The following is a 144,179-nucleotide window of genomic DNA, read 5'->3' on the forward strand; positions in this document are numbered from 1 at the left end:
GCAGACAGTAAAAGGCTACAGCGTGTAGCTAAGCGGAGTGTGTGCGCGCGCACGCGTGTGAGAGTGACTGCAGGTGTATCGGTGTAATATGTTTAAGTAAACATTCATATATTCAAGTGTTGCCAGGCACCTCGTAGCTCTTTTTCATCACTTGTGTTTTCCTGCCTTAGAACTGATAAATAAACCTAATTAAAATAAAAAGGCACAATGTCGTCAAAAATACCATTTGAGGAGGGATTTCTATTAAAGTACAGATTAATTTATAGAATATTATTCATTAAATCGGGTGACAAGACAAAGTCTATTTTTTTTAACATTGTAAGAGTAGAATAAAAAGTCAAGAATCCCTAGAACAGCATTTGATTGAGTTCTTGCCACAGCAGTTACTTTGACAGCCTTTTTCACTGAATGAGACATTATTTTACTGACGGATAAAAATAGGCAGAGCTAAACAGAAAAATTACAACCCAATAAGATTTTTTTTGCTCAATTATTTGACATATATTTGAAATTACCTACATTTTTTAATAAATGCAGAGGGCTAATTATAAGTGGCTTGACGAGTAATTTCCAAGGAATAAATATATTATTCTTCTAATAATCATCCCATGATTTTATGCCGTTTTAACTTGTGTAAAAAAAATAAGTTAATCCAGAGAAAGTCCATTAGTAGGATGGATTATTATTACACAGAACAGGAGGCAACAGCTTTTCTGTGACTGTGTGAGCAGGTCCTTGAGGCACCAACGTGTACGGTAACAAACAATATATTTATTTAAATTTACTTAAAAGAAAGACAGCACAAGCACATGTATCAACAAAACATTTGACAAATAGAATTGTTTCCTTTTAAATGATAAATCAACATACTGCTTAATAATCATAGATAATGTGATGACCTACATTAGTGGTTGCTCTGCTAGGACATCAGTGAACTTGAGGAGAAATGACTTAATACATCCACTAAAAATCAAACACTACTACACTTGATTAAAAGTACCTGGAAAAAGTAAAAAAAAAAAAAAAGGCTTACAAAACCTTGATACTTTAGAATACAATGAAATTCAGACATTTTACATCAATATTTTGAGTTAATCTTATAGTTCAAAACAGTCTAAATATATTGTTAAGGCCACTTAAAGGCTAGAAAGATTTTTTTGCAACAAGCAAGCAGCAAGTAAAGCAGCAACTGTAAATGAAGGGGGAAGTGTGTGTCCAGTTCCTACATGACTGATACACACGCACGTCTCTCCAGAACAGGTTTGAGAGGGGAATATGGGTGTGGAGAATCACAGCCCAGCAGCTGACGTGTAGATGATTCCCAATCCCGGCCGATCTCCAGCCTGCTGCACACACACGGATACTGTCTGTCTGTCCGACAGGCCCAGTCCACGGCCCTCTTCACTGCCTCCCAGTGCATCGGTCTGAATGGAGAAGAGCACAAAGTTATGGATCAAATACACAAGAGTGAATCACTATGAGTGAGGACGTGTGCTCGTACCTGGGCTCCTGAGACTCTTTCAGCCGGAGGAGAGACTCCAGCAACTGTCCCACTGCCAGCTTCTTCACCCGGATCAGCTGCAGCACCAGCAGAGTCGCCACCAGTCTCAGAATTTCAGCATGAGCCTTCACACCTGACAGACAAAACATGTGACTGATTAACTGATTCTGACAGGCAAACTGTGTCTAAAAAATGAAGAAGATTTGATTTCAAAAGTCTTATACCAAAGGAACGGATGCCTTTCTCCTGAAGGAAGACATTGGCAAAAAAGTCTACGTCCAGGTTGAGGAAGCTGCTCAGTCTCTCAGTGCACTCCCAGTATCCATCCTATATCCAAACACAATACATAAGTTCATATTCCCTTGACTTACACATTTACATACTGTATATAATCTAGTGCATTAAATCATGTGTAAAAACCTCATGTTGAAGCTCAAACAGCTCCTTCCAGGCAACGGTGTCAGGCTTGCTTGTTTTATCTGCCGTGACCGACAGATTCAAGATGTCATGAGGTTTTGTGAAATGTTGAGTCCTTAGTTGAAAACGAGGAGCAGCCCTTTTTGTTGCTTCCAACTTACATTGTGCAGATGTCAGAGTGTCTTGTGGCCGTAGTAGTTTTTGCCGTTCTAGTTGTTGCGCTTTTGGTTGCATTAGTTGTGTCTGTTTTTGATGAGATGCTTCATAAAGTCCAGAGGATGAGGAACCAAGAAAGCCCAAAGGCTCATTCGTACTTTGAAGGAAACAACCAAAGCCACTAGATGCAGGGAGAGAGGGCGGCGTAGACACTGTGGGATAACCAAAGACAGCGGGGCCAGCCGCCTTGCCACAAAAAGATGCATCCACCCTGCGAAAAAAAGCAGGAGCAAAACTAGGAGTGGGAGACAAGTCCTGCTTAGATGCAAGACGAGGAGGAAAAGGAGGACCGTCAAAGAGAGGAGGAGTTGAGGCGTCACGCTGGATCTCTGAGAGACAGCGAAGGGCAGGGAATTCCATCGTTGAAAAAGATGCGCTCGGCCTGCCAAAAAGAGGAGCAGGAGGAGTGGGGCTGGAAGACAAGAACAGATTAGAAGCAAGACTAGGATTTGGAGGAGGACCTGCAAAGAGAGGAGGAGTTGAGGCGTCACGCTGGATCTCTGAGAGACAGCGAAGGGCAGGGAATTCCATCGTTGAAAAAGATGCGCTCGGCCTGCCAAAAAGAGGAGCAGGAGGAGTGGGGATGGAAGACAAGAACAGATTAGAAGCAAGACTAGGATTTGGAGGAGGACCTGCAAAGAGAGGAGGAGTTGAGCCTTCAAGCCCAAGCGCTAGGCGAAGGCCATGGGCATAAGTTTCAAAGAGGAGAGAGTCCGCTGATGCAGAAATATGAAGGGGAGGAGGCACTGAGGAGGCACCCTTGGAGGCGGGGGGAGGGGGAGTTGGAGGGGGAAGCCTGTCACTCCGGGCACCACCAGAAGGACGAGGAGAAATCCAGTGAGCGTTGGAGCGAGGTTCCATTGACCTTTTAAGAAGGACATGACGAATGTGATGAGGAAGGGGAGCATCCATTGAGGCATCTATAGGACTCACGTCTGTCTGTGATGCAAGGTTATAATTTGAGGAGAGAGATTCTACTGAATCATAGTAACAGGGAACTTGAAGGTTAAGAGGCATTGAGGCTGCAGTGGGAGGAGGAAGTCTGTCACTCATGGAGACACCACCAGTAGGTTCCACTGACTCAAGAAGAACATGGCCAACAGGACTGGGAGCATCCATTAAGGCACTAATCTTAGCGGCAGGGGGAGGGGGGGGTTGAGGCTTTGAATAACTTACATCAGAACTAGAAGAACGGCTACATAATCTTTCTGAATCTAATCTGAAACCGTGAATGCTACCTTCAAAACGTGAAGGACGCCAGCTGCTACTGGAGCAAAGACGAGGGAGAGCTGCAGATGCTTCCATTATAAAATCCTCAATAGGATCCTCATAGTCATCCTCTGAATCATTTTCATCATCATCAAATGCAAATTTACGAGCTGAACTGTGCAGAATAAGAGATGTGGAGCCGCTACTGCGCCATTCCTCTGAATCCATCTAAAAATAAATAAATAAATAAATAAAAATGATTGGTGTGAATACTGAAGATCTGAATACTGAATGATGCCAGCTTAGATACTACATTAAGTGACAACAGCTGTAATTGACCATTTTGTTGTTACCCTAACATCATCAGCACAAATAATGTGCTCAACCATGAGCTTCTCTTCAGTCCAGCCCATATATGGCAAAATATCCACATCCTCTTCTGATATGAGTTTAGGAATATCTGTCAATCCAGCGTCAGGCTCATTCTGGTCCTACAAAGAGCAAATGAGGTCACAAAAGTCATTTTAGTTTAACTTTCATATATCACACTTTAGCAAAAATTGTTATTTACTTATATCAGAGAATTTTTGGTATATTTTCATTATCAATATTTGGTATATTTTCATTATATAGCATCTGCAATAAATTTTGCCGCTGGGCCATTTAGTGTCCCAAGTCTGAAAATGCGATTCACAATGTGCACAGATGGTCACCTTTTATTTTTATTACAACATTTTTAACTAATGATTATAATAGGCAAGTATAAGGAAAAGCTGCCTAAAAACACATGCAAGAAACTAATAATTTGAATAGCTACACGATTAGACATTAAAGGCATAAATGCTTGAGAAAATTGTATTATTTAAAATTGTCTATGAATTAAGAAAAGGTAGAAGATGTTACTTAGGTACTATATGTTATTTTACATTTGTTTGGTCACCCTTTTACTCTGTAATGGTTTGCTCTGTTTTACTATTGAACAGTCTTTACGAATAGGTGTTTTACGAAATTCAAATTTACGAATAGGTGGTAATACACTATTCGTAAAGGCGTTTCAATAGTAAAACAGAGCAAACCATTACAGAGTAAAAAGGGTGACCAAACAAATTTAAGATAGAAAGAAAGAGCAACATAGTTTTTGACTTTTTTGTTTGTTTCTCTTGATCTTGAAACTGAAACTTGAACAAAAGACACAATTCTTTGCACTAAAGAACAACGAAAGATTATTGCTGTTGTTACAGATAAATTAGATTTAAGTTTTTTAATGAATTTTTAATATTATATAATTTAAAAAAGCCATATATTGTTACTATATGTTTAGAATGAATGATCTGAACACATAACCCCTACATTATCAGTAATCATACCCTCTCTTCGATGGCGACAAAACTTGTGAACTGGGACAAGATGGAGAACTCTTTACTGAGCTCAATGATGTAGGACTTCAGCTCTGCTTTCTTCCCCTGATAGAGAGATACAAGACAACAAGTCAAGTTCTTCTGTTAGCAAATTTGCCAGTTCTATTAAAAACAGCAACAATCAGCAAAATATTGCACCTCATGTTCTGCTTCACTGTTGCCTAGAATGCCATCTTCATAGTCTCTGATGATCGCTCTTGCTGTTAACTTGTGAAGGAACTACACACACACACACTCAAATGTCTGATAAAAAATTGATGATGTTTCAGATTATATTTAGTATTTAAGATGTTCACTCACAGTTCCTTTCGTCTTTTGTAGTTCTGTGGTGGAAACCATTGTTTTGATCTCATTCCCACTCAAATCTCCAAACAGTGTGGCCTAAAAGAGTAAATATTACACCATTCAAATGAAATTTACAGCAGCAATTAACATAACTATATGAAGAACAATATTTAATTACTTTCATTTATAGTATGCAACAATATTACTATACTCTGAATAAGTGTCAATATTTACCTACATACTGTATATTTTAAAATATTTTAATATAAAAAATGCCATACAAAATCTTCATGAACATGATAATGCAAACAAACAGTTGATTCAGAGCTTTGAATGTATTTTATGAAACAGTTGGAAATAATTCATGGAAATAAATCAAACTCTAACTCTAATAGTAAAAAATACTAAAATTATAGCTAGATCCATAATGTTTCTTAATTGTACAGTTTTAGCTAAATCTTTGCGGATATATTGTGAATATTACAATATATTACTCAGTCCTAACTACAATAAGTAACAACCATCTGCAACACAATCGGATCAGCTGGTAAATAGCGCAGGTCTACCTGAGTGCAGTGCGGCACAAAGCCGTATATGAGAGTGTGACAGTCACTGAAGAGGCCGTGAAGCTGTGAGGGGGCTTGAACAGGAGGAGGCGCTGTGGGATTAAACTGCTGCCACTTCACTGCCACTGATCTGCAGCCTGGAGACTCCATACGCTGAACCTGAGCGCGCACCTGAAATTACCAGCATATCTAGTAAACTCAAGCCTCAGAGCGGCCCATGTTGAACAGATAATGTTCCCTTTTTCTTAATAAAAACAACAATACAATTAACAGCGTGATTCACCTTCTCTGCCCAAGTGTGTTTCATCTTTGTGTCAAAAAATTCACATGTTCCTCCACCTGCTTGAGCCAAAGCTCTGAGCATATGACGATTAGCTGTCAAGCTAGACAAACACAAACACAAACTGTAGGTTCAGGAATGAATTGAAGTGTTAAAGAGATTTGTGTTGAACTCTTCAAAGGCAGACCTGAGTCCACAGGTGAAGAGGCGCGTGTGGCAGGAGTTTTCTCGGACCAGCTGTAGGGTCAGAGGCTGGTTCTGAACATGTCCATCAGAGAGTAGCAGGATGTTCCTCACGCCCCGGCAGGGAGACAGCAGGCTCAGGCTCTGGAGAGGCCGCCACAGCTCAGTGCCGCCACCAGCGCCACTACAGGACTGAAGAGACCACACATGCAATGACAACTTTAGTGATTAACCAAGGCAGGGTACCCCCAGGATCCTCCAACTTAAATTCAAGGCTTTTTAAGACCTTTTTAATACCATTTCAAATGAAATTCAATGCCAACTTCGTACCCATTCCGACAGAAGTATGAGGGGAAAATGTCAAATCTGTATACATTTTAAACCCTAGAAACTAATTATGTACAAGGCTACTTGAATTAAATAAAACATTTTACTTAAATTATCAGTCATATTTAATACATACGCAACAGCATTGTAGCGCACGTGTATGTAGGCCAGTGTTAATTTTGGCAGCCATTTTTGATTTACGAAAATGCTTATTGGTCTTAATCACATTTGAGTCATCCTGTTTTTTATAGTTGTAGTTGACGAAAAGTCTTTGCATTTTTTGTCAACTTTTAGTCAAACTGCAGTTACTTTACAGGTAGTTATTTTATATGTAGTCTTTAGACAGAAAATGTCATAATAATTATTCTCTCTAGGCCAATTCAATTAAGCTTATGATAAATTATTGACATTGCACTCTTTAGCAGTAGCACTTGTGCAGTTCTACATAATTTGGTTCTCCAATGTTTTAGAGTGCCGTACCCCCTGGTGCAGTCACACCTTTTCTATTAAGGGACAAGATTTGCCCCCTTTAATACATTTTTCCATTTCATTTTTTTCCTTTGTAATACCTTAAAAAATAATAATAATAATAATGCTTTAAATAAAACAATGTTCATTAAATTTGCAATGGTAAAAAACATTAAAATCGCCAGTAGGTGGCAGTACCTCACTATCTTTATGAGTGAGTCTTTGAGTCATTCATTCATTGAATCTCACGATTCGTTCAAAGCCACATATTTCGTTGCAAAACAGAGCAAGCCTGACAATGCTGTTTTAAATGTAGTACATCACTTAATGTTACCCTTTTTTCTTTTCTTTTTTACTGTTGTATAAAATCAATGTCACATTTGAAATCGTGTGGATATTCGGGAAACATTGCATTCTTGCTCGTATGAACACTGGTGGATATCAGCCTGCATTTTGATCGCAGATTTAGTCGCACAAACAGCGCAAGCGGCTCGTGACAGAACACAGACCGACTGAATGACACTTGAATTTAAGTAGAAAATCTTAAATAAAGATCGTTGAACTCCAGCTTGTCTGTGTTTTCAGATCATCCGCGCTTCTTCAGCAGTGTAGAGAGAACGCGCGCGCATGGTTGCCAGATACTATTGAAAAGACCGGGTAGAAAATATGCTCTTTTAACAGAAAAGCTCTTATTTGGGGTTTAAATTCTGTCATTTGTGGCCACAGCGGATTCAACTAGGCTATCTTGTTCTGTACCTCACTTGCCTAGTAACCATAGTAACGGTGCGCACGCTATCGCTTTTTCTGCTATGACGTGGAGCGCGAGGTGCACTCAACGCTACATACATTTTGAATTAGCCTACATTAGTAACAGTTAATTTTGTTACGGTATGAACTTAATCCTAGCAAAGGAAAAAAATATATATAAGACCTTTGTAACGAAATCCAAGACTTTGTATACTAAATTCAAGGCTTTTAAGGCCTTAATTTGAGATGATCAAATTCAAGACTTTTTCAAGGCTTTTAAGACCCGCGGGTACCCTGCAAGGGCTCAAGGTCTAACTGGTTAGTGTGGTACAGTTACACCCTGCTGGGTGATTCTGTAACTACAACATTATGGTGGCAAAACATCTCGCTCTAATTGAACTGAGTGTCCATGAGCAACAACTGAAAAGCTGAAATGAAGGGAAGATGATGCATAATGTCTCCTGATGGAAGAAGTCAAAAACACAGAAGAATATCTCAATATGCCCTCTTTCAAAGCACAGAAGAAACACTCATCTTTAACCATTTTTTAACATTACTCACCATAATAAATTTTCTGGCTGGTTCAGAGGCTTCATCTAAAGGCACTGGAGCAGGAAAAGCTTCCTTGTAATCTTAAAAACACACACATTTTAAGATTAACACTATGTGAATGAAGGACCAGCATATAATATTCTTCACCCATAATACTTCACTGTGAATTACAAGAATAATAGGGAAATAAAAGTTTCTATATTACAAGATGATCACTAGAACAACAGCAGAATGTTTCAGTGAGCACTAACCAGTGCTGAAAGAGATGATGTTGATCTTCAGTGAGCGGTCCAGAGATTTGAGGACTTGAAGGGCAATCCTGCGGGCGTTCAGCATGGCGTCTCCCCGCATGGACTTGGAGGAGTCCAGTAGAATCACCACATCGCTCACACTGGACGGATCTCCAGAGCTGGAAACCCCGCTTGACTTAAAGTCTGGATAAAACACCAGCATGCAGGCCTGCAGGGATCAGACTCAGAGAGTGTCAGAGAACGACCTTTCTGTGTGTATTTTAGATCAGGCCATGTGAAAGGCCTTTTTGTCTGCAATTTGAATCAGATGTGACTGATTATTTCATTACCTGACTATATTTATCCGGATGGTTCTCGACCCACATCCTGGGCATGTGGATATTAGAAAGACTGAAGGACACCTGTAACCCTTCAGATCCAAGAGTCTGTCCCGGTAACGTGCTGACCACTGCCTTACAGTCGGTCATCTGAACGGGAAAAACACTGATACTGATAATAATACTGTTCATAACCAAATATGTTTTATTTCCTTGGAGAACACAACAAGTATTTAGTAAGACGATCCACAAAAATAAGTAAAATAACCTTGGTTTTGATGCGGTGTGAAGAACTCAAGTTGATGATCTCGTAAGGCATTTCGATGGACATAGACAGAGAAAACTCCCTGAGGAAAGAGGGAACGAATGAAAGAGAGTGTGATATTATAAAGACAACTTGGTTTGCTAAATTAAATAATTGTCTTTAATATTGTAACTAATCAGCAGATGCATTTAGATTTTTAGTGAATCTTTAGTGAATATCCCTGTGAATTCCCCAGTGTTTGAGACTCTCACCCCTCTGACTGAAGCTCCGTCACACCAATCTTTTCAACAGTTGTCTGAAATACAACAAAACTCTCAGTCAAAACACTGTAACTAACAGCAGCAACCCATTCAGTATTTTCAATACAGTGACTAAAGACCAATCATGTTGTACCTGAGTTGTCATATTAAGGGCGGCGCTCTGTTGCCATGGTGCCACGCTGCCAGCCAGTGAGAAGACTATAGAGCCTGATCTCACCACCAGCTCAGTGATGAACGTCACCTTGATCAAAACTGTGGCTCCGGGAGGAAGGTTCCCCACGCTGATAGTGAATACATCCTGCCTCACATAAACACATGACCTTAAAGAAGTCTTCTGCTATTATCACTCATGCATCAGAGAAAGAAACAGTAGTAAGTAACTCACAGGTGCATCCTGGTCCATCAGGTAGGCTCCATGGCCCTTCTCTATGGCTTGCTTATACTCCTTACGAGCCTGCTCTTTTTCCTTTACCTACAGGACAAAGAAAGACATTGAAAACTGATGAGAAAGCAGTTATGAAGAGCAAAAGCTGCATTTGACAGATTCTGAATGACTTTGCACCTTTCCAACGACGTGTTTTCCATTGATAAAGGCTTCAAATCCACACACTGCTGCCGTCTCCTCCAGTGGAAAGACGTACTTTGCTTCAATGGGAACAGCACTCTTGTTTGTGTAGGTCTGAAAAATGATGACCTGATGACAGAGCAGAAAAAGTTTTGGTTTTGCTTACAGTTTGAAATTGTCATTATAATTTTGCTATGGTTCTTTCTTTCTTTTATTTTGTTCTTTTATTTTGTTTTAAGTTCTTGATCACCATGTCATGTCTTGTTCCTATTGCACACCCTAACTGTGTCCATTGCTGTTTTGTTTTCAACTGCCACAAAATTTAACAACACATTTTTGACCACCCCACATTTGCTGTCAGCCTCTTCATCACTAATTAAAATGTTCACATTTTTAATCATTATATTTTCTGATATTTCACTTATTCTATTTATCCTTTATTCTGACTTTTTATATTTCATAACTTTGTTGAACACACGATTGACCTTGGCAGTTAGAGAAAACAGTGATGCTTTGATTGAAAAACACACACACACACACATTTTAACTATTTATTTGAGTCCACTTAAAATAAATGATTTACAGGGACACAACTACTATAGATGCAGTCAAATGCATGCACATAATCATGGACAAGCGGCATACAGCAGATCTTCACTATATTTAGCGTCACTCAGTTGTTATGGGTACAAGTAGCACCATCTCCGCCAAATATGACGGCTGCCTATAATAGCAGACAGAGCGCAGTACTTTGCTAGCCGTTTAGCCCTCTCTTTGGGCATCCCTAGTTGTTGAAGCCCCCTTACAACCAGCCTGTGTGTGTGTCCTAAGCTGCCAAATATGAGCACAAGAAGTCGGCTCTGATAACCTAGTTCTGAGATGATGTTTAGAAGTGGTTGATATTTAATCATCTTAGTCATAAAGGCTTCTTCCATACTAGAGTCAAAGGTACATGCAACCTCCACAACGAACACCTCGCTGATCTCCTCATTAATCACAACAATATCTGGTGTATTTGCAAGCACATGAGAAAAGGTTTCAGAGCTATTACAATTCTGAAACATAGATGATTTTACACAAGAATGTTTGTGCATTTTTACAGCAGATGAGAAATGGCTTGATATGTCCTTCACTATAAGATCCACTATTCTGTCGTGGCGTGCGATGTACATTCCTTTATAGGCATGGCAGCCATTCAAGATGTGTGGCAGTGTTTCAGTGATCTGTTCTGAAGTGTGATGCAAACAATGAGGTACCTGAGTTGTAGGAGACACACACACACACACACACACACACACTCGCAGTCCAGCAGTAGCGCCAACTGTAGTATCACACCTGACACAGCAGGTCCATCAGCTTGCACCTCACATTGACGGCCTGAAGAGGAATTTTCTGACCATTGCTGTCCAGCAAACCTGCAGTCATCTCCTCCAGAGGGTTTTTAGTGGACTCCAAACCCTCACTGTCATCACTGGACACTAAAGAAACACATCAAACAAAACCAATGATCAATTTCACAAATCCAAATCAGAGCATTCAGCTTTACAGAGCATCAGATGTCCCTGAGGAATGATTTTTCCCTTCACCATGTCACCATGTACACCATTATTATGAGGGGTTGTTTAGTGGGAGTTAAACTCAAACAGATTCCTCCACATATAAAAGCTCTTTCTACATGTCCTGTTCACTGGACGTTACTCACAGACGTCAGACGTGTCAGTGAGCTGTGTGAGCTCCACAACTGTGTTGATATGAGGCTGGAACTCTTTTAACTCGTCTCCCTCCAGAGTGTACTGAACCACATACTTCAGTCTGATCTGCTCTGTGTTATAGACAACAAACTCATCATCCTGTCAAATAGAAACCAGCACACACAAACACAAGAATCACATTAGATCCCAAAAACATGAGCAGAAGAATTGAGTACAGAGAAAATGACTAGCACCTCAAATTCAGAGAGTCTGTTGGGTGTGCGGTGGACTCCATGTACACTGTGGTAGCCGTCAGGGGCGCAGGTCAAAGTGGTGTCTTTCTTCAGCAGGTCTTTGCACCGACCCAACGCCACTTCACACACCAACAACAACCGAGAGCCGTCAGTTACACTGGGCTTGGAGTATTTCACACTAGTGCTTTAACACAGAGCAGAAACTTACTGACTGGCTCAAGTCTTCAGTTGTCAAGTGGAGTATTCATAAATCTGTTATATTAAAAGATGCCTGAGAAATGCAAAAGACCACTGACTTTAGAGAGTCACTGAAGTAGATTCCTCCTCCAAGATTCCCGATATCCGTCCTCTCAATTCCATGCTGTTCGACTCCAACTCTGGGCAGCAGCAGACCTCTACATAGAATATTCCATTAAAAATGTAAATTACATGATAAAACGAATAAGCAATCAAATGAATGACAATGAATTGCATTAACACTTGCTGAGAAAATCCCAAAAATGAACAAAAGACATTACTTGATTATTGCAGAAGAGCAAATCATTGAATAGACATTACAAAAAGTGATTTCTGTCAATTATTAGTCAGATATTAGAGATAAAAAAAAAAAGAAAGTTTTTCAGGGTTGGTCTACATTGTGTTTTTAGTATTGCTCATTTCCTCTATTTTTACATTTAGATTAATTTTCCATAATTTATTAATCATTTAATAACATGGTTAAATGTAATCTTTTTACATTAAATGCAAATCTCAACAACAACATCCATTTTTATACATTATAATGTTGGGATTTCTAAATTCACTTACTATCAGCCATAACTAGAAACATGGTTCAACCACACCTACTGTGTCTGTCTTCACTTACTCCACCACAGTATATGGTCTGTCATAAACATAGGTTTGTGTGGTTTTGTTACTATGTGTAAATATTATTATTTTTTAAAGAATATGTTCTTACCGTGACAGTATTCCAACAAAACTACTGGGACTAGTGGAGTGAAGGAGAGGCTTAATGTTGCCTATATCCTCCCAAAACATTTGAAGCTCCACCCCTCTGCTTACACGCAGTATCTGCTGAATCTGAACAGGCCTATAGTGGATACAAGATTAACACCATCATAATATATTCATGTTTGAACTTCAGACCACAATCATCACAATCAAGTTTACCTTTCATGAAGCAGTTGAGAGACAACATGAAACTCAGGGTTTTGTGGTGGAACAACCTCAATGCTGCACCTCAGAGCTCGATACTTTCCCAGAGACGAGGGCGAGGGGCTTCCCAGAGTGGCTTCACTCACATTCAAAATGTCTCTTATCAGCTGAGGACGACAGAAGAGTTTAAAGTACCAGTCTGCACTGTGGAGTTAAAATCCAAATCGAAGAATCTACCAAAATCCCCAAATGTGAAGGAATCTATAACTGTATACTATAATTGCATACGTTACCTGACAAAGATCTAGTTTCTGAGACACAAGCTTGTGTTTGGAAGGAGGGTCGATCATTCTGAGGGGTAGAAGAGTGTTGACCTCCTCTAGCAGGGCCTTGACTTCATCCTCTTTCTGAGTCTTTTGTGCCTGCAGTAACAATCCCTCCACCCTGCTCACCTGCAACAGCACAGAGACATTAAACACACAACATTCCTGTGAGCTTCATGATTGGATGTGGGTGTGTGATTATCTAAGGCTCATTCTCACATCATTAAGGCTGATTCTGGAGACAGGGACTGTCAGGATGTCACTAAGGGAACCGAGAGCTTCGGTCCAAACCAGCTCCACAAAGACGCCAACTTCCTGTGATAATGAGCTGGAGTTCAGCTTCTCCTCCAACAGAAGCTGCAAATCAAAAGATGAACTGATTTTAATCTCATTGGACACGTTATATATGCACATACTGTACAGTATCAACTGAATAAAATAGATCTTCATAGAGATGTTTCTGTCTAACCTGCTGCAGGCTGTAGGACGCCAAGTGTTCAACCTCAGGAGGAAGGGTGTGAGTCCTTGTGAATCCCTGTGTCTCCATCTCCTTCATCAGCAGCAGATACGCTTCCACAGCATCCTCAGACGTCACGCAGTACACAAGCTTGTCCTGCACCACTGCGCTCTACAGTGAGAGAGTGTCAAGACTGTCAAGTGTTCATTACCTCTCTCACAATATATGAGTCCTATGATAACAACATCTAAACAGTTTAAACGGTGTTCGAGATGACCAAACCTCAGCTTCATGCAAGATTGAAGACAACACACGATACTGCTGGCCTTTTCGTCCTCTGGCACTCTGCAGCTCCAAAACAGACAAAGTCTTGGGTTTGACCTGCAACAGGCATGAAAACACCTTCAAACTCAGGCAGTGATGGAGGCTACACTAATCACTTCAGGAATGTGTTAAACTGGTCATCATACATTTATCATTATTTTATACTATTTATCTGTCTGATTTCAGTAAGTTGTAGAAGTTCAGAATGAGTTGTTTTTGCAGGTTAGAGTGAATATAGATTGTGTTTTACATAGTACATGACCTCTTTTAATTCAAAGATCAATGTAAATAACATTTTTCTCACTCACCTGCTCAAAAACTGAATACTTGGCCACTTGAAAATGTGAAGGAAATTCAGGCAGCTCATGGTCGCCGCCTCTGTAAAATCTGCATTGAGTAAATGCAAAGATGCAGTCAGGTAAACTAGCACATCTAAATAAATGATGTGAAAAATGTAGAACAATAAATAAACTTCAATAATTCTCAAGAACTGAAAGTGACAAAAAACAAGAGCATACCTGAACCTGCTAAGACTGGGTCCGCCCTTCTCAAGAGTCCCAATCTCAATCTTTGAGAGTTCAGGCTGATCTTTGAACTCCTCTTTTTGTTGTATCTGGGTCGACACTTTTCCCTCTTTATGGTGAAAAACAACATTATGTCAACAGAGCCGCAAAAATGTATGTTTTAATCTCACTTAATAATCTTATAACCTAAAAAATATGTAAAATAAATTTCAGGAATCTCTTACCTGGACAAGAGATGAATTCAGAGGTGGGATAAGCCAGCTGTGGGGCCAAATCATGCTCCGGCAAAGGCAGGAGATGCCCTTCATCCAGACAGCACCACACATACTGCGTCCCAACCACTGGGATCCGGAGCTTCTGGATGCTGCGCTGCCGGTTACTGCTCAGGTCATTCACACTGCTAGTGACTACAAAAGAGCACTGGAGAAGAGAAAAGCAGGTCAGAAGACACACTGCAGCGCTTTAGTGATTTTAAGTAGAAACATTGCACACTTCTGTGTCACTTATTTTAAGTTGCCATGTTATTGTTGTAGGAACTAACATAAAATTAGCCTATAGAGAGTAGTTCATTTTAACCCGCTGGTACTGGTCGGTCATTTTAGACCGAAAAATTGGCAAGAGTGCAAAATAAACACATTGACTTGAGCGTTTACTAGTTGAGCCAGAAGACTTTACTAAGAGGTTGAAAAATCAGTGCCAGATGGATCAAACATACTGAGATTTTTACACTTTAATCAAATTTTTATTTTTGAATTAATTATAGGTAAAATACTTTGTTAAAATAATGTTCAGGTTTGACTGACGCACAAACTGACACTTCAATTTAAAAAAAAAAAAAAAAAAGCTAAACTTTGACAAGTGCAAAACCTAGCCTAATTAATGTAAGTAATTATGTCTGAAAACCCTGTTCAAAGAAAGGGAATTGCACAGGCCTGTGTATTTATTTATATATGGGACATGCTACAGAATTGGTGCAAACTGCTGTCCGACAACCAAAAAACACATTTAAAAAGCATTTAAGTATTCAAATTTTAGATGTTAACTAAGATCCTTCTATTATCTATTGAATCCCACAATAATATTTAAAATATAAGTAAGCTTAATATATATAAAATCATCATTTATTGTGTACTTTCAATTGGGAGGTGGCTGTCCCGAACCCCAACATTTCAACTTGTGAAAATGATATTGAAATATTATTTTTATTTCCATTGTTGTTTTTAAAATATCTTTTTGATTTCTTTTAAAAAGTAAAAAAATTTTTTTTAAACATATTTTATATTTTAAATCATGAAACTTTATGTAAAAAAATGTGTCCCGCATTTTCATGTCACTACCGAAACAGTGTGTGTTTTATTTAGTCCATTGGCTGAGACAGATTTTAACCACACCCCTACATTTTTGATTAGGAAATATTCTTGTGTGCCTCTCTCTCATAGCCTCTCTTTCATTATAGTTAGGTATCATCATTTTGAGGGAAATGTGTTCAAAAGTCTGAAAATCTGTGTGTAACTTTAAGGGACGTCACTACCAAACACCTTTTTCTGCAATTAAGCAAACTTTTTTGGGTGTAATTCCATAAAAATTCGTTTTTATGTGTATACAACTGTTCAGAACTGTGCTAGGTAACCATGTGCAGGCTATCATCTTTGAACTAGGCTCAAAAGTATCTTAAATTGTCACTACCGAAACATGTGGTGAAGTTTCGGTTGTGACATCATGGTTTTTAGTCTTATTCGATAAAATTTAGTTTTTGTGTGTGTACAACTGTTCAGAACTGTGCTAGGTAACCATGTGCTCGTTATCATCTTTGAACTAGGCTCAAACGTATCTTAAATGGTCACTACCGAAACAGTCATGACCGAAACATGCCATCATTGTTTTGGTAGTGACAAAAGGGAACACATAATCATTTGATTATGTTGATAGTTCCAAAGGCATAAATAACTCACTATGGAAGCATTTAAACAATTTGACTAACAAATCAAATAAACATAAAAAGATCACAGAAATTAATATCAATGGCAATAGTATAAGCGATCGTGCCACTATGGCTAATGAATTCAATTCCTGTTTTGTACAGTCAGTTGAACAATTATCAAAAGATTTCCAGCCCGTTAATCCTTTTAATCTTTCATTGAGAGACACCTCAATCGATTCATTTTATATTAAAGAGGTGTCGGAAGCAAAAGTTGCAGATATAATTAATAAACTTTCAAATTCCAAGTCAAATGACATTTTTATGATGAATAGTTGTTTTCTTAAAAATTATAAAGATGTTCTTGTCAAACCATTGACCCATCTCATTAATCTCTCCATAAGAACCAGTACATTTCCCAGTGCATGGAAGAAAGGAATAATTATCCCTGTGTTTAAAGGTGGTAGCCAAAACTCTATGAGCAACTATCGCCCTATATCGATTTTACCAGTTTTATCAAAAATAATTGAAAAAGTAGTAGTAGTGCAACTGGTGGACCATTTAGAAGCCAGACAGCTCCTCCATTGTCACCAGTTTGGGTTTAGACCAGGTTACTCGACAGAAATAGCAAACTGCTGTTTAATTGAAAATGTAAAAAAGTCCCTAGACAAAGGTAATGTGGTAGGAGCCATATTTATCGACCTTACAAAAGCATTCGATATGGTCAATCATAGTTTGCTTTTATCCAAAATGTTAAATTTAAATTTTTCAAATGAGGCAGTGTTGTGGTTTACATCTTATCTCCACTCTAGAGTGCAGTGTGTTAAAGTTGATCAAAAGGTATCTGCACTTTCAAACATAAAAATGGGCATTCCACAGGGCTCTATACTTGGCCCTTTGCTGTTTATAAATGACTTACCTCTGCACTGCTCAGGTGCCAGTTGTCAGCTTTATGCGGATGATGCAGTTCTTTATGTACCCGCCAAGTCACCTGAGCAGGCTGCAGCTGTACTGTCCACTAGTATGTCTGACATTCAACAGTGGCTCATTCAAAATCAGTTAGTTTTAAATTTCTCAAAAACAGTTTCCATGTTTTTTTCCATTAAAAAAATAGATATAAAAGGAAGATTTAATATTAAAGCTGCAGTCCGTAGCTTTTCCTCTTTGTCGCCATCTCTCTGTTCGAAATCTGTAACTGCAGTGATTCGCGGAATTATCATCTTTACGTGGGTTGTAAATCGGCATGAAACAGCGCGGATGAACACAGTGCTTTGAGGCGAGTGCTGCTGTCAGTCACCGCGCTGTGTGGATACTGTCATACAGAATCACAGATTCACTTTTTGAAAATTTGACCAACATAAGAATTTTCATAAGAAAATGTCTTCTGAACAAGTAAGTAACATCCATTTTTGTTCTGACCAACTAAGGGGGGAAAGCATTCGACATGATAAGCTTCATTAGATTTAATCAACGCGATTTACAGCAACCGTGCAAATTATAGCCTACTTTGTTCTCAAATTGTTCATGTTAACAACATCAGCATCGCGTGACTAATGTTAAATTTAATGTGTTTTATGGTTACCTGCTGTGTAGTTCAGAATTCATATTCTCCATAATAGCAAAACGATTAAGGCACAACAAAGGAAACTCCATAACTGTGTGAATTAAGAAAACGTACTGTTACACGATTGAACTATTGAAATGTCTTACTTGTTCAGCAGAAAAAAGCCGTCTCTTCTTCCGTTTTGAACCCCTTCAAAACACGGAGTTCACGCACTTTTCAAAAGCCCCGCCGATGTTTAAATCCTTGTGTTCGCATGAGACGGTTTCTTTCTCTTTCTCTAGCCACCTTAAATCCGAAGTACGAAGTCTTTTGGGTTTTATAACTGCTGAATCTCCAGTTGACACTGATGATTGTTGTTTGGATCTTTCTGGATGCCATAAGTTTAATTATGTAAAGTGCTGCGAGAAAAGTCTATACATCTAAACATCTCGTCACGCGCAGTATAGCCGGCTAGCCGAAACTCCTTCTTTATGTGTACGGGTGTAACGTAATGACGCAAAGACATGCTCGAATTTCCCGCGGAAACCCACCAGTACCACTGGAATTAAAATCATTATTACAAGCTAACCGTTTTGAATCTAGCTATGGCAAGCAGATAGTTTTGACCACTGGCAAAATATGTTTTTTTTTATATAATTATTTTGGATTATTTTCAACTTAAAAAAGTTACGGACAGCAGCTTTAAGTTACAAAATAAAGAAATTCATCCAGTTACAGAATTTAAATATTTAGGATTAGTTTTAGATCCTCAACTTAAATTTGAAAAACATATAAAGAAAATCCTAAAAACATTACAAAGTAATCTCAATTGTTTTAAACTAATTAGAAGCTACATACCAAGTCAGGCAGCCCTGCTGTACATGCATGCTATGAAATTTTCTCATATATCATATTGCATGACAACATGGGCACAAGCCGCTCCCACTGCAATCAAACGCATAGGTTCTTTATATAATCGAGCAATACAACTTTTGGATAAAAAAAACATTACGTTATCATCATTGCAGCATCTTTAAGAAATATAATTTAATGAATTTTGATAGCTTTAGTAGCTTTTCCTTTCTTAAACTAATTTATAAGTGCATTAATCATTTAGCACCTGAGCCACTAAGTACATTTATTGAGAGACAGGACAACATCCGAGTCACTAGGAGCTCCACAAATCATGACTGTAAAATTACATACTGCAGGACCAGCTTTGGACAGACGGCCTTCTCTGTGAAGAGTTCTAAACTCTGGAACTCATTACCTTTTGAAATCAAGACTGTGCCTGACTTTAAGATGTTCACTTCCAGGCTTAAAAACTGGTTAAAAATAAACCAAAAGTGTACTCATTTTTAATTATTATAAAAGTTGTATATGATATGTATGTATGTTTATATTATTATTATTATTTTTATTTTTTTATTGAAGTAGTTAATCATGTAAATTGTATTATGTATAAAAGCCCTTCCAGGGACAGGAGTTGAAAATTAGCAATAGCTATAAACTTTATATGCAACACTTCAGTGACATGCTTGGTTTTGACACTATGTTTGTTTGCATTGTCCTTGTCAAATAAAAAAATAAAAAATTATTTGGGGGAAATAAACAAAATTTGTACAGTTATGCAAATCATTAGTATCTTAGTATGTTTTAGTAGTGTTTTAGTATGCAAGTTAAATTTCTGTAATGTGATGTGGTCGCTACCAAAACATTACTGCCACTACCGAAAATGTGCCGTCACTCACGACCGAAACATGGATGTTTTGTCTAAAATAAAGTATACTGAATTATCAACTAAGATGTTATTATAGTGTTTGGTTCAATGTATATTCAAACTAATGATTCCTTAACTTTGAAATCAGTATGATTAACTTAATGCCTTTTACAAAGAAAGATTGGGTTCAAAATACAACAAATCTTATAAATTACACTTGAAATATTGTTAAAATAGTAATTGTTATTGATTTACCTGTGAAAACTTTTTTTTTTTAAATAGCAAAAAATATATTTACAAGGTACAAAATATTAATAGGCCAATATACAACTTCTTATTAAATGATTTATTATTGTGTTTCGGTAGTAACAAATTTAGGGAGAGGAAAAATATTCCAAAACTTTCTGAAAATACAATATGAAATGTGTACCCTTGGATATTATACAATTTGCATACATACAAAATTTGTGGAAAAAGACACCTTTTTTTCAAGCCGTTTCCAAATCTGACTTGAACCAATTCTGTAGAATGGCCCATATAGGGCTATACAGGAATCAAGTGGTTAAACCATATTTCTCTATTTATTTCCACCACACGGCACCAATCTAGATTTTCAATGTCGTTTTTAACTTCAACGTTAACAGTACAAGAGGGATGAACAAATCAAACTGTAAATTGTGTAAAAAAACAAACTCTAAATCTACATTTGTGTAAACAAATTCGCAGTAGCCTAACAGTTTTGACGACAGAAAAAATATGGTTTAGTTAGAAAGAGTATAAAAATGAGCAGAACCTCTTTGTTGATGACATAAGATATGTTTCCTCCATTTTCCAGAAGAGCTGATTTCAGATTCTTCTTCTCTTTATAAGGGACATTCTTCACATCTAACACTACAGTACAGTTTTCAAACACTGTCATGATGCCACTGAACATGCCAAGAAAAACGACAGAAGATAAACAAAGAAAATATATCAATCAATCAGATATAAAACAAGTGAATAGATGGTTCTCTTGAAGTAATTAAACATTCAGGCAAAAATCCAAATCGTATCGTGTCGCAGTATGAGAAACAATGTCACGTCATTAGAAGACGGAAGAGCATATCTTACCGTGGAGAAGTTTATACCCTATTTTAAGAAAATACAATTGAAGAAGACGTAAACAATCTGCATGTGAAGTTCGTTATATTATTTCCTGACTCGTACAGTATGTCACCCCCCTACAAATAAATTAGACGGGCTCCATGGCTCCATCCAGTGGTCGAAACTCAGCGCCGTGTAGGCTACAGCAGACAGTAAAAGGCTACAGCGTGTAGCTAAGCGGAGTGTGTGCGCGCGCACGCGTGTGAGAGTGACTGCAGGTGTATCGGTGTAATATGTTTAAGTAAACATTCATATATTCAAGTGTTGCCAGGCACCTCGTAGCTCTTTTTCATCACTTGTGTTTTCCTGCCTTAGAACTGATAAATAAACCTAATTAAAATAAAAAGGCACAATGTCGTCAAAAATACCATTTGAGGAGGGATTTCTATTAAAGTACAGATTAATTTATAGAATATTATTCATTAAATCGGGTGACAAGACAAAGTCTATTTTTTTTAACATTGTAAGAGTAGAATAAAAAGTCAAGAATCCCTAGAACAGCATTTGATTGAGTTCTTGCCACAGCAGTTACTTTGACAGCCTTTTTCACTGAATGAGACATTATTTTACTGACGGATAAAAATAGGCAGAGCTAAACAGAAAAATTACAACCCAATAAGATTTTTTTTGCTCAATTATTTGACATATATTTGAAATTACCTACATTTTTTAATAAATGCAGAGGGCTAATTATAAGTGGCTTGACGAGTAATTCCCAAGGAATAAATATATTATTCTTCTAATAATCATCCCATGATTTTATGCCGTTTTAACTTGTGTAAAAAAAATAAGTTAATCCAGAGAAAGTCCATTAGTAGGATGGATTATTATTACACAGAACAGGAGGCAACAGCTTTTCTGTGACTGTGTGAGCAGGTCCTTGAGGCACCAACGTGTACGGTAACAAACAATATATTTATTTAAATTTACTTAAAAGAAAGACAGCACAAGCACATGTATCAACAAAACATTTGACAAATAGAATTGTTTCATTTTAAATGATAAATCAACATACTGCTTAATAATCATAGATAATGTGATGACCTACATTAGTGGTTGCTCTGCTAGGACATCAGTGAACTTGAGGAGAAATGACTTAATACATCCACTAAAAATCAAACACTACTACACTTGATTAAAAGTACCTGAAAAAAAAAAAAAAAAAGGCTTACAAAACCTTGATACTTTAGAATACAATGAAATTCAGACATTTTACATCAATATTTTGAGTTAATCTTATAGTTCAAAACAGTCTAAATATATTGTTAAGGCCACTTAAAGGCTAGAAAGATTTTTTTGCAACAAGCAAGCAGCAAGTAAAGCAGCAACTGTAAATGAAGGGGGAAGTGTGTGTCCAGTTCCTACATGACTGATACACACGCACGTCTCTCCAGAACAGGTTTGAGAGGGGAATATGGGTGTGGAGAATCACAGCCCAGCAGCTGACGTGTAGATGATTCCCAATCCCGGCCGATCTCCAGCCTGCTGCACACACACGGATACTGTCTGTCTGTCCGACAGGCCCAGTCCACGGCCCTCTTCACTGCCTCCCAGTGCATCGGTCTGAATGGAGAAGAGCACAAAGTTATGGATCAAATACACAAGAGTGAATCACTATGAGTGAGGACGTGTGCTCGTACCTGGGCTCCTGAGACTCTTTCAGCCGGAGGAGAGACTCCAGCAACTGTCCCACTGCCAGCTTCTTCACCCGGATCAGCTGCAGCACCAGCAGAGTCGCCACCAGTCTCAGAATTTCAGCATGAGCCTTCACACCTGACAGACAAAACATGTGACTGATTAACTGATTCTGACAGGCAAACTGTGTCTAAAAAATGAAGAAGATTTGATTTCAAAAGTCTTATACCAAAGGAACGGATGCCTTTCTCCTGAAGGAAGACATTGGCAAAAAAGTCTACGTCCAGGTTGAGGAAGCTGCTCAGTCTCTCAGTGCACTCCCAGTATCCATCCTATATCCAAACACAATACATAAGTTCATATTCCCTTGACTTACACATTTACATACTGTATATAATCTAGTGCATTAAATCATGTGTAAAAACCTCATGTTGAAGCTCAAACAGCTCCTTCCAGGCAACGGTGTCAGGCTTGCTTGTTTTATCTGCCGTGACCGACAGATTCAAGATGTCATGAGGTTTTGTGAAATGTTGAGTCCTTAGTTGAAAACGAGGAGCAGCCCTTTTTGTTGCTTCCAACTTACATTGTGCAGATGTCAGAGTGTCTTGTGGCCGTAGTAGTTTTTGCCGTTCTAGTTGTTGCGCTTTTGGTTGCATTAGTTGTGTTTGTTTTTGATGAGATGCTTCATAAAGTCCAGAGGATGAGGAACCAAGAAAGCCCAAAGGCTCATTCGTACTTTGAAGGAAACAACCAAAGCCACTAGATGCAGGGAGAGAGGGCGGCGTAGACACTGTGGGATAACCAAAGACAGCGGGGCCAGCCGCCTTGCCACAAAAAGATGCATCCACCCTGCGAAAAAAAGCAGGAGCAAAACTAGGAGTGGGAGACAAGTCCTGCTTAGATGCAAGACGAGGAGGAAAAGGAGGACCGTCAAAGAGAGGAGGAGTTGAGGCGTCACGCTGGATCTCTGAGAGACAGCGAAGGGCAGGGAATTCCATCGTTGAAAAAGATGCGCTCGGCCTGCCAAAAAGAGGAGCAGGAGGAGTGGGGCTGGAAGACAAGAACAGATTAGAAGCAAGACTAGGATTTGGAGGAGGACCTGCAAAGAGAGGAGGAGTTGAGGCGTCACGCTGGATCTCTGAGAGACAGCGAAGGGCAGGGAATTCCATCGTTGAAAAAGATGCGCTCGGCCTGCCAAAAAGAGGAGCAGGAGGAGTGGGGATGGAAGACAAGAACAGATTAGAAGCAAGACTAGGATTTGGAGGAGGACCTGCAAAGAGAGGAGGAGTTGAGCCTTCAAGCCCAAGCGCTAGGCGAAGGCCATGGGCATAAGTTTCAAAGAGGAGAGAGTCCGCTGATGCAGAAATATGAAGGGGAGGAGGCACTGAGGAGGCACCCTTGGAGGCGGGGGGAGGGGGAGTTGGAGGGGGAAGCCTGTCACTCCGGGCACCACCAGAAGGACGAGGAGAAATCCAGTGAGCGTTGGAGCGAGGTTCCATTGACCTTTTAAGAAGGACATGACGAATGTGATGAGGAAGGGGAGCATCCATTGAGGCATCTATAGGACTCACGTCTGTCTGTGATGCAAGGTTATAATTTGAGGAGAGAGATTCTACTGAATCATAGTAACAGGGAACTTGAAGGTTAAGAGGCATTGAGGCTGCAGTGGGAGGAGGAAGTCTGTCACTCATGGAGACACCACCAGTAGGTTCCACTGACTCAAGAAGAACATGGCCAACAGGACTGGGAGCATCCATTAAGGCACTAATCTTAGCGGCAGGGGGAGGGGGGGGTTGAGGCTTTGAATAACTTACATCAGAACTAGAAGAACGGCTACATAATCTTTCTGAATCTAATCTGAAACCGTGAATGCTACCTTCAAAACGTGAAGGACGCCAGCTGCTACTGGAGCAAAGACGAGGGAGAGCTGCAGATGCTTCCATTATAAAATCCTCAATAGGATCCTCATAGTCATCCTCTGAATCATTTTCATCATCATCAAATGCAAATTTACGAGCTGAACTGTGCAGAATAAGAGATGTGGAGCCGCTACTGCGCCATTCCTCTGAATCCATCTAAAAATAAATAAATAAATAAATAAAAATGATTGGTGTGAATACTGAAGATCTGAATACTGAATGATGCCAGCTTAGATACTACATTAAGTGACAACAGCTGTAATTGACCATTTTGTTGTTACCCTAACATCATCAGCACAAATAATGTGCTCAACCATGAGCTTCTCTTCAGTCCAGCCCATATATGGCAAAATATCCACATCCTCTTCTGATATGAGTTTAGGAATATCTGTCAATCCAGCGTCAGGCTCATTCTGGTCCTACAAAGAGCAAATGAGGTCACAAAAGTCATTTTAGTTTAACTTTCATATATCACACTTTAGCAAAAATTGTTATTTACTTATATCAGAGAATTTTTGGTATATTTTCATTATCAATATTTGGTATATTTTCATTATATAGCATCTGCAATAAATTTTGCCGCTGGGCCATTTAGTGTCCCAAGTCTGAAAATGCGATTCACAATGTGCACAGATGGTCACCTTTTATTTTTATTACAACATTTTTAACTAATGATTATAATAGGCAAGTATAAGGAAAAGCTGCCTAAAAACACATGCAAGAAACTAATAATTTGAATAGCTACACGATTAGACATTAAAGGCATAAATGCTTGAGAAAATTGTATTATTTAAAATTGTCTATGAATTAAGAAAAGGTAGAAGATGTTACTTAGGTACTATATGTTATTTTACATTTGTTTGGTCACCCTTTTACTCTGTAATGGTTTGCTCTGTTTTACTATTGAACAGTCTTTACGAATAGGTGTTTTACGAAATTCAAATTTACGAATAGGTGGTAATACACTATTCGTAAAGGCGGTTCAATAGTAAAACAGAGCAAACCATTACAGAGTAAAAAGGGTGACCAAACAAATTTAAGCTAGAAAGAAAGAGCAACATAGTTTTTGACTTTTTTGTTTGTTTCTCTTGATCTTGAAACTGAAACTTGAACAAAAGACACAATTCTTTGCACTAAAGAACAACGAAAGATTATTGCTGTTGTTACAGATAAATTAGATTTAAGTTTTTTAATGAATTTTTAATATTATATAATTTAAAAAAGCCATATATTGTTACTATATGTTTAGAATGAATGATCTGAACACATAATCCCTACATTATCAGTAATCATACCCTCTCTTCGATGGCGACAAAGCTTGTGAACTGGGACAAGATGGAGAACTCTTTACTGAGCTCAATGATGTAGGACTTCAGCTCTGCTTTCTTCCCCTGATAGAGAGATACAAGACAACAAGTCAAGTTCTTCTGTTAGCAAATTTGCCAGTTCTATTAAAAACAGCAACAATCAGCAAAATATTGCACCTCATGTTCTGCTTCACTGTTGCCTAGAATGCCATCTTCATAGTCTCTGATGATCGCTCTTGCTGTTAACTTGTGAAGGAACTACACACACACACACTCAAATGCCTGATAAAAAATTGATGATGTTTCAGATTATATTTAGTATTTAAGATGTTCACTCACAGTTCCTTTCGTCTTTTGTAGTTCTGTGGTGGAAACCATTGTTTTGATCTCATTCCCACTCAAATCTCCAAACAGTGTGGCCTAAAAGAGTAAATATTACACCATTCAAATGAAATTTACAGCAGCAATTAACATAACTATATGAAGAACAATATTTAATTACTTTCATTTATAGTATGCAACAATATTACTATACTCTGAATAAGTGTCAATATTTACCTACATACTGTATATTTTAAAATATTTTAATATAAAAAATGCCATACAAAATCTTCATGAACATGATAATGCAAACAAACAGTTGATTCAGAGCTTTGAATGTATTTTATGAAACAGTTGGAAATAATTCATGGAAATAAATCAAACTCTAACTCTAATAGTAAAAAATACTAAAATTATAGCTAGATCCATAATGTTTCTTAATTTTACAGTTTTAGCAAAATCTTTGCGGATATATTGTGAATATTACAATATATTACTCAGTCCTAACTACAATAAGTAACAACCATCTGCAACACAATCGGATCAGCTGGTAAATAGCGCAGGTCTACCTGAGTGCAGTGCGGCACAAAGCCGTATATGAGAGTGTGACAGTCACTGAAGAGGCCGTGAAGCTGTGAGGGGGCTTGAACAGGAGGAGGCGCTGTGGGATTAAACTGCTGCCACTTCACTGCCACTGATCTGCAGCCTGGAGACTCCATACGCTGAACCTGAGCGCGCACCTGAAATTACCAGCATATCTAGTAAACTCAAGCCTCAGAGCGGCCCATGTTGAACAGATAATGTTCCCTTTTTCTTAATAAAAACAACAATACAATTAACAGCGTGATTCACCTTCTCTGCCCAAGTGTGTTTCATCTTTGTGTCAAAAAATTCACATGTTCCTCCACCTGCTTGAGCCAAAGCTCTGAGCATATGACGATTAGCTGTCAAGCTAGACAAACACAAACAGAAACTGTAGGTTCAGGAATGAATTGAAGTGTTAAAGAGATTTGTGTTGAACTCTTCAAAGGCAGACCTGAGTCCACAGGTGAAGAGGCGCGTGTGGCAGGAGTTTTCTCGGACCAGCTGTAGGGTCAGAGGCTGGTTCTGAACATGTCCATCAGAGAGTAGCAGGATGTTCCTCACGCCCCGGCAGGGAGACAGCAGGCTCAGGCTCTGGAGAGGCCGCCACAGCTCAGTGCCGCCACCAGCGCCACTACAGGACTGAAGAGACCACACATGCAATGACAACTTTAGTGATTAACCAAGGGCTCAAGGTCTAACTGGTTAGTGTGGTACAGTTACACCCTGCTGGATGATTCTGTAACTACAACATTATGGTGGCAAAACATCTCGCTCTAATTGGAACTGAGTGTCCATGAGCAACAACTGAAAAGCTGAAATGAAGGGAAGATGATGCATAATGTCTCCTGATGGAAGAAGTCAAAAACACAGAAGAATATCTCAATATGCCCTCTTTCAAAGCACAGAAGAAACACTCATCTTTAACCATTTTTTAACATTACTCACCATAATAAATTTTCTGGCTGGTTCAGAGGCTTCATCTAAAGGCACTGGAGCAGGAAAAGCTTCCTTGTAATCTTAAAAACACACACATTTTAAGATTAACACTATGTGAATGAAGGACCAGCATATAATATTCTTCACCCATAATACTTCACTGTGAATTACAAGAATAATAGGGAAATAAAAGTTTCTATATTACAAGATGATCACTAGAACAACAGCAGAATGTTTCAGTGAGCACTAACCAGTGCTGAAAGAGATGATGTTGATCTTCAGTGAGCGGTCCAGAGATTTGAGGACTTGAAGGGCAATCCTGCGGGCGTTCAGCATGGCGTCTCCCCGCATGGACTTGGAGGAGTCCAGTAGAATCACCACATCGCTCACACTGGACGGATCTCCAGAGCTGGAAACCCCGCTTGACTTAAAGTCTGGATAAAACACCAGCATGCAGGCCTGCAGGGATCAGACTCAGAGAGTGTCAGAGAACGACCTTTCTGTGTGTATTTTAGATCAGGCCATGTGAAAGGCCTTTTTGTCTGCAATTTGAATCAGATGTGACTGATTATTTCATTACCTGACTATATTTATCCGGATGGTTCTCGACCCACATCCTGGGCATGTGGATATTAGAAAGACTGAAGGACACCTGTAACCCTTCAGATCCAAGAGTCTGTCCCGGTAACGTGCTGACCACTGCCTTACAGTCGGTCATCTGAACGGGAAAAACACTGATACTGATAATAATACTGTTCATAACCAAATATGTTTTATTTCCTTGGAGAACACAACAAGTATTTAGTAAGACGATCCACAAAAATAAGTAAAATAACCTTGGTTTTGATGCGGTGTGAAGAACTCAAGTTGATGATCTCGTAAGGCATTTCGATGGACATAGACAGAGAAAACTCCCTGAGGAAAGAGGGAACGAATGAAAGAGAGTGTGATATTATAAAGACAACTTGGTTTGCTAAATTAAATAATTGTCTTTAATATTGTAACTAATCAGCAGATGCATTTAGATTTTTAGTGAATCTTTAGTGAATATCCCTGTGAATTCCCCAGTGTTTGAGACTCTCACCCCTCTGACTGAAGCTCCGTCACACCAATCTTTTCAACAGTTGTCTGAAATACAACAAAACTCTCAGTCAAAACACTGTAACTAACAGCAGCAACCCATTCAGTATTTTCAATACAGTGACTAAAGACCAATCATGTTGTACCTGAGTTGTCATATTAAGGGCGGCGCTCTGTTGCCATGGTGCCACGCTGCCAGCCAGTGAGAAGACTATAGAGCCTGATCTCACCACCAGCTCAGTGATGAACGTCACCTTGATCAAAACTGTGGCTCCGGGAGGAAGGTTCCCCACGCTGATAGTGAATACATCCTGCCTCACATAAACACATGACCTTAAAGAAGTCTTCTGTTATTATCACTCATGCATCAGAGAAAGAAACAGTAGTAAGTAACTCACAGGTGCATCCTGGTCCATCAGGTAGGCTCCATGTCCCTTCTCTATGGCTTGCTTATACTCCTTACGAGCCTGCTCTTTTTCCTTTACCTACAGGACAAAGAAAGACATTGAAAACTGATGAGAAAGCAGTTATGAAGAGCAAAAGCTGCATTTGACAGATTCTGAATGACTTTGCACCTTTCCAACGACGTGTTTTCCATTGATAAAGGCTTCAAATCCACACACTGCTGCCGTCTCCTCCAGTGGAAAGACGTACTTTGCTTCAATGGGAACAGCACTCTTGTTTGTGTAGGTCTGAAAAATGATGACCTGATGACAGAGCAGAAAAAGTTTTGGTTTTGCTTACAGTTTGAAATTGTCATTATAATTTTGCTATGGTTCTTTCTTTCTTTTATTTTGTTCTTTTATTTTGTTTTAAGTTCTTGATCACCATGTCATGTCTTGTTCCTATTGCACACCCTAACTGTGTCCATTGCTGTTTTGTTTTCAACTGCCACAAAATTTAACAACACATTTTTGACCACCCCACATTTGCTGTCAGCCTCTTCATCACTAATTAAAATGTTCACATTTTTAATCATTATATTTTCTGATATTTCACTTATTCTATTTATCCTTTATTCTGACTTTTTATATTTCATAACTTTGTTGAACACACGATTGACCTTGGCAGTTAGAGAAAACAGTGATGCTTTGATTGAAAAACACACACACACACACATTTTAACTATTTATTTGAGTCCACTTAAAATAAATGATTTACAGGGACACAACTACTATAGATGCAGTCAAATGCATGCACATAATCATGGACAAGCGGCATACAGCAGATCTTCACTATATTTAGCGTCACTCAGTTGTTATGGGTACAAGTAGCACCATCTCCGCCAAATATGACGGCTGCCTATAATAGCAGACAGAGCGCAGTACTTTGCTAGCCGTTTAGCCCTCTCTTTGGGCATCCCTAGTTGTTGAAGCCCCCTTACAACCAGCCTGTGTGTGTGTCCTAAGCTGCCAAATATGAGCACAAGAAGTCGGCTCTGATAACCTAGTTCTGAGATGATGTTTAGAAGTGGTTGATATTTAATCATCTTAGTCATAAAGGCTTCTTCCATACTAGAGTCAAAGGTACATGCAACCTCCACAACGAACACCTCGCTGATCTCCTCATTAATCACAACAATATCTGGTGTATTTGCAAGCACATGAGAAAAGGTTTCAGAGCTATTACAATTCTGAAACATAGATGATTTTACACAAGAATGTTTGTACATTTTTACAGCAGATGAGAAATGGCTTGATATGTCCTTCACTATAAGATCCACTATTCTGTCGTGGCGTGCGATGTACATTCCTTTATAGGCATGGCAGCCATTCAAGATGTGTGGCAGTGTTTCAGTGATCTGTTCTGTAGTGTGATGCAAACAATGAGGTACCTGAGTTGTAGGAGACAAACACACACACACACACACACACACACACACACACACTCGCAGTCCAGCAGTAGCGCCAACTGTAGTATCACACCTGACACAGCAGGTCCATCAGTTTGCACCTCACATTGACGGCCTGAAGAGGAATTTTCTGACCATTGCTGTCCAGCAAACCTGCAGTCATCTCCTCCAGAGGGTTTTTAGTGGACTCCAAACCATCACTGTCATCACTGGACACTAAAGAAACACATCAAACAAAACCAATGATCAATTTCACAAATCCAAATCAGAGCATTCAGCTTTACAGAGCATCAGATGTCCCTGAGGAATGATTTTTCCCTTCACCATGTCACCATGTACACCATTATTATGAGGGGTTGTTTAGTGGGAGTTAAACTCAAACAGATTCCTCCACATATAAAAGCTCTTTCTACATGTCCTGTTCACTGGACGTTACTCACAGACGTCAGACGTGTCAGCGAGCTGTGTGAGCTCCACAACTGTGTTGATATGAGGCTGGAACTCTTTTAACTCGTCTCCCTCCAGAGTGTACTGAACCACATACTTCAGTCTGATCTGCTCTGTGTTATAGACAACAAACTCATCATCCTGTCAAATAGAAACCAGCACACACAAACACAAGAATCACATTAGATCCCAAAAACATGAGCAGAAGAATTGAGTACAGAGAAAATGACTAGCACCTCAAATTCAGAGAGTCTGTTGGGTGTGCGGTGGACTCCATGTACACTGTGGTAGCCTTCAGGGGCGCAGGTCAAAGTGGTGTCTTTCTTCAGCAGGTCTTTGCACCGACCCAACGCCACTTCACACACCAACAACAACCGAGAGCCGTCAGTTACACTGGGCTTGGAGTATTTCACACTAGTGCTTTAACACAGAGCAGAAACTTACTGACTGGCTCAAGTCTTCAGTTGTCATGAAAGTGGAGTATTCATAAATCTGTTATATTAAAAGATGCCTGAGAAATGCAAAAGACCACTGACTTTAGAGAGTCACTGAAGTAGATTCCTCCTCCAAGATTCCCGATATCCGTCCTCTCAATTCCATGCTGTTCGACTCCAACTCTGGGCAGCAGCAGACCTCTACATAGAATATTCCATTAAAAATGTAAATTACATGATAAAACAAATAAGCAATCAAATGAATGACAATGAATTGCATTAACACTTGCTGAGAAAATCCCAAAAATGAACAAAAGACATTACTTGATTATTGCAGAAGAGCAAATCATTGAATAGACATTACAAAAAGTGATTTCTGTCAATTATTAGTCAGATATTAGAGATAAAAAAAAAAAGAAAGTTTTTCAGGGTTGGTCTACATTGTGTTTTTAGTATTGCTCATTTCCTCTATTTTTACATTTAGATTAATTTTCCATAATTTATTAATCATTTAATAACATGGTTAAATGTAATCTTTTTACATTAAATGCAAATCTCAACAACAACATCCATTTTTATACATTATAATGTTGGGATTTCTAAATTCACTTACTATCAGCCATAACTAGAAACATGGTTCAACCACACCTACTGTGTCTGTCTTCACTTACTCCACCACAGTATATGGTCTGTCATAAACATAGGTTTGTGTGGTTTTGTTACTATGTGTAAATATTATTATTTTTTAAAGAATATGTTCTTACCGTGACAGTATTCCAACAAAACTACTGGGACTAGTGGAGTGAAGGAGAGGCTTAATGTTGCCTATATCCTCCCAAAACATTTGAAGCTCCACCCCTCTGCTTACACGCAGTATCTGCTGAATCTGAACAGGCCTATAGTGGATACAAGATTAACACCATCATAATATATTCATGTTTGAACTTCAGACCACAATCATCACAATCAAGTTTACCTTTCATGAAGCAGTTGAGAGACAACATGAAACTCAGGGTTTTGTGGTGGAACAACCTCAATGCTGCACCTCAGAGCTCGATACTTTCCCAGAGACGAGGGCGAGGGGCTTCCCAGAGTGGCTTCACTCACATTCAAAATGTCTCTTATCAGCTGAGGACGACAGAAGAGTTTAAAGTACCAGTCTGCACTGTGGAGTTAAAATCCAAATCGAAGAATCTACCAAAATCCCCAAATGTGAAGGAATCTATATAACTGTATACTATAATTGCATACGTTACCTGACAAAGATCTAGTTTCTGAGACACAAGCTTGTGTTTGGAAGGAGGGTCGATCATTCTGAGGGGTAGAAGAGTGTTGACCTCCTCTAGCAGGGCCTTGACTTCATCCTCTTTCTGAGTCTTTTGTGCCTGCAGTAACAATCCCTCCACCCTGCTCACCTGCAACAGCAAAGAGACATTAAACACACAACATTCCTGTGAGCTTCATGATTGGATGTGGGTGTGTGATTATCAAAGGCTCATTCTCACATCATTAAGGCTGATTCTGGAGACAGGGACTGTCAGGATGTCACTAAGGGAACCGAGAGCTTCGGTCCAAACCAGCTCCACAAAGACGCCAACTTGCTGTGATAATGAGCTGCAGTTCAGCTTCTCCTCCAACAGAAGCTGCAAATCAAAAGATGAACTGATTTTAATCTCATTGGACACGTTATATATGCACATACTGTACAGTATCAACTGAATAAAATAGATCTTCATAGAGATGTTTCTGTCTAACCTGCTGCAGGCTGTAGGACGCCAAGTGTTCAACCTCAGGAGGAAGGGTGTGAGTCCTTGTGAATCCCTGTGTCTCCATCTCCTTCATCAGCAGCAGATACGCTTCCACAGCATCCTCAGACGTCACGCAGTACACAAGCTTGTCCTGCACCACTGCGCTCTACAGTGAGAGAGTGTCAAGACTGTCAAGTGTTCATTACCTCTCTCACAATATATGAGTCCTATGATAACAACATCTAAACAGTTTAAACGGTGTTCGAGATGACCAAACCTCAGCTTCATGCAAGATTGAAGACAACACACGATACTGCTGGCCTTTTCGTCCTCTGGCACTCTGCAGCTCCAAAACAGACAAAGTCTTGGGTTTGACCTGCAACAGGCATGAAAACACCTTCAAACTCAGGCAGTGATGGAGGCTACACTAATCACTTCAGGAATGTGTTAAACTGGTCATCATACATTTATCATTATTTTATACTATTTATCTGTCTGATTTCAGTAAGTTGTAGAAGTTCAGAATGAGTTGTTTTTGCAGGTTAGAGTGAATATAGATTGTGTTTTACATAGTACATGACCTCTTTTAATTCAAAGATCAATGTAAATAACATTTTTCTCACTCACCTGCTCAAAAACTGAATACTTGGCCACTTGAAAATGTGAAGGAAATTCAGGCAGCTCATGGTCGCCGCCTCTGTAAAATCTGCATTGAGTAAATGCAAAGATGCAGTCAGGTAAACTAGCACATCTAAATAAATGATGTGAAAAATGTAGAACAATAAATAAACTTCAATAATTCTCAAGAACTGAAAGTGACAAAAAACAAGAGCATACCTGAACCTGCTAAGACTGGGTCCGCCCTTCTCAAGAGTCCCAATCTCAATCTTTGAGAGTTCAGGCTGATCTTTGAACTCCTCTTTTTGTTGTATCTGGGTCGACACTTTTCCCTCTTTATGGTGAAAAACAACATTATGTCAACAGAGCCGCAAAAATGTATGTTTTAATCTCACTTAATAATCTTATAACCTAAAAACAATGTAAAATAAATTTCAGGAATCTCTTACCTGGACAAGAGATGAATTCAGAGGTGGGATAAGCCAGCTGTGGGGCCAAATCATGCTCCGGCAAAGGCAGGAGATGCCCTTCATCCAGACAGCACCACACATACTGCGTCCCAACCACTGGGATCCGGAGCTTCTGGATGCTGCGCTGCCGGTTACTGCTCAGGTCATTCACACTGCTAGTGACTACAAAAGAGCACTGGAGAAGAGAAAAGCAGGTCAGAAGACACACTGCAGCGCTTTAGTGATTTTAAGTAGAAACATTGCACACTTCTGTGTCACTTATTTTAAGTTGCCATGTTATTGTTGTAGGAACTAACATAAAATTAGCCTATAGAGAGTAGTTCATTTTAACCCGCTGGTACTGGTCGGTCATTTTAGACCGAAAAATTGGCAAGAGTGCAAAATAAACACATTGACTTGAGCGTTTACTAGTTGAGCCAGAAGACTTTACTAAGAGGTTGAAAAATCAGTGCCAGATGGATCAAACATACTGAGATTTTTACACTTTAATCAAATTTTTATTTTTGAATTAATTATAGGTAAAATACTTTGTTAAAATAATGTTCAGGTTTGACTGACGCACAAACTGACACTTCAATTTAAAAAAAAAAAAAAAAAAGCTAAACTTTGACAAGTGCAAAACCTAGCCTAATTAATGTAAGTAATTATGTCTGAAAACCCTGTTCAAAGAAAGGGAATTGCACAGGCCTGTGTATTTATTTATATATGGGACATGCTACAGAATTGGTGCAAACTGCTGTCCGACAACCAAAAAACACATTTAAAAAGCATTTAAGTATTCAAATTTTAGATGTTAACTAAGATCCTTCTATTATCTATTGAATCCCACAATAATATTTAAAATATAAGTAAGCTTAATATATATAAAATCATCATTTATTGTGTACTTTCAATTGGGAGGTGGCTGTCCCGAACCCCAACATTTCAACTTGTGAAAATGATATTGAAATATTATTTTTATTTCCATTGTTGTTTTTAAAATATCTTTTTGATTTCTTTTAAAAAGTAAAAAAATTTTTTTTAAACATATTTTATATTTTAAATCATGAAACTTTATGTAAAAAAATGTGTCCCGCATTTTCATGTCACTACCGAAACAGTGTGTGTTTTATTTAGTCCATTGGCTGAGACAGATTTTAACCACACCCCTACATTTTTGATTAGGAAATATTCTTGTGTGCCTCTCTCTCATAGCCTCTCTTTCATTATAGTTAGGTATCATCATTTTGAGGGAAATGTGTTCAAAAGTCTGAAAATCTGTGTGTAACTTTAAGGGACGTCACTACCAAACACCTTTTTCTGCAATTAAGCAAACTTTTTTGGGTGTAATTCCATAAAAATTCGTTTTTATGTGTATACAACTGTTCAGAACTGTGCTAGGTAACCATGTGCAGGCTATCATCTTTGAACTAGGCTCAAAAGTATCTTAAATTGTCACTACCGAAACATGTGGTGAAGTTTCGGTTGTGACATCATGGTTTTTAGTCTTATTCGATAAAATTTAGTTTTTGTGTGTGTACAACTGTTCAGAACTGTGCTAGGTAACCATGTGCTCGTTATCATCTTTGAACTAGGCTCAAACGTATCTTAAATGGTCACTACCGAAACAGTCATGACCGAAACATGCCATCATTGTTTTGGTAGTGACAAAAGGGAACACATAATCATTTGATTATGTTGATAGTTCCAAAGGCATAAATAACTCACTATGGAAGCATTTAAACAATTTGACTAACAAATCAAATAAACATAAAAAGATCACAGAAATTAATATCAATGGCAATAGTATAAGCGATCGTGCCACTATGGCTAATGAATTCAATTCCTGTTTTGTACAGTCAGTTGAACAATTATCAAAAGATTTCCAGCCCGTTAATCCTTTTAATCTTTCATTGAGAGACACCTCAATCGATTCATTTTATATTAAAGAGGTGTCGGAAGCAAAAGTTGCAGATATAATTAATAAACTTTCAAATTCCAAGTCAAATGACATTTTTATGATGAATAGTTGTTTTCTTAAAAATTATAAAGATGTTCTTGTCAAACCATTGACCCATCTCATTAATCTCTCCATAAGAACCAGTACATTTCCCAGTGCATGGAAGAAAGGAATAATTATCCCTGTGTTTAAAGGTGGTAGCCAAAACTCTATGAGCAACTATCGCCCTATATCGATTTTACCAGTTTTATCAAAAATAATTGAAAAAGTAGTAGTAGTGCAACTGGTGGACCATTTAGAAGCCAGACAGCTCCTCCATTGTCACCAGTTTGGGTTTAGACCAGGTTACTCGACAGAAATAGCAAACTGCTGTTTAATTGAAAATGTAAAAAAGTCCCTAGACAAAGGTAATGTGGTAGGAGCCATATTTATCGACCTTACAAAAGCATTCGATATGGTCAATCATAGTTTGCTTTTATCCAAAATGTTAAATTTAAATTTTTCAAATGAGGCAGTGTTGTGGTTTACATCTTATCTCCACTCTAGAGTGCAGTGTGTTAAAGTTGATCAAAAGGTATCTGCACTTTCAAACATAAAAATGGGCATTCCACAGGGCTCTATACTTGGCCCTTTGCTGTTTATAAATGACTTACCTCTGCACTGCTCAGGTGCCAGTTGTCAGCTTTATGCGGATGATGCAGTTCTTTATGTACCCGCCAAGTCACCTGAGCAGGCTGCAGCTGTACTGTCCACTAGTATGTCTGACATTCAACAGTGGCTCATTCAAAATCAGTTAGTTTTAAATTTCTCAAAAACAGTTTCCATGTTTTTTTCCATTAAAAAAATAGATATAAAAGGAAGATTTAATATTAAAGCTGCAGTCCGTAGCTTTTCCTCTTTGTCGCCATCTCTCTGTTCGAAATCTGTAACTGCAGTGATTCGCGGAATTATCATCTTTACGTGGGTTGTAAATCGGCATGAAACAGCGCGGATGAACACAGTGCTTTGAGGCGAGTGCTGCTGTCAGTCACCGCGCTGTGTGGATACTGTCATACAGAATCACAGATTCACTTTTTGAAAATTTGACCAACATAAGAATTTTCATAAGAAAATGTCTTCTGAACAAGTAAGTAACATCCATTTTTGTTCTGACCAACTAAGGGGGGAAAGCATTCGACATGATAAGCTTCATTAGATTTAATCAACGCGATTTACAGCAACCGTGCAAATTATAGCCTACTTTGTTCTCAAATTGTTCATGTTAACAACATCAGCATCGCGTGACTAATGTTAAATTTAATGTGTTTTATGGTTACCTGCTGTGTAGTTCAGAATTCATATTCTCCATAATAGCAAAACGATTAAGGCACAACAAAGGAAACTCCATAACTGTGTGAATTAAGAAAACGTACTGTTACACGATTGAACTATTGAAATGTCTTACTTGTTCAGCAGAAAAAAGCCGTCTCTTCTTCCGTTTTGAACCCCTTCAAAACACGGAGTTCACGCACTTTTCAAAAGCCCCGCCGATGTTTAAATCCTTGTGTTCGCATGAGACGGTTTCTTTCTCTTTCTCTAGCCACCTTAAATCCGAAGTACGAAGTCTTTTGGGTTTTATAACTGCTGAATCTCCAGTTGACACTGATGATTGTTGTTTGGATCTTTCTGGATGCCATAAGTTTAATTATGTAAAGTGCTGCGAGAAAAGTCTATACATCTAAACATCTCGTCACGCGCAGTATAGCCGGCTAGCCGAAACTCCTTCTTTATGTGTACGGGTGTAACGTAATGACGCAAAGACATGCTCGAATTTCCCGCGGAAACCCACCAGTACCACTGGAATTAAAATCATTATTACAAGCTAACCGTTTTGAATCTAGCTATGGCAAGCAGATAGTTTTGACCACTGGCAAAATATGTTTTTTTTTATATAATTATTTTGGATTATTTTCAACTTAAAAAAGTTACGGACAGCAGCTTTAAGTTACAAAATAAAGAAATTCATCCAGTTACAGAATTTAAATATTTAGGATTAGTTTTAGATCCTCAACTTAAATTTGAAAAACATATAAAGAAAATCCTAAAAACATTACAAAGTAATCTCAATTGTTTTAAACTAATTAGAAGCTACATACCAAGTCAGGCAGCCCTGCTGTACATGCATGCTATGAAATTTTCTCATATATCATATTGCATGACAACATGGGCACAAGCCGCTCCCACTGCAATCAAACGCATAGGTTCTTTATATAATCGAGCAATACAACTTTTGGATAAAAAAAAACATTACGTTATCATCATTGCAGCATCTTTAAGAAATATAATTTAATGAATTTTGATAGCTTTAGTAGCTTTTCCTTTCTTAAACTAATTTATAAGTGCATTAATCATTTAGCACCTGAGCCACTAAGTACATTTATTGAGAGACAGGACAACATCCGAGTCACTAGGAGCTCCACAAATCATGACTGTAAAATAACATACTGCAGGACCAGCTTTGGACAGACGGCCTTCTCTGTGAAGAGTTCTAAACTCTGGAACTCATTACCTTTTGAAATCAAGACTGTGCCTGACTTTAAGATGTTCACTTCCAGGCTTAAAAACTGGTTAAAAATAAACCAAAAGTGTACTCATTTTTAATTATTATAAAAGTTGTATATGATATGTATGTATGTTTATATTATTATTATTATTTTTATTTTTTTATTGAAGTAGTTAATCATGTAAATTGTATTATGTATAAAAGCCCTTCCAGGGACAGGAGTTGAAAATTAGCAATAGCTATAAACTTTATATGCAACACTTCAGTGACATGCTTGGTTTTGACACTATGTTTGTTTGCATTGTCCTTGTCAAATAAAAAAATAAAAAATTATTTGGGGGAAATAAACAAAATTTGTACAGTTATGCAAATCATTAGTATCTTAGTATGTTTTAGTAGTGTTTTAGTATGCAAGTTAAATTTCTGTAATGTGATGTGGTCGCTACCAAAACATTACTGCCACTACCGAAAATGTGCCGTCACTCACGACCGAAACATGGATGTTTTGTCTAAAATAAAGTATACTGAATTATCAACTAAGATGTTATTATAGTGTTTGGTTCAATGTATATTCAAACTAATGATTCCTTAACTTTGAAATCAGTATGATTAACTTAATGCCTTTTACAAAGAAAGATTGGGTTCAAAATACAACAAATCTTATAAATTACACTTGAAATATTGTTAAAATAGTAATTGTTATTGATTTACCTGTGAAAACTTTTTTTTTTTAAATAGCAAAAAATATATTTACAAGGTACAAAATATTAATAGGCCAATATACAACTTCTTATTAAATGATTTATTATTGTGTTTCGGTAGTAACAAATTTAGGGAGAGGAAAAATATTCCAAAACTTTCTGAAAATACAATATGAAATGTGTACCCTTGGATATTATACAATTTGCATACATACAAAATTTGTGGAAAAAGACACCTTTTTTTCAAGCCGTTTCCAAATCTGACTTGAACCAATTCTGTAGAATGGCCCATATAGGGCTATACAGGAATCAAGTGGTTAAACCATATTTCTCTATTTATTTCCACCACACGGCACCAATCTAGATTTTCAATGTCGTTTTTAACTTCAACGTTAACAGTACAAGAGGGATGAACAAATCAAACTGTAAATTGTGTAAAAAAACAAACTCTAAATCTACATTTGTGTAAACAAATTCGCAGTAGCCTAACAGTTTTGACGACAGAAAAAATATGGTTTAGTTAGAAAGAGTATAAAAATGAGCAGAACCTCTTTGTTGATGACATAAGATGTTTCCTCCATTTTCCAGAAGAGCTGATTTCAGATTCTTCTTCTCTTTATAAGGGACATTCTTCACATCTAACACTACAGTACAGTTTTCAAACACTGTCATGATGCCACTGAACATGCCAAGAAAAACGACAGAAGATAAACAAAGAAAATATATCAATCAATCAGATATAAAACAAGTGAATAGATGGTTCTCTTGAAGTAATTAAACATTCAGGCAAAAATCCAAATCGTATCGTGTCGCAGTATGAGAAACAATGTCACGTCATTAGAAGACGGAAGAGCATATCTTACCGTGGAGAAGTTTATACCCTATTTTAAGAAAATACAATTGAAGAAGACGTAAACAATCTGCATGTGAAGTTCGTTATATTACTTCCTGACTCGTACAGTATGTCACCCCCCTACAAATAAATTAGACGTGCTCCATGGCTCCATCCAGTGGTCGAAACTCAGCGCCGTGTAGGCTACAGCAGACAGTAAAAGGCTACAGCGTGTAGCTAAGCGGAGTGTGTGCGCGCGCACGCGTGTGAGAGTGACTGCAGGTGTATCGGTGTAATATGTTTAAGTAAACATTCATATATTCAAGTGTTGCCAGGCACCTCGTAGCTCTTTTTCATCACTTGTGTTTTCCTGCCTTAGAACTGATAAATAAACCTAATTAAAATAAAAAGGCACAATGTCGTCAAAAATACCATTTGAGGAGGGATTTCTATTAAAGTACAGATTAATTTATAGAATATTATTCATTAAATCGGGTGACAAGACAAAGTCTATTTTTTTTAACATTGTAAGAGTAGAATAAAAAGTCAAGAATCCCTAGAACAGCATTTGATTGAGTTCTTGCCACAGCAGTTACTTTGACAGCCTTTTTCACTGAATGAGACATTATTTTACTGACGGATAAAAATAGGCAGAGCTAAACAGAAAAATTACAACCCAATAAGATTTTTTTTGCTCAATTATTTGACATATATTTGAAATTACCTACATTTTTTAATAAATGCAGAGGGCTAATTATAAGTGGCTTGACGAGTAATTCCCAAGGAATAAATATATTATTCTTCTAATAATCATCCCATGATTTTATGCCGTTTTAACTTGTGTAAAAAAAATAAGTTAATCCAGAGAAAGTCCATTAGTAGGATGGATTATTATTACACAGAACAGGAGGCAACAGCTTTTCTGTGACTGTGTGAGCAGGTCCTTGAGGCACCAACGTGTACGGTAACAAACAATATATTTATTTAAATTTACTTAAAAGAAAGACAGCACAAGCACATGTATCAACAAAACATTTGACAAATAGAATTGTTTCATTTTAAATGATAAATCAACATACTGCTTAATAATCATAGATAATGTGATGACCTACATTAGTGGTTGCTCTGCTAGGACATCAGTGAACTTGAGGAGAAATGACTTAATACATCCACTAAAAATCAAACACTACTACACTTGATTAAAAGTACCTGAAAAAAAAAAAAAAAGGCTTACAAAACCTTGATACTTTAGAATACAATGAAATTCAGACATTTTACATCAATATTTTGAGTTAATCTTATAGTTCAAAACAGTCTAAATATATTGTTAAGGCCACTTAAAGGCTAGAAAGATTTTTTTGCAACAAGCAAGCAGCAAGTAAAGCAGCAACTGTAAATGAAGGGGGAAGTGTGTGTCCAGTTCCTACATGACTGATACACACGCACGTCTCTCCAGAACAGGTTTGAGAGGGGAATATGGGTGTGGAGAATCACAGCCCAGCAGCTGACGTGTAGATGATTCCCAATCCCGGCCGATCTCCAGCCTGCTGCACACACACGGATACTGTCTGTCTGTCCGACAGGCCCAGTCCACGGCCCTCTTCACTGCCTCCCAGTGCATCGGTCTGAATGGAGAAGAGCACAAAGTTATGGATCAAATACACAAGAGTGAATCACTATGAGTGAGGACGTGTGCTCGTACCTGGGCTCCTGAGACTCTTTCAGCCGGAGGAGAGACTCCAGCAACTGTCCCACTGCCAGCTTCTTCACCCGGATCAGCTGCAGCACCAGCAGAGTCGCCACCAGTCTCAGAATTTCAGCATGAGCCTTCACACCTGACAGACAAAACATGTGACTGATTAACTGATTCTGACAGGCAAACTGTGTCTAAAAAATGAAGAAGATTTGATTTCAAAAGTCTTATACCAAAGGAACGGATGCCTTTCTCCTGAAGGAAGACATTGGCAAAAAAGTCTACGTCCAGGTTGAGGAAGCTGCTCAGTCTCTCAGTGCACTCCCAGTATCCATCCTATATCCAAACACAATACATAAGTTCATATTCCCTTGACTTACACATTTACATACTGTATATAATCTAGTGCATTAAATCATGTGTAAAAACCTCATGTTGAAGCTCAAACAGCTCCTTCCAGGCAACGGTGTCAGGCTTGCTTGTTTTATCTGCCGTGACCGACAGATTCAAGATGTCATGAGGTTTTGTGAAATGTTGAGTCCTTAGTTGAAAACGAGGAGCAGCCCTTTTTGTTGCTTCCAACTTACATTGTGCAGATGTCAGAGTGTCTTGTGGCCGTAGTAGTTTTTGCCGTTCTAGTTGTTGCGCTTTTGGTTGCATTAGTTGTGTCTGTTTTTGATGAGATGCTTCATAAAGTCCAGAGGATGAGGAACCAAGAAAGCCCAAAGGCTCATTCGTACTTTGAAGGAAACAACCAAAGCCACTAGATGCAGGGAGAGAGGGCGGCGTAGACACTGTGGGATAACCAAAGACAGCGGGGCCAGCCGCCTTGCCACAAAAAGATGCATCCACCCTGCGAAAAAAAGCAGGAGCAAAACTAGGAGTGGGAGACAAGTCCTGCTTAGATGCAAGACGAGGAGGAAAAGGAGGACCGTCAAAGAGAGGAGGAGTTGAGGCGTCACGCTGGATCTCTGAGAGACAGCGAAGGGCAGGGAATTCCATCGTTGAAAAAGATGCGCTCGGCCTGCCAAAAAGAGGAGCAGGAGGAGTGGGGCTGGAAGACAAGAACAGATTAGAAGCAAGACTAGGATTTGGAGGAGGACCTGCAAAGAGAGGAGGAGTTGAGGCGTCACGCTGGATCTCTGAGAGACAGCGAAGGGCAGGGAATTCCATCGTTGAAAAAGATGCGCTCGGCCTGCCAAAAAGAGGAGCAGGAGGAGTGGGGATGGAAGACAAGAACAGATTAGAAGCAAGACTAGGATTTGGAGGAGGACCTGCAAAGAGAGGAGGAGTTGAGCCTTCAAGCCCAAGCGCTAGGCGAAGGCCATGGGCATAAGTTTCAAAGAGGAGAGAGTCCGCTGATGCAGAAATATGAAGGGGAGGAGGCACTGAGGAGGCACCCTTGGAGGCGGGGGGAGGGGGAGTTGGAGGGGGAAGCCTGTCACTCCGGGCACCACCAGAAGGACGAGGAGAAATCCAGTGAGCGTTGGAGCGAGGTTCCATTGACCTTTTAAGAAGGACATGACGAATGTGATGAGGAAGGGGAGCATCCATTGAGGCATCTATAGGACTCACGTCTGTCTGTGATGCAAGGTTATAATTTGAGGAGAGAGATTCTACTGAATCATAGTAACAGGGAACTTGAAGGTTAAGAGGCATTGAGGCTGCAGTGGGAGGAGGAAGTCTGTCACTCATGGAGACACCACCAGTAGGTTCCACTGACTCAAGAAGAACATGGCCAACAGGACTGGGAGCATCCATTAAGGCACTAATCTTAGCGGCAGGGGGAGGGGGGGGTTGAGGCTTTGAATAACTTACATCAGAACTAGAAGAACGGCTACATAATCTTTCTGAATCTAATCTGAAACCGTGAATGCTACCTTCAAAACGTGAAGGACGCCAGCTGCTACTGGAGCAAAGACGAGGGAGAGCTGCAGATGCTTCCATTATAAAATCCTCAATAGGATCCTCATAGTCATCCTCTGAATCATTTTCATCATCATCAAATGCAAATTTACGAGCTGAACTGTGCAGAATAAGAGATGTGGAGCCGCTACTGCGCCATTCCTCTGAATCCATCTAAAAATAAATAAATAAATAAATAAAAATGATTGGTGTGAATACTGAAGATCTGAATACTGAATGATGCCAGCTTAGATACTACATTAAGTGACAACAGCTGTAATTGACCATTTTGTTGTTACCCTAACATCATCAGCACAAATAATGTGCTCAACCATGAGCTTCTCTTCAGTCCAGCCCATATATGGCAAAATATCCACATCCTCTTCTGATATGAGTTTAGGAATATCTGTCAATCCAGCGTCAGGCTCATTCTGGTCCTACAAAGAGCAAATGAGGTCACAAAAGTCATTTTAGTTTAACTTTCATATATCACACTTTAGCAAAAATTGTTATTTACTTATATCAGAGAATTTTTGGTATATTTTCATTATCAATATTTGGTATATTTTCATTATATAGCATCTGCAATAAATTTTGCCGCTGGGCCATTTAGTGTCCCAAGTCTGAAAATGCGATTCACAATGTGCACAGATGGTCACCTTTTATTTTTATTACAACATTTTTAACTAATGATTATAATAGGCAAGTATAAGGAAAAGCTGCCTAAAAACACATGCAAGAAACTAATAATTTGAATAGCTACACGATTAGACATTAAAGGCATAAATGCTTGAGAAAATTGTATTATTTAAAATTGTCTATGAATTAAGAAAAGGTAGAAGATGTTACTTAGGTACTATATGTTATTTTACATTTGTTTGGTCACCCTTTTACTCTGTAATGGTTTGCTCTGTTTTACTATTGAACAGTCTTTACGAATAGGTGTTTTACGAAATTCAAATTTACGAATAGGTGGTAATACACTATTCGTAAAGGCGGTTCAATAGTAAAACAGAGCAAACCATTACAGAGTAAAAAGGGTGACCAAACAAATTTAAGATAGAAAGAAAGAGCAACATAGTTTTTGACTTTTTTGTTTGTTTCTCTTGATCTTGAAACTGAAACTTGAACAAAAGACACAATTCTTTGCACTAAAGAACAACGAAAGATTATTGCTGTTGTTACAGATAAATTAGATTTAAGTTTTTTAATGAATTTTTAATATTATATAATTTAAAAAAGCCATATATTGTTACTATATGTTTAGAATGAATGATCTGAACACATAACCCCTACATTATCAGTAATCATACCCTCTCTTCGATGGCGACAAAACTTGTGAACTGGGACAAGATGGAGAACTCTTTACTGAGCTCAATGATGTAGGACTTCAGCTCTGCTTTCTTCCCCTGATAGAGAGATACAAGACAACAAGTCAAGTTCTTCTGTTAGCAAATTTGCCAGTTCTATTAAAAACAGCAACAATCAGCAAAATATTGCACCTCATGTTCTGCTTCACTGTTGCCTAGAATGCCATCTTCATAGTCTCTGATGATCGCTCTTGCTGTTAACTTGTGAAGGAACTACACACACACACACTCAAATGTCTGATAAAAAATTGATGATGTTTCAGATTATATTTAGTATTTAAGATGTTCACTCACAGTTCCTTTCGTCTTTTGTAGTTCTGTGGTGGAAACCATTGTTTTGATCTCATTCCCACTCAAATCTCCAAACAGTGTGGCCTAAAAGAGTAAATATTACACCATTCAAATGAAATTTACAGCAGCAATTAACATAACTATATGAAGAACAATATTTAATTACTTTCATTTATAGTATGCAACAATATTACTATACTCTGAATAAGTGTCAATATTTACCTACATACTGTATATTTTAAAATATTTTAATATAAAAAATGCCATACAAAATCTTCATGAACATGATAATGCAAACAAACAGTTGATTCAGAGCTTTGAATGTATTTTATGAAACAGTTGGAAATAATTCATGGAAATAAATCAAACTCTAACTCTAATAGTAAAAAATACTAAAATTATAGCTAGATCCATAATGTTTCTTAATTGTACAGTTTTAGCTAAATCTTTGCGGATATATTGTGAATATTACAATATATTACTCAGTCCTAACTACAATAAGTAACAACCATCTGCAACACAATCGGATCAGCTGGTAAATAGCGCAGGTCTACCTGAGTGCAGTGCGGCACAAAGCCGTATATGAGAGTGTGACAGTCACTGAAGAGGCCGTGAAGCTGTGAGGGGGCTTGAACAGGAGGAGGCGCTGTGGGATTAAACTGCTGCCACTTCACTGCCACTGATCTGCAGCCTGGAGACTCCATACGCTGAACCTGAGCGCGCACCTGAAATTACCAGCATATCTAGTAAACTCAAGCCTCAGAGCGGCCCATGTTGAACAGATAATGTTCCCTTTTTCTTAATAAAAACAACAATACAATTAACAGCGTGATTCACCTTCTCTGCCCAAGTGTGTTTCATCTTTGTGTCAAAAAATTCACATGTTCCTCCACCTGCTTGAGCCAAAGCTCTGAGCATATGACGATTAGCTGTCAAGCTAGACAAACACAAACACAAACTGTAGGTTCAGGAATGAATTGAAGTGTTAAAGAGATTTGTGTTGAACTCTTCAAAGGCAGACCTGAGTCCACAGGTGAAGAGGCGCGTGTGGCAGGAGTTTTCTCGGACCAGCTGTAGGGTCAGAGGCTGGTTCTGAACATGTCCATCAGAGAGTAGCAGGATGTTCCTCACGCCCCGGCAGGGAGACAGCAGGCTCAGGCTCTGGAGAGGCCGCCACAGCTCAGTGCCGCCACCAGCGCCACTACAGGACTGAAGAGACCACACATGCAATGACAACTTTAGTGATTAACCAAGGCAGGGTACCCCCAGGATCCTCCAACTTAAATTCAAGGCTTTTTAAGACCTTTTTAATACCATTTCAAATGAAATTCAATGCCAACTTCGTACCCATTCCGACAGAAGTATGAGGGGAAAATGTCAAATCTGTATACATTTTAAACCCTAGAAACTAATTATGTACAAGGCTACTTGAATTAAATAAAACATTTTACTTAAATTATCAGTCATATTTAATACATACGCAACAGCATTGTAGCGCACGTGTATGTAGGCCAGTGTTAATTTTGGCAGCCATTTTTGATTTACGAAAATGCTTATTGGTCTTAATCACATTTGAGTCATACTGTTTTTTATAGTTGTAGTTGACGAAAAGTCTTTGCATTTTTTGTCAACTTTTAGTCAAACTGCAGTTACTTTACAGGTAGTTATTTTATATGTAGTCTTTAGACAGAAAATGTCATAATAATTATTCTCTCTAGGCCAATTCAATTAAGCTTATGATAAATTATTGACATTGCACTCTTTAGCAGTAGCACTTGTGCAGTTCTACATAATTTGGTTCTCCAATGTTTTAGAGTGCCGTACCCCCTGGTGCAGTCACACCTTTTCTATTAAGGGACAAGATTTGCCCCCTTTAATACATTTTTCCATTTCATTTTTTTCCTTTGTAATACCTTAAAAAATAATAATAATAATAATGCTTTAAATAAAACAATGTTCATTAAATTTGCAATGGTAAAAAACATTAAAATCGCCAGTAGGTGGCAGTACCTCACTATCTTTATGAGTGAGTCTTTGAGTCATTCATTCATTGAATCTCACGATTCGTTCAAAGCCACATATTTCGTTGCAAAACAGAGCAAGCCTGACAATGCTGTTTTAAATGTAGTACATCACTTAATGTTACCCTTTTTTCTTTTCTTTTTTACTGTTGTATAAAATCAATGTCACATTTGAAATCGTGTGGATATTCGGGAAACATTGCATTCTTGCTCGTATGAACACTGGTGGATATCAGCCTGCATTTTGATCGCAGATTTAGTCGCACAAACAGCGCAAGCGGCTCGTGACAGAACACAGACCGACTGAATGACACTTGAATTTAAGTAGAAAATCTTAAATAAAGATCGTTGAACTCCAGCTTGTCTGTGTTTTCAGATCATCCGCGCTTCTTCAGCAGTGTAGAGAGAACGCGCGCGCATGGTTGCCAGATACTATTGAAAAGACCGGGTAGAAAATATGCTCTTTTAACAGAAAAGCTCTTATTTGGGGTTTAAATTCTGTCATTTGTGGCCACAGCGGATTCAACTAGGCTATCTTGTTCTGTACCTCACTTGCCTAGTAACCATAGTAACGGTGCGCACGCTATCGCTTTTTCTGCTATGACGTGGAGCGCGAGGTGCACTCAACGCTACATACATTTTGAATTAGCCTACATTAGTAACAGTTAATTTTGTTACGGTATGAACTTAATCCTAGCAAAGGAAAAAAATATATATAAGACCTTTGTAACGAAATCCAAGACTTTGTATACTAAATTCAAGGCTTTTAAGGCCTTAATTTGAGATGATCAAATTCAAGACTTTTTCAAGGCTTTTAAGACCCGCGGGTACCCTGCAAGGGCTCAAGGTCTAACTGGTTAGTGTGGTACAGTTACACCCTGCTGGGTGATTCTGTAACTACAACATTATGGTGGCAAAACATCTCGCTCTAATTGAACTGAGTGTCCATGAGCAACAACTGAAAAGCTGAAATGAAGGGAAGATGATGCATAATGTCTCCTGATGGAAGAAGTCAAAAACACAGAAGAATATCTCAATATGCCCTCTTTCAAAGCACAGAAGAAACACTCATCTTTAACCATTTTTTAACATTACTCACCATAATAAATTTTCTGGCTGGTTCAGAGGCTTCATCTAAAGGCACTGGAGCAGGAAAAGCTTCCTTGTAATCTTAAAAACACACACATTTTAAGATTAACACTATGTGAATGAAGGACCAGCATATAATATTCTTCACCCATAATACTTCACTGTGAATTACAAGAATAATAGGGAAATAAAAGTTTCTATATTACAAGATGATCACTAGAACAACAGCAGAATGTTTCAGTGAGCACTAACCAGTGCTGAAAGAGATGATGTTGATCTTCAGTGAGCGGTCCAGAGATTTGAGGACTTGAAGGGCAATCCTGCGGGCGTTCAGCATGGCGTCTCCCCGCATGGACTTGGAGGAGTCCAGTAGAATCACCACATCGCTCACACTGGACGGATCTCCAGAGCTGGAAACCCCGCTTGACTTAAAGTCTGGATAAAACACCAGCATGCAGGCCTGCAGGGATCAGACTCAGAGAGTGTCAGAGAACGACCTTTCTGTGTGTATTTTAGATCAGGCCATGTGAAAGGCCTTTTTGTCTGCAATTTGAATCAGATGTGACTGATTATTTCATTACCTGACTATATTTATCCGGATGGTTCTCGACCCACATCCTGGGCATGTGGATATTAGAAAGACTGAAGGACACCTGTAACCCTTCAGATCCAAGAGTCTGTCCCGGTAACGTGCTGACCACTGCCTTACAGTCGGTCATCTGAACGGGAAAAACACTGATACTGATAATAATACTGTTCATAACCAAATATGTTTTATTTCCTTGGAGAACACAACAAGTATTTAGTAAGACGATCCACAAAAATAAGTAAAATAACCTTGGTTTTGATGCGGTGTGAAGAACTCAAGTTGATGATCTCGTAAGGCATTTCGATGGACATAGACAGAGAAAACTCCCTGAGGAAAGAGGGAACGAATGAAAGAGAGTGTGATATTATAAAGACAACTTGGTTTGCTAAATTAAATAATTGTCTTTAATATTGTAACTAATCAGCAGATGCATTTAGATTTTTAGTGAATCTTTAGTGAATATCCCTGTGAATTCCCCAGTGTTTGAGACTCTCACCCCTCTGACTGAAGCTCCGTCACACCAATCTTTTCAACAGTTGTCTGAAATACAACAAAACTCTCAGTCAAAACACTGTAACTAACAGCAGCAACCCATTCAGTATTTTCAATACAGTGACTAAAGACCAATCATGTTGTACCTGAGTTGTCATATTAAGGGCGGCGCTCTGTTGCCATGGTGCCACGCTGCCAGCCAGTGAGAAGACTATAGAGCCTGATCTCACCACCAGCTCAGTGATGAACGTCACCTTGATCAAAACTGTGGCTCCGGGAGGAAGGTTCCCCACGCTGATAGTGAATACATCCTGCCTCACATAAACACATGACCTTAAAGAAGTCTTCTGCTATTATCACTCATGCATCAGAGAAAGAAACAGTAGTAAGTAACTCACAGGTGCATCCTGGTCCATCAGGTAGGCTCCATGGCCCTTCTCTATGGCTTGCTTATACTCCTTACGAGCCTGCTCTTTTTCCTTTACCTACAGGACAAAGAAAGACATTGAAAACTGATGAGAAAGCAGTTATGAAGAGCAAAAGCTGCATTTGACAGATTCTGAATGACTTTGCACCTTTCCAACGACGTGTTTTCCATTGATAAAGGCTTCAAATCCACACACTGCTGCCGTCTCCTCCAGTGGAAAGACGTACTTTGCTTCAATGGGAACAGCACTCTTGTTTGTGTAGGTCTGAAAAATGATGACCTGATGACAGAGCAGAAAAAGTTTTGGTTTTGCTTACAGTTTGAAATTGTCATTATAATTTTGCTATGGTTCTTTCTTTCTTTTATTTTGTTCTTTTATTTTGTTTTAAGTTCTTGATCACCATGTCATGTCTTGTTCCTATTGCACACCCTAACTGTGTCCATTGCTGTTTTGTTTTCAACTGCCACAAAATTTAACAACACATTTTTGACCACCCCACATTTGCTGTCAGCCTCTTCATCACTAATTAAAATGTTCACATTTTTAATCATTATATTTTCTGATATTTCACTTATTCTATTTATCCTTTATTCTGACTTTTTATATTTCATAACTTTGTTGAACACACGATTGACCTTGGCAGTTAGAGAAAACAGTGATGCTTTGATTGAAAAACACACACACACACACATTTTAACTATTTATTTGAGTCCACTTAAAATAAATGATTTACAGGGACACAACTACTATAGATGCAGTCAAATGCATGCACATAATCATGGACAAGCGGCATACAGCAGATCTTCACTATATTTAGCGTCACTCAGTTGTTATGGGTACAAGTAGCACCATCTCCGCCAAATATGACGGCTGCCTATAATAGCAGACAGAGCGCAGTACTTTGCTAGCCGTTTAGCCCTCTCTTTGGGCATCCCTAGTTGTTGAAGCCCCCTTACAACCAGCCTGTGTGTGTGTCCTAAGCTGCCAAATATGAGCACAAGAAGTCGGCTCTGATAACCTAGTTCTGAGATGATGTTTAGAAGTGGTTGATATTTAATCATCTTAGTCATAAAGGCTTCTTCCATACTAGAGTCAAAGGTACATGCAACCTCCACAACGAACACCTCGCTGATCTCCTCATTAATCACAACAATATCTGGTGTATTTGCAAGCACATGAGAAAAGGTTTCAGAGCTATTACAATTCTGAAACATAGATGATTTTACACAAGAATGTTTGTGCATTTTTACAGCAGATGAGAAATGGCTTGATATGTCCTTCACTATAAGATCCACTATTCTGTCGTGGCGTGCGATGTACATTCCTTTATAGGCATGGCAGCCATTCAAGATGTGTGGCAGTGTTTCAGTGATCTGTTCTGAAGTGTGATGCAAACAATGAGGTACCTGAGTTGTAGGAGACACACACACACACACACACACACACACTCGCAGTCCAGCAGTAGCGCCAACTGTAGTATCACACCTGACACAGCAGGTCCATCAGCTTGCACCTCACATTGACGGCCTGAAGAGGAATTTTCTGACCATTGCTGTCCAGCAAACCTGCAGTCATCTCCTCCAGAGGGTTTTTAGTGGACTCCAAACCCTCACTGTCATCACTGGACACTAAAGAAACACATCAAACAAAACCAATGATCAATTTCACAAATCCAAATCAGAGCATTCAGCTTTACAGAGCATCAGATGTCCCTGAGGAATGATTTTTCCCTTCACCATGTCACCATGTACACCATTATTATGAGGGGTTGTTTAGTGGGAGTTAAACTCAAACAGATTCCTCCACATATAAAAGCTCTTTCTACATGTCCTGTTCACTGGACGTTACTCACAGACGTCAGACGTGTCAGTGAGCTGTGTGAGCTCCACAACTGTGTTGATATGAGGCTGGAACTCTTTTAACTCGTCTCCCTCCAGAGTGTACTGAACCACATACTTCAGTCTGATCTGCTCTGTGTTATAGACAACAAACTCATCATCCTGTCAAATAGAAACCAGCACACACAAACACAAGAATCACATTAGATCCCAAAAACATGAGCAGAAGAATTGAGTACAGAGAAAATGACTAGCACCTCAAATTCAGAGAGTCTGTTGGGTGTGCGGTGGACTCCATGTACACTGTGGTAGCCGTCAGGGGCGCAGGTCAAAGTGGTGTCTTTCTTCAGCAGGTCTTTGCACCGACCCAACGCCACTTCACACACCAACAACAACCGAGAGCCGTCAGTTACACTGGGCTTGGAGTATTTCACACTAGTGCTTTAACACAGAGCAGAAACTTACTGACTGGCTCAAGTCTTCAGTTGTCAAGTGGAGTATTCATAAATCTGTTATATTAAAAGATGCCTGAGAAATGCAAAAGACCACTGACTTTAGAGAGTCACTGAAGTAGATTCCTCCTCCAAGATTCCCGATATCCGTCCTCTCAATTCCATGCTGTTCGACTCCAACTCTGGGCAGCAGCAGACCTCTACATAGAATATTCCATTAAAAATGTAAATTACATGATAAAACGAATAAGCAATCAAATGAATGACAATGAATTGCATTAACACTTGCTGAGAAAATCCCAAAAATGAACAAAAGACATTACTTGATTATTGCAGAAGAGCAAATCATTGAATAGACATTACAAAAAGTGATTTCTGTCAATTATTAGTCAGATATTAGAGATAAAAAAAAAAAGAAAGTTTTTCAGGGTTGGTCTACATTGTGTTTTTAGTATTGCTCATTTCCTCTATTTTTACATTTAGATTAATTTTCCATAATTTATTAATCATTTAATAACATGGTTAAATGTAATCTTTTTACATTAAATGCAAATCTCAACAACAACATCCATTTTTATACATTATAATGTTGGGATTTCTAAATTCACTTACTATCAGCCATAACTAGAAACATGGTTCAACCACACCTACTGTGTCTGTCTTCACTTACTCCACCACAGTATATGGTCTGTCATAAACATAGGTTTGTGTGGTTTTGTTACTATGTGTAAATATTATTATTTTTTAAAGAATATGTTCTTACCGTGACAGTATTCCAACAAAACTACTGGGACTAGTGGAGTGAAGGAGAGGCTTAATGTTGCCTATATCCTCCCAAAACATTTGAAGCTCCACCCCTCTGCTTACACGCAGTATCTGCTGAATCTGAACAGGCCTATAGTGGATACAAGATTAACACCATCATAATATATTCATGTTTGAACTTCAGACCACAATCATCACAATCAAGTTTACCTTTCATGAAGCAGTTGAGAGACAACATGAAACTCAGGGTTTTGTGGTGGAACAACCTCAATGCTGCACCTCAGAGCTCGATACTTTCCCAGAGACGAGGGCGAGGGGCTTCCCAGAGTGGCTTCACTCACATTCAAAATGTCTCTTATCAGCTGAGGACGACAGAAGAGTTTAAAGTACCAGTCTGCACTGTGGAGTTAAAATCCAAATCGAAGAATCTACCAAAATCCCCAAATGTGAAGGAATCTATATAACTGTATACTATAATTGCATACGTTACCTGACAAAGATCTAGTTTCTGAGACACAAGCTTGTGTTTGGAAGGAGGGTCGATCATTCTGAGGGGTAGAAGAGTGTTGACCTCCTCTAGCAGGGCCTTGACTTCATCCTCTTTCTGAGTCTTTTGTGCCTGCAGTAACAATCCCTCCACCCTGCTCACCTGCAACAGCAAAGAGACATTAAACACACAACATTCCTGTGAGCTTCATGATTGGATGTGGGTGTGTGATTATCAAAGGCTCATTCTCACATCATTAAGGCTGATTCTGGAGACAGGGACTGTCAGGATGTCACTAAGGGAACCGAGAGCTTCGGTCCAAACCAGCTCCACAAAGACGCCAACTTGCTGTGATAATGAGCTGCAGTTCAGCTTCTCCTCCAACAGAAGCTGCAAATCAAAAGATGAACTGATTTTAATCTCATTGGACACGTTATATATGCACATACTGTACAGTATCAACTGAATAAAATAGATCTTCATAGAGATGTTTTTGTCTAACCTGCTGCAGGCTGTAGGACGCCAATCGTTCAACCTCAGGAGGAAGGGTGTGAGTCCTTGTGAATCCCTGTGTCTCCATCTCCTTCATCAGCAGCAGATACGCTTCCACAGCATCCTCAGACGTCACGCAGTACACAAGCTTGTCCTGCACCACTGCGCTCTACAGTGAGAGAGTGTCAAGACTGTCAAGTGTTCATTACCTCTCTCACAATATATGAGTCCTATGATAACAACATCTAAACAGTTTAAACGGTGTTCGAGATGACCAAACCTCAGCTTCATGCAAGATTAAAGACAACACACGATACTGCTGGCCTTTTCGTCCTCTGGCACTCTGCAGCTCCAAAACAGACAAAGTCTTGGGTTTGACCTGCAACAGGCATGAAAACACCTTCAAACTCAGGCAGTGATGGAGGCTACACTAATCACTTCAGGAATGTGTTAAACTGGTCATCATACATTTATCATTATTTTATACTATTTATCTGTCTGATTTCAGTAAGTTGTAGAAGTTCAGAATGAGTTGTTTTTGCAGGTTAGAGTGAATATAGATTGTGTTTTACATAGTACATGACCTCTTTTAATTCAAAGATCAATGTAAATAACATTTTTCTCACTCACCTGCTCAAAAACTGAATACTTGGCCACTTGAAAATGTGAAGGAAATTCAGGCAGCTCATGGTCGCCGCCTCTGTAAAATCTGCATTGAGTAAATGCAAAGATGCAGTCAGGTAAACTAGCACATCTAAATAAATGATGTGAAAAATGTAGAACAATAAATAAACTTCAATAATTCTCAAGAACTGAAAGTGACAAAAAACAAGAGCATACCTGAACCTGCTAAGACTGGGTCCGCCCTTCTCAAGAGTCCCAATCTCAATCTTTGAGAGTTCAGGCTGATCTTTGAACTCCTCTTTTTGTTGTATCTGGGTCGACACTTTTCCCTCTTTATGGTGAAAAACAACATTATGTCAACAGAGCCGCAAAAATGTATGTTTTAATCTCACTTAATAATCTTATAACCTAAAAAATATGTAAAATAAATTTCAGGAATCTCTTACCTGGACAAGAGATGAATTCAGAGGTGGGATAAGCCAGCTGTGGGGCCAAATCATGCTCCGGCAAAGGCAGGAGATGCCCTTCATCCAGACAGCACCACACATACTGCGTCCCAACCACTGGGATCCGGAGCTTCTGGATGCTGCGCTGCCGGTTACTGCTCAGGTCATTCACACTGCTAGTGACTACAAAAGAGCACTGGAGAAGAGAAAAGCAGGTCAGAAGACACACTGCAGCGCTTTAGTGATTTTAAGTAGAAACATTGCACACTTCTGTGTCACTTATTTTAAGTTGCCATGTTATTGTTGTAGGAACTAACATAAAATTAGCCTATAGAGAGTAGTTCATTTTAACCCGCTGGTACTGGTCGGTCATTTTAGACCGAAAAATTGGCAAGAGTGCAAAATAAACACATTGACTTGAGCGTTTACTAGTTGAGCCAGAAGACTTTACTAAGAGGTTGAAAAATCAGTGCCAGATGGATCAAACATACTGAGATTTTTACACTTTAATCAAATTTTTATTTTTGAATTAATTATAGGTAAAATACTTTGTTAAAATAATGTTCAGGTTTGACTGACGCACAAACTGACACTTCAATTTAAAAAAAAAAAAAAAAAAGCTAAACTTTGACAAGTGCAAAACCTAGCCTAATTAATGTAAGTAATTATGTCTGAAAACCCTGTTCAAAGAAAGGGAATTGCACAGGCCTGTGTATTTATTTATATATGGGACATGCTACAGAATTGGTGCAAACTGCTGTCCGACAACCAAAAAACACATTTAAAAAGCATTTAAGTATTCAAATTTTAGATGTTAACTAAGATCCTTCTATTATCTATTGAATCCCACAATAATATTTAAAATATAAGTAAGCTTAATATATATAAAATCATCATTTATTGTGTACTTTCAATTGGGAGGTGGCTGTCCCGAACCCCAACATTTCAACTTGTGAAAATGATATTGAAATATTATTTTTATTTCCATTGTTGTTTTTAAAATATCTTTTTGATTTCTTTTAAAAAGTAAAAAAATTTTTTTAAACATATTTTATATTTTAAATCATGAAACTTTATGTAAAAAAATGTGTCCCGCATTTTCATGTCACTACCGAAACAGTGTGTGTTTTATTTAGTCCATTGGCTGAGACAGATTTTAACCACACCCCTACATTTTTGATTAGGAAATATTCTTGTGTGCCTCTCTCTCATAGCCTCTCTTTCATTATAGTTATGTATCATCATTTTGAGGGAAATGTGTTCAAAAGTCTGAAAATCTGTGTGTAACTTTAAGGGACGTCACTACCAAACACCTTTTTCTGCAATTAAGCAAACTTTTTTGGGTGTAATTCCATAAAAATTCGTTTTTATGTGTATACAACTGTTCAGAACTGTGCTAGGTAACCATGTGCAGGCTATCATCTTTGAACTAGGCTCAAAAGTATCTTAAATTGTCACTACCGAAACATGTGGTGAAGTTTCGGTTGTGACATCATGGTTTTTAGTCTTATTCGATAAAATTTAGTTTTTGTGTGTGTACAACTGTTCAGAACTGTGCTAGGTAACCATGTGCTCGTTAACATCTTTGAACTAGGCTCAAACGTATCTTAAATGGTCACTACCGAAACAGTCATGACCGAAACATGCCATCATTGTTTTGGTAGTGACAAAAGGGAACACATAATCATTTGATTATGTTGATAGTTCCAAAGGCATAAATAACTCACTATGGAAGCATTTAAACAATTTGACTAACAAATCAAATAAACATAAAAAGATCACAGAAATTAATATCAATGGCAATAGTATAAGCGATCGTGCCACTATGGCTAATGAATTCAATTCCTGTTTTGTACAGTCAGTTGAACAATTATCAAAAGATTTCCAGCCCGTTAATCCTTTTAATCTTTCATTGAGAGACACCTCAATCGATTCATTTTATATTAAAGAGGTGTCGGAAGCAAAAGTTGCAGATATAATTAATAAACTTTCAAATTCCAAGTCAAATGACATTTTTATGATGAATAGTTGTTTTCTTAAAAATTATAAAGATGTTCTTGTCAAACCATTGACCCATCTCATTAATCTCTCCATAAGAACCAGTACATTTCCCAGTGCATGGAAGAAAGGAATAATTATCCCTGTGTTTAAAGGTGGTAGCCAAAACTCTATGAGCAACTATCGCCCTATATCGATTTTACCAGTTTTATCAAAAATAATTGAAAAAGTAGTAGTAGTGCAACTGGTGGACCATTTAGAAGCCAGACAGCTCCTCCATTGTCACCAGTTTGGGTTTAGACCAGGTTACTCGACAGAAATAGCAAACTGCTGTTTAATTGAAAATGTAAAAAAGTCCCTAGACAAAGGTAATGTGGTAGGAGCCATATTTATCGACCTTACAAAAGCATTCGATATGGTCAATCATAGTTTGCTTTTATCCAAAATTTAAATTTAAATTTTTCAAATGAGGCAGTGTTGTGGTTTACATCTTATCTCCACTCTAGAGTGCAGTGTGTTAAAGTTGATCAAAAGGTATCTGCACTTTCAAACATAAAAATGGGCATTCCACAGGGCTCTATACTTGGCCCTTTGCTGTTTATAAATGACTTACCTCTGCACTGCTCAGGTGCCAGTTGTCAGCTTTATGCGGATGATGCAGTTCTTTATGTACCCGCCAAGTCACCTGAGCAGGCTGCAGCTGTACTGTCCACTAGTATGTCTGACATTCAACAGTGGCTCATTCAAAATCAGTTAGTTTTAAATTTCTCAAAAACAGTTTCCATGTTTTTTTCCATTAAAAAAATAGATATAAAAGGAAGATTTAATATTAAAGCTGCAGTCCGTAGCTTTTCCTCTTTGTCGCCATCTCTCTGTTCGAAATCTGTAACTGCAGTGATTCGCGGAATTATCATCTTTACGTGGGTTGTAAATCGGCATGAAACAGCGCGGATGAACACAGTGCTTTGAGGCGAGTGCTGCTGTCAGTCACCGCGCTGTGTGGATACTGTCATACAGAATCACAGATTCACTTTTTGAAAATTTGACCAACATAAGAATTTTCATAAGAAAATGTCTTCTGAACAAGTAAGTAACATCCATTTTTGTTCTGACCAACTAAGGGGGGAAAGCATTCGACATGATAAGCTTCATTAGATTTAATCAACGCGATTTACAGCAACCGTGCAAATTATAGCCTACTTTGTTCTCAAATTGTTCATGTTAACAACATCAGCATCGCGTGACTAATGTTAAATTTAATGTGTTTTATGGTTACCTGCTGTGTAGTTCAGAATTCATATTCTCCATAATAGCAAAACGATTAAGGCACAACAAAGGAAACTCCATAACTGTGTGAATTAAGAAAACGTACTGTTACACGATTGAACTATTGAAATGTCTTACTTGTTCAGCAGAAAAAAGCCGTCTCTTCTTCCGTTTTGAACCCCTTCAAAACACGGAGTTCACGCACTTTTCAAAAGCCCCGCCGATGTTTAAATCCTTGTGTTCGCATGAGACGGTTTCTTTCTCTTTCTCTAGCCACCTTAAATCCGAAGTACGAAGTCTTTTGGGTTTTATAACTGCTGAATCTCCAGTTGACACTGATGATTGTTGTTTGGATCTTTCTGGATGCCATAAGTTTAATTATGTAAAGTGCTGCGAGAAAAGTCTATACATCTAAACATCTCGTCACGCGCAGTATAGCCGGCTAGCCGAAACTCCTTCTTTATGTGTACGGGTGTAACGTAATGACGCAAAGACATGCTCGAATTTCCCGCGGAAACCCACCAGTACCACTGGAATTAAAATCATTATTACAAGCTAACCGTTTTGAATCTAGCTATGGCAAGCAGATAGTTTTGACCACTGGCAAAATATGTTTTTTTTTATATAATTATTTTGGATTATTTTCAACTTAAAAAAGTTACGGACAGCAGCTTTAAGTTACAAAATAAAGAAATTCATCCAGTTACAGAATTTAAATATTTAGGATTAGTTTTAGATCCTCAACTTAAATTTGAAAAACATATAAAGAAAATCCTAAAAACATTACAAAGTAATCTCAATTGTTTTAAACTAATTAGAAGCTACATACCAAGTCAGGCAGCCCTGCTGTACATGCATGCTATGAAATTTTCTCATATATCATATTGCATGACAACATGGGCACAAGCCGCTCCCACTGCAATCAAACGCATAGGTTCTTTATATAATCGAGCAATACAACTTTTGGATAAAAAAAAACATTACGTTATCATCATTGCAGCATCTTTAAGAAATATAATTTAATGAATTTTGATAGCTTTAGTAGCTTTTCCTTTCTTAAACTAATTTATAAGTGCATTAATCATTTAGCACCTGAGCCACTAAGTACATTTATTGAGAGACAGGACAACATCCGAGTCACTAGGAGCTCCACAAATCATGACTGTAAAATAACATACTGCAGGACCAGCTTTGGACAGACGGCCTTCTCTGTGAAGAGTTCTAAACTCTGGAACTCATTACCTTTTGAAATCAAGACTGTGCCTGACTTTAAGATGTTCACTTCCAGGCTTAAAAACTGGTTAAAAATAAACCAAAAGTGTACTCATTTTTAATTATTATAAAAGTTGTATATGATATGTATGTATGTTTATATTATTATTATTATTTTTATTTTTTTATTGAAGTAGTTAATCATGTAAATTGTATTATGTATAAAAGCCCTTCCAGGGACAGGAGTTGAAAATTAGCAATAGCTATAAACTTTATATGCAACACTTCAGTGACATGCTTGGTTTTGACACTATGTTTGTTTGCATTGTCCTTGTCAAATAAAAAAATAAAAAATTATTTGGGGGAAATAAACAAAATTTGTACAGTTATGCAAATCATTAGTATCTTAGTATGTTTTAGTAGTGTTTTAGTATGCAAGTTAAATTTCTGTAATGTGATGTGGTCGCTACCAAAACATTACTGCCACTACCGAAAATGTGCCGTCACTCACGACCGAAACATGGATGTTTTGTCTAAAATAAAGTATACTGAATTATCAACTAAGATGTTATTATAGTGTTTGGTTCAATGTATATTCAAACTAATGATTCCTTAACTTTGAAATCAGTATGATTAACTTAATGCCTTTTACAAAGAAAGATTGGGTTCAAAATACAACAAATCTTATAAATTACACTTGAAATATTGTTAAAATAGTAATTGTTATTGATTTACCTGTGAAAACTTTTTTTTTTTAAATAGCAAAAAATATATTTACAAGGTACAAAATATTAATAGGCCAATATACAACTTCTTATTAAATGATTTATTATTGTGTTTCGGTAGTAACAAATTTAGGGAGAGGAAAAATATTCCAAAACTTTCTGAAAATACAATATGAAATGTGTACCCTTGGATATTATACAATTTGCATACATACAAAATTTGTGGAAAAAGACACCTTTTTTTCAAGCCGTTTCCAAATCTGACTTGAACCAATTCTGTAGAATGGCCCATATAGGGCTATACAGGAATCAAGTGGTTAAACCATATTTCTCTATTTATTTCCACCACACGGCACCAATCTAGATTTTCAATGTCGTTTTTAACTTCAACGTTAACAGTACAAGAGGGATGAACAAATCAAACTGTAAATTGTGTAAAAAAACAAACTCTAAATCTACATTTGTGTAAACAAATTCGCAGTAGCCTAACAGTTTTGACGACAGAAAAAATATGGTTTAGTTAGAAAGAGTATAAAAATGAGCAGAACCTCTTTGTTGATGACATAAGATATGTTTCCTCCATTTTCCAGAAGAGCTGATTTCAGATTCTTCTTCTCTTTATAAGGGACATTCTTCACATCTAACACTACAGTACAGTTTTCAAACACTGTCATGATGCCACTGAACATGCCAAGAAAAACGACAGAAGATAAACAAAGAAAATATATCAATCAATCAGATATAAAACAAGTGAATAGATGGTTCTCTTGAAGTAATTAAACATTCAGGCAAAAATCCAAATCGTATCGTGTCGCAGTATGAGAAACAATGTCACGTCATTAGAAGACGGAAGAGCATATCTTACCGTGGAGAAGTTTATACCCTATTTTAAGAAAATACAATTGAAGAAGACGTAAACAATCTGCATGTGAAGTTCGTTATATTACTTCCTGACTCGTACAGTATGTCACCCCCCTACAAATAAATTAGACGTGCTCCATGGCTCCATCCAGTGGTCGAAACTCAGCGCCGTGTAGGCTACAGCAGACAGTAAAAGGCTACAGCGTGTAGCTAAGCGGAGTGTGTGCGCGCGCACGCGTGTGAGAGTGACTGCAGGTGTATCGGTGTAATATGTTTAAGTAAACATTCATATATTCAAGTGTTGCCAGGCACCTCGTAGCTCTTTTTCATCACTTGTGTTTTCCTGCCTTAGAACTGATAAATAAACCTAATTAAAATAAAAAGGCACAATGTCGTCAAAAATACCATTTGAGGAGGGATTTCTATTAAAGTACAGATTAATTTATAGAATATTATTCATTAAATCGGGTGACAAGACAAAGTCTATTTTTTTTAACATTGTAAGAGTAGAATAAAAAGTCAAGAATCCCTAGAACAGCATTTGATTGAGTTCTTGCCACAGCAGTTACTTTGACAGCCTTTTTCACTGAATGAGACATTATTTTACTGACGGATAAAAATAGGCAGAGCTAAACAGAAAAATTACAACCCAATAAGATTTTTTTTGCTCAATTATTTGACATATATTTGAAATTACCTACATTTTTTAATAAATGCAGAGGGCTAATTATAAGTGGCTTGACGAGTAATTCCCAAGGAATAAATATATTATTCTTCTAATAATCATCCCATGATTTTATGCCGTTTTAACTTGTGTAAAAAAAATAAGTTAATCCAGAGAAAGTCCATTAGTAGGATGGATTATTATTACACAGAACAGGAGGCAACAGCTTTTCTGTGACTGTGTGAGCAGGTCCTTGAGGCACCAACGTGTACGGTAACAAACAATATATTTATTTAAATTTACTTAAAAGAAAGACAGCACAAGCACATGTATCAACAAAACATTTGACAAATAGAATTGTTTCATTTTAAATGATAAATCAACATACTGCTTAATAATCATAGATAATGTGATGACCTACATTAGTGGTTGCTCTGCTAGGACATCAGTGAACTTGAGGAGAAATGACTTAATACATCCACTAAAAATCAAACACTACTACACTTGATTAAAAGTACCTGAAAAAAAAAAAAAAAAAGGCTTACAAAACCTTGATACTTTAGAATACAATGAAATTCAGACATTTTACATCAATATTTTGAGTTAATCTTATAGTTCAAAACAGTCTAAATATATTGTTAAGGCCACTTAAAGGCTAGAAAGATTTTTTTGCAACAAGCAAGCAGCAAGTAAAGCAGCAACTGTAAATGAAGGGGGAAGTGTGTGTCCAGTTCCTACATGACTGATACACACGCACGTCTCTCCAGAACAGGTTTGAGAGGGGAATATGGGTGTGGAGAATCACAGCCCAGCAGCTGACGTGTAGATGATTCCCAATCCCGGCCGATCTCCAGCCTGCTGCACACACACGGATACTGTCTGTCTGTCCGACAGGCCCAGTCCACGGCCCTCTTCACTGCCTCCCAGTGCATTGGTCTGAATGGAGAAGAGCACAAAGTTATGGATCAAATACACAAGAGTGAATCACTATGAGTGAGGACGTGTGCTCGTACCTGGGCTCCTGAGACTCTTTCAGCCGGAGGAGAGACTCCAGCAACTGTCCCACTGCCAGCTTCTTCACCCGGATCAGCTGCAGCACCAGCAGAGTCGCCACCAGTCTCAGAATTTCAGCATGAGCCTTCACACCTGACAGACAAAACATGTGACTGATTAACTGATTCTGACAGGCAAACTGTGTCTAAAAAATGAAGAAGATTTGATTTCAAAAGTCTTATACCAAAGGAACGGATGCCTTTCTCCTGAAGGAAGACATTGGCAAAAAAGTCTACGTCCAGGTTGAGGAAGCTGCTCAGTCTCTCAGTGCACTCCCAGTATCCATCCTATATCCAAACACAATACATAAGTTCATATTCCCTTGACTTACACATTTACATACTGTATATAATCTAGTGCATTAAATCATGTGTAAAAACCTCATGTTGAAGCTCAAACAGCTCCTTCCAGGCAACGGTGTCAGGCTTGCTTGTTTTATCTGCCGTGACCGACAGATTCAAGATGTCATGAGGTTTTGTGAAATGTTGAGTCCTTAGTTGAAAACGAGGAGCAGCCCTTTTTGTTGCTTCCAACTTACATTGTGCAGATGTCAGAGTGTCTTGTGGCCGTAGTAGTTTTTGCCGTTCTAGTTGTTGCGCTTTTGGTTGCATTAGTTGTGTTTGTTTTTGATGAGATGCTTCATAAAGTCCAGAGGATGAGGAACCAAGAAAGCCCAAAGGCTCATTCGTACTTTGAAGGAAACAACCAAAGCCACTAGATGCAGGGAGAGAGGGCGGCGTAGACACTGTGGGATAACCAAAGACAGCGGGGCCAGCCGCCTTGCCACAAAAAGATGCATCCACCCTGCGAAAAAAAGCAGGAGCAAAACTAGGAGTGGGAGACAAGTCCTGCTTAGATGCAAGACGAGGAGGAAAAGGAGGACCGTCAAAGAGAGGAGGAGTTGAGGCGTCACGCTGGATCTCTGAGAGACAGCGAAGGGCAGGGAATTCCATCGTTGAAAAAGATGCGCTCGGCCTGCCAAAAAGAGGAGCAGGAGGAGTGGGGCTGGAAGACAAGAACAGATTAGAAGCAAGACTAGGATTTGGAGGAGGACCTGCAAAGAGAGGAGGAGTTGAGGCGTCACGCTGGATCTCTGAGAGACAGCGAAGGGCAGGGAATTCCATCGTTGAAAAAGATGCGCTCGGCCTGCCAAAAAGAGGAGCAGGAGGAGTGGGGATGGAAGACAAGAACAGATTAGAAGCAAGACTAGGATTTGGAGGAGGACCTGCAAAGAGAGGAGGAGTTGAGCCTTCAAGCCCAAGCGCTAGGCGAAGGCCATGGGCATAAGTTTCAAAGAGGAGAGAGTCCGCTGATGCAGAAATATGAAGGGGAGGAGGCACTGAGGAGGCACCCTTGGAGGCGGGGGGAGGGGGAGTTGGAGGGGGAAGCCTGTCACTCCGGGCACCACCAGAAGGACGAGGAGAAATCCAGTGAGCGTTGGAGCGAGGTTCCATTGACCTTTTAAGAAGGACATGACGAATGTGATGAGGAAGGGGAGCATCCATTGAGGCATCTATAGGACTCACGTCTGTCTGTGATGCAAGGTTATAATTTGAGGAGAGAGATTCTACTGAATCATAGTAACAGGGAACTTGAAGGTTAAGAGGCATTGAGGCTGCAGTGGGAGGAGGAAGTCTGTCACTCATGGAGACACCACCAGTAGGTTCCACTGACTCAAGAAGAACATGGCCAACAGGACTGGGAGCATCCATTAAGGCACTAATCTTAGCGGCAGGGGGAGGGGGGGGTTGAGGCTTTGAATAACTTACATCAGAACTAGAAGAACGGCTACATAATCTTTCTGAATCTAATCTGAAACCGTGAATGCTACCTTCAAAACGTGAAGGACGCCAGCTGCTACTGGAGCAAAGACGAGGGAGAGCTGCAGATGCTTCCATTATAAAATCCTCAATAGGATCCTCATAGTCATCCTCTGAATCATTTTCATCATCATCAAATGCAAATTTACGAGCTGAACTGTGCAGAATAAGAGATGTGGAGCCGCTACTGCGCCATTCCTCTGAATCCATCTAAAAATAAATAAATAAATAAATAAAAATGATTGGTGTGAATACTGAAGATCTGAATACTGAATGATGCCAGCTTAGATACTACATTAAGTGACAACAGCTGTAATTGACCATTTTGTTGTTACCCTAACATCATCAGCACAAATAATGTGCTCAACCATGAGCTTCTCTTCAGTCCAGCCCATATATGGCAAAATATCCACATCCTCTTCTGATATGAGTTTAGGAATATCTGTCAATCCAGCGTCAGGCTCATTCTGGTCCTACAAAGAGCAAATGAGGTCACAAAAGTCATTTTAGTTTAACTTTCATATATCACACTTTAGCAAAAATTGTTATTTACTTATATCAGAGAATTTTTGGTATATTTTCATTATCAATATTTGGTATATTTTCATTATATAGCATCTGCAATAAATTTTGCCGCTGGGCCATTTAGTGTCCCAAGTCTGAAAATGCGATTCACAATGTGCACAGATGGTCACCTTTTATTTTTATTACAACATTTTTAACTAATGATTATAATAGGCAAGTATAAGGAAAAGCTGCCTAAAAACACATGCAAGAAACTAATAATTTGAATAGCTACACGATTAGACATTAAAGGCATAAATGCTTGAGAAAATTGTATTATTTAAAATTGTCTATGAATTAAGAAAAGGTAGAAGATGTTACTTAGGTACTATATGTTATTTTACATTTGTTTGGTCACCCTTTTACTCTGTAATGGTTTGCTCTGTTTTACTATTGAACAGTCTTTACGAATAGGTGTTTTACGAAATTCAAATTTACGAATAGGTGGTAATACACTATTCGTAAAGGCGGTTCAATAGTAAAACAGAGCAAACCATTACAGAGTAAAAAGGGTGACCAAACAAATTTAAGATAGAAAGAAAGAGCAACATAGTTTTTGACTTTTTTGTTTGTTTCTCTTGATCTTGAAACTGAAACTTGAACAAAAGACACAATTCTTTGCACTAAAGAACAACGAAAGATTATTGCTGTTGTTACAGATAAATTAGATTTAAGTTTTTTAATGAATTTTTAATATTATATAATTTAAAAAAGCCATATATTGTTACTATATGTTTAGAATGAATGATCTGAACACATAACCCCTACATTATCAGTAATCATACCCTCTCTTCGATGGCGACAAAACTTGTGAACTGGGACAAGATGGAGAACTCTTTACTGAGCTCAATGATGTAGGACTTCAGCTCTGCTTTCTTCCCCTGATAGAGAGATACAAGACAACAAGTCAAGTTCTTCTGTTAGCAAATTTGCCAGTTCTATTAAAAACAGCAACAATCAGCAAAATATTGCACCTCATGTTCTGCTTCACTGTTGCCTAGAATGCCATCTTCATAGTCTCTGATGATCGCTCTTGCTGTTAACTTGTGAAGGAACTACACACACACACACTCAAATGCCTGATAAAAAATTGATGATGTTTCAGATTATATTTAGTATTTAAGATGTTCACTCACAGTTCCTTTCGTCTTTTGTAGTTCTGTGGTGGAAACCATTGTTTTGATCTCATTCCCACTCAAATCTCCAAACAGTGTGGCCTAAAAGAGTAAATATTACACCATTCAAATGAAATTTACAGCAGCAATTAACATAACTATATGAAGAACAATATTTAATTACTTTCATTTATAGTATGCAACAATATTACTATACTCTGAATAAGTGTCAATATTTACCTACATACTGTATATTTTAAAATATTTTAATATAAAAAATGCCATACAAAATCTTCATGAACATGATAATGCAAACAAACAGTTGATTCAGAGCTTTGAATGTATTTTATGAAACAGTTGGAAATAATTCATGGAAATAAATCAAACTCTAACTCTAATAGTAAAAAATACTAAAATTATAGCTAGATCCATAATGTTTCTTAATTTTACAGTTTTAGCAAAATCTTTGCGGATATATTGTGAATATTACAATATATTACTCAGTCCTAACTACAATAAGTAACAACCATCTGCAACACAATCGGATCAGCTGGTAAATAGCGCAGGTCTACCTGAGTGCAGTGCGGCACAAAGCCGTATATGAGAGTGTGACAGTCACTGAAGAGGCCGTGAAGCTGTGAGGGGGCTTGAACAGGAGGAGGCGCTGTGGGATTAAACTGCTGCCACTTCACTGCCACTGATCTGCAGCCTGGAGACTCCATACGCTGAACCTGAGCGCGCACCTGAAATTACCAGCATATCTAGTAAACTCAAGCCTCAGAGCGGCCCATGTTGAACAGATAATGTTCCCTTTTTCTTAATAAAAACAACAATACAATTAACAGCGTGATTCACCTTCTCTGCCCAAGTGTGTTTCATCTTTGTGTCAAAAAATTCACATGTTCCTCCACCTGCTTGAGCCAAAGCTCTGAGCATATGACGATTAGCTGTCAAGCTAGACAAACACAAACACAAACTGTAGGTTCAGGAATGAATTGAAGTGTTAAAGAGATTTGTGTTGAACTCTTCAAAGGCAGACCTGAGTCCACAGGTGAAGAGGCGCGTGTGGCAGGAGTTTTCTCGGACCAGCTGTAGGGTCAGAGGCTGGTTCTGAACATGTCCATCAGAGAGTAGCAGGATGTTCCTCACGCCCCGGCAGGGAGACAGCAGGCTCAGGCTCTGGAGAGGCCGCCACAGCTCAGTGCCGCCACCAGCGCCACTACAGGACTGAAGAGACCACACATGCAATGACAACTTTAGTGATTAACCAAGGGCTCAAGGTCTAACTGGTTAGTGTGGTACAGTTACACCCTGCTGGGTGATTCTGTAACTACAACATTATGGTGGCAAAACATCTCGCTCTAATTGGAACTGAGTGTCCATGAGCAACAACTGAAAAGCTGAAATGAAGGGAAGATGATGCATAATGTCTCCTGATGGAAGAAGTCAAAAACACAGAAGAATATCTCAATATGCCCTCTTTCAAAGCACAGAAGAAACACTCATCTTTAACCATTTTTTAACATTACTCACCATAATAAATTTTCTGGCTGGTTCAGAGGCTTCATCTAAAGGCACTGGAGCAGGAAAAGCTTCCTTGTAATCTTAAAAACACACACATTTTAAGATTAACACTATGTGAATGAAGGACCAGCATATAATATTCTTCACCCATAATACTTCACTGTGAATTACAAGAATAATAGGGAAATAAAAGTTTCTATATTACAAGATGATCACTAGAACAACAGCAGAATGTTTCAGTGAGCACTAACCAGTGCTGAAAGAGATGATGTTGATCTTCAGTGAGCGGTCCAGAGATTTGAGGACTTGAAGGGCAATCCTGCGGGCGTTCAGCATGGCGTCTCCCCGCATGGACTTGGAGGAGTCCAGTAGAATCACCACATCGCTCACACTGGACGGATCTCCAGAGCTGGAAACCCCGCTTGACTTAAAGTCTGGATAAAACACCAGCATGCAGGCCTGCAGGGATCAGACTCAGAGAGTGTCAGAGAACGACCTTTCTGTGTGTATTTTAGATCAGGCCATGTGAAAGGCCTTTTTGTCTGCAATTTGAATCAGATGTGACTGATTATTTCATTACCTGACTATATTTATCCGGATGGTTCTCGACCCACATCCTGGGCATGTGGATATTAGAAAGACTGAAGGACACCTGTAACCCTTCAGATCCAAGAGTCTGTCCCGGTAACGTGCTGACCACTGCCTTACAGTCGGTCATCTGAACGGGAAAAACACTGATACTGATAATAATACTGTTCATAACCAAATATGTTTTATTTCCTTGGAGAACACAACAAGTATTTAGTAAGACGATCCACAAAAATAAGTAAAATAACCTTGGTTTTGATGCGGTGTGAAGAACTCAAGTTGATGATCTCGTAAGGCATTTCGATGGACATAGACAGAGAAAACTCCCTGAGGAAAGAGGGAACGAATGAAAGAGAGTGTGATATTATAAAGACAACTTGGTTTGCTAAATTAAATAATTGTCTTTAATATTGTAACTAATCAGCAGATGCATTTAGATTTTTAGTGAATCTTTAGTGAATATCCCTGTGAATTCCCCAGTGTTTGAGACTCTCACCCCTCTGACTGAAGCTCCGTCACACCAATCTTTTCAACAGTTGTCTGAAATACAACAAAACTCTCAGTCAAAACACTGTAACTAACAGCAACCCATTCAGTATTTTCAATACAGTGACTAAAGACCAATCATGTTGTACCTGAGTTGTCATATTAAGGGCGGCGCTCTGTTGCCATGGTGCCACGCTGCCAGCCAGTGAGAAGACTATAGAGCCTGATCTCACCACCAGCTCAGTGATGAACGTCACCTTGATCAAAACTGTGGCTCCGGGAGGAAGGTTCCCCACGCTGATAGTGAATACATCCTGCCTCACATAAACACATGACCTTAAAGAAGTCTTCTGTTATTATCACTCATGCATCAGAGAAAGAAACAGTAGTAAGTAACTCACAGGTGCATCCTGGTCCATCAGGTAGGCTCCATGGCCCTTCTCTATGGCTTGCTTATACTCCTTACGAGCCTGCTCTTTTTCCTTTACCTACAGGACAAAGAAAGACATTGAAAACTGATGAGAAAGCAGTTATGAAGAGCAAAAGCTGCATTTGACAGATTCTGAATGACTTTGCACCTTTCCAACGACGTGTTTTCCATTGATAAAGGCTTCAAATCCACACACTGCTGCCGTCTCCTCCAGTGGAAAGACGTACTTTGCTTCAATGGGAACAGCACTCTTGTTTGTGTAGGTCTGAAAAATGATGACCTGATGACAGAGCAGAAAAAGTTTTGGTTTTGCTTACAGTTTGAAATTGTCATTATAATTTTGCTATGGTTCTTTCTTTCTTTTATTTTGTTCTTTTATTTTGTTTTAAGTTCTTGATCACCATGTCATGTCTTGTTCCTATTGCACACCCTAACTGTGTCCATTGCTGTTTTGTTTTCAACTGCCACAAAATTTAACAACACATTTTTGACCACCCCACATTTGCTGTCAGCCTCTTCATCACTAATTAAAATGTTCACATTTTTAATCATTATATTTTCTGATATTTCACTTATTCTATTTATCCTTTATTCTGACTTTTTATATTTCATAACTTTGTTGAACACACGATTGACCTTGGCAGTGAGAGAAAACAGTGATGCTTTGATTGAAAAACACACACACACACACACACACACACACACACACACATTTTAACTATTTATTTGAGTCCACTTAAAATAAATGATTTACAGGGACACAACTACTATAGATGCAGTCAAATGCATGCACATAATCATGGACAAGCGGCATACAGCAGATCTTCACTATATTTAGCGTCACTCAGTTGTTATGGGTACAAGTAGCACCATCTCCGCCAAATATGACGGCTGCCTATAATAGCAGACAGAGCGCAGTACTTTGCTAGCCGTTTAGCCCTCTCTTTGGGCATCCCTAGTTGTTGAAGCCCCCTTACAACCAGCCTGTGTGTGTGTCCTAAGCTGCCAAATATGAGCACAAGAAGTCGGCTCTGATAACCTAGTTCTGAGATGATGTTTAGAAATGGTTGATATTTAATCATCTTAGTCATAAAGGCTTCTTCCATACTAGAGTCAAAGGTACATGCAACCTCCACAACGAACACCTCGCTGATCTCCTCATTAATCACAACAATATCTGGTGTATTTGCAAGCACATGAGAAAAGGTTTCAGAGCTATTACAATTCTGAAACATAGATGATTTTACACAAGAATGTTTGTACATTTTTACAGCAGATGAGAAATGGCTTGATATGTCCTTCACTATAAGATCCACTATTCTGTCGTGGCGTGCGATGTACATTCCTTTATAGGCATGGCAGCCATTCAAGATGTGTGGCAGTGTTTCAGTGATCTGTTCTGTAGTGTGATGCAAACAATGAGGTACCTGAGTTGTAGGAGACACACACACACACACACACACACACACACACACACACACACACTCGCAGTCCAGCAGTAGCGCCAACTGTAGTATCACACCTGACACAGCAGGTCCATCAGCTTGCACCTCACATTGACGGCCTGAAGAGGAATTTTCTGACCATTGCTGTCCAGCAAACCTGCAGTCATCTCCTCCAGAGGGTTTTTAGTGGACTCCAAACCCTCACTGTCATCACTGGACACTAAAGAAACACATCAAACAAAACCAATGATCAATTTCACAAATCCAAATCAGAGCATTCAGCTTTACAGAGCATCAGATGTCCCTGAGGAATGATTTTTCCCTTCACCATGTCACCATGTACACCATTATTATGAGGGGTTGTTTAGTGGGAGTTAAACTCAAACAGATTCCTCCACATAAAAGCTCTTTCTACATGTCCTGTTCACTGGACGTTACTCACAGACGTCAGACGTGTCAGCGAGCTGTGTGAGCTCCACAACTGTGTTGATATGAGGCTGGAACTCTTTTAACTCGTCTCCCTCCAGAGTGTACTGAACCACATACTTCAGTCTGATCTGCTCTGTGTTATAGACAACAAACTCATCATCCTGTCAAATAGAAACCAGCACACACAAACACAAGAATCACATTAGATCCCAAAAACATGAGCAGAAGAATTGAGTAGAGAGAAAATGACTAGCACCTCAAATTCAGAGAGTCTGTTGGGTGTGCGGTGGACTCCATGTACACTGTGGTAGCCTTCAGGGGCGCAGGTCAAAGTGGTGTCTTTCTTCAGCAGGTCTTTGCACCGACCCAACGCCACTTCACACACCAACAACAACCGAGAGCCGTCAGTTACACTGGGCTTGGAGTATTTCACACTAGTGCTTTAACACAGAGCAGAAACTTACTGACTGGCTCAAGTCTTCAGTTGTCATGAAAGTGGAGTATTCATAAATCTGTTATATTAAAAGATGCCTGAGAAATGCAAAAGACCACTGACTTTAGAGAGTCACTGAAGTAGATTCCTCCTCCAAGATTCCCGATATCCGTCCTCTCAATTCCATGCTGTTCGACTCCAACTCTGGGCAGCAGCAGACCTCTACATAGAATATTCCATTAAAATTTGTTTTTTTTAAATTATTAATTACATGATAAACAACAATAAGCAATCAAATGAATGACAATGAATTGCATTAACACTTGCTGAAAAAATTCCCAAAATGAACAAATGACATTACATGATTATTGCGAAGAATAAATCATTGAATAGACATTACAAAAAGTGTTTTCTGTCAATTTATAGACAGATATTAGAGGTTCCCTTTCGAAAGGGAACTTGCATTGCGTCGATTGATGCTAAGGGGAACGCCTCAGTTGTCTGAAATCACAATCAAATCACGGTAATCCTATTGACTGGCGACTGCCCGTGAATCATTCATGTGCGACCTGGAAGTATATAAGGGCGCCTTGCAAACATGATAATCATCTTTTCGTCTTCAGGGACTGTTCTGTCTGTAAGCGCTTGAAAATACAGGATTATGAAATGCACTGAGAACTGTGCAGACCCGTGCTCAAGATATTGGACGCCGGGTGACACACACGAACTGTGCGTTTTCTGTCTGGGAAGAAAGAGCGTGCACAGGCAGGTCTCGAGGGAAATGCCTGGGTAAATTGTGAGCGTTTTTCTTTGAGAACGCACCGCTCTCGAGGGTTCGGTGTCTGGACCTTGAGGCTCAGGTCCCGCTCGTGCTGAATATATAAAAAAAAAAAATTAAAGCAGCGCGGCGACGTGCATTATGGGCTTCCCAGATGGAGCTCGCCGATCGCCTTGAGAGTCGGCGGCTGACAAGGGTGAGCTGCAGGTGGATGATGAAAGCTTTTCTATAAAAAATATAAAATAGAACTTAGTCCGGCAGCGAGTGCTCTTCCGGACGAACAGGAGATGGCTGATCAGGGTGGTGATAATCGGATAGATCCTGAATCTTCTCAGCCACCCTGCCCCGTGTATGCTGAGCGTGGTTGGTGTTATGGAACACGCCGTGGGCAGGCTGCAGCTGCCCTGCCAGTTTGAATGGCAGAGCATACACGTCAGCGGGTCAGGCCGGTGTTGCCCTGCACACCATGGTGTTGCAGGTATACCAGGCTGATCTGCTGGGGAATCTCGACCAGGGGGTGGGGCCCCTGAGGCGGTTACTGAGCTGTGCCACACCACAGATCTAGCTCTCCAGGCCACCAAACAGACTGCTGCCGCGATCGGCTGGTCGATGGCGGCGATAGTGCCACGGAGAGAGATCTGTGGTTGAACCTGGCCGACATCGAGGAGAAAGATAAAGGCTTTCTCCCCGATTCGCCGGTTTCGCCCTCTGAGCTTTTTGGCACCTCCGTGGAGACGGTGGTTGGAAAGTTCAGAGAGGCGAAGGCGTGCTTAGCTGCATTTAGGACCATGTATACCGCTGAGATCCGTATCCACACCCAGACAGACGGGAGGGCATGGCATATCATGGTCCGAGGACCGTAGACAGGGCCAGAGAGCCAGTATCGCCTCTTGTGCGCCTGCTCCGTGAAGGAGTAGGTCGCAGAAGAGGCACGACTCCCACAAAAGGAAGGAGGTGATCCAGCACAAGCACACACAGCGTCGCTGATGGATCACCTCCCTTGAGGGCGTTGTAAGACTGGAAAAACTAGAAGAACTGGAAGAAAGAGCTACTCCCTGAGAGAACAAAGGAAATTAACATTTGAACTCACTCTGGTGCACCATTCGAGACGCAAGTCTCACCTCAGAAGTCTCACCACCTACATCTCTTTCCCTCTACCCCCACTCTCTCTCTCTCATGCTGAGATCACCTGAAATTCATCCAAAATCTATATGGTTTTGATGTGAATAATTATCATACAGTATTACACATGTTTGATATCATTTGAAATGTCTCAGTGCGACTGGTACAAAGGTCTCATTCCCAAAGAAGTAAAACTAAAGATAATAAGGTTTTTAGGAGTTTAGAGATAACCTGTACACAAAGAGGGTGGGTCTTCCAGACAAATGGTCTCCTGCTCTTAAAAGGTGTAACCTCTGAATGCAAATTTCCATTGTGAGCACGTTTCCATGTGAAAGAAGTTTCTGTCTATATAAAGAAATACAACAAGAGAATGGGGGCGTTTTGTAACTCAAAATTAGCCCATGATGCAGAGTGGATGCTGGCACTCCGCATCATATATTTCTAAATGTCGGGTTTAACCTACATCTTTTACTCATTTGATGTTATTGTATTGATTATCTTTGAATTGATTATGAAATTGACATGATACATTTACCTGACATAATAAATTGTAAACATTTGATTTTATTCTAACTGGCTTTGACATTATTTTCAGTAAAGAGTTAAAAAGAATAGTCAAACATTCGCTCACATTTAATGATGCCCAGATATCATTAAAACCTTTTCATTTATGGAGTCAGATGAAATAACGAGATAATACATGAGAAAATGTATGTCATTTAATAAAATTACTTTGCCATGCAGAAAGACAGTAACATGCAGAGAACTTCACCCGCTGATCAAATGCCGCCATTGGATCGATCGAGCCGGGCTTACAGCATGATTATATCTTAGCCCTCTCCTCTCTTCCCCGACTCCCCTGGCGCTTCTTATATCAGGCCTGAAGCTGGGCCCATGGTGAGAACAATGTTCTGATGGCCCGCCTCGGCTTGGTTAGTGAGAGTGCCTCTTTCAGGCATGTAAAGTGGGTAGACCCCATGTTCATAAAGAACTTTCTGGTGAGTCTTCACTTCGCACGCCGCAGGTGAGCTGAGTTGGTCTTCTTTAAGAGTAATTTTTGTGTGCAACTAACACTAAAATGTATCTCTCTACAGACCTGTATAGAGTTATGGGGTCATGTAAATGTCAATGTCATAAGGTCATAAGGCCCTGAAGTTCCCCTGTTAGGTGGCAAGAACGATAGAGAGAAGCACCAGTTGTATGGGCTTCTTTTGTGAGTATGTGATGGCTTCTCTTGTTGTCATATGTAAGATAAAGCGAGGTGTGCCACCGCTCATTCTAGTTGTAAAACTATGTTTATAGCTTAGGCTTCCTCTTATGGTGAGAGCATTTGAGGCCGCTGCTCATTCATATGAAATATGTTCTCAGCGGAGAGTTAAGTGTCAGAACGTCCTTCTAGAAAGAAGAAAGGGAATGTCTATGCTACCACTTGTTTTTTCTACACACATCTGTGTTAGCCTTTTGGGCTATTAGCCACCTCAGGGTAGAGTAGTTGGTCTCTCTCTCTCAAAAAAGTTTTTTGTTTTGGAGTATAGACTGACGCTGGAGCTTCAGATAGAACTTATGTCCGGTCCACAGGACCGTCTGACATTTTTTGGTCCTGAGTACATCGCCTTCTTGAGCTCTGTTTGGGTTTTTAGTAGGCTGAGCGATTCTGCAGCCCCTCGTATGAAAAAAAAAAAAAATTCTCGTAAGGCTGGGGCTCCTCTGAGCCCTCAGGTAGATCTATGCTTACAGGCTAGTCCTCGTCCTGTAGCTGGCCTAGGCTATGCTAGGGATAGTGGAGGCATTGCGCTAAAGCATTTCTGGCTCTGGCCCTTCACTTTGTGAATGTAGGTTTTTAGCATCCCTATATGACAGCCTCCTCCTATGGGAGTCGTTAGGCCAAGGCCCGCCCCCTTCTCTGCATTCTGGGGCGAGAAGAGTAATGCAGCTTGGTGCAGAGGCATGATTTATAAAGACCCTGGGTTAGGCCTCAATAAGGCCTCCCCAATACAATTGGTCTTTCTTGAGCAGGGTTAGGCTGTCTTCGGCCGTTTTCTCACGAAGAGACTGAGTTTGGTCTGCCTGACCCCGCCGTGCAGAAATAGCATATGGATTTGGGCTGCAAGAATAGGCTCCACTCACCTCGCTAAGCTACTGCTCGAGCGTCGGGTTGTAGGTGGGTGACTTACAAGCAAGCCCCACTCCCCTAGGCTGGGCGCAGATAAAATTCTGTCACCTCTAGAGCCGCTGGCGGGCCCGCACCCTGTTAAATCTCAGGGTGAGGTGGTAGTATTCCCCTGTGATACAGGGTAGGTCTGAGTACTTCACTTTCAGTTCTGTATTATCCTACCTCGCACCATTATGGCTCGGGTCAAGCGGAAAGTTCTAACCTTCACTTCTTTTTGGTTTCCTAAGTACGCTCCCGTGAAGCCAGAGCATTGCCCATGCGTACAGATGGTAGGCCCCTGACTCTGGGGCCTCCGTTGAGGCAGAGTGGTGCATGTTGTCCTCCCCTTGCTTAAAGAGTGCTGCGTTTTTTGCTGAGTACACTGCCATGGGCAATGTGATTAGGTACCAGGATACTGTAGGCGCTGTGTAAACAGCTTATCTGCCAACGAAGGCTGCGCAGGTAGGTAGTAGGCCTCAGCAGGCCTCCTTGACTGGGCAGCCCCCAAAATGCGCGCGGTAGGCCAGCTTACCTCAGGTGGTTGGCCTTAGTAGTTCGGGCAGTAGACTCCCTTAAGACGAGTTCCCAAATACGGGCACTAGGTAGCCAGCCCTCTGGTTATCAGGTAGTAGGCCTCACCAGGCCTCCTTGTAAGTGGTCTCCCAGCAATGCTGGGTTCTGGCAGCTAGTGGCCGCTTGCTATCAGTTCAGCTGGCCTTAGCAGGCAGCTTCTGAAGGTGAGCTTGCGCCCTAGCCTGACTAATGGTCATTTTCTGCTACTGGTTCCCTCCCGGAACCTCTTTTATCTAGCCCACAGCCTGGTTTGCCTACCAGGCAGGCCATGTGCTCCCCTCACTGAGGGTCACTATGAGTACTCAGCCTCCTGAGTCTGGTCAGATGGTCGTAGGCCTCTCGTGAGGCCTCCCAGTTAGATTAGCCCTTAGGCCTTTTCAGGCCTTCTCAGTTTCTGAAACACAAACACTGGGTAGATCTGTGGATCGAGCAGAGACACTCCCCTCGCTAGCAAGGATTGTAAGCACTATGCTGAGTCATGTTCTCCGGGATACCTGAGATCTGGGCCGAGTGGTTCACTGTCAGCTTCGCAGTCCCCCGGGTTGGATGCCTTACCTAAAGGCAAGTGTCCAGAGGCTCTGTCTTCAGACAGACAGGAAGTTGGACAGACTGAAGTGTCCAATGTAAGTGACGCCAGGTCAGGCCTTCCTGATCCGTGATTGGCTGGGGCTCCTTCGGGTTCCCTAGCCACATTCCCTAGAAGGGACCCCTTCTAAATTTGAAGCTGTGGTCCTAGGCCCCATGAACAGGCCCAGGTAGTCCTTTCATTTACCCTTTCACACATACGATCACACCGGTGTGATCAGTCTTGGCTGGTCCCTGGGGCGTACGATCACACCGGTGTGATTAGAACGGTCAGTGCATCACGTGATCAACTGCTAAATTCAAACGTGCTTTCGTGCGTTGGGTGGCGCTGAGCCAGAGACAGACGCGCTCAGTGCTGTATTTATATCACAACTATTCAGTGTTTTCAACCACATAATGTTTATTTTAGGTTTCAGACATTTAAATACACATAAGTACTAGCAAAAAAATTATTTTGAGTTTGTAAAATACACACTGATGTCTACGGAAGCGGCAATAATAATCCTTTCCATTATAATAAGACGACACGTTTTATTCATATCAGATACACAATGTGTAAGTAGCTTTACATTTTACCCTATTCTTCTCCCAGTTCACCGCCCACTTACTTTCATGTATTTCGTCAGAAGTTGAGGAATTGACGTGTTGTAAACTAACATGGCGCCGCCCATCGCACATACAGCTCAACTAACGCAATCGTTATAAAGGTGTTTAAACAACAGAACACATCCACTTGCACATATTTGACAATCAGAATATCAGTGTTTCATGTTATAGCTAATACATTTGTGAATATTTTGAATAAAAAAGGGAAAATTACATAAAAGCAGATCATCATTCATTCAGCGCTGTGTTGTGGTTGCGCTGTGTCACGTGACAAGCAATGACGCGTCACCATGGAAACATTAAAGTGACAGGTTCTAAATAACGGTCGCCTAGAAAAACTCACGCTGGGGGGATCAGTTAGAATATTTTAAACTTACGTGTGAAAGGGTTAATCAAGGTTTATGGAGGTTTTCCTGTGGAACGTATAGATTGGGCTTTGACCGTAGGGAATGCTGTCACTGACAGCCCAGTGTGACCTGAGGGTGAGTGGTTCTGGCATTTCATTTGAATTTGCTGGTTTTGACAGTTGTCACTGCCAATGGGTATGCACTCCCCTTAGCATGGTGGCGTTGGTATATCGTTCCCCTTAGTGTCAATCGACACAGTGCGAGTTCCCTTTCGAAAGGGAACTTCTAGGTTACGACTGTAACCTCTGTTCCCTGAGAACATGCCTCGGGGCCTGCCTACCAAACAGTCCCTTCAGACGAAAAGGTGATTATCATGTTTGCAAGGCGCCCTTATATACTTCCAGGTCGCACGTTAATGATTCATGGGCTGTCCCCGGTCAATAGGATTACCATGATTTGATTGTGATTTCAGACACCTGTCACGCCTGGGGCGTGACGCAGTGTCTCATTCCCTGTTCTCGGGGAACAGAGGTTACAGTCGTAACCTAGATGTTTTTACAGAGTTTTTCAGGGTTGGTCTACATGGTGTTTTTAGTATTGCTCATTTACTTTATTTTTACATTTAGATTAATTTTGCCATACTTTATTAATCATTTAATAACAGTTAAATTTAATCTTATTACATTTAATGCAAATCTCAACAACAATGTCCATTTTTGTACATTATTATTTCTAAATGCACTTACTATCAGCCATAACAAGAAACATGGTTCAACCACACCTACTGTGTCTGTCTTCACTTACTCCACCACAGTATATGGTCTGCATAAACATAGGTTTGTGTGGTTTTGTCACAGTGTGTAAATATTATTATTTTTTAAAGAATATGTTCTTACCGTGACAGTATTCCAACAAAACTACTGGGACTAGTGGAGTGAAGGAGAGGCTTAATGTTGCCTATATCCTCCCAAAACATTTGAAGCTCCACCCCTCTGCTTACACGCAGTATCTGCTGAATCTGAACAGGCCTATAGTGGATACAAGATTAACACCATCATAATATATTCATGTTTGAACTTCAGACCACAATCATCACAATCAAGTTTACCTTTCATGAAGCAGTTGAGAGACAACATGAAACTCAGGGTTTTGTGGTGGAACAACCTCAATGCTGCACCTCAGAGCTCGATACTTTCCCAGAGACGAGGGCGAGGGGCTTCCCAGAGTGGCTTCACTCACATTCAAAATGTCTCTTATCAGCTGAGGACGACAGAAGAGTTTAAAGTACCAGTCTGCACTGTGGAGTTAAAATCCAAATAGAAGAATCTACCAAAATCCCCAAATGTGAAGGAATCTATATAACTGTATACTATAATTGCATACGTTACCTGACAAAGATCTAGTTTCTGAGACACAAGCTTGTGTTTGGAAGGAGGGTCGATCATTCTGAGGGGTAGAAGAGTGTTGACCTCCTCTAGCAGGGCCTTGACTTCATCCTCTTTCTGAGTCTTTTGTGCCTGCAGTAACAATCCCTCCACCCTGCTCACCTGCAACAGCACAGAGACATTAAACACACAACATTCCTGTGAGCTTCATGATTGGATGTGTGTGTGTGATTATCAAAGGCTCATTCTCACATCATTAAGGCTGATTCTGGAGACAGGGACTGTCAGGATGTCACTAAGGGAACCGAGAGCTTCGGTCCAAACCAGCTCCACAAAGACGCCAACTTCCTGTGATAATGAGCTGCAGTTCAGCTTCTCCTCCAACAGAAGCTGCAAATCAAAAGATGAACTAATTTTAATCTCATTGGACACGTTATATATGCACATACTGTACAGTATCAACTGAATAAAATAGATCTTCATAGAGATGTTTCTGTCTAACCTGCTGCAGGCTGTAGGACGCCAAGTGTTCAACCTCAGGAGGAAGGGTGTGAGTCCTTGTGAATCCCTGTGTCTCCATCTCCTTCATCAGCAGCAGATACGCTTCCACAGCATCCTCAGACGTCACGCAGTACACAAGCTTGTCCTGCACCACTGCGCTCTACAGTGAGAGAGTGTCAAGACTGTCAAGTGTTCATTACCTCTCTCACAATATATGAGTCCTATGATAACAACATCTAAACAGTTTAAACGGTGTTTGAGATGACTAAACCTCAGCTTCATGCAAGATTGAAGACAACACACGATACTGCTGGCCTTTTCGTCCTCTGGCACTCTGCAGCTCCAAAACAGACAAAGTCTTGGGTTTGACCTGCAACAGGCATGAAAACACCTTCAAACTCAGGCAGTGATGGAGGCTACAATAATCACTTCAGGAATGTGTTAAACTGGTCATCGTACATTTTATTACTATTTTATTTTTCCCCTGAGTTCCACTTATTTGTCAAATTTATGACATACGGGTATTGTGTGCATGTATTTATCTGTCTGATTTCAGAAAGTTGTGGAAGCTGAAAGAAAGTCATTTTTGCAGTGTATTTTGAATAAATTGTCTACTTTGAGTTCTGAAATGTACAGTGTGTTTTCATTATACACTAACTCTTTTAATTAAAAAGATTAAGGGAAAATCGATTTTTTTAATGATGTGACACACTATGACACACTCACTCACCCTCTCAAAAATGGAATACTTGGCCACTTGAAAATGTGAAGGAAATTCAGGCAGCTCATGGTCGCCGCCTCTGTAAACTCTGCATTGGGTAAATGCAAAGATGAAAGGGTTAACTAGCATATCTAAATAAATGATGTGAAAATTGTAGAACAATAAAGAAACTTTTTAATAACACTCAAGGACTGACGATGACAAAAAACAAGAGCATACCTGAACCTGCTAAGACTGGGTCCGCCCTTCTCAAGAGCCGCTATCTCAGTCTTCGGGAATTCAGACTGACCTTTGAACTCCTCTTTTTCTTGTATCTGGGTCGACACTTTTCCCTCTTTATGGTGAAAAACAACAGTATGTCAACAGCTCCACAAAACCGCATGGTTTAATCTCATTTAATACTCATTACCTAAATATATCAAATATATTTCTCAACAAAAATGTACTGCAACAGAAGAGTACAAAAACAGAACAAAACACCCCCACAGTAAGCAAACACAACTAATCTGGCTGTGACACTCCCATCCATTCTGTCCCTCCACCTTTGATTACACATCTCATGTGACTTGACACAAACATCTGATATCTATTCTAACCAAAGAAAGAAAATGTGAGAATTCAATAAATTAATGAAACTTCGACCTGGACAAGAGATGAATTCAGAGGTGGGATAAGCCAGCTGTGGGGCCAAATCATGCTCCGTCAAAGGCAGGAGATGCCCTTCATCCAGACAGCACCACACATACTGCGTCCCAACCACTGGGATCCGGAGCTTCTGGATGCTGCTCTGCCGGTTACTGCTCAGGTCATTCACACTGCTAGTGACTACAAAAGAGCACTGGAGAAGAGAAAAGCAGGTCAGAAGACACACTGCAGCTCTTTAGAAGGAACATTGCGCACTTAATTATTTTAACCTCTTGGGGCACTGTAAGCATTATAAAGCAGAAAGGGCCTCATTCCCATGTTACGATGGGATACGAACCTCTTTGTTGATGACATAAGATACGTTTCCTCCATTATCCAGAAGAGCCAATCTCAGCTTCTTCTTCTCTTTATAAGGGACATTCTTCACATCTAACACTACAGTACAGTTTTCAAACACTGTCATGATTCCACTTTCTGAACATGCCAAGAAAAGCGACAGAAAAAAAATCCTGCAGTAAATATCAATCACATGATGAACACAATAAAAATAGCGTGTCCTTCTATTTGCGTATCAACATAAAAATATTCGACCTGGACTATTTATTTAACAAATCAATTCTCGTATACACATGGAGGTTATGATATCCCTTGATATAAAGTTAAACAGTCGGCAATAATCCATCCTGCTGCATCTAGTGCTGTCATGCCAGCAGACGGAAGAACATCTTACCGTGAAGTCAGAGTCGAGTTAAGATACGTTTAGATTTTAAGAAAATACCATTAAAGAAAGAGTAAATAATCTCCCGTGTAAGGTTCATTAGAAAAGTGCTTCGGCTTCCTGACTCATATTCCTGTAAAGACACACCTCCTCCCTGCTATTAAAAACCTGGGCTCCATCTAGTGGTTGAAACGGTCCTTAGAATGATTACTATACAGTCTCTACACGCATAGAGGGGCGCTGCATCTCTCCAACCTTACTGTTGTTGTGGGATAAATAATCCTAACTGTCCCTCCCTTTCCTCTGCCACATCCACTGAGAAGACGGAGCAGCGGATATCAGCCGTGTTATGTTTGTTGAACTACTGAGATTGTATCAGCCCGCGGTGCTTTACAGCTCTTGCACGGGCGTCAGTTTGGTTTGAAATGTGGTGGGGACAGAGACGCATTCGGAAGTGCATTTTCAAAAGTGCTGGGTACAAATTCTGCAGCCTGTTTAACCCGTAAATAAATGCATCGATCCGCGAATTTCATTTGAGTTTTTAAATGGTCTGGTGGTAGATCTTTTGCCAAGCGTGTCAGAGGTGACGGGTTCTAATCCGCCCTCGGTATAGTTTTTTTTTCTCTCAAAACTGAATAATGTTCATCAGTGGTTACAGTCTATATCAAGCAGCCAGGGACACGTTTGTGTGCATTTTATTTTGTAATTTCACCGGAATGAATATATACAGAGTCTCTCCGCAACGGCGATAGATTGAAGTGCGCGTCCGAGTGAAGACTGTGCGCGAGCCACAGAGAACACTGTATCCACGACACTGATAGCAGCGGACACGAGCGCTCAGCTTGAGTTAAAAAACAAAACATTTTAGCTAGATCTCTTATTTAAGAGCGAACTAAATGAATGCTCTGCTAGTTAACTGGAGATGTTTTATTTGTATTAGGTACATCCGACCGTGCCTCAATGTTTCCAAGAGTGGTGGGTACAAAATGACTCATGACGAAATCTGGTGGGGACGCGTACCCACCGTCCCCACCGAAATCGACGCCTATGAGCTCTTGTATGGGTTCCGTTAAGCGTATGCAGAAATGGCTCGACACACGTTTTTTTCAACTTATGTACTCAGAAATGTACCCGTCAGGACAGCTGTCATAGTCCTGGCCATGCTTATCTTTTTCAAATATGTGTTCACGTGCCCTTGCACAACTCGCGAGACAACTCTCCTGCACTGCTGGCTCTACCTGTGTCTGCCAATAGGCATACTGTTCTTCATTATGATCCTCATCAACGCTCAGCTCCTGAAGATGTGCAGATGTTACGTATGCAGATGTTGCGTCAGCAGCCAGAGCAGATGTTGTAAGAGTGAGTGCTGCGATACTTTTGAATGCTGCTGTTGTGCTGGGGGTTACTGTTATCATCCAGAACGCTGTGGACAGGAAGGATGGTATTATTGTGGCATTATATGGAAGCATCTATTCAATGTCTTTTATGCAGGATCGCTGTGGATAGTCGTTGCATTTATTGACGGGGATTGGTACGTTTGCATGCGGACCGTTAATGTGAACGGTACCGGGGAGCAAATTGCGTGCAAGGATCTACCAACTCCAGGAGAAGCAGAGACTCTAAGAAAATTTGACAGTGAATCACGGGTAAATTTGATCTGTGTTATTTATTATATTGCTATCCCTCATATTTGATCACACAGTTAACAATTTCGGTTCACAGAACGTAGGCTACTGGGAAGTTTTTGGTAAGAAAAAAAAGAAGAAGAAATAAAAACATTCAGAGAACGTTTTTTGGCTTCCTAAAATTATTTGGTTTCCAAATTGGAAAAACCATATAGGCCTACATTAGGGAAACGTTCTGTGTTTGTTGGTTACATATGTTAGGCGAAATCAGAAATGACAGAAAGTGCTTGTTAAAAAATCAATATGTATTTAGCTTTTATTTTTATATTTAATTTAATTTTTAATTTTTATTCATTTTCTAATGTGCTTTTGTCATTTTTATTATTGTTCGTTTTTAAAAAAGGAATCTATTTTCTATTCTATTTTTACCTTTATTTATCTTTTCAGTCTTAGTAATTTTAGTACTTCAACTTTAACTTATTTCAGTTATTGCCAAGGCAGCATTTCTTATTTCTCAGGTTTTTTTAAATTTAAGTTTTTCATCTAATTTTTATACAGTCCCTGACAAAAAAGTCTTGTCTCTTGTGTACAAATTGACCTGAAGTGCCGCTGAAATATATTTCTAATCAAGATTTTTTTTACAAGAAATGGCTCATTTTAATCCCAACAGCTTTTGTAATAATGTTTCAGTGCAAAACGAAACTGTCAAAAAGCATTCTAATATTCACAGCTTGGTAAAGCCCATTGAGTCAATTTTTGCAAAGACATAAGTGTTGTCGCCTTGTCATATGAGCTTCACCTGTGACTAATAATGGATCAATTAGGTCTCAGGTGTGTATAAAAACAACCCCAGTACACTAGACCTTCACATCAACTGCAACTAGACCTCTGCAAACATGCCTAAGATTCACCCTGAGACTAAAGTTTTGATTATCAAGAGGCTGAAGACCAGATCCACTGCTGATGTGGCAGACACCTTCAATGTGTCTCAGCGTCAAGTACAGAGGATAAAAAAAACCATCTGAAGACACTGGAGACATTTTTGACAAGCCCAGGTCAGGCAGACCCCGCAAGACAACTTCTCGAGAGGACCGTTTGTTGGCTCGAAAATCCAAGGCCAGCCCATTTTCCCCTGCAGCAGAGCTCCACGAGACCTGGTCACCTGAAGTCCCTGTGTCAACCAGAACAGTTTGTCGGATTTTGTCTCGAAATGGCCTCCGTAGTCGAATCAGTGCCCAGAAGCCAGCACTAAACAAAAGACAATTGAAAAACCGTGTGGCATTTGCCAAGGCCCACAGCCTGCTAAAAGGATGGACGCTGGAAAAGTGGAAGGTGGATTTTTCAGATGAATCTTCTGTTGAATTACACCACAGTGGCTGCAAATATTGCAGGAGACTTACTGGAGCCCGCATGGATCCGAGATTCACCCAGAAAACAGTGAAGTTTGGTGGCGGAAAAATCATGGTCTGGGGTTACATCCAGTATGGGGGTGTGCAACATCAATAGTCTAAAATACCAAGAAATCTTAGCTACCTCTTATATTCCCAATCCCAACCATAAAAGAGGCCAAACTCTGCAGCGGGATGGTGCTCCATCGCATACTTCCATCTCCACATCAAAGATGATCAAGATGCTCCAGGATTGGCCAGCCCAGTCACCAGACATGAACATCATTGAGCATATGTGGGGTAGGATGAAAGAGGAAGCATGGAAGACGAAACCAAAGAATATTGATGAACTCTGGGAGGCATGCAAGACTGCTTTCTTTGCTATTCCTGATGACTTCATCAATAAATTGTATGAATCCTTGCCAAACCGCATGGATGCAGTCCTTCAAGCTCATGGAAGTCATACAAGATATTAAATTTGGATCTCACAGCACCAATATTTAATTTGCGGCCATATTTTTGTATTTGCAGTAAATTTGTTCAATTTCTGTATAGGCGACAAAACTTTTGTCTTGCCAAAATTTGACCTTTCTGTCTTGTTTAAATGATAAATCTTTTTTCAGTGAAACTAATTTATTTCAGTGCATTGAACATGATTTGGGAGGGTTTTAGCTTTTCATATGAGCTATTTCTAACACCAATTGATTAATTAAAAGTCAGGTTAATAGCAGGTGTTTCTACAAAATAGATAAGCGACAAGACTTTTGTCAGGGACTATTATATTTTATTTCAGCTTTATTTTCGGTTACCGAAAACTATTTTTAACAGTTTTAGTTCTAGTTAACAATAACACTTGATTGAATCTGCTGCAGAATTGAAAGTGTTTTCACTTTTACAATTAATAGACATTGGTTGAGCATGTTTTCCTTCTTTTTAAAAAAAAGTTTATTTAATCTGTTCACCATGCCCTCTGAAACTATATTATATACAAAATAAATTATTACCTTTCTAAAATTAATCCATACGTTAAAGGATTTCTCTGCTGCTAACATCCTGAAATGATGCTGGTGAAAATTGTGTATTTTTTTTTTTATTTTTTTTTTTTTACACTTAATGTTTCTACTGGTTTCTACCAAATGGTAGAGAGGCATGTTAAATGGTTAAATAGATTGTGACCTTGACCTATGCCATTTTTTCAATTGAATTAGTTTTTTCTTCTTCTAGGTAATTGGCCTAATTCTTATTCTTGGCCTTTCATTTTTGTTGACGATAAGCTCATCTCTCATGACCCGATGGAAGCCGTATTATAAATCACTCTATGAGGTTTATCTGGAGCGAGAGACTTCAGCCATTCTGGAGGAGAGACTACATGAAAAAGCAGTGGACAGAGCCAAGCATGTCAGTGAGATTTCACTGAGAAACATTCAGAATCCACACATGAACACCACTCAGGGCGATGCACGTCATGTTCAGTATCAACCGTTAGGGAACACTGAAAAAGACGTGTGGCATCAAATATCAGATCCGGCCCTACATTTAACAGAGTTTCCATAGGCAATGTCAGTTCCCTTTCGAGGGAACTTCCGCTGCGTCGAAAATCGACACTATGGGGAACGCCTTCAGCGTGACGCGTCTGAAGCCTGTATGGAACTAGTCCAATCTTGATTGGTGCTGCGTGATGACGTCACTCGTGACGCCGCATGTGACGGTGAACCGGAAACTATAAAAGGACACCGGCAACATAATGGCGCCAGCTTTCTGATCTTCAGCAAGCGTTCTATGTGACTGTGTGTCTTATTTGGTGTTGTTTGTGATTGTATTTGTGAGAGATGGCAGCTAAGAAGCAGTTCAGACAGTGTGCGTCCCCTTGTCCACGCTTTTTGAGCGAGGGTGACACACACTCGCTCTGTGTTGTTTGTTTGGGAATGGAGCATGCACAGGCAGCACTCGAGGGTGCTGTCTGTGCAAACTGTGATCTCATGCCCATGAGAACGCTCCGTTCCCGGCTGTGTCTGTTCAGTGAATCAGGACAGGCACGCGTTCCCCAGGGATCGGGTCCCGCGTCTGCCGAGGCAGCGCGGCGCCTGCATTCCTGGGGATCGCAAAGGGATCTGGTTGTGGATGTTGAGACGGCCGAGGCCCTTTCTCAACATTCATCAGCCAGTTCCCATGGTCCCGCTCGCGGACCGGGAGCCCGCCCTGCGGCTTCTCCCGCCCGTGATGAGGACCAGATGCTCGAATTGTCTGCCTCTGAGGAGGTGGATGATTTGAGCATCGGTGCAGGGGAATGTGGGGATCTGCCACCCCATTCTCCTGCATCTGAGGAGCTGCTGGAGGTTGTGACTAGGGCTGTGGCCAAACTAAACATCAGTTGGCCACTAGAAGTGCAGGAAGCGACGGTAAAAAGTAAACTCGATGAGCGCTTCCTGCAAACCCAGTCACAACCTTCACGCCGGAGTCTTCCATTTTTCCACGATCTCCACACCGAGGTGTCGAGGTCGTGGGATAAGCCCTTCTCCTCTCGACTTTCCAGCCCCAATGTAAATATATATTCCACCATAATGGGGTCGAGAGAGATGGGCTATGGGACGATGCCTCGGGTTGAAGAGACTTTTGCATCTCATCTCTCGCCCGAAGCTGCATCGTCCCTGAGGGCTCCGGCGCTTCCCTCCAAGCCCTGCCGTACAACATCGGCTTTGGTTGGGAAGGCATATATGGCGGCAGGTCGGGCTGGTGCATGCCTGCACACAATGGGGCTCCTGCAGGCGTACCAGGCCGACCTGTTGAAAGAGGTGGACGATAGCGGGGAGGTCGCCCTCGACGATATTCAAGAGATGCGTCGAGCGGTTGACTTGTCTCTCCGTGCTACTAAAGAGACGGCCCGTGCAATCGGCCGTTCTATGGCAGCCTTGGTAGCAACGGAGAGGCATTTGTGGCTGAATTTGTCGGGCGTCGGGGATAGGGACAGGGCCTTCCTCCTCGACGCCCCGATTTCGTCTTCTGGCCTCTTCGGCGACGCAGTCGATACTGTCGTCGAGAGGTTTCAGGAGACAAAACGACAATCAGCCGCATTAAAACAGCTAATCCCCCGCCGTCGTCCCAAGTCGCGTGGGTCTGCTGCCAGGGGGCAGTCCCACGAGGCGGCCGCCAGCTCCTCCCACATGCAACAACAAAGAGAGAGTGTTGCTTCTCGTGCTCCCCCGAAGAAGGCTTGGAGCCAGAGGCAACACTCTCAACCGAAGTCTTCCCTGCCGAAAACGGATCTGAGGACCGTTATTCAGGCGAGGAAGGCTTCGTCGAAGAGGTCCTGACGTGTTGCGCAGGCCTCTGAGGGCGTTCCCCCCCGCGATCGAGTGTCAACAACTCGCTCCTTCGCGGAGCCCTCAGGAAATCGATGTATGCTTCCCGCCGCCAAAGGCGCTTCGGGACGCATCGGTTTCCAGCGAACGCAGATCGCAGTGTCCACCCGTAATGTTGGTGGCCCGGTCGAGCTCGCTTCCTCTCAAGAGGCCTGCAGAAGAATTATTTCGGTTAAGACCTGCCAGTCATCTGCTTCAGGTCACCGAGGTTTTAAATGTAACACCAGAGGTCAGTCTCGAGAGACTGATCCCCCTAGTAGAATATTTAGACACCTGGAAGGGTCTTCCAAATATATCTCAGTGGGTCCTGCATATAATAGAGAAGGGTTACAGAATCCAGTTCGAATATCGCCCGCCAAGATTCAGCGGGGTCGTGCATACACTGGTCAGCTCCGAGCAGGGTCAGGTCATGGAACAGGAAGTTCAGTCCCTCTTATCAAAGGAGGCCATAGAGTATGTTCCTCCTCAAGAGCAGGAAACCGGGTTCTACAGCCGGTACTTCATAGTTCCCAAGAAGGATGGGGGTTTACGTCCTATATTAGATCTCAGGGTATTGAACCGGTCTCTGAGGAGATACAGGTTCAAAATGTTGACCATACCTATTATCGTAAGTCAAATCAGGTCCGAGGACTGGTTTGTAACGATAGATCTGAAAGATGCGTATTTCCATGTTTCCATCCTTCCGCAACACAGGAAGTTTCTAAGGTTTGCTTTCGGGGGAAAGGCTTACCAATACAAGGTTCTTCCGTTCGGTCTAGCACTGTCACCGCGCACCTTCACCAAATGTATGGATGCTGCTCTTGCTCCTCTCAGACTTCAAGGCATTCGCATCCTCAATTACATCGACGACTGGCTAATTCTAGCAGAGTCGGAGGTAGTGGCAGTTCAACATCGAGATGTTGTTCTGCACCATCTAAGGTGCTTGGGACTGAGACTCAATGTCAAGAAGAGTTCGTTGTCTCCTCTGCAAAGGATTATGTTCCTGGGAGTAGTTTGGGACTCAATTACAATGCGGGCACAGTTGTCTCCTGCTCGTGTAAATTCCATCTTGACCACAATAAGGAGTTTCAGGCTGGGCCAAACCATCACTGTCAAGCACTTTCAGAGAGTGCTGGGTCTCCTGGCGGCAGCGTCCAACGTGATTCCTTTTGGCCTGCTGCACATGAGAGCCTTACAGTGGTGGCTCAAGACCAAGGGGTTTTCCCCGAGGGGGAACCCTTTTCGCATTATCAAGGTAACGCGCAGATGCCTTCATTCCTTGATAATGTGGAAGAAACCTTGGTTTCTCTCCCTAGGTCCTGTGTTGGGGGCACCGTGTCAGCGAAAAATTGTGACCACGGATGCTTCCCTAACAGGCTGGGGTGCGGTTATGGAAGGCCGCTTCACCAGGGGGCTTTGGAAAGACCACCATCTGTCTTGGCACATCAACTGCCTGGAGATGTTGGCGGTAGTTCTGGCTCTCAAGCACTTTCTTCCGGACCTCAGAGGCCATCATGTTCTGGTACGAACAGACAATACGTCAGTGGTCTCCTATTTAAATCGGCAGGGGGGCCTGAGATCGCGCCCTCTATGCAGACTGGCGCACCAGGTCCTCCTGTGGGCCCAGGGCAAACTTCTTTCAGTCAAGGCTATGTTTATCCCTGGAAGCAGCAATGTGGGAGCAGATATTCTGTCGAGGCAGGGGCTGAGGCCCGGGGATTGGAGACTCCACCCAGAGTCGGTGGAGCTAATATGGAAGGAGTTTGGACAGGCCGAAGTGGATCTATTTGCCACTCACGAGAATTCTCACTGCCCACTCTGGTTCTCCCTATCGCATCCAGCTCCCCTGGGGCTGGATGCCATGGTACAGACGTGGCCGAGGCTACGTCTGTATGCGTTTCCCCCTATCGCTCTGCTCCCAGGGGTTCTAGAGAGAGTCCGGCGGTACGGGATCAGCTTACTCCTGGTAGCCCCGTACTGGCCGGCCCGAGTATGGTTTTCGGACATCATGGTTCTTCTAGCAGGCCCTCCTTGGCAAATCCCGATCAGGAGGGACCTTCTTTCTCAGGCCGAGGGCACGATATTTCACCCTCAGCCGGAGTTGTGGAAGCTGTGGGTCTGGCCCCTGAGGGGGACCAGCTCGTAAATACTGGTCTCTCAACTGAGGTTGTGGAGACCATTTTAAACTCTAGAGCCCCCTCCACGAGGAAACTTTATTCATTAAAATGGAATGTTTTTAACATATGGTGCAGAGAACTTCAGTTGGACCCAGTTAACTGCCCGGTGGCTTCAGTGCTGGAGTTCCTCCAGAGTCGCTTCTCTGACGGGCTCTCCCCGTCCACGCTTAAGGTCTATGTGGCGGCCATAGCTGCCTTCCACACGCCTCTAGGGGTGGGCACCTTGGGGAGACACCCACTTATTGTTCGTTTCCTTCGTGGAGCTAGGAGGATGAGGCCTGTCGTCCAGTCCAGAGTTCCCTCTTGGGACTTGACAGTGGTCCTCGAAGGGTTATCCTTGGCCCCTTTCGAGCCCTTGGATGAGGTGTCTGAGAAATTTATGTCCTTTAAGGTGGCCTTCTTGCTGGCAATTACGTCCCTCAAGAGAGTTGGGGACCTGCAGGCTTTATCGGTTGCTCCCTCGTGTCTCGAGTTCGCTCCTGGCCGGGTAAAGGCCATTCTCCACCCTAGACCTGGCTATGTGCCTAAAGTGCCGACAAATGTGGCACGGTCTATAATTCTTCAGGCGTTTCATCCTCCACCGCATGTGTCGGATGAGCAAGCTAAGCAACATTTATTGTGCCCGGTCCGAGCCCTGGAGGTCTATACTCAGAGGACCCTGGGCTGGAGAAAGTCAGACCAACTTCTTGTGTGCTTTGGGTCAATTAAAAAGGGTTCTCCTGTTTCTAAACAAACTATCAGTAGATGGTTAGTAGAGGCTATATCTTCAGCTTACGAGGCGCGCGGTTTGCCTTCGCCTCTTCTGGTGAAAGCCCACTCGACTAGAGGAGTGGCTTCCTCTAAGGCTCTACTGTCAGGAGTTTCTCTTCAAGAGGTCTGTGATGCCGCAGGCTGGGCCTCCCCTCACACCTTCATAAAACATTACAGTCTGGATCTGCCCTCTACACCGGGATCTCAAGTTCTCTCGTCTTGAGTATGCCAGATTTCATACCAGGGCGTTTCTCTCAGAGTGGCGCAGTGGGCATTCGTTCCCCATAGTGTCGATTTTCGACGCAGCGGAAGTTCCCTCGAAAGGGAACGTCTCGGGTTACGACTGTAACCCTCGTTCCCTGAGAAGGGAACGAAACGCTGCGTCCCTCGGCCACTCCTTCGCGCTCCTGAGAACGACTTGCTTCGACCAATTGAAAGCTGGCGCCATTATGTTGCCGGTGTCCTTTTATAGTTTCCGGTTCACCGTCACATGCGGCGTCACGAGTGACGTCATCACGCAGCACCAATCAAGATTGGACTAGTTCCATACAGGCTTCAGACGCGTCACGCTGAAGGCGTTCCCCATAGTGTCGATTTTCGACGCAGCGTTTCGTTCCCTTCTCAGGGAACGAGGGTTACAGTCGTAACCCGAGACGTTTTGTGCCTACCTGCATCTTGCCAAAGTAATGGTGTATCACTAGTTTTCACATTTATTTGCATATTATAATAACACATTTTAATTGTGGTGTTATTTTATGTTTAGACTGAGACACAAGTAAACTTATACAATGGTACATTCTATATTGCAAAAAAGTGCTATACATACATTTAGAGGTTTAATGAACTCTAAATAAAATACAGAGGTACGAGTAGGTTATTGTGTGAGGATACACAACCATGTGGAAATTTGGAGTCAGTAAGATTTTCTTTTGAATGAAATTATACTTTTATTAAGCATGGATGCATTACATTGATCAACAGCAAAACTTGTAAATACGTTTGTGATGGTACAGAAGATTTCTATTTCAAATAAATGCTGTTCTATTGAATTTTCTATTCATCAAATAATCCAGAAAATAATGTATCACAGTTTCCACAAAACAAATATTAAGCAGCACAACTGTTTTCAACACTGATAATAATAAGTGTTTCTTGAGCAGCAAATCAGCATGTTACAATGATTTCTGAAGGATCATGTGACACTGAAGACTGGAGTAATGATGCTGAAAATTACATAAAATATATTGAAGAAAACCGCTATTTAAATTCGAATTTTTACTCTATTTTTTTTTAAATCAAATACAGTCAGAATTGATGGCACCCCTGGTAAATATGATCAAAACTGGCTGTAAAAAATAAATCTGCATTGTTTATCCTTTTGATCTTTCATTAAAAAAATTTGGCAAAATTCTAACCTTTCATTGAAGTAAAAGAATTGAAAGTGGGGGGGAAATCACATTATGAAATAAATGTTTTTCTCCAAAACACGTTGGCCACAATTATTGGCACCCTTTTATTAAATACTTTTTGCAATCTCCTTTTGACAAGATACCAGCTCTGAGTCTTCTCCTATAATGCCTGATGAGTTTGGAGAACAACTGACCTGAGATCAGAGACCATTCCTGCATACAGAATCTCTCCAGATCCTGCAGATTCCCAGATCCTGTTCTCATCCCAAGGCGTAATATACTGACTCTTTTGCCAAAGCGTCTATATCCCACGCACATGGCACCCTTTAGCGTCATATGAGACGCAGATATATGGCGCCTCCTAGTGGTCTAACCCTAACACTACCCCAGACCTAAACCTACCCAAAACCGAAGCGTGTTATATTGACGCTAAAGGGTGCCATATGCGTTGGATATAGACGCTTTGGCAAAAGAGTCAATATATTACGCTTTGGGATGAGAATGCGTTGCAGATCCATGTTTGTGCTTCTTCTCTTCAGTTCTGCACTCATCAGGTCAGGGAACTGGGACGGTCATGGCAGAAGCTTCATTTTGTGCTTCGTAACAAATCTTTGTGTTGATTTTGATGTTTGTTTTGGATGGTTGTCCTGATGGAAGATCCAACCACGGCCCATTATAAGATTTCTAGCAGAAGGCGTCAGGTTTTGATTTTTTATCTGTTGATATTTGATAAAATCCACGATGCCATGTATCTGAACAAGAAGTCCAGGACCTCCAGCAGAAAAATATGCCCACAACATTAAAGATCCAACGATATATTAAATTGTACACATGTACACTTTTTATCCTTGTGTGTACCAAACCCATCTAGCGTGTTTGCTGGCAAAAAGCTCTTTTTTTAGTTTCATCTGACCACAGAAACCTGTGCCGTTTGAAGATCCAGCCGTGTCTGACAACTGAATATGCTGGAGTTTGTTTTTGGATGAGCGAGGAGGATTTTTCTTGAAACCCTCCCAAACAACTTGATGTAGGGGTTGTTTGATATTTTTTTTTGTGGCTTTCTGACCCCCAAGACTCAACTAATCTCTGCAATTCTCCATCTGTGATCCTTGAAGAGTCTTTGGCCACTCAAATTTTCCTCCTCACTGTGCATTAAGACAATATAGACACACGTCCTCTTCCTGGCAGATTCGTAACATCTTTAGTTGATTTGAACTTCTTAATTATTGACCTGATGGTCAAAATGGGGATTTTCAATTCTTTAGCTATTTTCTTACAGCCACTTTCTATTTTGTAATGGTCAACAATTTTTTAATGGACATCAGAACTATATTCTTTGGTTTTACTCATTGTGATGGATGATTAAGGGGATTTGGCATTTGTGTTTCCTCAAATTCAAACTCCTGTGAAACACGAAGTCATGGCTGGACAATTTCATGTTCCTAGTCACCCTGGTGTGCTAAAAAAGGTAAATATTAATGGGAATATACTTCAGAGATATTTTACTGGTAAAAAAAAAAATGTAGGGGTGCCAATAATTGTGGCCAACGTGTTTTGGAGAAAAACATTTATTTCATAATGTGATTTCCCCCCCACTTTCAATTCTTTTACTTCAATGAAAGGTTAGAATTTTGCAATTTTTTTGAATGAAAGATCAAAAGGATAAACAATGCAGATTTATTTTTTACAGCCAGTTTTGGTCATATTTACCAGGGGTGCCATTAATGCTGACCATGACTGTATATAAATGTGGATGTTATTTCTTTGTGAATTAAGATTCACTTCTCTTTACAATAATATTATTAACTTAATGGGTTAAAAGGTGAGATTATTTGGCACATTACTGTTGTGCATGACTTTTAAATGTTGAAACACAAAAGCTTGTGTCCATACTCTTTCTACAAAAAGTTTGTTAAATGTACACTATGTAACTTTTTTTTAATTTGAAATGAACAAAATTTAAATAATGAGTCAATACATCATCAACCATTCCCAAATGTGTTTTTATCTTACCCTGATTCACTATGGTAATCCTAATTTAAGAGATTATATTTGACCTGAGTTAGTTTTCACAATGACTGAGAAAGGTTAAAATGGAGCACTATAAATCTTGAACCTCTGGAGAATCAAAAAGAGAACGTGATAGAGCTTGTAATATAATGAGAGTCAACACTGTCTTGGCTATTCAGAGATGGTGAGAACTGAGTGATGTGATATTTTGTAAAGGCGATGCAGAGATGGCGTTTTTATTACTCAAAATGTAAGGTGTTTTATTGAACAGATAAATTGCCATATGTAGCTCTCTAACAGAATTTATTGTAAAGCATTATTTATTGTGAAAGTCAAGCAGAAAACTGGTCAGAAAAAAATGTGATGTAATGATTGACAAATATTCTCCTGAACATTCATTCTTGAACACTAGAGGGAGGCATTTGCCCTCATAAGAAATGTTTCTGCTGGTGACTCGTCAGCTCATATTTACTCGTATTTAAAAATGCATTCTGTCTTATTCTATTTACCCTTAAATGATAAATATTAAGTTTGAGAAATGTTGTATGTTTAAAATCAAGTATACTTACATGAAACTCCATTTTATTAGAAAGACAGTTTTATTTTATGTCAACTATTACTCACATGATCTTGGTAACACTGCTATTATTGGGATATTTTGCACACGGAACAATCCATATATATATATATATCAGAGTGGTTACAAAGATGAGACTCTAGCAACATAAATGCACCATGATGCTGTCCTTTGAATCCCTTACTTTTTGCCCTATATTTTGTTTTGACCTTTGAAATTGTCTCCAGATTGGCATAATATTAATAATATGTACACTTTACGGTACTATGTTTTATGGGTAAATATGTCTCTTTGAGTGTACTGCCAGTGACAAGCTGTTGTACCCCTAAAGGTAATTTTTCCCTGTGAGTGTAGTTTTCATATAGCTACTTCATCTTGAATTTCCACAATATGCAATTAATATCATGCACTTGTGTGAAAGTATGTAATTTGCAGTTTTTCCTTCAATTATTTTCAAGGATGTCTGATAATACTGAAGGCACACATCGGAAATGTTCTATTTTCTGAGACATAGGAAATGTGGGCTTCTGGTTCAGTTCTACACAGCTGTGATTGAATCTGTCCTCTCAACCTTTCTACTCGTCTGGTGGTTTGGCTCTGCATCATCACACTCCAAGAGGAAATAATTGGTTGCCAGCTCTCCTCACTCACAGACATAAGCATCTACAGGACGAAAATGAATGTGGAGAAAATCATAATCTTCCCATTCTACCACAGCCATTTTTTTTAGTGTCTCTCCTCACAACAGAAAACGGTTATGCCCTGAAAACTAGGACAAATCGACACCTGCACTGCTTCTTTCCCCAGGCCGGAGCTCCTGCCAACATGGATAATTCCCTCAGCATTCCTTTGTAACCCAACAAACCTTCTTTATTCCCTTTCCAACTTCCAGTAATTTACCATCTAGAAGCATTTTGTTAAACTTTTTGTACTTGTGCATGTGCACCCATATTTTGGTGGGCCCTTAAGCCATACCATAAAATACAGTATATGAACGACAGACTGACCATTCTATTTTCAAAGAAATGTAGCACAAACTCACTCTCCAAACAAAATATTTCACAAAAGTTAGGTTTTAAATTATAAAACTACTTAAAATGACGACCAAATGTTAATTTTGGTCAAATAAATTTATGGATGATTAAACCGATAGATAAATAAATAAATAAAGTATATTGGACACATTCCTGCTGTTAACTTGAGGGAACAGACTTTATTCTTTCACTAAAATTACCTTGGTACCAGTTGCAAAAATGGGCAAAAAAGTTAAGCAAAAGGCTTTCTTGTACACCGTTTCATTGTCCAAATTTTTTTGGGGCCAATATGTATGTCTATAAGAAGTTTCAACTGAATAGCTATACTGTATGTTAAAGCGATATGCTTATATTGAATATCTCTTACATTTCAGACGCAAAATTGCTGGTTACTTTGTTTCGTCAATGAAAATAGTTCAAAATAAACTATAACACATCTCTGATCAACACAGTATTGGCTGTTTATTTGATTTTGTTTCTGATTGAATCCGTGTGTTTAAAGTTTTTGAACTAAGCTATTAAGTGAATAATTCAATGACTCACTTGTAAAAACAGCCATTTGTTGCCTTCCTGAATGAATCAGTGTCTTGAATGCATTGGCTGAATGAATGATTCAAATGACTCACTCATTAAGACATTGACTTGTCGCCACTGAAAAATCTACACAACTAATTCTCAGACTGACAGTCTGTCTGGGACAAACACAGAAAGGCAAGTCCCAGCAACTTTTTTCTCTCTGTAATACTAATGGCCTTGTAGTGATGGGAAGTACGGTAAAACCAGACCATTCTCAGTTGTAACTGAGCTATGGTCTGGCAAAGCTTCATAGACAAATCATTTCCAAAGGGGCGTCACCAAAGGACGTAGCTCAAATGTCTCTGGGCGCAAGTGGATAGACCTAAAACCAATCAGAGCGATGAAGGAGATGACGTATGCAGAGCAACTTAGTTTGAATAAACGAGCAGACACTGATTAGCTACTTGCTCTACGTTTATTTAGAATTAACAGCAAGACAACTAGGAGTGAATGTGCTTTCCATTAAATAAATCACACACAGTAAACAAAACCTTAACAAAAAACTTTGCAATGAACTTTGCAATTTAGACGCGCAAACTGGGTGCCGGTGCGGTGAGATGTACATGCTTGGGCAGATTCATCTTGTGTCAGCCCACTCTTTATTACCAGTGTTATGGAAAAGAACCATGACAGAAATTCACTAATTTATAAATTGTAAGAAATTTGAGACCAACTATCTAATCAACTAATCATTTCTGTTTCCGGTACAAACTGCCTTAGCCTATATGGGGCTGTCACTTGATGAACGAACGAGTCGGACCCAAAGACTCGGCAGGTGAAATAATAATTTCTGTTTCCAGTAGCACAGAACCTTGTGTGTGTGCTGTCAACACAAAATGAACGAATCGCTCTCTGAGGCAACTTGTTGTTCCCGGTTCATATTAAAGATTCGTTCAAAATGATCGACCCACTACTTCCTTGGCTCTTCTCAAAAACACCCTCAACTTGAGGTTCTCTCACACTTTTAGCAGTACTGAATGCACAACACTCAAGAGGCGTGCACCCACATAGGCCTACATAAAAAAACATCTATTTTCTGAGTTTTTGGCTCTTCAGAAAATTAAAAGAGATTAAAACACATTATGGCTTTACAAGTAAACAAGTGTTGACTGCTGGTGGTCTTTGTATCCAGAAGCCCACAAATTTTCCTCAGTTTGTGACTTGACAGAAAACAAATAAAAGAAAAAAATGTGTCCATCTTCACAACCAGTTAATGATCATGAGTTTTCCTCAATCATCTGCCTCCTCTTTGTTTAGGCCTATTCCCTCAGAGCTCTTTCCCGAATTTTCTTTATCACCTCCCACAACTCTAAATACATCTCCACTGACATTTTGATAAGTTCTTCTTCTCTCTCAGCTGAAATTGCTCTTTCATAGGTTGAAAATGGACATTCAGTCATCCATAAACTCTATGTATTTGTTTTGTGAGAAAGCCCTAGATGCATTTTCACATGGCTAATGTCCATATCCTCCTAATGGCCTTTCTGATGGCTTGGATCTGATTTAAGAGCCATGTGTTTCATATTTATGGAGAGAAAATGAGATACAGGGAGAGACATAGAGGCAAACGATGAGGGGTGAACAATCTTTCCATTATTTCCCGTATTTTCTTACAGTCTCCTTAATGGCGCATTCAGCAATTTAGTGCTAATTTGAACATGCATTAAAACACACATTAAAAAATAAATTATATTTCGTCATCAGAATGATGTACACTGAAGACTGTACTAATAATAGTTTTCAATAAAACATTTAAAAGAATCCTCAGTTCTGAAAGATTCCAAGTTCCAAGATTCGAAACAAAGATAAACAATGACATAACAAAGCCTTGTTTGCCAAAATCCCATGACGTGGCAAGATTGTTATGCACTTCGGACCACAAATTCGAAACATAATATTCAAAAAGGTTTCAAAGCTTCATGAAGCAGTGTTTCGAACAAGCCCATCACTACCAAAGACGATTAGACTTTTTTGCCATAATTATGCCCTACAAATTTTTTTTTTTTTTTTTTTGGTCTACTAGATTAGGTTAAAAACCCATTCTTTTTCACATATTTTACATTATTGCAGCACCTCTTTCCCAGTCTGTGAGTAACGCTTTGTTTAGTTCCTGTCTCTATAAATCCCCTCCTTCTAAAAAAGCACAATTTTCTCTGATTGGTCAGCTGGACCAGTGTGTTATGATCGGTCAACAGCTTCCATCGTTTTTCGGAAATTTCACGACCCTTACCATAAAAATGAGTTTCAACACTCTACTAACACAACTCAACCAGTCCTCGCTCCTTTTTTTTTTTTGCATATGCCTTGGGTGGGAATTATTTAAATAAGGAATATTGTGACATAACTCAAGACTACAATCGAGGCGTTTCAGAGAGTCCAGAAAAAGTGCTTCCCTTTGGAGTGGACTTTGTGCTTTGTAACTTTGTAGACCTTTTTGAAAGTAGTGAATGAAAACACTGCTTTTTGTGGCATTTAAGTGAGGTATTTGGTTTAATGTTTTTTTCTTTGTCCTTGTGAAATATCTATTATTTCCTTGGCAAGCTTAAGAGGGAATGAAGTGTGCATGCCCAGGGAAATGTTCCTTTTCTTTTGTGTCTGTCGTTAACCACAGGGAACAACTCTTTTAATCCACCTTTGTTGAAGACAGAAGGGACTGAGATGAATAAAATTGAAACTGACTCTGGCATAAATAAATGAATGCTCATCTGGGTCTGGGTGCAACACAGGCTGAAAGGAAAAAGACCTGATTCTGTTTGCTGTTCCTATCTTAATAAATAGCTAATCTGTCATTGGAGGCTATGAACATAGAGATCAAATTGACAAATCCATATAATCTAACATACAATACAGGACCCATGAAGACTGAATTATGTTTATTTGAAGGGGAAGTGTGTAATTTTGTTGATGTTTGAATCCTTTTCCTAGCCAACTTAAATTCAAAGAAAAGTTCACAAGTAATTCATAGTTTGATTCCTTCAGTGGCACTGTTCTGTTTGTTTGAGCATTTCAAGACCCAACCACCTCAACACAGCAACACTGACTGAACCAATGGTGTTAGATTGAGGACTATCTTTTCGTTTGACCAATGGCAAAGAGGAAAAGTGTTCAGAAAAAATGTTTGAAAACAATCACTTTATTTGCAGTTCTGGTGGCACAGAAATAGTGCAACACTTTTTTGCCTTGATTGGCAAAGTATTTTTTCCCATTAATTTTAAAAAAGTTTTCATTTTAGAATGTTATAAGCCATGAACCAAACCAGTTACCAGTTACGAGGTGAATCCCAACATTTCAAAAGCATTTTAAAAATACTAAGGTATTTGTTTGGTAAATGGTAAATGTTCACATTTTGAAATAAACACAATATATTTTATATATTAAATATTATTTGTACTATATTTTATGTATATGTTATACTGTATATTAGGCCTATTTATATTAAAGTATTAAAGTAGTTTAAGGAGACTCTACAAATTAGACTACTGGTACGAGGCTGTGTGTGAATAACTAATCTGGTTTTAAAGCTTTACACAGTACTGAATCTCCCATTTTAAGAGTTTCAAGCAATATTTTCACAGAAACTGATTCTGGGGAATCCATGGGTTTAGTTTTATTAGATCTGGGTGCTGCATTTGATTTAGTCGACTATGAGGTCCTGTTGAGACGTCTGGAGATATCTGTGGGCTTTCGTAGCATAGTCTTACAGTGGTTCCGTTCTTATCTGACCAACAGATATTTTAGTTTTCGTATTGGTCATCAGTCCTCCTCTAGTGTACCTCTAAACTGTGGAGTCCCACAGGGATCAATCCTCGGGCCGGTATTGTTTACCCTGTACATGCTACCTCTGGCTTCCATTTTTAATAAATACTGAGTATCCTTTCATCTATACGCTGATGACAACCCCTGTAGGCCTGTTTAAATGAACTTAAGCTTTGGCTTTCAAGTAATTTTCTAAATTTAAACGAAAATAAAACTGAAATAATTCTATTTGGGCCCAAGGAAAACTGTGTGCTTGATGTTGACTGTGTTTCTCTTGCCCCATATGAAACTCAATGCGCTAGAAATCTGGGCTTTCTGTTTGATCACAACCTAAAATTTGATAAACAGATCAGTACTGTTGTAAAATCATGCTTTTTTTTATCTTCGCCAACTCTCTAAAGTGAAACCTTTTTTATCCCAGAGTAACTTCCAAACAGTGATTCATGCTTTTGTGACAACTCATCTAGACTATTGTAATTCACTTTATTTTGGTGTTTCTCAGTCTTCCCTTTCCCGTTTACAGCTAGTGCAAAACGCAGCTGCTAGACTCCTCACTGGGACCCGCAAGTATGAGTCGATCACCTCTATTTTATCCACACTGCACTGGCTACCTGTCAAATTTAGAATTGATTTTAAAATTGTATTATTTGTTCATAAAGGCCTCAACAAATTGGCCCCTCAGTACCTGACCGATCTGATCTCTCCATATACTCCTTCTAGAGCTCTGAGATCTAGTGATCACTGTCTACTCATTGTGCCTAGATCTAGACTTAAAAAACGAGGCGATCGCGCTTTTGCAACTGCAGGCCCAAAACTTTGAAACAGTCTACCTCTCCACATTAGATTAGCTCCCTCTGTTTCCACCTTCAAATCTTCTTTAAATACTTATTTGTTCTCTTTGGCTTTTAATACTCCTTGATTTAGGTACGATTACTGTTTATCAATTGTTGTGTGTTCCTTTATTGGTTGTTTTATTTTTATTTTATTCTGTTCTGTACAGCACTTGTTTAGCCTTGGTTGTTTTTAAATGTGCTTTATAAATAAATATTGTATTGTATTGTATTGTGAATAAAAAAATTAAGATTACTGGTATGAGCATGTACGATGTCATAAATGAGATATAATATACTAAAATGTCATGCAAGATAAACTCGTAAATGTATAATTATAAAGTCATATTTGCGAGTTTATATCTCGCTATTTACACCATCAGATATTCACTATGCTCCGAGAGAACAAAGAATCACCACTTCATCATCTGAGAGAATTCAGAACTATAACTTCAGAATTCCTAACCCTCCAGTCACATGCCATTATGGCCAGAGATATTAAAGGCCAGAAAAGGTGAGGAGAAGGCCCAATACCAACAAATAAAGCAGTGAGACTGAATGGGAATGTTCTAAGGGGTGAACCTCAATAACTGGGCCCTGTGTTTTGTCAAGATGAATAACCTAAAAAAGTGTATGATTTAGAAAGCACTTGCTTTAAAAAGTATTGTTTAAATAAAGAAAGCATAATAACTTTATGGCATGTGGGATTGCCTGTCAGTGTTAGTTTGCTTGTCAGTTTCATGTCAGAGACATCTCTGGTTAAATGCATCCATGCACTGTAAACCCTAATGTTGTCTTTACTTAAACAATCAAGTGTACTTGACTAAACATTACTTTAAATTTAGCATTTTGGCCCTGTCACTCAAAAATATAAGTTCAAATAACTTATTTACCTTCAAAATACATAAACTTAAGATTTCAAGTGCTATGAGCTCAAAATCATGAGTAATCCTTACAAAAGGTCATTTTCACAGATGTTGTTTTCTTGACTGTGAAATGAATACATTCATACATGCTTTCTTCAAGTGCAAGGTGTCATTCTTATTTTACCAGAAAACAAATTGCTTTCATTATATTACAATTATTGATCGTAATGGAAATAAACTGATTTTTATTTTTAAATCTGATACTTTAAACTTGATAAATAAACTTTCATACCCATATACAAGTGTTTTTGTAAGTGTTTTGTACATCCCCAGTGTTAAATTTACATTGCTCAGTGTTTATATGAGTCCACACTCAAGAGTGTTATTGTTGTGATCAGGCAGGAATGAAGCAGAGAGTGAATCCAATCGCAAGCACTTTAATGTTCCAACAAATGAGTAATCCAGGGTAAATACAGAGAACAAGGTACACAGAACTAGGAACCTCGCAACATCAAACAATAACCGACAGCCAACAACTGAAACACAGGGGTTTAAATACACAGACAAACAAGCTAAACAAGATAACAAGGGGGCGTGGTTAATCAGAAACACATGGGGAGACTAATCAACAAAACGGGGAACAGCTGAACATGAAACAAGACACATGGCAGGATAACATGACAAACAGGGAATCACATGACAGACAAGAACAAGGAACAAAACCCACACCGTGACATAGCCCCTCCCCTATGGGCGGCTCCCGACGCCCATAAAAACAAAAAACAATAGTTCAGGAGGGTGGTGAAGCGGAGGCGGTCTGGGGGAGGGATGGAGGGCCAGGCCCGCACAGGGGAACGGGACCAGGACATAGTCATGGTGGACCTGGGCCATGAAGCGTGGGCGGACCAGGTTGTGCAGGCGACCAGGGTGGAGCAGGCAGTTCAGGTGGCCACGGTGGAGAAGACCCTACGGGCGGCCACTGCGGAGAAGACCCTTCGGGCGGCCAGGGCGGCGAAGACCCTTCGGGCGGCCAGGGCGGAGAAGACCCTTCGGGCGGCCAGGGCGGAGAAGACCCTTCGGGCGGCCAGGGCGGAGAAGACCCTTCGGGCGGCCACGGCGGAGAAGACCCCTCGGGTGGCCAGGGCGGAGAAGACCCCTCGGGCGGCCAGGGCGGAGAAGACCCCTCGGGCGGCCAGGGCGGTGCGGCCTTCACAATCCCATCCAGGGTCCTACTGCCCCCCCCCCCAAATTTTCTTAGGGGCAGCCATGGGGTCATCAGCAGGAACAGACACCGGCACAGGATCAGCGGGCTCCGGCGCAGGATCAGCGGGCTCCGGCGCAGGATCAGCGGGCTCCGGCGCAGGATCAGCGGGCTCCGGCGCAGGATCAGCGGGCTCCGACTCAAGTGTGTGCGTAGCCCACACACACCACATGGCTGTGGCCATAATGGCCAGTGTTGCGGTCACTGAGGGTTCAGGCGGCGCATGCGTGGCGTGATCAGTCTCTGGCTGGGCAGACGTGACGTGAACGGTCTCTGGCTGTGCAGACGTGACGTGAACAGTCTCTGGCTGGACGTGGCTGACGTGAAGCTCTGGCTGGACGTGGCTGACGTGAAGCTCTGGCTGGACGGTCTCTGGCTGGACGTGAAGCTCTGGCTGGACGGTCTCTGGCTGGATGTGGAGATCAGGTGATGACCTGGCGTACCACGGAAGGAAGCTCTCCTCACAAATGGAGAGGGCCTCTCTCCAGTTCAGACCGGCTAAATCGGGGAGTTCCCTCGGGCTGACCTCCTTAGCCCCCAGCCGGTAACAAAGTTTTATCTCCTCGTCCCCCAGGGAGCAAGAGGCAGCAACTGAAGCAAACCCCCAGGTGAACTGAAACAGGTCTTGGCTATCTAGGGCCAAGGCCGCGACCTGTCCAGCGAACTCACGGATCTGTGCTGCTGGGTTCATCTTTGGTCGGTTATTCTGTTGTGATCAGGCAGGAATGAAGCAGAGAGTGAATCCAATCGCAAGCACTTTAATGTTCCAACAAATGAGTAATCCAGGGTAAATACAGAGAACAAGGTACACAGAACTAGGAACCTCGCAACATCAAACAATAACCGACAGCCAACAACTGAAACACAGGGGTTTAAATACACAGACAAACAAGCTAAACAAGATAACAAGGGGGCGTGGTTAATCAGAAACACATGGGGAGACTAATCAACAAAACGGGGAACAGCTGAACATGAAACAAGACACATGGCAGGATAACATGACAAACAGGGAATCACATGACAGACAAGAACAAGGAACAAAACACAAAACCCACACCGTGACAGTTATAAGTAACACTGAACCAGTGTTAAAGTTAATGAGATAATTAAGTGATTAATTGAGTGATGATTGAGCGTCATTTGTACAAGTTCTGAAAGTTAACACTGAAAAAATCGAATAAGTTGATTGAACTCAATTGATTTGAGTAAACTCGTTCCCTCAATTTAATTGAGTAATGGGGTCTCCCAAAACGTGCATATTTAAGTGTACTTAACTTGGTGCTTATGTAGACTTGACTTAAATTGTTTAGTTCACCAAACTTTGTCGATTATTTAATGTACTTAAACAATAAAGTTCACTTAACTTAGTGTTGATTTCAAGTGTACCTGTATATTTAAGTACACAGCAAAATCCCCCGTGTTAAATGAACACTGCTCAGTGTTTATATCAGTCCACACTCAAGAGTGTTAAATGAACACTGAAGCAGTGTTAAAGTTAATGAGATAATTAAGTGAATAATTGAGTGATGATTGAGCATTATTGAAGTTACCTGATGTTAACAAGCAGAATCACTGAAGGAGAAAACCATAATTTTTAAGTCACCGTTATGGTGATAAGTGTTTGTTTTAGTTGGGCTCTTGACCCTTAAATCATTAACTTTATATTTTGTTTGACTGCTGTAACTCAGTTATAACAGCCAGATGAACAAATAGAAAAGGTGATCTGATGGTGGTGATTGTGTTTTAACATAATCATTATTTCACAATCTTTTGACCTGAATCCTAAACTCATTTAAAGCCCAATTTCTGAATTAGATTTATGTTATTAATTATAACAACACTGTCCTTGTCCAGCATAACATTTTCAACGATTACATCATTATGCAAACAATTTCTTTAAAGTTGTTCTTATACATATTACCGTATATTATTTTTAGACACACAGACATCAAGATTCAGCGTATGATTCTCAGCAATGGTGATAAACGGATCACCTCTGAACATAAGCTCATTATTATTCATGCAGCAATGCATGATGGGAGCCATGAATGAGTTTTGATTGGTGGCCCCCAGAATGCACTGCAACATGCTTTATGTCACCATTGTTGAGATTCACAGGCTGATTCTTGATATCTATGTGTCTAAAATAATATGATCTACATATTTTTTTATGATAACAACCTTAAAAGAGAATATTTGGATTAAAATTTAAATGTTACAAATATTATTTAAAATATAAACAGTGCAGGTGAACATGATTCAGCTTTATGTGACTTCAAAGATTAAATTCCAATAATTATAAAATAATGATTATGTTAAAACACAATCACCACTATCAGCTGACCTTTTCTATTTGTTTATCTGGTTACAACTGAGTTACAGCCGTCAAACAAAATATAAAGTTAATGAGTTAAGGGTCAAGAGCCCAACTAAAGCAAACACTGATCTCCACAACGGTGACTTAAAAATTATGGTTTTCTCCTTCAGTGATTCTGCTTGTTATCATCAGGTGTCTTCAATAATGCTCAATCATCACTTAATCACTTAATTATCTCATTAACTTTAACACTGCTTCAGTGTTACAGTCTACATAAGCACCAAGTTAAGTACACTTAAATATGCACGTTTTGGGAGACCCCATTACTCAATTAAATTGAGGGAATGAGTTTACTCAAATCAATTGAGTTCAATCAACTTATTAGGGTTTTCAGTGTGTGACCACCTGCAATCAGGTTTTGTCGAGAGATGTCTCTAATTTCATGATACGTCATTCGATGTGTCACACAATGGCATACTGCTGCTTCCAAAAATACTTGAATTGTAAAATATGGCAATACGATCCATTAAGAGGAATAATGACTATTTTTGTTCTGTACTGCCATTTTAAGGGGGTCAGCACTCTGGAATTAATAATAGCTTCTTTACAGAGTATCTGTGTAATCTCTAAGACTAATGTAAACTCTATGTCTTTCTTTGAGGCCTTTGAATGGAAGAGTGCATGCTTGTGAATAATTTGTGAGGTTAAAAGGCTGTAGAATAGGGGAAAACTGAGCCATAAGATTCAAGAGTAAGGGTTAAGGCTTCTGTGCATTAGATCATACTGTAAAAGGCCAGTGCATGATAACTGTTACTTTAGGGCATGTTGTTATACTGGTGGTAGGGATGTGGTCCATGATGGGTAGCAGACAGGGCAGAGGTTCCCACACTTTTTTTAAGCTAGGTCCCACCAAGAGCCCACTAATCAAGCTCGAGACCCACCAAAAACCAACTTGTTAGAGTGAAATATAAGAAGAAAAAACACCCACATCTATTCTTTATAAGTTAACAAATTAGGTAGGCCCATTCACGCAGCTCATTCATCACTCAAAAGAGAAACCGAAACTAGGACTGCAAATATATAAACCGTAAACAAAGCAGCACTTGCTTAAGATTTTGAATATCAATCATGCTGATCAATTTCTTCATTCCAGGTGGCTCATATTATGAATGCTCAGGTAAGACGAAGTAAAATGAATCCAGCCTTCTGTCTGTGCCGCCTTGACTCGCTTTCATCACTTTTGCTTTTATTCTCATGCACTGACTCGTTCGCTAAGCTGAACATTGAATCAGAGTTCTCTCTCACTGACGGCGCCAATGCCGATGGACGCTGATTTAACATTCTCAATTGGCTAAAATTCCCCCAGACGATGTCTCAACTAGTGCTAAATAACTGGGTCGGCTGATGCTCAACGATGGCCTGATGTTGGCCGATGTCCAATTGGTGTTTCAGGGCCTTAAGGGATCTCAGCAAACCTCCGGTGTCACCTATTAAGTCTTAAAAGTTGTAAAATTTTGTTGTATTTACTATCTTAAAATGTTAAAAAGCCCACAAAAAATAAAGATGGACAACATTAAACTGACATATTTTTTTTTTAGATTATTTGTATTACATAAGAAGTAAGAGAGGTACATATCAGTTTAAACAGGAGGGCCTGCAAATATTGTCTTGGACAAGGGAGGCCGTGGAGTAAAAAAAAAAAATGTGAGAACCACTGCTTTAGCATCTCTATACTGACTGCAATTGGAATGTTTATGTTATGTCTTTACAACCATTTCACTACTTAGACTAGACTGCTAAGCCTTATATCCTACCCATCTTTTGTCCAATTAGGATTTATCATTCTAATATCATCTCCAGTCATGGACAGTCAGCTGTCTTTTAAAGCACCAGAAAGTGTAATGAGCTGTAGCGAGTTAATGGAACATTGTGAACAGGACTGAAAAGATCTCACCATATGGTTATAAGCTTGAATAAAGCTTTATGGCTGCAAAAACATTTTACCTTGAAGCTAGAGAGGTATGTGTTGATTTCCTGATGTGGATAGATTCCACCTCCACTCAGTAGCCTATACATAAGCGTATTTCTGCAAAGAGCAGTGATGAATCCTTCAGTGTAAGAGCTTTGCCTCCATAGTGCTAGCAATTTAGAGAATCTTTAGAGAATTGATCTGTGTCCCTGATTTTCATCAATAATGGTGAATGGATAGTGAGCCTCAGACAGTCACACTATCCTCTAGGGCTGTCTTCTTGTTTCTCTTGTGGGGAACAAGATGCCATATTTACCATACCGGTATTATGTGCTCACGAGACAATTAGAATGACTGCTTTTCTTGACAAAGTGCCATGATGGCCGTTAGACCCATGCTTGATTTGGTGTTTTCTTCTCAAATGAGGTCTGGGTGTGATTTTTAACTAGAACTTCTTCTTTACTGTTTGATTGCTAGTGTTTACATAAACCAGTTTAATGGTTATAGAAGACTCAGAGTAAAAAAAAAAAAAAGTATAATTGCAACTTTATATCTTGCAATGCGACTTTATATTTTGCAACTGCTACTGTTTCTCATTTTGCAACTGTGTACCTCACAACATGACTTCACATTGTGAGTATTGCTCAAAAACACAATTTTATTTCTCCTTATTGCGATTTATGCATCACAATTGCGACTGTTTCTTGTTTTTTGACTTTTTATCTCCCAATAAAAAGGAGATAAAGGAGATAAATTTGTGAGTATTGCTCACAAATAAAACTTTATTTCTTGTAATTTATGTATCACAATTGCGACTGTTTCTTGTTTTGTGACTTTATATCTCCTGTCACTTTATTTCTCATAATTTTGGTTTATGTCTCACAATGTGACTATATATTGCAATGTAATTATATCTCGCAAATGCTACTTTAAATATGACTTTATGTCTTGCAATGTGACTTTATGTGGTAGTTATGACTATTTCTCATATTTGTGACTTTATTTTTTATCTTAAACTTTATCCCACATATTTCCCTTTTTACTCTGTGGTGGAAACAGGCTTCCATAAATGATAGTCCAGTTAGACCCTGATAGCAGATAGGCCTACCTAAGATGCTTTCTCCACTGACGGCCATTCAAATTTGCCATGTATCATTTACAGTTGTCTTTCTTTTGGGCGGTGGAGCAACTGCTATTGAGGCAATGCTAATGGATATATCTCTTCAAGTGTGATAGACCTTCTTGAGTTTAACCCAGTCAAGTCCTCAATTAGTTTATAAACAACAAACATTCTATCTTTTACTTTAATCAATGCAAATTCACATATTTGAATGCACGCAGCAATTCAGATATATTTAGGGATATAATGTGAGGTAGTATTCAGAGAAAGTCCCCTATCTCTCCTGGCACTGTACTCTGTTCATCTCTATCTCAAAAGACAGCACATGCATGCGAGCGTGAAATCAAAGCTCATTCTCTCTCATCTTTTCTCAAGGCCTTGATCCCTTTTCAGTTTTTAACTCACATACTGCCTTGCATCCTTCATTTTTTCCTCTCTGTTCCTATGATTTCACCCATACATTTATTTCCTACCCATTTTTTTTCACTCCACATTCCTTTCTGTCATACTTGCTTGATTTCCTCCAGGCATAATTTTCAATACCGGTCGCAGTTTAGCACAATATTTGATGCATTAATATATTATTTGTTTTGATAAAAAACAGCCAAAGTGCTTTCGACTGAATGCTGGTTGACATACAGGAATCTTTGCTTTCTAACTGAAATTTCAAGAGCATAAAACAGTAATATATGCAAAAGCCTTTGCAAAATCTGGTCTATTGCATAATGTTCTGCTGTCTCCACAGCATATTTACAGAAGGTCTAAAAAAAGCTTTCTTTCTCTCTTTCACACACTCCTCTTCACACCTGCATCTACACATTACCACAGGTCATTATCACTTATCTTTCTTCTCTCTTTCCTTTTGCATTCTCATCTCTGCCAGTAAAATCTCACTTTCCATCTCCAGCTACATTTTGAAAGCGTTTCCTTCATTTTTGCCACCAAACACTCATGCACTCGTTTTGCTCACCAACCCCTTGTACAAATGGGTGTATTTCTTAAATCTTTTACACAGACATTCTAGCATCCCCTGAGACACAGCTTGCTGGTAAAGTGGAAAAAAATCACACAAAACAAAAACTCTGTATATGGAGCAACAGTGGAAAGTAGTTTGTAAGTTTCAGTGAGTATACATAGTGTTGGTGCGTCGACATGCCCTTGTTCTATCTATCTAGATCTAAATTGCAAAAATGTGAGGGAGTGAGGGAGAAATATTTCCATGCTTGGTAACGAAACTCTCTCAATTAAATTCGCAGGCACTTTTTTGACACTGTTAGGAATGCATCTTTCTTTCTGCTCTGTTTTCTTAACATCAAATCATCTTAAAATCCATTCATTTAATTGTTATTTACTGTACAGTAGTCATTTAAAATGTATGCTAATGTACTGTAGCATTACTAAACTGCATGAGCAGCAGGTTTACAGTTCTTAACAAGCTTTGCATGGGTCTGGATGAGAGTGAAAGTGAATGTTTAATGTTTCCGAGCAATATGACAAAGTGGGTTTGTTAGTGTTTAATAATCTGGTATGTGGAAATGTAGTGGAGTTCTGTCATGTTTGAGTTCCCATTTTAGATCTTGTGTTTATAGGGCTGAAAGGATTGAGGGTTGGTCTCGTCTTCCTTGCGCTTCCTGCCAACACCATAACTTACCAAAGCTACCTTTATTTCTTGCTGCGTGTCAGAAGAAAATTACATTTACCATGGAACCACAATTGAATGAAGTTCAGACAAAGACACCCAGTGGTAAGTCTTCCCAGAAGAATGGAAGCTTTTAGGGATGTCTGCTCCTCTCAGGGGATGATGGGAAGGATAAGATACTAATCGGCCACAAAGGTCCAGGAACATCCAGGGGCGTTACGGTGACAACCCACTTCCAGGAGATAAGGCCTTTCCTCAAAAGACATTATACTCATATGTGTGTGCACATGTAAACTTTGATTCTTCCTCTTTCTTTTTTAATCCTCTTCTTCTTTCTCTCCTTCTTTTCCTATAAATGCGCTCTTCTTTTCCCTCTCTCTTCGTGTAAATGAATGCGAGTGAATCAGTAGTCTGGTAAACCTTTTTATAGCAGCTAATTTGCACGGTTTTCAAAATATCCGAAAACATATTGTATAGCCATGCTATCCGAGTGTTTCTGTAGAGTTCTCTAACATACTGAACATGAACTAAATCACCCTCGCCTGCAAGAAAGGCTCACAGTTTTATAATCATTCGATTTAACTAGTGAAATTGTTATTCACAGTCCGACCGATATGTTAGGTGGGGGAACAGTGCATTTAACTAATAACTTACACTTGCAAATTTGGCCTATTTATTTCCAACTGGCTCTTAACACTGAATAATGCGGATTCGCTGGTTGAAATCACAGAACATGGGCGTTGTCATTGAACAAGGCTTCTCTCAGCCACTGAACACAAGCACAGTAATGTGTTTGTGGTAATGAATGGGAGTTCCTATCTCTTTATCTTTGGTCACTCTTTGTTCTCTCATGGTAGTCGCAGTATAATAAATTATAGGAGTAAAATTAATGCTATTTTGAGGCCATAGTGCAAAAAGAACCATTTGCAATTTAGTTCTGACAGAAAGGTATTGTTGTGCTTTCCACTGCCAGTGGCATTAGTGTACTTGTTTTTGAACAGTGTTTGCCTGTGAAAAATAAACTATAGATTTTTATGAAAAATTCAAACTTCAGCACTTGTCCTTCTTGACAGCTACATAATGGAAATATTGATGAATGGGTGTGTGAATGTAATTATGTTTGATTTTTATTTGCGTTTTTAAGCACAGACCAGGTGGTTTAATTTGAGCACGGACCAAACAAGTTTTATTTCTTTGCTGACAAAACAGTTTATAACCTTTTTCAAATGGTGCAAGGACATTCTATTATAAGGCCATCATGAATCATGGTCAACTTCACTGTTGTTTGTGTGGTCGAAGCATCAGTTTTGTCCTACTGAGTTTGACCTGGCTCAACACTTGCTATTGTCCCGGTCCTTCCCAAGGTTTCGTCCTCATCTACTTTAATATCTTATTAATATTTTTTCCTTTGCCACAGTTGGATTTAGCTTGCTCACTGAGGGGATTGCAAGGCTTGTTTTTTTATTTAATACATTTTTTTTTAAATACAGTTTTAGTTATTTATTAAAATTTTAATTAAAATGTTAATTAATAAAGAGTTACAAAATATTAAATGACATTTAAAATTGTATGTGAATTCAAAACATATTAAATGAGTTAAAATATACACTTTTTGTTTGCTAAATGCAGCAAAGTTATTTAGAATTCTTAATGCTGCTTTTCTAAGCAATTGCTTCATTAAAACCAACCTAAGGGATTGTTTACACGACACCGTGTCCAACTAATAACTGAAAACTTTTATGTGTTTGGCCGTTCATTTACATGACAGTGGCGTTTTGGGGGCCTGAAAACACAAACTTTGAAAATGGGTTTCAAAGTGCAAGTTTTTGAAAACCATACCGTTATCATCTCTGTGTAAACTACAAAAACACGAATTTGTGAAAATGGTGACGTCATGCATATTTACATGTTCAGTCTATAGGTGTGTATGTTTCTTTTACAAAGTGACATCGTCAACAACTGGCCTGGCATGCTTAATACAGCATTTTTAATCATGTTTGCGGTTCCGTTTGAACCGGTTTGAACGGGGATCATTTTAAAAAATACTGTTGGCTACAACCTATATTTTTTGTATATGCGCATTCTGTAATATTTGCTGTAATAATATGCAATACTGCAATAATATCAGTTGAACATATAAAGTAGGATGTGTCCTCTCTGCTCAACAGCGATTTCATTACTTGAACTTTTGACTGTCAGTGTACAGTATATGAAGAGCAGAAATCTTCTCCATACAGCTCCAAAGTTTGGCAATAAGCTGTTCAAATCTGTTTCTCCTACAGACAGGTGTACCTCGTAATATGAGCCTTGTGGGCTTGTGAGACAGCACAATCGTCCTGCACGAACAGCAGCTAATTAGCAGATTCTAGATGGTTTCTGATAGAGTACAACACAAAACAGGACAGTAGCAAGTAGCATTGCTTAGCAACCCTAATTCAAGACACTGTGGCAACTGGCATGTAAATGGAGACACATATCATTTTTTATCAGTTTGCAGGCTTGTATATCCAACAATCTCTGACAATGGGGACATTTGGCTTTTCCCAAGTTATGTTGTTTTGTTTTTAGTATCATTATTGCAATTCTTCATTGTGGGATTACTCAAATATATCTTCAATTAATCATTTTGCATCCCTGTCAGACAAATAACAGTGACAGCTACACAGAGAGCGGATGAATTAGTAATGAGGAGACATATGGTACAAATGCACTGGGATTTTCAAGCATATCATTTTATGCGGCACACGGCGAGGGGAGCCGCTTTGACGGCAGACGCTTGGGATGGCTGGCACAAATATTATTGAGGCAACAGCATCACTAGCAATTTTACGGGGAAAGTGACACGAATTATTTGTGGAGGAAGGATAAATCTCACTTTTGTTCTTCTCGTTGACATTTGTACTTTAAGCTACAAAATACTATAGGCTACACAACCTAATAGATTTAAGTTTCCACAAAACTTACTCATATTACAATAAAAATGTCATATTATAGTGGAAATGTTTAGTGTGTACCAAGGACACAAAAGTGAAAATGTCATTTCACACAGAGCAAGAGCAATCTTTTGGTATTACTGGAAAGCATTAGGCTAGTTTAAGCAATATTGCATCCCATGTTGCCCAGAAAGTTAATCTTTTTTTAAACAACACATTGCGTCAGTCATAGACAAGATAAATATATCCTCCATTCAATCTAAAAACTCTTAAAACCCAATACTCTTATCTGACGACAGCTCACACACTCACCTGCGTCGCTCAGTATTAATAGTGGTTTCGAAGGGAAAAAATGCCACAGTCAATATGACATTTCCCCGTAATGCCCCTTGCAGAAGATCCTGTGTGAGAGGAGAAACTACCAGAAGACAAGTCGTCTGCTCTTATCACACAGCTAATGACAAAACATTTGGACCTGTGTGGTAAAACGTGTTGTTGTGTTTATCTCTGTCAACATGGCATTTTCCCCTCAGAGTGTTTCCTTAAGTCTTTTTTCCTAATGACATTACAACACAAACATTTCTAGAGGCAAAAGATTGTCTCAGCTTGTTTTCCTATCTCCAAAAAACAGCTTCTTTAATTCCTCCCAGGCCTCCGTTCATTGTTAGCACAGCGGCATGTTCGACAGTGACAGGTGCTAGCAACAGATCCACTGAGCTGATGACTTCATTAAATCAATTAAACCCATCACTGGGTCCCTTCATTGCCATCCACACGCTCGCTGCACCAATTAGTTTCTCCCTCTTTGTGTTTTTGAGCATGCGTCTCTCATTTACTTCAGTGCTGCTCCACAATTAGAGACCAAACAAACAGGATCTTGCAGTTCCCAGACAGCATCAAGATCTTAGTTTGTGTCTCAGTGAGAGCTTTGTGTAGGTGGGTATTAAACTTGCTGCAATCTGTGATTACAACAAATTATTCAATTATCATAACTGAAATATACTGTCTATAACCACCTGGGCTGGCTGAAGGGGTTTGTCAACAACCTTTGGGTCTCCAGGCCAGACTGCACTATGACATTTCCTTGCATTTGCCAGCAACTGAACCTTTGTCAACTGTTTGATGAATGAGTTATCAAGTCTGTTACAAGCTACATGTGGTCTTAATTCAAATAAAAAGTTCATATGATTCTTTGTGTCACAGCAAATAATACTTTCTTAACCACTATATATTTTTTTGGTCTCATTTTCCAGTAAAACAAGCTAAATTTATGACAGGGCTAATAATAAGAATATGTTCAGAATATATTATGAATATTATATTATAGACAAGTCAAGTCACCTTTATTTGTATAGGGCTTTATACAATACAGATTCTTTCAAAGCAGTTTTACAGTCATAAACAATAATGATCAATGCAAACAGAGTTCAATTCTGCTGTAAAGCATCTGTGCTGAAAACAGTGATGTCATCATCCAGCTCAGTTCAGTTTTCATCCAATAGAGTCAGTGCAGTCAAAACAATAATATTGCTGAATGTTATATTATATTATATTACTTTAGTAACTTACAAAATACAAAAAATAAAGAATATAGAGATAATATATTACATTACATTATATAGCCTATGTATTTCAAACATATTAATCATAAACCCAACTATAAGATTTAATTTCAGATTTCTTTAAAAAAAAGAAAAATATAATATATTTTCTATTACACTCACCGGCCACTTTATTAGGTACCCCATGCTAGTAACGGGTTGGACCCCCTTTTGCCTTCAGAACTGCCTCAATTCTTCGTGGCATAGATTCAACAAGGTGCTGGAAGCATTCCTCAGGGAGTTTGGTCCATATTGACATGATGGCATCACACAGTTGCCGCAGATTTGTCGGCTGCACATCCATGATGCGAATCTCCCGTTCCACCACATCCCAAAGATGCTCTATTGGGTTGAGATCTGGTGACTGTGGAGGCCATTTTAGTACAGTGAACTCATTGTCATGTTCAAGAAACCAATTTGAAATGATTAGAGCTTTGTGACATGGTGGAAGTAGCCATCAGAGGATGGGTACATGGTGGCCATAAAGGGATGGACATGGTCAGAAACAATGCTCAGGTAGGCCGTGGCATTTAAACGATGCCCAATTGGCACTAAGGGGCCTAAAGTGTGCCAGGAAAACATCCCCCACACCATTACACCACCACCACCAGCCTGCACAGTGGTAACAAGGCATGATGGTTCCATGTTCTCATTCTGTTTATGCCAAATTCTGACTCTAACATCTGAATGTCTCAACAGAAATCGAGACTCATCAGACCAGGCAACATTTTTCCAGTCTTAAACTGTTCAATTTTGGTGAGCTCTTGCAAATTGTAGCCTCTTTTTCCTATTTGTAGTGGAGATGAGTGGTACCCGGTGGAGTCTTCTGCTGTTGTAGCCCATCCGCCTCAAGGTTGTGCGTGTTGTGGCTTCACAAATGCTTTGCTGCATACCTCGGTTGTAACGAGTGGTTATTTCAGTCAATGTTGCCCTTCTATCAGCTCGAACCAGTCTGGCCATTCTCCTCTGACCTCTGGCATCAACAAGGCATTTCCGCCCACAGAACTGCCGCTCACTGGATGTTTTTTCTTTTTCGGACCATTCTCTGTAAACCCTAGAGATGGTTGTGCGTGAAAATCCCAGTAGATTAGCAGTTTCTGAAATACTCAGACCAGCCCTTCTGGCACCAACAATCATGCCACGTTCAAAGTCACTCAAATCAACTTTCTTCCCCATACTGATGCTCGGTTTGAACTGCAGGAGATTGTCTTGACCATGTCTACATGCCTAAATGCACTGAGTTGCCGCCATGTGATTGGCTGCTTAGAAATTAAGTGTTAACGAGCAGTTGGACAGGTGTACCTAATAAAGTGGCCGGTGAGTGTATATAGAAATGTATATTTTCAATATAAATATAATTCAAGATATATTCTTAGAAAACAAGTATTATGGCAGCATTAAAGCAGTAACTTATCCCAAAGTAAATTATAATTATTGTATTTATTTATTATTTTTTTGCAGTGTTGTCTGATGGGGAGTCTGAATATCTAGCGTAATCCCAGAGCTTTGCTGACAGCCTGCTGAAAGCGTAGTTGTGTGGTCACGGCTGATGTGACCTGAGGTGGATATCATCAAGCAGTGGCTGATGAGTGATGAGAGGGGACATCTGCTCCTCATGCTCATCCTCTCACCCACATCTGGCTGACATTCAGACCAGCACAGCTTGCTGTCATACACCATCAAAGGCCCGTGGACAGTGACAGTGTGTGACATGCAAGAACAAAGACAAGTGGTTCATACTGTACATGCTCAGTGATTCGTATTTACGAGAGGGAAACAGAGTTCACAGGATCAGCGTTGGGGCTTGTTCTCAATGCATTTCAGAATACAAATTGTTTTATATGCCAGGTTTCTAGGGAACCTGCCTCAGGGGGGGCAGATTCAATCCTCCCCTCCCACACACACACCTCAACATCCAGCCATCATGATACTCAATCAATAAAGCAGTATGGGTGCTTCAATCACATTTGTGGCATATTGTGCTATATGGCCATCACCAACAAGACTTTAGTGCAACACGTAACAATATGTTTGATTGCACTCTGCTACAAGAGAATTCATTTCTACAATTCTGAAGAAAATGTTAATGCAGCTTGATCATGCCAAAATTGCAGTTATGATGACATTATTTTTCAGGTGCGATAGTGTTCTGAGTGTGTTTAGCTTGTTGCTAGGGTGTTCTGGGTGGTTGTTACGGTATTCTGGGTCATTGAGTATTCTGGGTGGTTGCTAGGTTGTTCTTGGTGGTTACTATGGTGTTTTGGGTGGTTGCTAGGTTGTTCTTGGTGGTTACTATGGTGTTTTGGGTAGTTGCTAGGGTGTTCTAGTTGGTTACTAGAGTGTTCTGGGTGGTTGTTACGGTATTCTGTGTCATTGAGTATTTTGGGCGGTTGCTAGGTTGTTCTTGGTGGTTACTATAGTGTTTTGGGTAGTTGCTAGGTTGTTCTTGGTGGTTACCAGAGTGTTTTGGGGTGGTTGCTAGGGTGTTAAAGATGGTTGTTAATGTGTTCTAGGTGATGCTGGAGTATTCTGGATGGTTTCTTGGGCTTTTTGAATGGGTGTATGTGTTACTAGTGTTCTGGGGTGTTCTGGATGGTTGATATGGAAATCTTGGCGGTTGCTAGAGTGTTCTGGGTAGTTGCTAGAGTGTTCTGGGTAGTTGCTAAGGGGTTGTTTGTTTTTTGCTAGAGTCTTCTGAGGTATTGCTAGGTTTTTCTTGGTGGTTGTTAGAGTGTTAGGTTTTTTAAAACCTCATTGGTCTATCACAAGCGAGTTGAGAACCACAGTTACTGTAGGAAGAGGAGTTTGTTTGAGTTCCTAACCACTCTTAAGCATGAGCAAAATTGTCTTGGCATGCAAAATATATTACTGTTCACGATCTGAATATTCAGTCCTCAAACCTACATCTCAGTGGATTCACTCTGCAGATGAACCTGTTTGGAGATGAGAGCTTAATTCAGCCCTGAGTTCTCCAATGTATCTCGGAAGATTTGAAGGCAGCTTGTTTGGCCGGTCAAACACAGTTAGGTTTATTAAGTCATAATGAATGTTGAGAATTATTGAGGATGACAACAACGGTGTGGTTCATTATTCCCAGTTACAGTCTTCCTGAGACGGCTGCTGGTGTTTCAGAGAAATGGTGCATACCGACGCTGAATCACTTCACAGGGATACGACACACTCAAATGCAAAGCTGGCTTTTGATTGTAGTTCTGCAATTGTGTAAAATTTCATGAAAATATTATATTCAGTCATTCAAAAATGCTTTTTTGATATACTGTATTAGTAATTGGCGACCTCTGACAGTTTTGTTTTTCTCCTGACTCTTTGCAGGCTGAACTGCAAGACTGCTAATCCACTCATAGTTGTGACAAATCTGTGTATGCAAATGGAAAAGAAGAAAATAGAAGCAAATGGAAAACCTCAAGAATGTTTCAGTGATTTGTCATCCACCTCATTACAGCATGTTCCGTTTCTATGCGTTTCATTTTATATAATGGACTTAGTCACAGACCAATGGGTGGGTTTAGTCACTCTAAATGTATGCTGGCCAGTCTCTTGTTGTAGATTTGATACATTTCCTTGCAGTAATCACCACAGATGCCAGTTCTCCTCAGTCACACCCCTCTGCCTTTAGCCCTGTTTGGATGGGACGCATTTTCTCTGAGGAAGTTTGGGTTCATTTTTGTTCCACAGAACACATCTTTGTTTTTCACAAACAACATCAATCTTTTTAACAAACTCCCAATCTCATCTGAATCTCATGACGATCCAAACCTGTGTGACCTTCTTTTTTCTGAATATAAAGGAAGATATTTTGAGAAATGTCTCATTGTCCATACAGTGGATTCTGTCTCTTAACCCTAAACATACCCTTCACAGAAAACTTTCTGCATTTTTACATTTTCAAAAAACATAATTTAATATGATTTATAAGCCTTTTTCCTCAAGGGGACAAAAAAATGTCCCCACGGAGTCAAAGATTTCAAACTCTAACAATTATAATCACAGTATACTGTATGTAACCGGTTCCACTCGACCCGCTCTGAGCGGGATTTGAACTGTGGTCTCTAGTGTGGGAGGTGGGCGCTCTAACAAGCAGGATAAAGTCCGTAGCATCTAGCGTCAGTCGCTAGAGCGCCTCTTGAGATCAGGGGAGTGAGGTTTACACACACAGCTCTTACTGGCCTACGACAGTTACATATATATACCGGCAACTTTATTAGGCATACCATGCTAGTATAGGGTTGGACCCCCTTTTACCTTCAGAGCTGCCTTAATTCTTCATGGCATAGATTCAACAAGGTGCTGGAAACATTCATCAGAGATATTGGTCCATATTGTCATGAGAGAGCATCATGCAGTTGCTGCAGATTTGTCGCCTGCACATCCATGATGCAAATCTACCATTCCACCACATCCCAAAAGTGCTCTATTGGATTGAGATCTGGTGACTTTGGATGCCATTAGAGTAATGTGAACTCAATGACTACGTTTACATGCAGCCAATTTTCGGGTTATGGTCGGGTTAAGGTCACTATTCGGGTTTCTGAAACATTAGGAATAACCCGTTTACATGCGTGAGCAGAGAGAGTTTCTCCTGTATACATGCAATTGCAATATCCCGATGTAAACGGCGACGCACGGTTAGCGTCAAGACGTACGGACAACCTTAAGACGCAATATGCGTCATTTCCGATTCTTCTTGCTGTATCCAAAGACAACAACAACAGCAGCAGCACGCGGATAATGAATAGTTCGGGGCAGATAGTGATCGCCTTTGTTTGTGCTTTGGTGCTGGTACTGACCTCGCTCCAAAAGTATGCTGTGCTGCGTCTCGCCATGTTTACTTCCGGTATACTGCACGCGGGTTTTTGTATGCGCTGAGAAGTTCCTCTACTCAAAAGACCAAGATTCCTTGCGAATAGAACATGCGCAGAACCAGTGTTGTGCTAGTTACTAAGAAATAGTAACTAGTTACAGTTACTAGTTACTTCGGTCAAAAAGTAACTCAATTACTTTGTTGATTACTTACACCAAAAAGTAATGCGTTACTGTTAAAAGTAACTTTTTAGTTACTTTTTTAAAGAAAGTTCTTAAATGTTCCCATTAATGCCCTTTAATGCGTTATGGTCTATACAAACACAAAACTGACTTAAACAGAAAGTAATTTTTAAACACTATTTTATTTAAGTCAGACCAGCACAAACTGAATATATCAAGGATTTCTGAAATAAATAACAAAACAAGCATTTTTAAAGCTAGTGACTTGTTTGCTTTCTCAACATTGATATGTTCATGCAGCTGACAGTATACGTTTTTACCACTGTGGTTTTTACTGCAAGAATTAATATTTGAGCAATACAATTGTACCTTGATCATTCTTGTTAGTTCATATAGGCCTACATTAACTAAGGAGATACAAATACATCTAACAATGAATGATACTTCTACAACATTTATTAACCATATTTAATGCTAATATTGTTATCTTATTGTAAAGTGTTGCCATTTATATGATTCAAGCTTAAAGAAGATGGCCATATTTAAATATCTGCAAAGGCCAGAGCATTAAAATTACATAAATGTAGACCTATATTACATGTACAGTCTTTCACTTTATTTGCTTAAATTTTAGAACACTTGATTAGACTTGATGTCGGCTGCATGAACACATCAATGTAAGCAATCAATCACGTCACTAGTTTTAAAAATACAACTTCGCCGGCTAATGAATGCATAAAAGTGACCAGCTGGACATAAACTAATGCAAATAGATGGTAACAATTGCGACATAAAACATGTGGGTCAGGTCTGCCTGTGTTTTTGTCACATTGCTTTAATCGCTTGAGGTAAGTTAGCCGTTACTAATGTTATTCCTCTCAGACTCAACGGCAAGCTTCTGTTCTTTCTCTGCTGATGCAGCATCTAGTCAAAAAAATTATTATTTTATAATGATATGGCAATGTGTACTTAAGTGTTCTGTATTCATACCGTTTCGCTGTCTGTGTTTTAAATGCGCATCAAGTGCTCAGCGCTCTCTGTGCAGCTTGTAATCTCCGTGCTCGCGCTGCCTCACGTGTACGTAAACAACTCAGCCAAGGGGTGCTTCTCAATATCCCTCCTCGTCTCCTCGCTCCTCCATCCTATGACCCGGAAACCAATCGAGCTCAGCCATCTTGAAGGACATCTCAATTCTCTAATGGGCTCTATGCACGGCGGTATTTCCGGTGAAGGTCTAAGGATGCTGGATTACTTCCGCCGATCGTAGAGTCCAATGCTATACCGAGAATTTATATTGTTTTTTATACTCTATTGCTATACTAAAGAAACGTTAGTAAAAAAAACAGACAAAACAGACACTCCTCATTTTGTTTATGCTTCTGTGTTTATTATATTAAATAAACATAACTATATATAAAATTACATCTAAACGTATTAAAGTTTCGTTTCAAAGACGAGAGGACCGTACATTTTGAAGACTCTGCCATAATCCCATTTTCCTCGGTTTTCCTCCGCTTTAAATCTCCTCAAACGGAAACGCACGAGCATCCTTGCGTCAAACGCGGAAGTTATGCGTGCATATAGCCCATTGCACCGCGAGGAGGCGAGGATCGAGGAGTGAGGAGGCTTCCAGAGGAGTCATGAGCGAGGATACACAGGTGTACCCTTTGCGGAAGAGTTTTATCGACTAAACATGACGCACGTATCAATTCTCCTCCCCCTTCACATCTGTCACAATCATTTGAATTTATACTTTACTTTTGTAGTTTACATAAACCACACAACTCACATATTTCAACAAGGTATCTTACTTTATTATTATTTCTAATTAATTTCTTAAATAAACAAACTTTAACAACATAAGGGCAGATCCTTTGAGCACTGCTGATGACGCAGTGAAGTGACGCGCGAGTGATCAAGTATTCCAATGTATAAAAAAGCTTTCATTCAATTCCTCCGTCCTCGTTTTTTTTCCTTGCAGCCTTCCCTCGCGTCCTACAAGGGGTGGAGCTGAGACGCGAGGAAAGGAAACGAGGATGCACAAATAAGAAATGAGAAGCACCCAGTGAGTTTGTTATGTGTCCTCAGGTGTCCTCTCGCTCTGTATAATGCTAGCAGTCTCTTCAGTGCTCTCGTACTGTGTAATGACAGCGCACACTTCTCAGCCGCTCCAGTACGGTGGCCGAGAGAGCTCAACACGCTGCAACAGAAGAAAACACATACAAATGGAAAAAAACGCATGCAAATAGAAAAAAACGTGTGCAAATAGAAAAAAACACATGCAAATAAAAAAAACACCCGCAAATTAAGAAAACATCTTCATCAGTTTCACAACACACGTGTACTCCAAATACTCACAACACCACCAAATACAGAAACGCGCTGCAAAAGCTCACAACACAAATACATAAACGCGCTGCAAATAACACTGACCACAACGGAAATGTTTCCAGGGGAACCAAATAAGTGACGAACCCGGCTGGGACGTGCTGGCATAGATAGATATCCATAAATCTATGCGTGCTGGTGCTTACAGCTTAAAATTCTATTTATTTATTTGTGCAAAACATACAGAGATTATTTTTTTTTATGACATACAACTTGTATACAATGAACAAAATGTATTAACAATATGTTCAATGTCATCAGAATACAAATGAGAAAAGAACAATGAATTGGAAACTACAATAAATAAATAAAAAAGATAAAGAAGAAAAACATGAAGGAAAGATATTTATCTATACATCAGTTACACTGTACAAATTCTTTCATGTTATGTTTACATTTTCATAAAGAAAAGTTTCGTAAGAAATGTTAGGTAATGTAGGGTCCAAAATTTTAAAGTTGAGACACACAGATATATAACGCATATTTAAAAAAAATAGTAAAAATACAAATGTATTTGCAACCCTTATGTTAACAGCATTATATTTCTGTCGTAAGACCAGCTCTTCAGCTGATGGACGCCGTGCTGCGTTGTCATGGGAACATCCCAGGTGAAAATAATGAGGAATTACGTTGTCTTTAGTTGCTCCTTCATCAAGTGCGTTCCACACGGCTATAATGGCACACTAGAGCCCTGCTCACTCCAAAGTCCCACTTTAAGGGCTCTGCCGTCTGCCCTTCGAAGGGAGTAGGGTACAGAGACGCTCACGAGCAGTACCTAAGCACGTCCCAGTCGGGTTCGTCACTTATTTGGTTCCCCTGGAAACATTTCCGTTGTGGTCTGTGTTATTTGCAGCGCATTTATGTATTTGGTTGTGTTGTGAACTTTTGCAGTGCGTTTCTGGATTTGGAGCACACATGTGTTGTGAAACTGATGCAAGATGTTTTTTTTTAATTTGCAGGTGTTTTTTTCTATTTGCACGCGTTTTTTTCTATTTGCATGTGTTTTTTTCTATTTGCATGTGTTTTTTTCTATTTGCACGCGTTTTTTTCTATTTGCATGTGTTTGCTTCAGTTGCAGCGTGTTGAGCTGTCTCGGCCACCGTACTCCAGCAACTAATTAATTAAAAAAAGTAACGGACAACGCGCCATATGGTAACGGTAACGGAGTTAATTTATTTAAAAAGTAATGCGTTACAGTATTAGTTACTGTCAAAAGTCACTGCGTTACAGTAACGCTTTACTAGTAACGCGTTACTGCCCAACACTGCGCAGAACACAAATCACTATGGGGATATGCCGATGCGCGTTTACATGACCAAAAATTCGGGTTAGAAAAGGGGTACCCCAGGTATCATATCCCGGTTTTTAAAATCCGGGATATAAGCATATTTGGGTTTTTGCAGGTGTTTACATGGCCGTGCGCGACCGGGTTATTGCTAATATCCCGGTTTTAAACGGGTTATTGGCTGCATGTAAACGTAGTGATTGTCATGTTCAAGAAACCAGTTTAAGATTGCTGTTTTCTGCTCTTAAAAAGCAAATTCTCTTTGTATACTCTTCCAAATGATGAGGATGTGAAGAGTCAGCGGTAAAAATTACCACAACAGTTTAACCTTTTGACGACTGCTTCTCAAATCTCGGCAAGGTCAGCTCGGGTCGGGTGTGTACAGTCGCTGAGCTTTAGGAAGCCTTCAGAGCTGAAATTCAGTTATGGTAATGGACGTTTCGTTTCCGACACGCGTTGTAAGCGGTAGACCAATCACAACAGACTGGGCCATTAGAGGGACTGAATATTTGAATGAGTTTGTTTTAGAGTCTATGAGAAATGAGGTGATGTGATGTATATTATGAGAACACGAAAGTGTTTTTTGAACTTTGCTGCATGTAAACCTGTTTGTAGGAGACCTTCAAAACAAAGTTAGAAACCTTTCATATAGCATAATAGGGGCACTTTAAGAACACATATTGAGAAACAGCCCATGTCTGCATGCCTAAATGCATTGAGTTGCTGCCATGTGATTGGCTGATTAGATTTTTGCATTAACAAGCATTTGAACAGGTGTACCTAATAAAGTGGCCGTTGACTGTATACATGCATCAAACATGTACAGTATGTGCAGATTTCAGTGTTCTGTTATTGGGACCTTTGTTTTATGATACTCCCAAAACATATTTGAACGTGTATTTGGCAGTATGTATATACAGACATACAATATAAATGAGCACATTGTATAATTTTGCAATTGTTTAACAGCGAAGTACAAAACTTTTCTGACAGAATCACTACTGAACTGTTTTTTGTATAGAGAAATTATGTAATAGATTATTTACATCTCGTTCATCACTTCTGTGTGGCATCACTGCTGTTTGACGTTATTTACACAAGACTGACTTTATCAGTCATGGGAATAAAACTGAGAGCTGCAGTATTGTCTTATTGCCAGCAATTGAACTGTCATCTGCAAAGCTGTTTATTGATTCTCTCTGTGACCTACAGTGAGAGTTTACGCATAAGCTGTCAATGCTCAGGTGAAAGATTCCAGTTTGCAACACTGCCGCATTGGGGGAAAAAACTGCTTCCTGGGGGAGATGTTAGGCTTGCGTTTCTGTGTTACAGTGTGCTCTCTTTGCAGAAGCTTTTCTGTCAACTTTGTGAAGGTATCTGATACAGTGTTTTCCACTTCCCCTCTTCTGCACATTTACACATGCACACATACTGTAAAGTGTGCTGAAAGGCAAGTGGCAAGTGTCTAATTTAATTTAGTTTGATGTTAAAATACAGCCCTTTTACACTGTTATATGGATCCCTGTTTCTGCTTCAAAGTAAAAAAAGTCATGTTCTGTTTAGTTTAGTTCCTGTCGTGTCTGCATTAGTTCTTGGTAGTTTCCATGGCTACACATTAGTTTTTTATTTGGTTCACTTGTTTAGTTCCCTCTGTTACCTGTGTATATTATATACTTCATGTTTTGTTTGCTCATGGTTCTGTGTTGTCGATGTTTCATTGCTGTAATCTCTGTTTTCCTGTGTTCACTTGAATTAAAAACTATTTGTCCTTGCAACAGCAAAATAGTAAAATAATGGACTCACCAGCATGGTGCCTTCTCCTCCTCCCAGAACACCAGAATGTTCTGGAGTATTTATCCTGGATGCCCCCCCCCCCCCCCACACACACAGCGTGTGAGCCCAAGGCACCCACCGAGCTCGTCCCAGAAACAGAGCCGGCTACCTTCAATACTCCGGAGTCTACACAAGCTGCTCAGTCCATCTCAGAGCAAGGAGCGGACTTGTGCCTAATCGATATGTGGTCTGCTGATCTAGTTCCCTCCCAAGTCCCCACCCTAGAGTATCCGCCTTTTCCGCCAGTCCCGTCTGGCCATCTGGATGCTCTAGTCCCATCCTAAATCTTCCTCCTCCAATGTTCCCGCCCGAATTCCTGGTCCCATCCCCTTCGCTGGTTCAATCCAGTTCCTTGGATCCATCGGCTCCACTGGTGTCCAGCTAGGTCCGTGCTCCACCTCGGGCTTCCCCTCCACTAGTCCCTGGCGGCACCTCGGGCCTCGAGGCCCGTGTCTCCACCTCGGCCTGTCAGCTCGCCTTGGCTCTGCGTTCCCTCGTCTCCACCGTGGCCTGTCTGCCCAGGGATTCCTCTGGGCTCCTTCGTCCCTCCAGATCAACCTCAGTCGGTCGTCGCTCAGCTTCCGCCACTGACTTCTGGGTCTCCGGCTGCGCCTCGACCCTCCACCCCTTCGGTTCTACCGTGCTACTTCCTTCCTCCGGTTTCCCCGTCGTCCTTGCTCGCTCCATCGTCGCCCAGGTCAGCTGAGTACCCGTCTCTGCCTCGGGCCCGTGTCCGTTGGTCTCTCTTCTCCGCTGGATACTCCAAGCACCCTGGTTCTGTCAGTCCCCAGGTTCTGCCCAGCCCTTCAGCCAAAGCTCCACCCTGGCTCCTCCCACCTTCAGCTCCACCACAGTGTCCCTCTTCAATGGGGACTGGTTCCTGTGCATCATATATCTATATAATACAGATTACACAGTGTGTTTTTTTTTATCAGGAGCAAATGGTGCATGCTAATTATTTGAACCATGACCCTTTCATTCTGAAACAGCAACATTAGCTCAACCAATGACGTCTGAGCCAACCATTGAGTTTTGGGATGAGACTATCTGTTATGGGGAGTGTCCAGAAAACCTGTTTGAAAACAGTTCTGCTTTTTAGAGACACAGCAACCCTTGACAAGAATTAGGGACTGTGGGACAAAGAGACAAAAGTCATTTGGCGCTTTTCCACTGCATGGTACGGTACAGCACGCTTTGGCGCTTTTCCACTGCATGGTACAGTACGGTACGGCTCGCTTCGGCTCGCTTTAAATGGTACCACCTCTGTTGAGGTTCCAAGCGTACCGTACCGATACTAAAATGTGACGTGAAAACACTGCAGATCACTGATTGGTCAGACAGAATCGTCACTACCAGCGTCATTGTATTTGCGAGACATCTAACCCGCTAGATTTAAATAGTAACAGTCAGTCAGCCACCGCTGTAGCACCTGTTTTAAAACGACTTGCTTGAAGAAAAAAGAAAGAAAGAAAACTTCTAAAAAAGTAATGGCTGAATCGTGGTCAGTGGACGAAGTGCATATGTTCCTCTAGTTGGTTGCCGAGGAGCAAACTATAACGATCAGACTAAATCCCACCCACTTTGAAGCGGTACTAACTGCAGTGGAAAAGCAAACCGAGCTAAAGCGAACCGAGCCGTGCTGCGCTGAGCCGAGTCGTACCACGCAGTGGAAAAGCGAAGTGAGCCGAACCGTGCCGCGCCGCGCCGAACCGTACTGAGCTGTACCGAGCCGTACCAGCAGTGGAAAAGCGAAAATAGTGGGCAAATCTTTGAAATCAGACTGCAGAGGGGATCTGAGAGTGACCAAGTGGATCAACAGGTTATTTCTCATCCTTTTATTGCAGCTATTAAGGATAACATCCACCTGACCTGAGCATGCCATGCTGTAGCAACCACCAGACACAAACTACACACTACAGGGTATAAAAGCACTTCTTTTCACACTTAGTAAAAACTGATAGATTTTAGTATGTGCCCCTGTGGAGATCTCCATGGTAACTGTTAGCATTGAGCTTGAAGAGCTTTAACTGGCGGCCACTGTGAGAGCTCTGCTGTGGATCTAAAACAGTGTTTGCCAAAGTCTGAGTCATGACTGAGTCACAATTCAGTCCTCCCTCACTGCCATTTGAGTACACCAACATGCCTGCCCGTGTCTTTCTCCCTATGTGATCTGCACACCTCACCCTTCAAGAGCTCCATTGGACCTGCGGAGCACAATACACTGCCCTGCCTCCCTCTTCCCACATCTCTAAACATTTCCTGTGGAGTGAATCATCTGTTTATTCTATGCTCTGTGGATCATGCACAGTTCTATTGACTATGTCTACTAGCATACATTTGGAAGAGAACTAAAACAAATTTATTATAAAAGCAAATTATATTCCAGGGGTCTTTTAAACTTGTTCAAGAACAGGACCCCTGGTGGATATATATATATATAAATAAATAAAAACAGAGCAGAGAACCGGTTACACGTGTGTTGCATTTTAACGGCCTATAACACCATGGCCCGTTTTCACAGAAAGGGCTTAGATTAAGCCAGGATTAGGCCTTGGTTCAATTAGGACATTAAGTATCTTTTATAAACGTGCCTTAGGAAAAAATACTGGTGTGCATAAACCAATGGCACTGACATATTTTAAGATATGTCAGTGCAAGTTGCTTTCAGTTAAAACAGCTCAAACATGCATTTTAGTCTGGGACTAGCTTAAGCCTTGCACTATGATGCTTAGATTGTGAAGACACTAAAATAGTCATTTTTTATGTTAAAGGTACAATATCCAAGATGTTTGAAATAAAATAAAATAAACACTTCCACAGTGTAATATATTCCATGCAGTTGTGTACTTACATATTCCGCAAAATTCCGAAAATATTGATTGCAAGTACAAAAAAAAAAAAAAAAGGTAAACTTAATGCTTTTTATTAAGTCTGACGACCAAGTCTATGGAAGTGAAATGAGATGTGTTGAACAAAAATATTTAGCCATTACTTGCAAATACTGTGGTTTCGTTCAAATTTTCTTTTAGTAAGATTGTTTTAAACGTGCAAAACTGTGCAGCATTACCAAACAGCCCATTCTCATCCCAAGGCGTCATCTAACTGACGCTTTTGACCATGCGTCAACATGCCGACGCACATAGTACCCCTTAAGCGTCAATATGAGATGCGCCACCTAGTGGTCTAAACCTAACCCTACCCCAGACCTAAACCTACCCATAACGGAAGCGTCATCTAACTGACGCTAAAGGGTGCCATGTGCGTCGGATTTAGACGCATGGTCAAAAGCGTCAGTTAGATGACGCCCGAGGATGAGCGTCTCATATTGACGCTTAAGGGGTACCATGTGCGTCGGCATGTTGACGCATGGTCAAAAGTGTCAGTTAGATGACGCCTTGGGATGAGAATGTGTTGGACCAAATCATTTGACAAAATAGTCACATATCAGTAACAGGCTATTATAGCATTACATTTCATGCTCCTTGCAGCTAATTCATTACGATGACATAAAATAGTGTGATCAAACGTACAGATAATACAAAAACTAATTTATTACCTCATCCGTGAAAATGATTCGTGAATTATACGAATTATACCATATATCTCTGGATGGTGAAAACAGCATCTCCCTTCATAGCGTCATCAAGCTTCGCCTTTGTAATTGTTTTGCAAAATGCCTATTTACATTAAAGGGTTAGTTCACCCAAAAATGAAAATTATGTCATTAATGACTCACCCTCATGTCGTTCCAAGCCCGTAAGACCTCCGTTCGTCTTCGGAACACAGTTTAAGATATTTTAGACTTAGTCCGAGAGATTTCTGTCCCTCCATAGAAAATGTATGTACGATATACTGTCCTTGTCCAGAAAGGAAATAAAAACATCATCAAGTAGTCCATGTGACATCAGTGGGTTAGTTAGAATGTTTTGAAGCATCGAAAATACATTTTGGTCCAAAAATAACATAAACTGCGACTTTATTCAGCATTGTATTCTCTTCTGGTTCTGTTGTCGATCCGCGTTCAGTGACGCTGATGACGTAAGACACTGCTGACGTGTTATCAGTGCGCCGAGCTTCGTTTACAGTCTGAGAGAGACGCACGCTGAAAACAAAACAATCTTCGCAAACATGGGTAAGGATTTCGACACAGAGGAAGACTTGCATTTTTTTTGCCCAGCCATATTTATTTGAGCCCGAATACACGGACGCACCAGATACACGTCATCAGCGTCACTGCGGACTCGTGAACGCGGATTGACAACAGAACCGGAAGACAATACAATGCTGAATAAAGTCGTAGTTTTGGGTATTTTTGAACCAAAATGTATTTTCGATGATTCAAAACATTCTAACTAACCCACTGATGTCACATGGACTACTTGATGATGTTTTTATTTCCTTTCTGGACAAGGACAGTATACCGTACATACATTTTCAATGGAGGGACAGAAAGCTCTCGGACTAAATCTAAAATATCTTAAACTGTGTTCCGAAGATGAACGGAGGTCTTACGGGCTTGGAACGACATGAGTCATTAATGACATAATTTTCATTTTTGGGTGAACTAACCCTTTAATGTCTTTCATGTAATGTGTTTTAATGTGGAAGAAATAATGAAACATTTAGGTGAACTTTCTATCTTTAGGTTAAGTTAACTCCATATTGTGTATCTGTTCTTTATTTAATTTTATTGTTTTATTTAATTTTATTTACAAATAAAACAAATCACTGATACGCAAACAAATCCTAGAAAAAGTGAGACTTAAATAAATGTTTTAAATTATTTCTTGAATTATTTATTGAAAATAAATAACATACACTATTAAAAATAAAGGTTCTTAATTGGCAGCTATGGTTCCACAAAGAACCTTTATCATCCATGGAATCTTTCTATTGCAAAAAAGTTTCTTTACAGTGGAAAAAGGTTATTTACATTATTAAGATGTTCTTCGCACTAAGAGATTGTTCTTTTAATAAATGTTCACTGAAAGGTTCTTTGGGGAACTAATGATGGTTCTTCTATGGCTTCTATGAAAAAAAAAAAACCCTTTTAGAACCTTTACTTTTTAGAGGGTATGCAAATGACAAGACAATGTCTACTACCAAAGATGTTTTAGCAGGAGATACATTGTATGTGATTATTGTGGATGAATGGTTGTGAACGTTCAAGGCTGGAGTGTGTGGTTAGCGTTATTGAAGGAACGAGTGGCAGCTCTCCTCCCCGATGCCTCTTTCAGGCTGAGCTGCTGTCATGGTGACTGACTCCTCTGGGTGCTCTACACCTGAGACAGCTTAAGCACTGAGAAGAGAGAGACAAACTCAATCAGCTATTACTGCTACAGCCCCATGACTGAAGAGATGTTTGCTGTGTGTATTAATGCTCAGAGGTGATTGACATTGGCACTCCCTCTCATATCTGAGCGTCATATATGCCTAAAACATAAGCCTCTGTTATAACTGTCACTTGCTAATTACCACTGAACATATTAATTTTGCTATTTGAATTTAAAACACACTGCTTGACTTTATTTGCAGGATATGCATAACCAATAGGTATTTAGCAAAATAAGTACACTTATGAGATTTTTCAAAGTTCAAATTCTACAGTATTTTGCCACAAATTCTTATGTCACTTTGTAAAATCAGCCAAATTACGCATATGTAAACATTGGAAAGGTTGTGCGTAAGAGGATAGTCAATGTTCTGAGGATGCTTTTCACTTGACTCAGATCTTCTATGTACTCTAAAATGTGTGTGTACAGTGTAACATTGTAAGAATACTGTATGTCCACACACACACACACACACACACACACACACACACACACACGCACTTTGTAGTGGCTTTGATATATCACCTGGGAACTGTACAGGTAATGTGGATTTGATTTTGAATGACATCTATTTTACTATCAACAACTGAAAAAAATTAAAGCCAGTCTCTAGCTGGCATGTGGCTGGCGTGAATGTTTTTGATGTAATATGTATTAGACGACACAGAGCAGCATGTGCATTCTGCTTAGGCAAGGTTATTATTTATTTATCCGTTTCATCTTCAACAACAGTTTTGCTTTGTGTATCATGACATTGTTTGTCTGAAATGGTTTTGGAGTTTTGCATTTGGCCATATGGAGTGAATTTTGGACAGTTCTACCCGAAGTGACATGATTGTTGACCAGGACACTGCATTATGGATGAGCTACAGCCACTTATTTATCCCTGAGCTACCTCCTCCTCCTCTTCCTCCTCCTCCTCCTCCTGTCTGTCTTTCATTCTCCTCCTTCTTTTCCCTCTGTGTGTTGCTAAGTGCATTATACAATTGGAGAGAGTGAAGGGAACAGAAAGAAGATGGAAATGTGACTCTGAGTGAGTGGGAGAGAGCCAGAACTTTTAAGAGAGAGAGAGAGGCACACTGTGTCAGTCTATATGTGACAAGCACACACACATGCACAAAAACGCTGCTAGTGACAGTAGCTCAGTGAGAACTGAAATCTCTACCAAATAAATCCTGCCTGTGAAATTGCCAAGCACCTCAGAAAGTCAATGAAAGTCATTACTGGTCCACCTGGCTAGAACACAGTCTGTGTCCCACCGTGTCTGCTTTTGCTTTGTAGGCCTATAGTCACGTGCATCATGTAGCATATGTGCTAATGCAACTCATTGATTCAGTGGCAAAAGACACAAGGCATTTCTGTTTCTAAAAATCAGTACGTTTTCCAGCTAGATTTACTTTGAAATTATGTTTCTCTCTAAATCCCCAGTAAAACAGTTTGATGTAAAACAAGTGAGTCTTTAATTACAACATGCTGTCTGTGTTTGCTTTAGTAGGACTTATTCAGTACCCAGTAAGTACACATACATATAGACGACAATGAATTAGAGCGCATCATCTGGGGAGCATAACGCTCTAATTAGTGTTTACAAACATATGATAAACATCTTAACAAGAACAGATTCCCTGCATGCAGTGGTCTCAAGTATTTGCATACTTCGGCCACACTTTAAATGGAATAGATTTCTTTGCATTAGTTATCAAACCAAGTGCATCGATTTTAAAGACAGCACATACAAACTTTTAAAGCAAAACATTGAACAACATTTTTTTCAGTGTAAAATGATGAAACAGTATATAGATTTTTTTTTAAGGAATGCAAAATGTTTGTGGATTATGTAGTTACTACGATGAAATACATGTGGTTACTGATTTCATACATTCACTAACTGAAGTTTTTGTATTGTATTAGGCTATATGTTTGTAGATGCCACTTGGCTTGATATTTTGTTATAACAAAATGAAATTTACACAAGTTAATATAGTTAATAATGCATGTGCATTAAAATGTATTAAAAACTATGGGATATTTTACAATTACTTGCCCTTATATCGTTCTAAACCTGTATGACTTTCTTCAGACTTTCATTGGGTTTTGGAACAACATGAGGTTGAGTAAATTATGACAGAATTTTAATTTATGGGAGAACTTATACCACTAATAAAATATTTTTTAAAACATGGACTACTTTTAGAGCTATTTTTTTTTGGAGCTGGACAGCCATTGGTCACTATGAACCGTCACTTTATGAAAAAAAGATTACTTCTTTTAGGTTCCATTGAAAAAAAATAACTACATACGGGTTAGAAACAACACGAGGGTAAGTCAAAATGGTGAATTATTCCTTTTTTAGTGAATATTGCTCACTACTACACAATAATCATCAGCACTCAACCCTTCCTTCTTCCCTGCAGATCTCTGCTTTTCATCCTTCTCTTCCTCCTCCTCCACCACCACTTCACCTCCACTGAGTGTCCCAAACCAGCCCACTGTTTTCACACCCTCTCAAGCTTGAAAAAACAATTACATAACTGACTGTTGCTCAACAGAGCTTGCCACTGCTGTGAAAAGTACAGCATCGGGCATGCTGCGGGAGTGATTAAACTTCAGCGTGTTCATCAGCGCAGATGCTGTGACTGTGCCAGGTTGTGCCCGGCTCTTGCAGCTGCCCGGGATCGTCGGGCGAGGAGTGATTGGCGTTGTGCTCAGAACAGGTGGGCTCGGTGTGCAGCTGGACTCCTCATCATCAAACCTCTCTTGATGAGAGCAAACAATTCATAGCGGCGACTTCTGGAGGACACTGTGACCCCAACAGGAAAAAAAGATGTTTAACAGCTGAATTAATAATGGTGATGATGATGATGATGATGATAATGGCGATGATGATGATGATGATAATGGTAATGTTGAAAATGTGGCTACTTATACTACAGCTGGGATGTGGACAAAAACGTAATGTTTCAAATTAATTTAAAGTTGGCATGAAATGGAAGTTTCTAGTCAGATAGTCTAGAAGATAGTCATATCTTGACATGATTGTGTCCATCGGGAATTGATTGGATAGTTGTGGTTTGCTATTTCTGTGATCTCATGTGAGTGACAGGTTGTCCTGCCCTCACGCAACCAGAGAAGAGATGTTGTTTCAAGAGGGAGAGCATTTATTTTGATTGCAGGGCCTGACATTAACTTTTTTGCCCACCAGCCACTGTGGCTAGTGATTTTCCAAAGTTACTAGCCACTATGCATTTTCACTGGCCAAAATTTTGACATTGATTCCATGGGAAAAAACTGCCATATAGGTATTTTTAATATTATCTCATAATTTGGCAGCAGGTATTAGACCTGACGCACGGATCCATTATTCTGTTACAAATGCGTTTTCTTTCTCAACTGTTTACTGACTGTGTTTACGTGAATACTCCCCAAGACCTGCATTTTGACATCATTTTGTGTGTATTTCACTGTTTAAGCACAATAAGCAGCAAAAAGAACTCAATTTAGTAATGAGAGCCAGCTTTATGTGCGCGCACTTTGGGTGTGAGCACGAAATCTGCGGGAATGAGTAAAATTATGTGCAATACACGCAATCCCACGCAGAAATTCAAGCCCTGGAACACCAACAATATTTATCCGGAGCAAATGAAACAACGAGGCGAGGCGGGTTTGTGTGTCAACTCGTTTTTTGAGAGAGGAGAGAGTGAGAAAGTGCAGCTGGTATCGTATGAGTTATCTCCTCCACTCACCCTCTTTGGACCCACTCTTTTCCAAAACCTGCCTTCATATATAGAGTTAGAGAAGCATTAAGGCACATCCCAATTCAAAGTTTAAAGTAAAGCAGCACAGATGTATCCTTTCCTGCCTGTTACAATATATCACACAGTCACATGTGTTTGAGGTTTATTGGTTGGTGGAAAGAATAAAATGCTGTTGGGTTGAACAATGTAAAGAATTAAACACCCGTTTTTTTAATTGACAAAATGTCTATTTACAGTAAGTGCAAATAGCCTGTCTTGTTGGCAAAGCCTACAAACTCTGCCCACTATTGTCTAGGTAAGGCAAACAAAAAGAAAAATTTATGGTAAGCATTATATGTAGGGGTAATCTTTAGGGATAGTATGGTCACAAAAAGTGTGCTCTTTGTATAAATAGTATCTAACACTATTTAAGAAATTACATTTCATTTCATACATTTCAGCATCTATTGCTATTTGCATAGCATCCGCTCAAAATGTATTTCCAAGTTAATTTGGTGCTATAAATATGTGATTTGTTTTCTCAAAATTTCACTTCCACTTGTTCTTAATCATTAGATGTGACGTCTTGGAAGTCTGTCTGAATCTGAAACCAGTTTCCTTAGGTGGTACAGTAAGTTGGAAAACACCCTTAATTTTAAGTTGAGTTTTGGATAATATCAGTAGGGCATGTCTGACTGTGACTCTCTCTCTCTCTCTCTCTCTCTCTCTCTCTCTCTCTCTCTCTCTCTCTCTCTCTCTCTCTCTCTCTCTCTCTCTCTCTCTCTCTCTCTCTCTCTCTCTCTCTCTCTCTCTCTCTCTCTCTCTCTCTCTCTCTCTCTCTCACACTATATATATATATATATATATAGTCACAGTCAGACATGCCCCTTTGGCATCTGGGATGTCTGATGACTAGATTAATCATGGCTCAGGGTTTTTTTTCTTTCTTTTTTCCCCTTGTTTTGAAGAATACTGGATCAGCACACCTTACGAGTTTACTGACTGATTACCCAATATAAGGGTAATTTTTATTTAAATGAAACATGTTTCCATTGTTTTGGTTGTTATTTATCAATGCAAAGTCATGACAAAATGAAAAGAATTTATGCTGATTTTACTTTTTTTTTTTTTTTAACATTTGGAAGGCCCTTTTTTACACAACATTTTATTTATTTTAAGTCACTGACCTCTGGTTTTGTATCCAGCCTGAATCCCTCTAGCACATACGATCCACCTGGATGAGATATAAGCACATGTGTGTCTGTTAAAGCACACCCACACATCAGCCAACCTTCACCGTTAATGTAATGATTATGGAGTTGTAGAGCAGCTCATCACAATGATCACCTTTATTATAGAGCGACTCACAGATTATCAACAGAAGGGTGTAATAAATGGAAGAAATAAAGAACGTGTCTGATGACCTGCTGTCACGAGAATAAAAGAGTGCATTAAAAGGAAATGATTCTTCCTGGATTGTACTAACCCTGGACCAATTCACATTTACCTTTCACACAATTTCATGCAGAACTCAAAGGACTTTTTCTTTCTTTTCTTCTTTTTGTTCTCTGTATCCAGCTCTTAGCTTCTTATAAATACTGTAAGTATAACAACCCCAGAGGAACAAACGCACTGTAACGTTCTCAGGCAAGGACGAGACGGTTTTGATAACAAAGGGTGTTTATTAGAGGCTGTTGTCGGCCACAGCCCACGCCATACACACCCGACTTATAAGAGAACCGCACTTGAACCAGCGAGGCGCTCTTCTCCCCTCCTCCTCCCCAGATTTCCCCATCACTCTCACAAGGGGTGGAGCCTCTTTCCATATTCAACTTGACAACGAATCAATCGAATCACATAAAACGAATAAAGTAAAACATTAACATTAAATGCATCCTTATTTGTAACAGAACAGCATTTTGAACACGTTACAGCACTATGCTGTCAACAGTCAAGTCACATTTACATTTTTTTTTTAATTCAGGTGAATTCGTACAATCTCATTCATATGTTTTGGTACAATTCGCCTACACCCCACTGACAGCTAGGATTAGAGTTGGACCTTCATGCTTACTTATCAATAGTTATGTATAGTTATGTATTTTTCATAAGATTGGGTTGTGTTACATCCACCAGCTGAGTGGCCAGGATTTCCACAAGAGTGCACTCCACCCAACTCCCTTGCTTTCCCATCATGAACTTCAATTCCCATAATCCATTACCTGGATTCAATATGTTTGATTACTTACACCTGTGTCTCATTATCTTGTTAACGCCTGCCTATTTAAGCCTTGTGTTCTCTTACGAGAGGTTCTCTCGTATTGCGTAAGTTAGCTTACGCCACGGGAAAGATTCATCTTTTCGAGATACTGAAGCCAAAAAATTATCCTTAATTTTTGTATTCATTGTCAACGCAGTGCAGCAGCTAGCAGACCTAGAGCAGGCTGTCTAGCATGCTCATTGGCTGCCATGCGGCAACTGCCCTGATTTTCATCTCTTCAGCGAAGCTCTTCGCATCGCTGGATTCCGAGAGAACCTCCTTTCCCAGGCCGACGACCGACTCGGCCTTGGGTGGTCACCGCCAAAGGAGCCCGCGCCTAACAGACTCGACGGCTGTTTTCTTCATCACCGCCGTCAAGCGCCCGCATCCAGGCCTGCGCCTTTCCTGCCAGAACTCCACACGGAGCTTGCTAAATTGTGGAATGCACCATTCTCCGCGAGGCTCCACTCTCACGTCTTCGCGTCGCTCTCCCAAGTGGACGGCGCCGCCGAGAAGGGATACACCTCTATCCCCCCTGTGGAGGAAGCGGTTGCAGTGCACCTTTGTCCGCCCTCCGTGAGATGGCGCTCAAAGTCTGCTCTCCCGTCAAAAGCCTGCAGGATCACGTCTGCCTTTGTCGGCCGCGCGTATGTCACCGCCGGACAGGACGCGTCCGCCCTGCACTCGATGGCTGTACTACGATCTCCTCCGTGAGTGGGATGAGAAAGGCCTGGATCCAGCTGCCGTCACGGACCTGAGAAGCGCGACGGATCTTTCCCTTCGTGCTACCAAGTCTGCAGCTCAGGCCTCCCCCACGGGGGCCTCGGCCGAAGATCGCGTTGAAGCCCGAGCACGCGAAGCCCTCCTAGCGGCAGCAAGAGGGAAAAGACGGCTGAGTCCCGCCACGGCCGGACCACCGTCAAAGCTCCTCTCCCCGTCAGTCCCCTTCGAACAGGCTACTGCAGTGGTACATTCAGCAGCCAACGAGCCAGTAATACGACCCGCTCGCCTGCACACAACCGCCGTTTTCACGGCGACCCAGAGAAATCTCATAAAGAGTACAATGTCTGGTTATCCGGCTCACGCCGATGGTGTTTTAAGTGTAGAAAAAGTGCCCAAATCTCAGTGTTCACCCCTACACACAAGCACAACACTTCCCGTGTTACTCACAGAGCCCACTCTCATAAAGGTGGAAAATGCCGCTCGAGTGTTAAAAGTAGGAAATGTGCCCACGAGTCCGTGCCCACGCCTACTCTCTGCCCGCTCTATCACACGGCCAAAACAGCCTCATATTGGTCAGGTTATGAATGTAAGTCCCGTGTCCGCTCATGCTTACCAACACACACCTCTCCCCAGGCGCCGTCACAAGGTTATCACAAAACGCTCACCGTCCAAAGCGATCGAGACGTCACATATGAGTGTAAATTGCATGTCCGCTTACGAGCGCTCACGCTTACTAACAAACACCCCGCCCCAGGCGCCGCTCACGCGTCTCGGAGTTGTCACAAAACGTTCCCCATCCAAAGCAATCGGGGCGTCATATATGAATGTAAGTCCCGTGCCCGCTCACGAGCGTTCACGCTTACTAATAAACACTTCGCCCAAGGCACTGCTCGAGCATCACAAAGTGATCACAAAACGCTCCCCATTCATAGCAATCGGAACGTCACATATGAAACAGCCTGCCACCGCTGTCAACGAGCCGCCGTATTCAAGCACTGAGGGCGCCGCGCCCATACCTCCGGTTCAGTTTCTCGAGCCCACGCAGTGCGGCGATCAGAACCCGGAGGCCATTCTGCCCCTAGCTACACATATAAAAGTATGGGAAGCGATTCCAGGGGTATCAGAATGGGTGCTAAGCACAATAAGGCAGGGCTATTCGCTACAGTTTGATCGCCGTCCCCCGCGCTTTCGAGCGTGGACCGCGACAATAGTGAATGTGGAAGTAGCACATCTACTCCGCGCAGAAATAGTGAAGCTGCTGTGCAAAGGGGCCATATAACTGGTACCGCCTTCTCTGAACGAGTCAGGCTTTTACAGCTGTTATTTTCTCATACCAAAGAAGGACGGGACACTCAGACCTATTTTAGATCTGAGACATTTGAACAAAGTTCTTGTGAAAAGACCGTTCAAAATGCTTACGACCAGGAAAATCCTCGCGCACGTTTGCCCGAGGGACTGGTTTATCTCTCTCGATCTGAAAGATGCCTATTTTCAGATTCAGATAATACCCCGTCACAGGCCATTCTTGAGATTCGCCTTCGACGGTCAGGTATATCAATACACCTTCCTGCCGTTCGGCCTGTCTTTAGCACCCCGTACATTCACGAAGTGCATGGATGCGGCTCTCTGCCCCTTGAGAAATCAGGGCTTGCGAATTATGAACTATCTGGACGATTGGCTGATTCTGGCACAGTCAGAGATAGAACTTGTGGAGACCAAAATGGACCAAGAGAATAGCTGTGTAAATTGGAATGTGGCTACTCGCCCCAAGACCAAACAATCCCAATCTTATCTGTTTCGGCCGCCCTCAACCAGCACTGGCCTTGGCCAAGGCCGCTGTTGGATCAACAACCCCCCTGGAAGAGCACTGCAGTGAGCCGCTCTTGCGTTCCTTGCCCGACTCCCCAGACACCTGGTGATTGTTGACTCTGTCTGGGACCTGATCAAGGTTGTCTCCATGGCAACTTGCTGTGTATCGCTATGACAATCCTGCGGACTGAGGCACCTAGATTATGATGCCAGGCATAGCGACTCGCCAGGCCTACACATACATGAACTCTTACATATATATACACAGATATGCAATCACCCGTCCCATCCCTCGCCTTCGCCGCTTTGTACCCCCAGTCTGACAGGAGGGTCTGTGACCAGCGCCTGAAATGGCTGCAGGACCGGATGGCTGCTTGCCTGTGCTGGGCTACCTCCATCCCCCACCCCCCGGTCTTTGGCCTGTGGTCAGACCAAGAGAAGCTCCTTCACATAAACTGTCTGGAAATGATAGCGGTCGAGAACGGGCTGAAGCACTTCCTCCCATTCATACAGGACCACCATGTTCTAGTCCGTTCGGACAACATGTCTGTGGTGTCTTACGTGAACCGTCAAGGCGGTGTCAGATCCAGGAACCTCTGCAATCTAACAGAACGCCTCCTCTTTGGTCTCAGCACCATCTGCGCTCGCTGAGAGCTGCGCATATGCCAGGCCACCTGAACGACGGCCTAGACAAACTGTCCATGGTCCCTGCACCCCCAAACAGTCCAGTCACTATGGCGCCTTTTCGGCAAAGCGGAAGTCGAACTCTTTGCGTCAAAAGACAACGCTCACTGCCCAATGTTATTTTCGAAGAACGAGGACGTGCTAGCCCAAATCTGGCCCAGCCGCCCGCTGTATGCTTTCCCTCCGGTCTCACTGTTGCCACAGGTAATCAAGAGAATCAGGGAAATGCGCCACTTGGTGCTCCTTATAGCCCCGCGATGGGAGAACCAAACTTGGTTCCCGGAGCTGTCGCGGCTTTCACAAGCAGCCCCGTGGCCGATTCCGGTGAGGACAGATCTCCTCTCTCAAGCTCGCGGCTCGATCTTGCATCCCCATCCAGAGCGCTGGTCTCTGCACGCATGGTTGATCAATGGATACCCGTTATCCTGCCAGAAGGAGTGATGAACACGATTACGCAGTCTAGAGCTCCCTCTACTAGAAAGCTTTACGCGTCTAAATGGTCTGTGTTCTCCAAATGGTGCACCGACAAAAATCTGGACCCACGAACGTGTGGGGTCTCGCGGTTGCTTAGTTTCCTTCAAGAGCTGTTGGATAAGGGGAGGTCCCCCTACACGCTTAAAGTCTATGTGGCGGCCGTTGCAGCGTTCGCAGAGTCGACGCGCGGCCGATCACTAGGAAGGAACGAGCTTGTCATTCGCTTCCTTAGAGGAGCCAGGAGGATGAATCCCCCGTGCCCCCCGTCGGTTCCTATGTGGGATCTTTCTTTGGTCCTCGAGGCCCTGAAACCATATCCCTTTGAACCATTAGATTCCGTGGATCTAAAGTACCTATCACTCAAAACCGTTTTTCTGTCTGCTCTATCATCAGTCAAACGTGTGGGGGACTTACACGCGCTGTCTGTCAGCGCTGCGTGTCTTGAGTTCGGACTGAATGACTCTAAAGTCATCCTCAAGCCTAGACATGGCTATGTCCCTAAAGTAATTGGCACTCCGTTCAGAGCGCAGGTAATTTCTCTATCGGCTCTGCCAGCATCCGATAGCGAGAGTGATGTTAATCTCCTCTGCCCGGTCAGGGCACGGAGCTGCCCTTTCAGGCGCACGGAGCAGCTTTTCGTTTCATTTGGTGGGCGCACCAAAGGTCTCGCCGCCTCGAAACAAAGCCTGTCCAGATGGATAGTGGACGCTATCGCAGCTGCCTATGCATCAAAAGATCTGCAATGCCCTTTGGGCGTCAGGGCTCATTCCACTAGAGGCATGGCCTCGTCGTGGGCATGGTCCAGCGGAATTTCAATTCATGACATATGTGTGGCGGCGGGCTGGGCCTCCCCGTCCACCTTTGTTAGGTTCTATAACCTGGAAGTTCCCGCCCTGCAGGCTAAACTTCTGTCAGTATAAGTGAGACGTACGTTCTGTCCAGATCTGATAGTGCGCAGGCTACTCTCACGTGACTTAGCTCTCCTGGTTGAGCAGCACTATATTGGGTTATATGCTGCTTATACGGACCAGCGGCGCCGCTCTGTATTCCCTATGAGTGCTTATGTACTTGTGCCGGCCCGCGTTGCTGGCCGCCTTATTCCCCGCTTATCTGGGATCCCCGGGATTCCCTGGGACTCATGAAGTAGATGCTTGACAAAGAGTTCCCGTAGTGTAAGCTAACTTACACAATACGAGAGAACCTCTCGTAAGAGAACGTATCGGTTACCTAACGTAACCTCGGTTCTCTCTAGAAGAGGGAACGAGTATTGCGTAACCTGCCGTGCTCGCGCCACGAGCGACTTTCGCTTCAGTCGATGAAAACCAGGGAGACAGCCTCCGAGCCCCGCTTATATACGCTAAACCACGCCCATTCTGGCGGGCTAAGACGCGATGAGGGCGTGAGCGCCCTTCATTGGACGTGACATCACGCTGGGCTCAGTGGTAGGCTGCTGCAGTTGCCGCAGGGCAGCCAATGTGCACGCTAGACAGCCTTCTCTATGCTGCACTGCGTTGACAATGAATACAAAAATTAAGGATAATTTTTTGGCTTCAGTATCTCGAAAAGATTAATCTTTCCCGTAGCGTAAGCTAACTTACGCAATACTCGTTCCCTCTTCTAGAGAGAACTGAGGTTACGTTAGGTAACCGATACGTTTTCACTCATTCTTTGTGAAGTCTTGTATGTCGTTACACTGCATTTCTGAACGTTATCCTGATTTCCTGTGTCTTGGTTTTTAATTCTCTGCCTGCATTCTGGATTACCCTTTTGCCGGTGTTTTCTACCCTGTTACTTATTTGAATTGTTTGCCTGCGTGTTATATGGATTACTATTCTGGATTGTTCCAATAAAGCAGCATTTGGAACCTCAACTGTGTCAACGCAGTTTGTAACAGATTGAAAGTAATAAATGGTAAACAAAACAAATGTAAAGGAAATGTACTATCGATTTTGTAATTTGTGTAAGAGAAAGAGAGTTATTTTAAAAACAGCAATAGAGGAAAAAGCAGAGGAAAGAGTCATTTTATATTAATACCTCACATTAAAAGTCTCTCTGATGAATAATTGATATAGAGGAAAATGTAGCGATTTGACATCTCTGTGTACTAATGAAATGGCATATCAGCTTGCTCTTGTTCTATCCTTAAGTCAGGGTACATGAATACAAGTCTGCAGGGAAAACCTACTCGTGTTTGCGGAAATGTAGCCTACTTCATTCCTAAATTGACAGAAATATATTATTTGTCATACGTGTGTTGGTGACTAAAGCCAAGTAGGTCTCTGTAAAAAAATATATATTTTTTTTTTTCTCATTTATCTCTCTTTAGTTCCTATAATCTGATAATATTTCACTAAGGTCCTGGGAACATCATCAAAATGAAGACAATTTTGTTGGACATCTGGTGCGTCTGGTTTATCCTGTCAGAATCTCCCTGGGTTCTCGCGAGCTGTCATCGCTTTGTTACATTCATTTACACGTCAGCTCCTTCAGGAGTTGTAATAAAGAGTGATTTCTTGCTCTCCAGGTTGTATCTTCACCCTTCATACAGCCTGGACAGCCTGTGTGAAAGCTTCTGTCCATGCCGGAGACAAGGAAGAATTGCCTCTCCAATGACAATCACATTGTCGTGTCAGAATGTACTCATATCCTGTTTCATTAAACTCTAATTTTAGTTATGAGAGATATTACACTGTCAGGTCATATTGACCTTGCCATTCTGTTGTCGGCACTGCTCATATTAGAAAGGGAGGCAGGGAAAGAGGAGAAAAATAACAAAAAGCACATTTTCTCATTCTTACAGCTCATTAATACAAGCTTTTCATCTTTGAAGAGCTATTTCCTCACCAAAGCCTTTTTGCAATGCATGTCATGTTTTATTCAAACAATCTCCTAGACATGAGTAAAGTTAACACAAAATAATGAAATATTCAATAATTCTTTTGTATTCCATCTCTTCCTCTCTCTGAGACTTCACATGCTTGTTCCTCAGCATTTCTCAATTGTTCTGGAATTGGTACTTCCAGTCAGATCATTTGTTTGTGCTGCTCATATTGGTCATATATATATAACGCATATAAATATAGAGAGAGCGAAAACGGCCCACAGTGATTGGTATACAAAAATATGAAAAGATTTGATTCTCTCTTATCTGAAATATCAAAATAACCATTGTCATCAGCAGCAATAATAAAGCAACAGTACTTTGGATGACTTAGGGTATTTATGAGCCCCAACTGTGAAAACAAGATTGTTTCAGACTTAATTATTGTCGCCAATTTGTTTTCTATAGAATCTGCTATAAAGAGAGCATCCAACCAATGCACCACATTACATCCCCTTGCACTTTAATTATTGTGATGAAGATGATGGTTTACTGTTGCAGTTCAGCTCTCAACACAACTCCCCAGTGTTATTTTGGATATGCATCACACACTTCATTACTGATGCTTCAAAATACAAGCATTTCTATTTGCAAGAGGAGCCTCTGCTAAACATAAGCTAAA

General features: G+C 40.3%; 5 protein-coding genes across 5 annotated transcripts; 1 reads left to right on the plus strand and 4 right to left on the minus strand.

The window, feature by feature from the left end:
• Positions 1–1,020: 1,020 nt before the first annotated feature.
• Positions 1,021–20,680, minus strand: LOC130076796 (protein mono-ADP-ribosyltransferase PARP4-like). The gene is made up of 33 exons (XM_056242037.1): positions 20,530–20,680; positions 14,780–14,975; positions 14,550–14,664; positions 14,340–14,418; positions 13,990–14,088; positions 13,720–13,878; positions 13,470–13,607; positions 13,221–13,379; positions 12,943–13,094; positions 12,731–12,862; positions 12,069–12,167; positions 11,773–11,956; positions 11,530–11,677; positions 11,163–11,305; positions 9,825–9,956; positions 9,648–9,734; positions 9,396–9,560; positions 9,254–9,297; positions 9,006–9,084; positions 8,750–8,887; positions 8,421–8,628; positions 8,179–8,249; positions 6,080–6,267; positions 5,896–5,995; positions 5,613–5,783; positions 5,062–5,142; positions 4,900–4,980; positions 4,711–4,806; positions 3,697–3,834; positions 1,922–3,571; positions 1,726–1,828; positions 1,502–1,634; positions 1,021–1,424 (listed from the first exon to the last, which is right to left on the minus strand). The coding sequence occupies exons 1-33, from the start codon at positions 20,668–20,670 to the stop codon at positions 1,223–1,225; spliced, it is 5,811 nt and encodes a 1,936-aa protein (XP_056098012.1). The 5' UTR covers positions 20,671–20,680; the 3' UTR covers positions 1,021–1,222.
• A 1,358-nt stretch (positions 20,681–22,038) lies between these two features.
• Positions 22,039–34,583, minus strand: LOC130076799 (protein mono-ADP-ribosyltransferase PARP4-like). The gene is made up of 33 exons (XM_056242052.1): positions 34,563–34,583; positions 34,211–34,406; positions 33,981–34,095; positions 33,771–33,849; positions 33,421–33,519; positions 33,151–33,309; positions 32,901–33,038; positions 32,652–32,810; positions 32,372–32,523; positions 32,160–32,291; positions 31,498–31,596; positions 31,198–31,381; positions 30,955–31,102; positions 30,588–30,730; positions 29,238–29,369; positions 29,061–29,147; positions 28,809–28,973; positions 28,667–28,710; positions 28,419–28,497; positions 28,163–28,300; positions 27,834–28,041; positions 27,592–27,662; positions 27,098–27,285; positions 26,914–27,013; positions 26,631–26,801; positions 26,080–26,160; positions 25,918–25,998; positions 25,729–25,824; positions 24,721–24,852; positions 22,940–24,589; positions 22,744–22,846; positions 22,520–22,652; positions 22,039–22,442 (listed from the first exon to the last, which is right to left on the minus strand). The coding sequence occupies exons 1-33, from the start codon at positions 34,581–34,583 to the stop codon at positions 22,241–22,243; spliced, it is 5,685 nt and encodes a 1,894-aa protein (XP_056098027.1). The 3' UTR covers positions 22,039–22,240.
• A 6,883-nt stretch (positions 34,584–41,466) lies between these two features.
• LOC130076809 (protein mono-ADP-ribosyltransferase PARP4-like) lies at positions 41,467–61,127 on the minus strand. Its single transcript, XM_056242060.1, has 33 exons — positions 60,977–61,127; positions 55,228–55,423; positions 54,998–55,112; positions 54,788–54,866; positions 54,438–54,536; positions 54,168–54,326; positions 53,918–54,055; positions 53,669–53,827; positions 53,389–53,540; positions 53,177–53,308; positions 52,515–52,613; positions 52,219–52,402; positions 51,976–52,123; positions 51,609–51,751; positions 50,271–50,402; positions 50,094–50,180; positions 49,842–50,006; positions 49,700–49,743; positions 49,452–49,530; positions 49,196–49,333; positions 48,867–49,074; positions 48,625–48,695; positions 46,526–46,713; positions 46,342–46,441; positions 46,059–46,229; positions 45,508–45,588; positions 45,346–45,426; positions 45,157–45,252; positions 44,143–44,280; positions 42,368–44,017; positions 42,172–42,274; positions 41,948–42,080; positions 41,467–41,870 (listed from the first exon to the last, which is right to left on the minus strand). The coding sequence occupies exons 1-33, from the start codon at positions 61,115–61,117 to the stop codon at positions 41,669–41,671; spliced, it is 5,811 nt and encodes a 1,936-aa protein (XP_056098035.1). The 5' UTR covers positions 61,118–61,127; the 3' UTR covers positions 41,467–41,668.
• A 1,358-nt stretch (positions 61,128–62,485) lies between these two features.
• Positions 62,486–82,107, minus strand: LOC130076815 (protein mono-ADP-ribosyltransferase PARP4-like). The gene is made up of 34 exons (XM_056242073.1): positions 81,986–82,107; positions 81,593–81,725; positions 81,253–81,448; positions 80,830–80,944; positions 80,620–80,698; positions 80,161–80,259; positions 79,891–80,049; positions 79,641–79,778; positions 79,392–79,550; positions 79,112–79,263; positions 78,900–79,031; positions 71,964–72,062; positions 71,664–71,847; positions 71,421–71,568; positions 71,056–71,198; positions 69,682–69,813; positions 69,505–69,591; positions 69,253–69,417; positions 69,114–69,157; positions 68,866–68,944; positions 68,610–68,747; positions 68,281–68,488; positions 68,039–68,109; positions 67,545–67,732; positions 67,361–67,460; positions 67,078–67,248; positions 66,527–66,607; positions 66,365–66,445; positions 66,176–66,271; positions 65,162–65,299; positions 63,387–65,036; positions 63,191–63,293; positions 62,967–63,099; positions 62,486–62,889 (listed from the first exon to the last, which is right to left on the minus strand). Exons 2-34 carry the CDS (start codon positions 81,716–81,718, stop codon positions 62,688–62,690), a joined length of 5,796 nt encoding a protein of 1,931 aa, XP_056098048.1. The 5' UTR covers positions 81,719–81,725; positions 81,986–82,107; the 3' UTR covers positions 62,486–62,687.
• Positions 82,108–83,033: 926 nt separating this feature from the next.
• LOC130076964 (uncharacterized) lies at positions 83,034–86,544 on the plus strand. Its single transcript, XM_056242274.1, has 2 exons — positions 83,034–83,619; positions 86,211–86,544. The coding sequence occupies exons 1-2, from the start codon at positions 83,059–83,061 to the stop codon at positions 86,538–86,540; spliced, it is 891 nt and encodes a 296-aa protein (XP_056098249.1). The 5' UTR covers positions 83,034–83,058; the 3' UTR covers positions 86,541–86,544.
• Positions 86,545–144,179: the final 57,635 nt, after the last annotated feature.

Source organism: Rhinichthys klamathensis, unplaced genomic scaffold (genome assembly GCF_029890125.1).
Source record: "Rhinichthys klamathensis goyatoka isolate OS25496 unplaced genomic scaffold, OSU_Roscu_1.1 h1tg000021l_1, whole genome shotgun sequence".
In the NCBI taxonomy this organism is placed as follows: Eukaryota; Metazoa; Chordata; class Actinopteri; order Cypriniformes; family Leuciscidae; genus Rhinichthys; species Rhinichthys klamathensis.

What these genes read in the sequence shown, in the direction of transcription:
- LOC130076796 (XM_056242037.1), bottom strand. Translation starts at nt 20,670, where the DNA reads ATGTTCAGTGGCATCATGACAGTGTTTGAAAACTGTACTGTAGTGTTA. An exon ending in CGTCCTACAGCCTGCAGCAG is followed by an intron (nt 13,608 to 13,719) that starts GTTAGACAGAAA and finishes TTTGATTTGCAG; the next exon opens with CTTCTGTTGGAGGAGAAGCT. An exon ending in CATCATCTCTTTCAGCACTG is followed by an intron (nt 8,250 to 8,420) that starts GTTAGTGCTCAC and finishes TGTGTTTTTAAG; the next exon opens with ATTACAAGGAAGCTTTTCCT.
- LOC130076815 (XM_056242073.1), bottom strand. Translation starts at nt 81,718, where the DNA reads ATGACAGTGTTTGAAAACTGTACTGTAGTGTTAGATGTGAAGAATGTC. An exon ending in CACACCGCATCAAAACCAAG is followed by an intron (nt 68,748 to 68,865) that starts GTTATTTTACTT and finishes TTTCCCGTTCAG; the next exon opens with ATGACCGACTGTAAGGCAGT. An exon ending in GAAAGGCATCCGTTCCTTTG is followed by an intron (nt 63,100 to 63,190) that starts GTATAAGACTTT and finishes TTTGTCTGTCAG; the next exon opens with GTGTGAAGGCTCATGCTGAA.
- LOC130076809 (XM_056242060.1), bottom strand. Translation starts at nt 61,117, where the DNA reads ATGTTCAGTGGCATCATGACAGTGTTTGAAAACTGTACTGTAGTGTTA. An exon ending in TACTTCAGTGACTCTCTAAA is followed by an intron (nt 52,403 to 52,514) that starts GTCAGTGGTCTT and finishes TCTGTGTTAAAG; the next exon opens with CACTAGTGTGAAATACTCCA. An exon ending in TTGTGCCGCACTGCACTCAG is followed by an intron (nt 45,589 to 46,058) that starts GTAGACCTGCGC and finishes TTACTCTTTTAG; the next exon opens with GCCACACTGTTTGGAGATTT.
- LOC130076799 (XM_056242052.1), bottom strand. Translation starts at nt 34,583, where the DNA reads ATGACCGACCAGTACCAGCGG. An exon ending in TTTGTTGGAATACTGTCACG is followed by an intron (nt 31,597 to 32,159) that starts GTAAGAACATAT and finishes TATTCTATGTAG; the next exon opens with AGGTCTGCTGCTGCCCAGAG. An exon ending in CGCTGACACGTCTGACGTCT is followed by an intron (nt 30,731 to 30,954) that starts GTGAGTAACGTC and finishes GTGTTTCTTTAG; the next exon opens with TGTCCAGTGATGACAGTGAT.
- LOC130076964 (XM_056242274.1), top strand. Translation starts at nt 83,059, where the DNA reads ATGGCTCGACACACGTTTTTTTCAACTTATGTACTCAGAAATGTACCC. An exon ending in AATTTGACAGTGAATCACGG is followed by an intron (nt 83,620 to 86,210) that starts GTAAATTTGATC and finishes TTCTTCTTCTAG; the next exon opens with GTAATTGGCCTAATTCTTAT.